This window comes from Acanthopagrus latus, chromosome 10, assembly GCF_904848185.1.
Source record: "Acanthopagrus latus isolate v.2019 chromosome 10, fAcaLat1.1, whole genome shotgun sequence".
Lineage (NCBI taxonomy): Eukaryota > Metazoa > Chordata > Actinopteri > Spariformes > Sparidae > Acanthopagrus > Acanthopagrus latus.
This window is the reverse complement of record NC_051048.1, coordinates 17596954-17741132: the sequence shown is the minus strand read 5'-3', so window position 1 is coordinate 17741132 and position 144179 is coordinate 17596954. Positions and strand designations below refer to the sequence as shown.

The 144179-nt window shown below is 44.0% G+C and overlaps 3 protein-coding genes, 2 long non-coding RNA genes and 2 other non-coding genes across 7 annotated transcripts; 3 read left to right on the top strand and 4 right to left on the bottom strand.

Annotated features, from left to right (window-relative positions):
* Positions 1-6517: 6517 nt before the first annotated feature.
* On the top strand, positions 6518-7373 carry LOC119027563. The gene is made up of 3 exons (XR_005077414.1): positions 6518-6605; positions 6749-6849; positions 6977-7373. It is a non-coding gene; the product is annotated as an uncharacterized LOC119027563 (long non-coding RNA).
* A 34351-nt stretch (positions 7374-41724) lies between these two features.
* Positions 41725-41796, bottom strand: trnaa-ugc. Its single transcript has one exon. It is a non-coding gene; the product is annotated as a tRNA-Ala (tRNA).
* A 1049-nt stretch (positions 41797-42845) lies between these two features.
* trnaa-cgc lies at positions 42846-42917 on the bottom strand. Its single transcript has one exon. It is a non-coding gene; the product is annotated as a tRNA-Ala (tRNA).
* A 5044-nt stretch (positions 42918-47961) lies between these two features.
* sema4f (sema domain, immunoglobulin domain (Ig), transmembrane domain (TM) and short cytoplasmic domain, (semaphorin) 4F) lies at positions 47962-107395 on the top strand. Its single transcript, XM_037113222.1, has 15 exons — positions 47962-48751; positions 97391-97539; positions 97847-97906; positions 101350-101448; positions 102035-102146; positions 102237-102356; positions 102481-102635; positions 102723-102904; positions 103044-103185; positions 103291-103504; positions 103619-103728; positions 103848-103999; positions 104652-104704; positions 104806-104996; positions 105692-107395. The coding sequence occupies exons 1-15, from the start codon at positions 48661-48663 to the stop codon at positions 106421-106423; spliced, it is 2562 nt and encodes an 853-aa protein (XP_036969117.1). The 5' UTR covers positions 47962-48660; the 3' UTR covers positions 106424-107395.
* A 1058-nt stretch (positions 107396-108453) lies between these two features.
* Positions 108454-111285, bottom strand: LOC119027431 (carbohydrate sulfotransferase 12-like). Its single transcript, XM_037112612.1, has 5 exons — positions 111184-111285; positions 110013-110188; positions 109699-109842; positions 109289-109596; positions 108454-108744 (listed from the first exon to the last, which is right to left on the bottom strand). Exons 1-5 carry the CDS (start codon positions 111224-111226, stop codon positions 108504-108506), a joined length of 912 nt encoding a protein of 303 aa, XP_036968507.1. The 5' UTR covers positions 111227-111285; the 3' UTR covers positions 108454-108503.
* Positions 111286-123235: 11950 nt separating this feature from the next.
* LOC119027869 lies at positions 123236-125005 on the bottom strand. Its single transcript, XR_005077495.1, has 4 exons — positions 124688-125005; positions 124434-124572; positions 124169-124222; positions 123236-124046 (listed from the first exon to the last, which is right to left on the bottom strand). It is a non-coding gene; the product is annotated as an uncharacterized LOC119027869 (long non-coding RNA).
* Positions 125006-131005: 6000 nt separating this feature from the next.
* syt4 (synaptotagmin IV) lies at positions 131006-139501 on the top strand. The gene is made up of 5 exons (XM_037113383.1): positions 131006-131353; positions 133366-133982; positions 134115-134438; positions 137586-137706; positions 138154-139501. Exons 1-5 carry the CDS (start codon positions 131320-131322, stop codon positions 138471-138473), a joined length of 1416 nt encoding a protein of 471 aa, XP_036969278.1. The 5' UTR covers positions 131006-131319; the 3' UTR covers positions 138474-139501.
* The last annotated feature ends 4678 nt before the right edge of the window (positions 139502-144179 follow it).

Genomic DNA, 144179 nt, shown 5'->3' with positions numbered 1-144179 from the left:
GTGAGAAAATAGCAGAAGAAACAGATTGTCTGCCAAACAACAGAAGCTCCTGATGATCTTGTGACTGCAGCCTCATCAATAAGTCAGTGTTCACTGATGTACCACATGAACAGGAGTGATGTACTCTGGATGGGGGGAAAAAAAAGCCCAGGAGAGCGTTCTTGTGATCGAGGATGACTCATCTCGGACTGAACATTAACATCTCGAGGGGTTATTGTCAATGAGTTGGATGACGTAGTTCTCATCAGGTCGGGTCCTGTGTGTCCCATGATGTCATGAGGTATTTTTATTACATCTGTAGGACATGTTATGAGCATTTTGTGACCAGATTGGAGCCTTTTTATTGAATATACTGTTTGCTGAATCCCTTACACCTGGGACAACTTGACGATCCCCTGCATATGCTGCTGTTATTTCCTTCCGCTGTACCTCACATTCAGCCCCATAGTATATCTACATGACTAGGACATACAGAGGATTGCATCAGCAAAGACAGTGCTAATTGGACTCAAGTGTAATTGCAATTGTAATCAAACCTGAGAGCTATCTGTCCAAAAAAGACCTTGATTTTATACTCGCTCTAGATTCAATAGCTCTCTATTGATCCTGAAGATATTAATGTTTGGTCAGGTATTGGTCTACTTCTTTCTCAGATCACACATTGGAAAGAGCTACGCTAAACATCAGCTGCTTCCAGCTTCTTAAACATGAGGATTTGTTGCGTTTCTTTCTCACTTATGGGTTTCGGACTGTTTGTTAGATAAAAGAGCTATTTGAATCACTTTGGCCCCTGGGAAACTGCACTGAGCATTTTTTGACTCTTTGTACTCACATAATTGGGAAAATAATAATCAGATCTTTCAATGATTAAAATTGATCATTAGTTGCAGCCCTATTGCTGTGTAGGTGAAGTTAAGTCAATACTATTCCAGCGTACTAAACATAATTTTAGCGTGCGGTGAAATGGGCCCAAACATGGCAGACTCTTACGTCATATATATACTGTACTGACAACATGGACATTGGTCCTCTTTGTGTCCTCTTGCCATATGTGTGAGGCTGAGATGTCAGGAAGCGCTTCCTGCTTATCTCTGCTGAGGGACAGTATAGAGGGTGTAGCTCTGTACAGTAACAGTCACAGCACCACATGGCCTCATCCGATCTGCCGACGTGTCACGTGATTCTCCAACAAGCCACTCTTTTGTTGCTGTTTGTTCTCACGACCCTCTATTCCACATCCAGAGAAGGAGCAGGCCTCAGCAGCACAGACTATAGATTGTGTCAGCTGTGGTGGCCTGATGTGCTAATGACCTTGATTCTGTGTGTTTGTTTTACTTTTTTTTGTTTTTCAAGACGCACGTTAGAAAATGACATGGAAATCCACTGACTGATTGACTGACTGGTGATTTAATGGTTGCTGTGCCACACAGTAGATATTCACTTTTTCCAACTTAAAACATGTCGCATGAAGCCTTTATATCATAAAAGTGATGGCAAAGTAAAACCATTTTCAGTTATGGCACAGTTTGTATCTTAGGTCAGTTGTATTTGAATATGTTAAAGGTGCACTATGTAGTTTTAGGGACAACATTTCAATCAGAAGATGCCCAAACAAACCATAATTAATAAACTAAATCATTTTCATGACTGAATAAACTGAATGAACAAATTGACGTTAAAGGAAAGCACAGCTTTAAACCGTTTCACTTTGTTCATATGTGGCTGACCCTGCCACCTTCCTGGCTACAAACAGTTTTCTGGGGACCTTATTTTCAGCTATGGAAGAAAACAGAAATTTCTTCTTGAAAACTAACAAAACGCCCCTTTAACATGATCAGACAGCTCATGTCGGGTCATTCTTAACAGTGCGTCTCGTATGTATGAGGCTGACGACACTGGAGCTCAGCACATCATGGTAACGATGTCACCCCTCTCCCACTGTTGCTCCATATGCTCACTGTCTTTCCTCAGGGCTATACAATGATCACTGTTGTGTGTGCGTGTGTGTGAGAGAGAGAGTGTGTATGTGCGTATGTATTCTGTAGGGGGGCTTGTAAATATGTTCACGAATCTTGTCCTGTTGATCATTATTCATGTCGCAGTCGTGTTTTTGCATAATACCTTATGTGAAACACAACCAAGGCACCTGATCAGTTCATAAACATGAACTAGCCATTTAGCATTCATAAATAGACAGATGGATGAGATAGATTTATTGCCCAGCACTTTCATTTGTATGATTCCACAATGTCACCGTTTGTCCCACCGATGCAGACAACAGAGGGTCGGGGCGTGTTCCCCCTGAAGTCCACCACCATCTCTTTCGTCTTCGCCACGCTCAGCTGCAGGTGGTTCTCCCCACATCACTTAACAAAATTGCCCACCAGGTCTCCGTTTCTCCGTCCCTCTTGCCCTTTACACGCCCCACAATGGCTGCGTCATTAGAGAATTGCCTAGTGCTAGTGCAGAACTTAAAGTCTGCAGTGTAGGTGTTGAAGAGGAAGGGAGAGATCACAGTTCCCTGGGGGGTGCTGGTGTTGCCAATCAGATGGTCAGACCGACGGTTTTATAATCTCACAAACTGCCGTCTGCCCATCAGATGGTAATCGACCCATGTGACGAGGGGAGAATCCTTATCTAAATGGAAACATTGTCTCCCACATGCAGTTTAGGTTTCATGACTCTAAGGCAATGACTTGGAATATGTTATTGCAAAATGTCAACACATGTCTCAAGTTCACCTCCCAATATTTTAGCCGGATGTTACACTCGCAGAAAGACAAAGTCACCACAGCTTCGCAGCAGAAAAAAAACGTGTGCATTCATTAGATCCGCTGAAAAATACAGCAGATGTTTTGAGTTGAACATGAACGGCTGCTAACTTCAGAAGGAGCTCAGGAACAGCTAATTGGAGGGAGGCTGCATCCACCCGTGCAAACATTGTTCCAAGCCGATCATCATAGAAGGAACCAGGCTGAATGACAAGTGCCTTGATTTGGGGGCTGGTTGAGGATTTGTGCCTGACGAAAGAAAATCACTTCTGCGCGGCAGTAAAGCGTATCGATCGGGATAAGAGAACCTGTCAGGGTCTCATGAATATGAAAAAATGAAATTAATACATCAACGCTTTTTTTGCGCGGAGGTTTCAAAAATATTTTTAAAAAGCTTGTGATAAACTGTAGAAGAAGAGAAAAAGACTGACAAGCTGCCATAGCAGACACCACATGCATCACGCTCACACAAGACCGTTCTTTCTTTCTGGCAGCGCTCTGAAAGGTGGATGAGAAATTTGTGGGAGGGGATCCTTCTGTCATACAAAGATTAGGCGAAGCAAAGGAAAGTAGAATTAAAATGTCAAGGTGTTCCTTTAACGTGCCTCCAGTCCCCCCCCAGCGTTATGTCACAGCCCTAAAATTACTTCTGTTGCTCAGAATTCTTCACGGCCATGTTACGTTTTGAGTGCCATGTTTCCCTCCCTTCCTCCACCTACCTGCCTCAGTCTTCTTTAGGACAACTACAGCTGTATTACTACCATAGGATCAAGTCAACATTGTTATTAGTTTTGCATTCTAAATGTTGTCCTGGATTCTCTGTTGCCTGCCTTTTCTTGCCAACATTTTTAATTAAGATTTTCCTGGAAGAGGATGTGGCTGGCTGGCTAGCATGCTAACTTCATTAGATATCTCTAGAACACAGTACATAATGGTTTTGACATAATGTCAGCACTGCTGTTTCTTCACACTCTGGTGATAATCTTAGTGTTGGCATATCTTTGAATTAAACAGCAATTTACTGTAACAATTTAGGTTCACCACGATAAGACAAAATCCAAACAAACTGAAATAAGGTTGTTGAAATAAAACTAAATACAAGGAGAACATATCAAATACATCACAACATCAAATGCCTTCACCTGAAGAGCCAGAGACCATAAATTCAGGCACCCATAACCACCTTCAAGGGTGAAAAGTTTTTTAATTAGCTCCCCTTTCTTCCTTTTGCACTGCCACCTCTTCTCTCCTCTCACTGATTCTTCTCATCCTGTCTAACCTCTTGTCCATAGCGACTTACAATGAGTTAGGATGTGGGGGTAAAGTGATCCTCAGCAGGATCATTATCCGTTCCTCCATTTCTCCCTTGATCCTTCCAACGGACCCAAATTCCACCATTTCAACCTCCGTCCTCGGCTCCTTCCCTTCGTTCGTAAGCGCTCTCCTGAATCAAGGTGCTCTGACAATTGCTCTGGAATGACAGTTTTTCACCCTAATCCTCGGGCCTGTTGTCATGGAAATTGGCCCTCCAAAACAGCACAATTCAGCGCCCCTCACATGAAACATGAATGATGAATTTGAGTTCTTGTGTGTGTCAACGTGTGTGTGTGTGTGTGCCGTGGAGGCCAACAGGCAGATTTCAGCAGTTAATCACTTGGTCTGTCATTTCATCAAAAGAGGAAAAAGGAAGTAAAGAGAAGAGGAGAAAGATGCGTTTGAATGGAGACAGGATGGTGGAAAATCTGCCCACTGGTTAATTTCTCAATGCAGGATTGCGTTCAATGCATTCGCTGACAGGGCTACTGAGTTTGCCTAATTGCTTCGGGCTAAAAACCGCTCTATCCACAAAGAAAAACTAGGCTAGGCGCTTAGCCATCTCAAAATAGATAGAGCTGAATGCCTTAGTCTCCTTGGTACTGCTGCGAATTGGCCAGTTTTAATAACCCTGTGAGGATGGAAAGACAGAGGGTGAGTGTGGAGAGATAAGGGCTGATTTAGTCTGGCTAAATTCTGCAGACTGCACTCATCTCTTAGTTTGTTTGTAGGACAACTTTTTTTGTATTTCGATAGTATTTCCCCCGCTTGTAGACACTCATGAGTAGGTCCTATTTATCTTATCTGTTCAATCCCTGATCTGACACTGAGTGCAATTGCAGAAACACTAATGTTCTATCCTGATTGTAACACAAGGGTAGTTAATATACTCCTGTATGCATCATTTTAACATCATCCTTATTCCTGATCTCTCTTTAAAAAACAACTACTTAATATCCCAGTGAGTGTCTTTTGTTTCTGAACCAAATGAGTAAAAGTTACAAGCACCCTTTGGTGCATAGAACCAAAAATGTATTTTATATGCCCCCAGGTATAACCAGAATGTCCTCTTTGATTCAATAAAGCTTAATCCATGATCAAATAAAGTATATTTAAAGGCGCAATATATAATAAATTCAGTTGAAAACATTCAAAAATGGACTAAATTCATCAACAGCATGTGAAATAACAGGATGTTAAGCAGATAGCTACAGAAGTTAGCATGCTAACCATTCTGTCTGAGCCCATCCTAGTCCAAAGTTCCTAATCTAGTGGTGTACGCGCCCCTGGTGCTCCAAGCTCATGGCAAAGACAACTAGCTGCAAGGCTAACTGAGGTAAGTAGCTACCAACAGCTACACCTTTGAGTTTGAATCGGACACTGATTCCAATTCTTACATAGTTCACCTTTAAATCTACCAGATCCAGATTTACAATTTGGATCAAAGTGTTCTCACTAATAGATAACAGACAACTTAATTTGCCAGACTTAGATTATTAATAATTAGATAATTAAATCAACATGAATCAACATGAATTTAGTCCCTGATAAATTAACATTTTTTTTATTCTCACAATTTCTTAACAGAAAGAGAAAAAAAAAAAATCTGGATCAGCCCCTTTAACAGGAGCTGCACTTAGAGTTAATATTTTCTTAGAGTTTGTATTTTCTGTGGAATCCTGCTGACAAACCAAACAATTTGTTAAGTCTCATTCTGAAGTAGTCAAAGAGTGACAATTTGGACCAGGCCACCAACCTGAAGTATCGGCATGAACGCCAACACTTCTCTGGTGCTCTGAGTTCCCAATCCGGACCAGTAGCTGCACCGCTAACTGAGTTAACTAGTTTATGGCAGCTACAGTTAGCAGCAGTTAGTGGTCAGCAAATAGGGGGTTGATATCCCACCCCACTATACATTTGACAGGTATCAGATTCTTACATATTGCACCTTTAATGTGTTTTAATGCTCATGTTTAGGCACTCACAGGACACGGTAAAGGTGAGCTAAGATTGTGGTCCTAGGTAAATATTCAAAATGAGACGCAACATGTTTTCTTTTTCTGTAAAGGGCTTACATGCCTCAGTATCCCATCTTCCTTCATGATCTCCCAGCTAATAGATTGTGAAAAACGGCTAGGCTTCTCTGGGATGTAATTTACAAACGTGTAAAAGAGGATACTGAAAAAGCTCATTCCAGCTGAAATAAAAACGAAATGGAACTGAACTGATTTGAAGTCAGCTGTGACAGAGAAAAGCGAAACAGATAACTAAATCTATTGTGTTTTATTGTCTTTATTAATATGTTAGCCCGTTTGTCTGGAGTTCATCTGTTATAATGGAGTGCATTATGGTGCGCACTCTTCACTGTTAATCAAGCGTTGAGAGGCTCAATAGGTCTGTTGCCATAGAAACCAAAAAATGAATAAGAGACCAGATCGCTCAATTGGACATGTAGTTGTTCCAGTCATTAATGGAGAACTAATGGGCCACTTTGTCTAAATCACAAGACTACAGAGATCGGTGCGTGTGTGTGTTCCTTTATGTGTGTGTGTGTGTGTGTGTGGGTGCAATCATATGATTTTTCAGTAATCATCATTCGGCTGCACGAGGCCTTCATCAGACTCAGTCTGAAGTGTCTCCCTTATTTGCTCTGTTGCCTGCAGTGATCTCCGGTGCTGTAAGAGAAGCAGAGTGTGCATTCAGAAGGCTGCGCCCTCGATCACAAACCTCTGTGACAGACAAGATCAGACTGAAGAGGCATCAGGTTTTTACAGAAATACAAATCTAAACAAGCACAATTTCACCTTTGTTATAACAGGCAGACCTCTCTCGGTATTTGTTTCTTCCATCTCTTCATGTCACTGTTTTTTTTCCCTCTCCCTCTTTCCCAGTGAGTCATACTGTCTCCAGTGAGCTCTGTTCCTCCTGATGAAGATACTGGCTCAGCAGGCTGACACTGCCCCGTCATATGATGTTGTTCTCATGTCTGCAGCCTTTGATTACAGTCAATTGGAGACAGTTAGCCCTAATCACCCTTCAATGAACCCTCTGTTCTCCTCGGCTTCATGAAACAACTTCTGTTCTGCCAGAATCTCACGCGAATGGCCGTGGGATATGTATTTTCAGGTGTGTTGCATGAACGAAGATGATTTCTGAAAACCGGCTCATCTTGACAGAGATTTTCTTTCATCTAAGAAGCTGTTTACAAAAGTGTTTAATGCGTAATGTTCATGGACTGGGCCTGACGTGACCCAGAGGGAGTTCAGGAGTTCAGGAGGTGATTTTAAATACAATTTTAAGACTGATGTCTCTCTTGTTTCTTGTTTCTCTCCTTGTTTCTTGTCTATCCACTGATCGACCTCATTTCATGGGACGTCATTTGCTGGTATGGGTTGAAGCAGAGACATTGGGAGCTTGTACCCCTCTTCTGGACAGAATTCAAATCTGTTTTTGACCATATAAATACATGTTAATCGTACTTACACAGTGGAGGATCTCACCAGCCGTTACCTGATAAAGTCTGAAAATAGAGAACTCCCTCAAAATATAGTCTGCTGCAAAATTCCACTAATAAGTTGCAATCAGGTAATGTGGTCCTATATCCATAATTTCAGAGTCTGATTCATTTGATCAAGCATCATCAGTATTCAAGGGCCTCTGGATCTGAAGCACAGCCATGATTTCCGGCAAATGTTACATCTCAAATATTCATGTCTTGATTGTGGTACGCTCACCGTATAGATCCATCCACTAAAGAGGTGTTTATGGAATAAATTACATAATCACTTTCCTCCAGATCGCAGAGAACACGAGGTTAAATGGATAATTTCAGCCGGCGCGTGTCTGTGATTACTGCTGATTTACTGAGCTCTGAGAAATGCTGCCTTTCTTCACCATGTGCAATGTTTTTATTCACTCTTTAAGCCGCGAACACCAAGCAAAAAACATTTGATCCTTTTCAGGATGGTTGCCATGCTGTTCAAAAAAACATACCCTTTCCCGATGCAACCTTTTTTAATTTGATAAATAAATCAGTGTGTAAAATAAGTTTTCATGAATATTTTAGCAAACAACTGAATCACAGAGTACAGAAGGCCAAGCAGACATGAGTCATACAGCCAGTGAAATGTACTATATAGTATCCCTAGTTTGCGTAGTCGTGTATTACGTAATTGTATTGTGTATTAGCCAACATACACATTTTTTTTCTGTTTAAAGTTAGATATTCTCACTTTATGAACTATATGACATTCACTGCCACAACATGTTCTGTGAGAGCACCAGCGTCACCGACTAACACAAATGGGAGCGTCATTCTCTGAAGAAGCTGGAAAAAAAGAAAGCAGCATCTGACCACACACTCACCAAATATGAACGGAGATTCTGTCACTGTATGACCTGTTCCTCATTCAAAAATCTTTTCAGAATCATAAGTGAGGGTGCTGACGGCGGCCATTTTGTGCCGTGCTTTGGAACGGAGGCTTCGTCAGGTCAAACTTCGCAGTGCTGATTCGGTATGGATCGATATTCTTTTACTGCGTGTCTCATTTCTTGCTATAAGTGTTTTCAGAATCCTACTTCAGAGTACGACAGGAACAAAGAACAGAGAAGCTCAGACACACAGGAGGATTATTTTCCGTTCAGAACGCCATGACTGTATATCTTTACATAGCAAATAATCGTTTACTTACTAATTTTCTAAATATCATATATTAATCCTTTATTAAGTCCACTGTGTCAGAATTGTTTCTGCTAAACCTTTACTGTCCACAGACAGACAGACGTGATCAATCTTTACGTATCTTCATGTTGCAACTTATTTCTCTGTTCAGTGGGTTCAATTCTTTATTTTTTGGGACAACGGTGTGCTTATGGATCACATTTTAGCCTAAAATTCCTATTTCAAGCACAGCTGGAGGTGTCTGGAAATCTCGGTAAACAACAGTCAGCTGCCACTGTCTTCACAGCCCTCTCACATGTAACTCCACTCACTTCAACTCCAACGTCTGAGTTTAAATGTCAATGTGAAATGAGACAGAGAGAAATTGTAAGTCGTCCGATGACAAATGTGAAGAAATCAGTGGTTTGCCTTAACTTGTTTCCTCTGAAGTATTTCCTGTTTCTCCATCTAATGTCCTGGAGTGGAGTTGCTAATGTGTGCCACTAGATTTTTGCATCTTTCAAGCCAACATGCCTGCCACAGCTGCATGAAACTTTATACGGTTACTTCATTTGTTTTATTATATTTCATCCAAAACACAGAGACCGATGTGAAATGACACCTTGTCTTAGTTTTAAACCATATGAACTAAGTACTTGTAATCTTTTTTTTTCAGCAGCACCTCAAGGCTAACAACACCACCAGCAAGACAACACATGCTTTTTAACAGGATGTACGTTCAGGTTGACCTTGCTGTCAGATTTCCCACCCTCACTGTTATGGCGTGGAACTGCTAACGTGGAAGCAGGCAGTGAGAACCAACTCAACTTCACTCCACCTTTTGTTCACTTCCAAACAGGAAGTAGGTCCTGTGGGGGTCTCCTCCGGGCCATACCTGCTTCCTGTCTCTGCTTAGCGACGAGGAAAGTGTTACTAGGGGCTGTCCAAGGGGGTCAACGGCAATCTGTATGTCCTGTTACGCAACTGCAGACTGATGTTTTGCAAAGCGGTCACATTGTTGAAGGTACTTAACACCTCACCGCTTTCGAAGGGGGACACTTTGTTAGAGGTCGGAGCTGTTTGTCACATCCCATCTGTCTGTTTTTTGAGCTGGATTTCAGGGTGCATAATGTAGTTTTGGAGGAAAAATTTGAATCAGAAGAGAAAGATCATCACCGACTGTTTTCGTGACCGAAATAAACACAGTTTCATAGTTTTACTTTGTTTATATGTGGCGGACCCTGCCACCTTTCTTGCTTTGCTGTTCTGTGGACTTTATTTTATTTTCATTAATATTGTAAGTATTACAACTCCGGACTTGAGTTTCCTCTCCAATGCTACATTGTGCCTCTTTAACTTTTGGCCCCACAAACACACACACACACACACACACACACACACACACACACAGCACTACATATTGCATGAGCCCCTTGAGGACGAGGACGGGCTTGAAAGTGTGTGTTTTGAGCGAGTGTGTGCAAGGTACAAGCCTTTGACAGCCCTCTGTGCCCCTCCTATTATCTCATCCTCTCTCCACATGCAGCCAACATCCAATGCAATAATTAGCAATCTGTCTCGCCCCAGTGGCTCCATTCACTGACCTGCTACACACACACACACACACACCCAGTGTTGGTTCTTATCTGGTGTGAAGAGTCCTTGTAGGCTCCAGCTTTGGGACAAAAAGGCACCGACACACTTTGGATGTAGTTCTCCCCTCTGACGAAGGCTCGGCCGAACCACACGATAACGGCACGGAGGAGAGACTCGTCACAATAACACGAGATTGCGGCGGCAGGAACACACATAAAAACAAGGTCAGGTGGTATAAAGCGGGTACAGATTGTCACAAGAGTGAGAGTAAAACATGGTTTTAGCCAAGTACAAAAACATATTAGGAAAAAAAGGATAATAGAGAAGTGGGAGCACGTACACACACACACACACACACACACACACACTGGAATAAACCTCTTTAGATGACAGAAAATGGAAGAGGCTCTTTAGGTAATGAGGTTTCCATACATGCTCGTCTCTATTCTAATCAGCTTTTCCTCTCATTTGTGTGCATCAAAAATAGAAAGTGCTACGGATAATAAAAGTCACCCGGCCTCGTTTAGTACAGTAGATGCAAAAGAAAGTATTTTATTTATTCCTTTGATCAGCATGTTGGAGGGGAATGTGTTCTGACAAGGAGGGTTTTCAGTCTCTGACAGCAGATAAACAGCAGAAAACAAAAAAACAAAAAACTGTCGGTGGTCACAAGAAAGAATTCTCGACAGACTGTCTGTGAGATTAGAAGTCAAAGAGAACATCGTCTGAAATGGACTGCAGCAATCTTCTCGCCCTGTTAGGGTGCTTAATCAGAGCAGCGTGAGGAAAATCAAGCATTAGCTTTGACATGGCACCCCAAAGGTCAAGATTAAAGTCAGTTCAACATTTTCTGATGAGCATCTGATTTAGTTAAGCCTAATCTTGGAGTTATTTTTTTTTTTCTTTTCCGTCACTCATTTCTAGACCGAACATCAATCGTCTTCATTGTAAATGTTGAGATGTGATGACTTGTTTAAGCTATTTGGAAGAGTCTGCACTGCATTTAACCCAGTCGCCAGAATAATTGTTGGTAATGTACCTTTATGTAGGCTACATTACAGAAGGTATTGTCTATTGTGTTTCATATGACGTAGTTTACAATTAAAAATGTTCATTAGTAGCTCATAATATACAAGACTTTGACCCTTCGTCTAACCTGCTCACCACTGTGTCAGACACCAGGCTATTTAATTGTTCCATATAGCGTATTTGGGCATTTGTTGAAAGTAACTATAAATAGTGTAATAAGTAATGTAGTACTCTATGTAGGCAGTAATATTGTAACATAATATATGACTTTAAAATGAAAGTGGATGGATAAAATCTCTGGCATTGACACTGCAATTTTGAAATGATGTTATTGTGGTCAGGTGGTTCCGCTGGAACACGCTCGGACAGAAGCTGATCGCAGCTAACGTTAGCATACCAGCTTCCCTGTGAGTGCCTGCAGCCTGGATCGAGGTTAGGCAGTAATGGATGTTCGGTCAGTCGGTGGACTGCTTCAGACTGAAATATATCAATAACTTTTTCAATTTCATGGATTGTGAATATGTTTTTGTTCAGACAGTCATGCTCCCCAGATGTTAATGACTCTGGTGAGTCTGGTGATCCTCTGACTTTTCATCTCGGGTCATCATCAGGTCAACATTTCCATTTGTTCAATACTTTGGCTCAGTTTTCTGCACAATGACCAATACAGGCTCAAAGAGCTGCTTTGAAAAATGAATAATGCCTTGATAGGCGGCAGCACTGTAACGGACAAACTTGTATCTCTGACCGCCCCCCCTGTACTGGATTTCAACAATCACTGTGGCCCCTCCTGCTGTGAAATATTCTCCCAGCCCGTCTAATCAGCTTCATTCTTCACCAGCAGTGAAAGAACTAAAGCCTCAACTTCTGCGGTCGCCCGCTGGCCGAGTTGAATAAGTCAAACAGAAAGCGGGACCGAAAAACGAGAGGGCGGGCGAGAGAGCACCTGATGAAAGAAAAAGAGAAAGAGAGAGAGTAAAAAGAAAAGAAAAAAAACACAGAGAAGGACAGGCTGCACCCTCCGGTGCCTTTGTCCTATTGGCCAAGGGCCCGCCCGGCGCCGACGGCAACCGATGACATCACTGTGTGAAACACGGCGGGGGAGGGCGGGGCCTCCGCTGCCTCTTGTCACCCTGGCAACAGGTCCACTCAAGTGTGTGTGTGTGCGCGCTTGTTAGAGTTGTGCAGTGATTGCCTCACCTCTGGCGATAAGTCTGCCACCAATTCTCTTTAATTCTCTTTCTTTTCTCTTGCACTCCTCCATCTGTCCACCATGTCTTTTCCCCATGGCGTTACGGCTTGTCATCTCAAAAGTGTTTTTGCATTTTTGGAATGCGCTAAACAAATACCCGTCTCCTCTTTTCATCTCTCCTCACTCCCTTCTTCTCCTGCCCACACGTCCTTTCATCTTCCCCTTCCCTCCTTTTCTCCCCCACCTCATCTCTTCCTCTCTCCTCCCCTCCTCTTCACTCCTTTCAGTATTCACCGGAGTCCATCGTAAGTGGATTGCTTGTGTGCCCACTTAAAAGGAGTGGAGGAATCACACCACTAATCCCATTGTGAAAGAACAAGAGCAGAGGCAGGCCAACGTGTGTGTGTGTGTGTGTGAAGGAGAGTAAGAGTCCACGAGTGAGTGACGTTACTTCTGTGTGCGAAAAGAGTGTGTTTGGAAAAAAGGAAGAGAGAGCGTTATCCGGATGGAGAAAGTCAGAGAGAGAGAGAGAAAGAGAGAGACAGAGAGAGAGATAGAGGGGTCTTTGTGCGTGTGCCCTGTTAAATCAGGCATGTAACGGCAGCTTTTATAGGAAAGCCTCTCTAGACTCCTGTGATAAGTGGCAGGCTTCTCTGATCTGTACATGAAAGACCGTGGGTAAGAAAGGGAGAGAGAGAGAGAGAGAGAAAAGGTGGAAGGGGGAGAGGAAGTGGGAGAAGAAAGAGAAAGAAAATGTAGCCAGGAGAGAGGGGGGGGGGAATCAGTGTGGTCCGTCCAAAAGAAATTAATTTCTCCACTTCCTGGGGAGCTTCATGTGCTGTTATCCTAATGACAGAGATGAGAGGAGAAGGGATGGAAGGAAAGGATGACCACAGACTTTACATTCACACGTCCGCATTTACACATCTGCACTGTCACGGCTGTGTGGCCTGCTCATGAGCAAAGAGTTGTTGGAGCTTTGCTAATTCAGGAAAGACTCCTAGCTCTGTAGGATTTCAACATTCAATCTTCATCCTCCTTGTAGCTCCGTTTTGGTCTCCACCAACTCCTAAAAGAAGTATTTAGCTGCAAACGCTCCACTGTGTGCATCAGTCGCTCGCTTTTACCTGACACACGCCTGCTGGCCAACCAGTGTACAGTTACAAGGGATTTTTGCTTCGTTGCCTGCTGCAGCTGGAAACAAAGTTGCTGAGAGTAGTGAGGTTGAGCGGAAACAGTGAAGCATATTACTCATAAAAGGATATTGGTAAGTGCAGCTTTAAGATTCCCTAAAGATTGTGTTTAAAAGTGAACAGATACCCAAAGAAACTATGATGGGCATGCAAATTGCACAAAATACCAATTTCTACATCATGTTGCTTTAACAATCCACTAGTGTGCCAAGAATTGGATTTTTGTGCTACACCATACCCGTGGATAAAGATAAATCAGTAAATAAATACAATTAAAAATAGATAGATCAATAAGTAAGACTGACAAGAAATTATAGGTAAGTAGTTGAAATAAAACAAAAGTAAATAAATACAGAGTTAAATCAAAGTGGAAATATTAATTTATTTGACATTTTATAAATCAATGAATGCCTCTTTTTTTTTTTACACTACCTTTCATATTTTTTAATTTTGGCAGCTTCAGTCCTCCATAGATATGGCTGTAAATGGTACAGTATGTGAACTGTCACTACACTAACACAAGATTCGTGGTGCCGAAACAGCGTCACGCTTGTTTCAACTCGGTGCCGAGACATAACGGTCATACTCCACACTTCTATCAGAAGTCCTGAGGCAGTCTCAAAGAGACAAAGAGAGAAAGAAAAAAAAAAGGACAGCCAGTAATGAAGAGAGAAAACACAGAGATGTTCACAGTGAACGCAGATCACAGGAAGTCGCGTCTGATGTGTGTCCTTTAATAACGTCTGTCTTCTGTCCGCTCCAACCTTGATCTACATGCTTGCGCCATGCCAACAGCCGCGCGTCTCTCCTGTCATCTTTTATCCCTTCATCCCTCCCTTCCTCTACCTCACACACACTCATCACCCACCAGGCGCAAACACACTTCCCTTTCATTCCTGACACTCCTGTTTTCTTCTCCTCACTCCCACCACTCACCACCCTGTGGGAGGTAGAGAGAGATGCATAGGGGCTGAAATGATATCATTGTTAACGGTTGTCCTCTGAGCCCCCCTTTGAAACACACACACGCACACACACACACACACACACACACACACACACACGCACACACACACGCACACACACATACGCACACACGCACACACACACACAAGCAGAAATGGTGATTCGTGATCAAACGCAGAAGGTGACTGCTCGAGCAACGAAAAGACACAAACACACTTTAAGACACACACATGCACACACACACACACACACACACAGACACACACTACATCCTTAGCACTCCGCTGTCTGTTGTCAAGAGGGTTTGTTCCCACGCCGTAGGGAGTGTGCCTCATGATCAGCCAACTGTGTGTGTGTGTGTGTGTGTGTGTGTGTTTTGGTGGCTGCATCGGGACACTTGGGGCTTCTCCCTGGGGATTAAACTCGTGTTTTAAGGTCAGTGAAGGTTGCACTGCTGGTGGCTGGAGGATTTGCTCACACACACACAGACACAAACACAAACACACACGGACAATCAATTACCTCAGGTTAGAATTAGCCGTCGCTGCTGTCGTCTAACAGAATGTATTAGCTTATTTCGGATACAATATGGTGGGTGAACTATTGTATTGCCAGCCAATTCATTAAAGTGACCACAGAGGTCCCAGAAGTACCAGCATCAATCGTCCTAATGCCTCTGCCGGGCAGTCACTGTGTGGATAAGTGGGGTGGCAGGTGACCGGCTGGTGTAGCTGTGAGAATAATTTTGTATTTTAATGACTTTGTGGTGGCTGGATTGTTTCTTAGATGTCTGAAGCTTAAAAGGAATCACAACAGAGATCCCAACCGTATTGCATTGGACCAATATGCTTTATATTTTGGGCTTGACCAAAATACATGGATTAGTTCTGATGTGTGTTTCAATTATTTTTCTCCCGGATGAAAGTTTCCTGTTGCAAGAAGACACTGATCAATGTCTTTTAATTTTAATGAACTTCTCCTGCAACGTGTGTGCAATTCTGAGCTCAGAGAATGCCTCTGGTCAGAATTAAGCAAAGTGAAAAATAGTGGAACTGAGCAAATTCGCTGATTGTTATGCACCAGAGTCCCTCCAGAGCTCCATTCAGACTGAGGTAATTTCTCCAGAGGAGGCGGAGGGGGGATTGTAACATTACCTGTGCTTGCCAGTGATAGTAAAATGGACTAGCAGTGAACATGCAGGTAGTGTTTCATCCCTACTGGTGAATCAATTACGCTCACAGCAATCTCCTGTTTTCTGTCAAACTCGCTGGTCGTCCAGTAATTGAAGTCCAGTCTGGAGTGTCGTCCTTGTATTTTAAAGTGGAAGTCTGCAGGAAGAGCTGCCTGTCCCACTACTTTATCACACAGTGGGATTTTTGCCTTCTATAGGAGAAAGACCTATTTAGAAACCATCAGTTGGGATATTGTAAGGTAGATACTTCTGGCTCGTCCTGCTGAAGTCTCTCACACACCACATTTTGCAATGGTTAAAATGGCATGGTGAACATAATTTCAGAGTGAATCGCAGTGAATGTTTTATTTCCCACTTCCTCTGTAATGTTGAAGCCCCATTTGAATATGGTAGGTGAAAAACCAACAACAATACAGCATCAATTTGCATTTCAACATAATGTAAAAGACCTTTTATTCACATGGCTGCCTTTTGCTTCGCATGTCCCTCTCAGGGAGGGGTAACGTCTATGCTGACAAAATGTATTGCTGCTGTTGTATAAATGTAGGCAATCTGTCAAATTGTTGTCATTTGACAGCTTCCCAATTGACCAGCAACTAAAAAGATGATAGACAGTGAAAATCTGGAGGCATTATTTCAAGGTAAAACACATTTGATAACAATATTAGCATTTAACAATTTCTTATGATCACATCCAGTGTGTTACACTTCCATGTTAAGATGTCTCCAAGATGTGTGTTGATATTTCGTAATTATTTTTTGCTTTCCTAATTGTATCAAAACAGTATTGTACCCAAAAGTCTCGTCAGCCAGAATATGGTTAAATGCTAATATTACCTAATATAAACCTGTTGTTTTACTTTGAAATATGGTCCAGTGTCCCTCAGGGTTCACACTATCCGATTTCTTTACAATTGCTAATCAAACAGGAAGCATGGAAATGGTACGAATATGTCAAATAGCCTATACTATAACACAACAGTATGACGTCTGTGCCTGATGTCTAACATTGATGTTAGATTTAAATGGCCGCCGTGTGAATATGGTCAACTTCACGGCACTCGGAACATTCCACCATTTTGGTCCAGACTAAAATATGTCAACAGCTGTCGGATGGTTCCTATGAAATGTGAATCCCACTGGATGATTTGTGATGACTGTCATTAATTATGTGCAAAACAACATTATCCTCAGTCTCAACCTTGCTTTGTGTTTCTTGCTTTTTAGCAAATGTTAACAAGGGCATATTAGCACTATCTTAGTGAGGATGTTGCCTTAGCTCACACATGGCTGTGTCTGAAAATCTCATACACATGTTTTGTGTCTTCCTTCAAGAGGACATGGACCACCATATTTCACAGCGTACTTTACAAGATGCTCAGTGCTGCAAACAAATGCGATTGTCGCGCAGCGTAGAAGCATAGCAAAACAAAAAACATGGGTCTCATTTCAACAGCTAACATCTTGCAGAATAGAATAGAGGCTGGATTATTTTTTTCAGTTTATGTTTTATTTCAAGGTCACCGTTGGGTAGAGCCCATACAACCCTATTCAACATCTGGAGTGCATCTTCCTGTTGGGCCACCATTCCCCCGCTGTTATATAAACAGCCTTTGGTCCTTCAGTGACCTTGACTGTGCAGGTTTTACTTGGACGGCATCATTTACATCTAAATTAGCATTGGTTACAGGTATTGACCGCCCTGGCCGTGAATTAAATCAACCCCATTGATCCAATTCGAGCCAACGGCAGATACAATTGGGAGCGCGATACGGATTCATGCGATACTATTCAAGGTCCAGACAAAAGGTAATAGGCTCAGATGGATTACAACACCAGTGTCTGAATAAATGAACTGTGGAGGCTATTGTCAGTGTGAGTAAGTTCTGGCTGATTCATGCAAAAAAAAAAAAAAACCCAAAACGATGAGGCTTTTCTAGGAAGATCAAGTTAAAATACTTAGTAGACGACAATGGAGCCAATATAGAAACGCTGACATCTGTATTTCATTTCTTTCTTTCTCCCACCTTACTTAATAGCTCAGTCATTTTCTTGAAAGGAACAAGAATCGCTGCAGTCTTTAATAGCGAACTTCGACAAAAAAAAAAGCCCTCATTCTTATCTCATAAGCTGATTATTTGAGAAGTGTTATTTGGGGTGAATCGAGGAAGAGGATTTCGGCTCGGGATAGAAGGGCTTGAGTGTTGTTTTTCAACACGGGTATTAATGCTGTTTTGATCCCATTGTTATGAGACATCGTGGCTTTAAGGCATCAGTGTCTCTCGGTTGACTGGCTTTGGGGTGTCACTGTGTTTTGGTGATTCCGTTCCCGAACTAGACAGATGGCATTTGGCGCAATATGCTTCTTTGTGTCAAATTCCCTTAAAGCTCGGAGCCAATTGTTATGTGCTTGATGTTGTCTGGATACAGTTTGAGCCATAACATGGCCTTGTGCATTCTTAACAGTATTAGGTGGTGTTTTATGTCGTAAACAGATTAAATCTTGAGTAATGCGGGCTGAGACCAAAGGCTGCTGTTGGTATCGTTTAGTCTAAGGACCGACATCCCTCCATTTGAACAAAATGTGTAGTTTAGTTTCTTGACAGCAGTTTTCTCTTTTTTATGCCTCTGCATCAGCGATAGCCACGGCCGGAGGAATTATGTTTTAGGGGTTGTCCATCCTTCCGATTCTTGTGAACGCAGAGAGGATACCTTAAGTGCATAAGTGCTATGATTGAAGTGCTAAGGATAATGACATACAAGAGCATGTCATGCTATGCGGGGCCGAGGTGAAGTCTGAACAGTCTGAGTCTTCAGTCTTCAGTCTTCTGTTTCTTTTTTTGAGTCTCTCACTGTAATCGTGAAAAGCTCTTTTTAGATATTTTTTCATTTTAAGACCGTTTTCCTTCTCATTCAATCTTCAGCTTTTTTTCTTCTACCTGACTGGACGACAAACAGCAATCCAACAAGCATCCAAACTTTTTTTCAAGACAGGGCAGCTGTGTCTCCATCCAAACTTGAATTTGAAGTTGAACTTGTCTTACTTCTATTGTTAATGTTTCAGGTGTGTATTAATCTTCTTTAAACACTTTATTTTAAGCATCTTTTGTGTTCACTCTTATTGTCTCAAAACTGGGCCCAGTGTGTGACCTTGACCTGATGAACCCTCTGGTTGCTACTGGTTTTCCTATTGCGCTATACAAAAAGCAAAAGCAATCTCTAGAACAAGTTCCCTCTGGATTAATTCAGTTTTTGTCTCATTTAATCTCTCATCAAACGGCTGTAATGATCAGTGTAGATTAGAAGAAGCAGAGGTTGCTAAGTGGAAACAAAACCAGCTCTAATAACCTCAATCTCAAAAAAGAAGCAGAGGAAGAAGAAACAAAGCCGGTCCCCTTTGGTCATGTACGAGGGGATGTGGGAATTCACCCGGGATTGGGAATCTTATGGGAATATCGCCAACAGCAGGCGCAGCTTCTTCTTCTTCTGTCTGAGTGGAAACAGCCGAGTGAGTCGTGTGAGATGAATGTTCACAGTAGGACAGGTGTAAAAAGATGAAATACACTTTTTATGTTATTAATCACGCCGTTTCCATGAATACTTACTAACTGAAGCATGGCTCAACACCTCAACAGCCTCCATGTTTTACTGCTCTGACGAGGAAGCTTTTAAACCTGGAACGGGGACGTGTGTCAGAGGTAACAGGATGACGTCCATCATGATGTTTCACTGTAGACATCCTCCTCTGCCGATTCTTCATCTGACATCACCCAACCCTCATTCTGCTACTGTATTTTACTGAATATATAATGCCTGCTGTCCTAACATCCTTGTTATAGTATCCTCTATTGTCATAAAGTGCACTGACCTTTAGTTTCCTTTGAATGTGTGCATATTTATGTAAATTATCTCACCCAGAGAAACAAGGATTGAATAGTGTGTGCGTGTGTGTGTGTGTGTGTGGGCCTGTGTGTGAATGATGCTGCAGTTTTAGTTTCTAAATGATGGTGGCAGAGCCATTTACCCTCAGTTTGGACTTAGAGAAGTTAATTTCATATCATTACAATACTGTTTTCAATGCAAATGTACTTTTACATTTAGACATTTGCATTTGGGGCATTTAGCAGATGCTTTTGTCCAAAGCGACTGACAGTAATTCATACACTGATGGCCGTGGCTGCCGTGCAAGGTGCCGACCAGCACATCAGGAGCAGTTTTGGGGTTCAGTATCTTGCCCAAGGACACCTCAACATGCAGACCAGGGAAATCTAACCAGCAACCTACAAGACACCAGCTCTACCCATGAGCCACAACCGCCCCAACAGCAAAAACTTTAAATACTTGCAAAACAGGATCAGTCTACATACTGATAGTTGTTCCAAAGCATTGATTTTTTATTATCATTAATAGTTAGAATAGGACCGTGCATTGCAATGTGAAGAAGGGGAAAACACAACTGGCTCAGATGGACTTTATGCTTTGACCTCCACCTAATTGGTGAACTCAACCCCGGAGCGAATCCTAACCTTTAAGTGGTCAACCTACAAAGACTCAGAGGACAGCCCGAGGCACGGAGAGGACTGCTTTGTGCTGTTGTGAAAGAAAAACAACTTCTTATCCAACCTTTTGTGTTTGTGTAAACCAACACAATCACTGAATCTCCCTTAACTTTAGAGAGACAGATGGAACTGTTCATTATTTCTTTGGAGATCCATAAATAATCTGACGTTTTCCTTCTCACCCAACTTATTATCCTGACTGCACCTCTTATACCTCGTATGTCAGGGTCAGAATTGACAGACGCGTGAGATACAAATAGTCACATCTGGAGGGCGTCTTCATCCTCACCATCTCCTTCATCGATCTGACAGTTTGGGCAGCCGTTACCAGCACAGTTGACAAGCCGCCCTCGTGGACCCAGTGTGACAGAGATGATGATCCTGCTGATGGCTGATTGAAGTGGCGTTTCCAGTGCTGCGGACATTCAATCACGCTCGTATATGATTTGCCGCGAGGAATCGGGCCAACAGGTTGTTAGGGTCCGCACAAATTAGAAGAGGAAAACAGAAGAGAGAAGTGTGTGTTTATGTGTGCGATGTGACAAAACAGTGCGCATTGCTATCAACTACTCCCACCTTGACACGCATGGTCAGATTCACTTTAACCACAGGGCACCATGAAATTGCCTTTAGTTGTCAATTTGTGCTCTCTTGTCTGAGTGCAGAGCAGTCCATTGTTGATGCTGACAGTGTTGCGCCTGCACTGCTTTACGCCATATTGACTATTCAGAAGGCCTGTTCAATTTTCCAATAGGCCAAATGCTAAAACATTTCTGTTTGATTCTTTCAGCTCGACAGCACGATTGTAGCTGCCTGAATGTTTTTTGTTTTTTTTAAAAATTATTATTATTTTGAAGTATTTCTGCGCTTTAAGTGGCTGATATTGATTCGATGGTACTGTTCACACACTGCCAACACTTTGAGCTCCTTTGCCCTCCATTAGCTGGGGTAGCTAGATATCAGACGTGCATTGATTTGGCTGTGGACACACAGCGAGTGTACTGTGTGTAATCAGGCGGCTTTTCAGCTTCACAGTATGTTAGAACACACCGGGGTCACAGCAGGTAACTACGCATACACAACAGGGCATTTTCAGATAAATGTTAAAAGTTTGTTCTCTTAAGTGCCTCTTTGATATACATTATTATTGAGGTAATAACACATATTTTTAACATGTAATTTTTTAATCCATAACTGAATAAACAAGCTGTTCTCAAATGAAAATAAGGTCCCCAGAACACTGTTTGAAGCTAGAAAGGCAGGGTCCGCCACATATAAACACAGCAAAACAGTACAAAGCTGTGTTGTCCTTCAAGGTCACTTTGTTTATTTAGTGTGTTCAGTCGTGAAAACAAACAGAGTTTGTTTATTTAGGCATAAAAAATAATCAGCCAATGACGATATTTCTCTTCTGATTAAAATGTCTTCTCCCAAACTACGTAGCGCCCCTTTAAAAGAAAAACGATTTAAATGCAGGACAACCTTCGAGGAGAACTGAGGCAGGCTCCTTAACAGTCAATTTCAGCCGTGCTTTCTGTCAATATTAAACTGAAAATGGTTCTCGGCGTCCCAGAAATTGGCCCGTTCATACAGACGGGCGGTACCAAACAGGGAAGCGACAACAGGGTTGAATCACATTTACAGTCTCACCGTGTCGGCTGCTTTCAAATGACTCCTTTAAATAAATGCAAGCAGGCGCCGGTTAGAACAAAACTGACCTCACCTGTCCGTCTCGTGGGTGTTCGCCACACACAGTAAATTGGGCGCACAAGCACCCTGTTTCCCTCCCCTCGTCCCCTCCTCTATAAATGTCAGAAAGCATTGATTTGAACGATTTGAACAGGAGCCCAGAGGCAATTTCAGGTTTTGTTTGTGTCTCAACAAAGATATATATATATATATATATATATATATATATATATATATATATATATATATATATATATATATATATTTATATATATATATATATATATAAAAACCTGACAGCGTGTTTGAAGGTCAATACTGGAGAATAGAGGGGTGCTGCGTGTGTTTGAGTATAAATGGGCAGGGGAGGGTGGAGGAATTTGGAAACTAAGAGAAAGTAGGGTAGGATTACTTTGTTTAAAGGTTCATTTTTGGATGTTGAAAAGAATAAAACATGTAATATTTGATTACAGTAATTTTGTGTATGTGTGTGCTTTGAGCGCAGAGGGGCTTTCTGATTAGATCTAGGAAATATGGAAAATGCCTCTCCCTCTCTTGCACAACACACCAGCGGATGTGCTTCTGAGCGACGTCGCTCATGGGTATTTCTTTGAGTCGGACTGTCTTTGAGGCTTCCGGCGTGCAGCTGGACCCGTCTCAGAAAGCCTGTAAGGTTTGCATCATACAAGTGAAATAATGTCTTCCTCCTTGTATTTGCTTTGGGTCAAAGCACTGATGTTTCTAAGATGTTTTTTTTCTTCTTCTCTTGAGCAGATAATGTTTGTTCCTTTTGGTTAAGACTTGAAAGATGTCATTAATAAAAGCGCAGGACCTCACACACACACCCAAACGCACACACGTATTAATCTGTCTTTTCTGCAGGAGGACACCCTGCTTGGTGTCGGATTTAATCTCAGTCTCGATCCACAGGCAGTAATCCTGCAGATTATAGACCCCTGCCTCCACGGATTGTTATTAACGGCATCTTTATTATATGTGACAATCCCCTCTGAGCGATACTGCCCTCTCAGCACTCGCCCATGCGACGCCAGCTGAGACCTAGACATATATTAACACACGTATTCCCATAATATGCAATTGTCTACATCCTCATGTAAGACAGCCATGCTTATTGATGCGTGCATGCCTACGCAAACAGACGCACCGTAGATATGCAGCATTTGACCTGAGAGCGACCTCGCGCAACATACTGTTGATTTCGCACGTGGCGAGGAATTAGCGCGACTACACGCTCGCGCGCCCATATGCTCATCATAAAAAACGCGAGCAAATTATTGAGGTGATTAGGCGCTCTCTATTAATCTGTATCGGTGTCGGTCATAAGACAAACAACTGAAATATGCTGACTTTCACCGCATGTCAGAGGAATCATTTCAGGATTAAGCAGATACACAGTGTGTGTGTGTGTGTGTGTCATGTAATCACATGTAATCTGTAATTATACAGACACTGAACACGGGCATGTATAATCCCTCTGACCTGGTAAAGAGGGAGATAGGCTGAAAGATACATTTACATCATATAGTCGGGGACAACTCCAGACGCTTTTGCTTCAAATTTGGGTCGATGGTCTGCTGAATTAGTAAATAGCTGTTTTCCTCTTCACTTTTTGTTATTTTACATGTATTGGCAAACTAGTGGGGGTGCTTGTTCCCAGGGTTCTATGTTGTCAGGGTCTTCCGTTCCAAAAGCCTATGCTCCCAGGGTTTTGTGTTTCTAGGGTCCTGCACTATCAGGGTCCTCTGTTCCCAAGGCTTATGTTCCCAAGGTCCTATGTTCTCAGGACGCTTTGTTTGCAGGGTATATTCTTTATTATTCAATAGAATAATAGAATATTCAATATTCTCAGGGTCCTATGTTCCCAAGATTCTATATTATCAGTGTCATATGTTACCAAAGTCATCTGTTCCCAGGCTTTCGTTCTCCAGGTCCTTTGTTCTGTGGGTCCTATGTTCTAGAGTTAGGGTTATTTGACTGAAACAGAAGGGTTAATGTGTGCTAACAGAATTGTTTTGGGCAGAAACTTGGGAACGTAGGACCCTGGGAACATAGATGTGCTCCCGATACGGCAGCTTCCTCGGTTTTGGATTCCTTGGGTTCACGTCCCCCCTCAAAGGTCAGACCTGTCAGCAGTGCAGACATTCACGTCGAAGTTGACCAAACTTGAGCTCGAGCGCATCCTCTGATAAACATGAGCTACTATAGAGAGACGCACAGTGCAGACCGACAGCGTCACAGAAAGGGAGAGAGAGAGAGACAGAAACACACATCTATTCATTATGGATGATATTGACTCGAACAGAGAAATTAATTATTCAATGAAGAGAGCACTGGGCACCAGCATCGCAACCACCAGTAACACCAGTGCAACCACTTAGCGAACACTCACACACTAACGTTCAACCACCTGCTTTTAAACACATCTCCCCCCCTCTCCAAGTAATTGTCGCCTCTTTTTTTTTTTTTTTTTCCGGCGGCAGTGAGAGGCTGTTGTTCAGCCTCTAACTCATTAAGCTACAGACTCGTGGCGGTGAGTCTGTAACTGTCAGACTGAAGTACGTTCATGAAGGGTATTTTGCTTGTTTTTACATGATTGGGGCATTTAACACAGTTGTTTAGTTTATGTATTTATTTGAGATCTTGTGGAATGTAGCAGACAAGCCTTCGACACATATCTCTAAGCTGGCCAGCAAAAGCGATGGGGCAGTCAGTGTCGGTGTAGTCAGGCTGTGCACCATGATGTGGTTCAGAGGAGTGACACTGGAGGGAGGACAGAAGGGGGGAGGTTGGATGTTTTTTTTTTTTTTTTTTTACAGTTGGAGCCTTTAAAAATGTAGCTTAAGCTTGGTTTTGGCCAAATGATAAGAGGCATAAAAAAACGCTAATATTTCCGGATAACAGGATCAACCTCGATACAGTTTCAGTTTTGAGGGTTTTTATCATGTTACGTTATTCTGCTGGCCTCTGAGCATGTGGGTATGTATATGCATGAGTGGGACCTGCGATTTTCATAATGGAGAACTGCCAGTATAGAGTGTGTGTGTGTGTGTGTGTGTGTGTGTGTGTCCGACTGGATTGATGCCAATGAGTCTGGATCAGCATTAGTTGAGATCAGAGAGTCGTGTCATGATCCCTCCACAGTTCTATGTGTGCGTGCGCATGTATGTGCATTTGGCACGGTTAATCGCTGTGATGCCGCGGCTCCTCCGTCTCTCCTCCCTGCCTCTGTTCATCATTCCTTCACGGGCTGCCTGCTCAGCCAATCAGTCTCCATGTAAGCGGGTCACCAGCCATGCATACGGACTGCTACCAACCGCCACACACACCAGTCAGCGGACGCCCGTTTGCCTTCGTCGCGCCGAGGAGACGTCAGCTATCGTTAACGCAGCGCTCGTGTCCTCGTTTGTCATCAGGCTGCAACTGAAGCCATCTCATATTAGCATTTTCCCCCTGTAACACAATGTCTAACTTAGAGTTTGCTTGGTTATTTGAAGGTCAAGCATGTGGCCTAGAATTCATGATGTCAGAACAACTTTTAATGCTGTTCACTTTAACAGCAATTTAATTCATAGCGTAGTCGTCAGCGCCTAAGCTACATCATCCCCTGACACCAAAAGGATGAGTTTTCCTCAAACGTATGTAAAAAATGATGTTATTTTGAGGCTCTCCGTCATATCATCCAGACTGTGTTTACTATCGGCTGAGTGGGAAGGTAATTAAAAAGCCATCGCCTACAGTTTCTTGTCTGGCTCTGCTTTCTCGTGTGAAGGAACCACAGCAAACATCTAACATGATAAAAACAGATGATTTTGTCTTTATATCTGGTGTGATGCACTTCCACTTACATCCCTTTTAACAAGCTGGTTTCAAAATGCACAAACTAATACCCATGTCTTGGCTTTTTGTCCTGTCTGCGCTTGTTATGTTCTGAAATATGTCTCATTTGAATGTAATTCTTCGGAATGTGAGTGACTGGGCGCCATCTTGGCTCCATAGAGCAGCACTGGACAGGAGCCAAGATGGCAGATGGCTGCTTGTCTGCAGGGTTTGGATTCCGACAGGGCGTCTAATACAGCAAACACAGACGACTGGGTGGAGGAAGATGCTGCCCGGATATTTATTGTGTCTGTTTTTTTTCTTCTTACCTTTGATTCTGTCCTCCCTCATTTAGCGTCAGTTTTAGTTTTTCCCACCCTTTCCATGTTGTCCTCTTTTTGTGTTTTCTGCAATATGACAATTAGACAGAACAAAAACTAAAAATGTATTTGTATTATTTTGTATTTATATGTCATTACAGATGAAACATTTACGCTCAAATAATTTCTAGAATGATGTGAATATGGTGCAACTCAACAACGTCAAACAGAAATTGAAGAAAACTGTCTCTGCCTTGTGTCTTTGCAGCACATTTGACATTTTAACTATCATGCTGACGCTCTGATCTGGAGCATTTCTGCAGTGTGCAACTGCAGCACAGTAAGCTTCAAACTCCAGCACTGAATCAGCCGCTGATATGAAACACATTAGATGAGTTCCAGGACAGTAGATTAGATTAAAACTTTGCTGAGCATCTAATGAAAAAAAAAATACAAATCCAATTATCTTCTGCCAAACAAATAGATAGGAAGTGAAGACACGCTGAGCACTGAAATGGGAATTATATGTACACATTTGTTTTGTGGGTTTGGTATTAGAGGGTCATTTCATTCTGAGGATGGGAAAAATGCATCGTCCTCATTCCTGCATCCAGCCCTCTCTATATCCTTTTGTCCTCTTTTTCCTTTTTCCTCCATTTCCTCCTCTCTTTTTCCAAATCACTCCATATTTCTCCCTTTGTCTTTGTCCTTCACTTTCTCTCTCTTTCTCCCCTATTTTTGACTCCATCTCATCCCACTCAACCTCTCTCCGCATCCCTGCGTCGCTTTTTTTTTTTTTCTTTTTTCCAACCTCGATCTCTACTCCCGGAGCAACAGTATGTATACACCCGGTTGCCGTGGCAACCGGAGGAGGCCACATGAGCGGGTGGATGAACAAAAGACCCAGAGACCCTCATCGACAGAGAGAGTGAGAGAGAGATGGAGAGTGAGGGAGAGAGAGAGAGAGAGAGAGAGAGAGAGAGAGAGAGAGAGAGAGAGAGAGAAGGAAAATCAGATTTCATTTTTAGGCGAGGGGTTTGGTGTGTGTGGAAAATGAGGAGGTGGAGGAGGAGGGAGAGGAGGTGGGGGGGAAGGGATGGATAGCGTAGGTGAGGTGAGTTCATAAATGAAAGAGAGAGAGAGCGATAGGGAGAGAGAGAGAGAGAGAGAGAGAGAGAGAGAGAGAGAGGGGGAAGGGAGATGTGGTTAACAAAGCAAAAAAAAAAAAAAAAAAAAGGGAAAAGCTTTCTGTGAATATAGAAAAGAAAAGCCTAAAAAATGTGAATTATGTAAAACTGCAGCTGTCACAGCAGCCCGGCCAGCGGAGGTGCCTCTGAATTACGGATCACTTTAAAATTACTCGGAGGTGCGGAGGATTGCTTTGCATTATATATTTTGCAAAGACCATTTCAGAGGTGTTTCGTATTGTTCAAGAGGTCATTCTGAAGGCACTTTGCTAAAAATCAGAAAATCTTTGAGGCGTTTTACTGCATCTCATTCACGGCAATGGAATATATCCTGCCTCTGTATCTCTGGCTCCATGTTACTCAGAGGTAAAGCAGGTGATACACCAGCAGTGTGTACAGCACATAGTGCAGGCAGTCGTATGTGTGAGAGTCAGAGAGGGAACAACACAAACAGGAGTCTGTAGCTGCTTTCATACCCTTTTCACACCGGTGAAAATAAGAGACTCATTAAAGAGTCAGTCGCCTTAAAGAAATTACACGCCAACTTTTTTGAAAAAGTGGCGTTACACCACTTGAATTCTCTGTCTTCATTACGCCTCCCTGTTGTGTATTAAAGGTACAAACTAAAGGATGGGGACTTTGTTCCACCTCTGAGCAAGCAGAAGTAGTAACAGAGCCAGCCTGTTCAAAAGGACTGAGCGAGACTGAGCCACCAGTACAGGCAGACGATAAGTTACGTTACTCGTTATGTTACTTTGTTACTTTTACATAGATAACATCTCCCCCTTGAGATAAGTTACAGTGTCCACAACTGTGTTCTGCTCTGAAATCCAGTTTGTGCTGTTTAGCTGGAATGCATGCTAATGCTAACTAGCAGAACACACCTCATCATCTCCAGCACCAGAGGTTTTTTTTGGCCAGTAGCCGACGTGACCTGGGCGCGCTCACGTCAACGTAAGATGGCCTACCTGACACAAAAACACTAACTGCGTTCTGGTGAAGCAGTAACGCTGCATTACTTAATGTAGTAACTGTAATAATAGTGCTGCTTTTGAAATTGTGCTCCCTGATACTACTTGAACTTATCTATAGTTTGCAGAGGCATCGGATGCCAACATTTTATTGCTGTGGCTGAGATAGATGTCACCCATTGAAGACATGTTGTCTGTGCAACCTACGAGATTTCCAGGAGCTCCTGCCATATGACAGAGACAGTAAATGATTGTTATTGCAAAGTTATGCCATGAAAGAGTTGATGTAAGTGTTAAGCGTCACAAGACAATAATGCTGTTGTGTGACACATCAAGCCTTTTTGTTTCCAGAATGCCAGCATGCTGCAAAATAACGTTGATTAACGTTAAGATGATTAACAGGTCAGGAAGGAGAAAGGAAAAACAAAACAACAAAGTTAAATCCAGCTTTCTTCTTATATAATGTGGAACACAAACACAACTTTACCCATTTAGACCTCCATGTATTATTAAAATGAAACCAAAATGATTTCCTCCTCTATTTCTCAATACCATTTCCAGTTTGTATTCCATTTTGTCCTTTTGTGTGCTTTCCTTTTTTGTAATTTCTCTGTTCATTTCTTCTTCTCTATCATGAGTGAGACGTCCTGGTGGAAAACAGACAATATATGGATGACAGAGAATAATACACAATAAGACATCATGGGTTTGAATCCACCTTGTCATCTCTTTACTCTTCTTTACAGATTACGTAAAGCTCAGGAGCCTCGGACAAGATCTTTCAAGACCAATATTGTTCTCAGTATCACATAACTTTTGGCTTTTTCTTTTGCTGATAGAGGAATCATTGTAATTGGCTCTGACTTTTTTTCTAAAAGCTGAAAAAGCTCTTTCTAAATAATTTGTATGTCTCCTTTCCAACCTGGGGAGGGGACCCATCTAGCACTTTAAAGAAAAGGCATCACAAAGTGATTATCAAGTAAGGAGAGAGGAATAAAAGCATTCATGTCACTTACGTTTATTTTTTTCAGACTTTATTTTCTTTTGAAATCTTTGTTGCCTAACCCTAACAGATATTTTTTTTGCCCAACCCTAACAAAGTACTTTGCTTTGCCTAATCCTAAGAAACTATTTTTTTTTTTTTTGCATTGCAAATGTCATGATCTGTCATACTATGCAAACTCTTTGTGATTGTGCTTTATTTTAAAAGTCTAACCAGCCGTTGCAGAGAACACATGACCTTGGAACCTTTCACATGCAAACCCGTCGTTAGAGTTGCAGGTGGAGCATCATCAGTTCGAGAGCGCCGGCCGAGCTGCCGACTCTAACGAGTTGGAATTTACAAGGTGTTGTTATTTTGCAATGTGCTTAAAATTAGATACAGCAACCATGATAAGTGAAGTGATACAAAGGCGCTGGTTTAACATAAAATATAAATAAACTGTATGCTATACAATTTAGCATAGAATAAATCCTTCCTTTAATGAGCCACCCCAAGGTTTCTTCCAATTACTGCAGCCGTAAAGAAAACAACTAAGAGCGTCTTGTTTCTACTTTAATCAGCATCTTCGGTTGTATCGCAGGGCTGGTAATTATGTTGCCCTTGTTGATGCTCATTCTGAACAAGGAGCAGACATGTATTCAGTCTCATATATTAAGTTGTAACTCGGTAATAATTAGGGGGAAAGTTACACTTGGGAAAAAGTCAAGTTGATTTCGACTTCAATTAGTCCTCTCATTATTTTTACTCTTTTTCATCAGCAGCTCTTTTTTTTTCAGTTTTGTGCGTCTGTGTTTCAGGTTTTGGGACACAGCCTGCTGCCTCTCTCCACCATCAATACAGTATTGACCCCAAACGCTCCCATCCAGTCCATTAACCTTTAAAGTCCATAATTAACAGATGAGTTAGTCACAAATGTGCTCCTGTTTGTCTAAGTAAACGTATGGAGCGCTGATCCTTTGCAAAAAAGTGCAGCTAGAGCCTTCAGGGCACAAGCGAAAGAATCAAATTCAATTATCCTGCCTATTAAAACTTGTCAAGAGGGTGTGTGCATGTGTGTGCATGTGTGTGCATGTGTGTGCATGTGTGTGTGTGTTAGCTGAAACGGGACAGCCTTATGCAAATATAATTACACCAATTAAACCACAGAGGGGCCTCTGCAGGGGGTTTTGGGTGGATAGACTGGCAGCAGATGTGTGTGACTGCTGGTGTGTGTGTGCCAGTGGGTAGGGTGGTTATAGAGCTGGCGTTCCAATGTGTGTGTGTGTGCGTGTGTGTGTGTGTGCATGTACATGTATATAAGTCGTTGTGCACGTGAGTGGGTGTTGACATTCTGGGAACACTGTTCTTCACACCCTCTCCTCCATCCCCCATCAGCACCGCCATCGCCCCATCCCCCAAAGCCTGCCTCCCCGTCTTCCCTTCTGTCTTCGGGGAGCTGATGGAGCTCAAAGGAGAAGCTTGGAAGGGACTCCGTGTATGGAGGAGAGACGGAGGAAGGAACGGGGACGCGGAGAGTGTACAGATGAAAAGGAGGCTGAATGATGGAGCCCAGGAGCAAATCAGTCGCCACTTCACACGTAGTTGGAAGGGATAAAGAAGTAGCCTAGACTGTGTGTGACCCGTATCATGAATAAAATATCTTATGTATCAAAACGCCAGGGTTACTTTCTTTTCTGTCTTCTTAATGAGTTTGTGCCAGGTAAGAACAATTAGCCTTGACCCATTTCACTTCACTCATTAAATCTGCGCTGCAGGTGCAGGATGTTACCAGAGGTATTTTGAGGCTTTGTGACAACTAAAAACCTGCTTTTATCACAGACGAATATTGCTACGCCACGAACGCACTGAGTGGATAACGACTTGTTTCTGCCTTTGCCTCGACCCTGCTTGAGATGAGCTTTTGTCGACTTATTTTGGAAGAGGCAGAGGTGTTCAGTGGTCTGAGAGGAACAGAGACCTGAACCCAGGGGCCAAGCTGGGCAGGGTGGAAATATGTCCTCAGTTAAATCAGGTCAGGTAACGTCTTTTTTTTTTTACTGCCACGGTTCTCCGGTCTGCGTGTTAATTCGTCTACAACCTGATGGGCGGGGGGGTGAATCACCAGTTTCATCAGGATACAATACAACATTGATTCCTCAGACAATCGTATGATATTAGCTGGTATCACAGCGACACTCTGTACAATTCAGGGGTCAATTTCAGGTCCATCATTTTATCTTGGGTTAGGTTTACATGCATTAATGCTCAGAAAACACATCCGTTCTCTCCTGTCCCTTTAAAATAAAGTGGATATGGATGGGTTTTTACTTTGTATCGATCACATATGATCGTCAATCACTAAATCGATCGGAGTGATGGATCACTGTACCCCTGCTATCCAGAGTGAGACTGAGCTCTGATCAGATGGTACGCTTTAATACCTGCAGGAGAGTAAGTATAGAAGGACTGACTGAGGGGAATGAAACAAGACCAAGGAGTTATCTGAGCATGAAAAGTCATTTAAAAAGTTATATGGTGTTAGAGGCAGTGGAAAGTGTTCGTCAAGAAAGCTCATGGAACTTGGGATTGCTGCGCAGGCTAGTGTCACGGCAGTTCATTAAACTGTGACGACCTTTAATCTAAAGGGTTCCTGACACGAGTTCAAAATGGAAAATTTGTGTCCATGTACGCAAAATCGAAAGATTTGTCGGTGCTTCACAAACTGATTTTCATTAACGCATACCCTCGCCAAAGTGAATCCTATATTGATAAAATGTTGGGACTGTTTCACCAAGTGATCTTTTACTGACCTTCACCAAAGTGCTTTCGTTGCCTGAAGCTAGCCGCGGACTGGATGCAAACCCCGAATTCTGGTGTGACAGCCCCGGTTTTGTACGCACGGCATCCACCCTGTGACTGCAGGGCAGTACATGTGGCATTTCATTCAGTCGAGCAACCGTGGGGCAGGCACGAAAGATCAAGTCTTGCTTGGGATGAACAAGCGACTCCACAAACTGCTATGAGGATACTATGTTGTGTTCAGGAGCAGCCAGGACTCCAGCTTCCTTCAACACGCGGCTAAGAACTGATAGTAAAAGCTACATAACTCTACTCCTGGTTGTTTCCTCATCAGTTTTGCCTTGAGAAAAGTTTAGGACAAGACGTGCATGTGATTGAGAAAAAGGGAGTGAATGACCGGCTAAACTGATGTAATATTTCCTGACATTTCCCCCCCACTTTCTCTCTGAACAGATCGGTGTTCACTGGTGTTTTGCCCAAAGGGTAACACCAGGGACCAAGACTGTCAGGTTAAATTTACCCCAGAGAAACTATCTCTTCATACACTCAGAAGAAAAACAACAAAATTTTTCCTGACATTGTCGAAGAAAGGAAAAAAAAACTCTCCGCGGCCTTGTCCTCGTGAGAGATAAACTGTCATCACAATGCAGCAGGGGCCAGTGTATTACAAACATCAGCGGGCCGATGGAAGTTGCTGTCAAGCTTTCATCTCTGTTTGCTTCCAGAATACAGTGACGGCATCACACACTCGAGTGCACTTTGCAGAGCTGACGGCAGCTGAGCAATCCAGTGAAGCGCAGGCAGCGCCGAAACCAAGAAAATGAACAGTTTTGTGATCACTGAGACAGAGCAGAGATCTGTGGAGTGCTTCGATTGAAGGTTGAGAGGCTCAATTGTGGAGGCAGAAAGTTACTAGAGAGCAATGACTGAAGTTACTGGCACCGTGCAATATACTGTGCTGGTCGTTGGTGTTGAATGTCTGAACAGGTCGATGACCAGGGACTCTTAAATCCACATGATTGTCACTTTGAAGCTGCAACAGTTGAAGTGGACCCCCATCGTACCCTCACCGTTTATTTGTGTTCAAGGAGGAAAAGTACTTGGTTAGATGTAGACAAAACATTGTTGTTAAAATAACTCATCTTTGACGGCTACAGGCGGCTGTGGATCAGGGGTAGAGCCAGCATCTTCTTATCAGAAGGTAGCTGGCTCGATTCCCCTGGTCTGCCTGCCGAAGTGTCCTTAGGAAAGATACTGAACCCCCAAACTTTCCCTGATGTGCTGCTCGACACCTTGCATGACAGCCACCGCCATGAATGTATGAATTACTGTACGTCACTTTGGACAAAAGCATCTGATAAATGCCCTAAAATGTACACAGCTAGTTCCCTTTACTTCCTCCTTTGCTGCTGTAAGGACTGCTATGGCCACTAGGGGTCTCTGCCAAACAAGAAAAGTTAAATTGGGTTGTAACACGCTGCTTGCACAGATGTCCTATATGGCAGTTCTTCTGATGAGGCACAGCCGCTGGTATGTGTAATGTAATTCATGTATCGGGGGCTGAAGTTAACAATTTTTGTGTCCAAGTTCCTTAATAATTGAGACACAGTTCATGTTTTTTTGACACACACCATCTCTCTCTCTCTCTCATGCACATATAAAGCAGGAGGAGAGCTGCTAGCCAGAGTGAGACACGGGCTCCGAATGCCTCTCCTCCTGAGTGATGGGGACGAACCCTTTTTTTCTTGAAAGGGACTTTGCATTTTCACTAATACACCCCCCTAATCTCGCGCAGCATTAACAACATACGATTGATTTTTGCTCCTCACTCACGTCGCCACGTCTATTTCGAGCTCCCGGGCAAACTTTGCGGTCCTTTCCTCGCCTCTCCTCTCCCGCTAATCAGTCAGCAGATGTTTGGGAGGCCCAAACGCCACTCTTGTTCTCCTCCCTCCCGTCACTCCTGTCACTCCTTCTCTCCCTTTTTAATTACCTCTGAATTTCTTCTTTCTACCCCCGGTCGCAGAAGCTTAAAAAATGAAGGAGCTGTTGTCATGTGAGCAGACGCCCAGCTGGAATCATCCCTCCCTCTCTCCACTCCGCAATCCTGCTCTCCCTCCCGATGAAATGATGAATCCATATTCATGCGCTGATTGTTGAACCATATCTTTTATTAATAGACGTGATGTTGGTGCGTTGTCAGTCTTTTTTTCCTCTCCCCCATCCAAGCATTTTTCCCTTTTCGTCAGGCAAGGACCAGTTCACCCTCTCCTCCTTATTTCTGCTCCTTCTTCCACCCCCACTCCTTGCCCTCTCCTTCTACCTCTTCCCTCCAGTCTCGACCCCCGGTCTCTCCACCTCCTTCATCTCATCGTGGCCTCTCTCTTCTCTGTTTGCTCAAGGAGAGGGGACGACAGAGGAGAAGGGGAATCACGAAGAAACAAACAGGTGATATAACCAACAAAATGTAATAAAATGAGGATGATGGACGACATAAAAGCACTTTTCATACTATACACTCGTCCATCACTCTGCAGTGTATGCAATGAATACGAAAAAATGAAGCTGGAGGACAGCTGGGGTCAGCTAACCCTGAATTTGTGTGGATTTTATATCGTCTTTTTTCATTTCAAGTTCAGGGATTTTTGTGAACACTTTTATGTAACACACCCTCGACTACTGTGTATCTTGTTGTATTGTGTGGCCCAAAGGAGAGCACGGACAAACTGATGATAGAATTAGTCTCTATTGTGGACAGAGAGCGCAGACGCCGCGCATTGAATTGAACCCAGGACTCCGGCGCTACATCGGCGAGATCAAATTGTTGTTTCATGACCAACCCGTGACAAATGAAATGGGGGGGGGGGGGTGATATCAAGACACAAGCACTTTTCTGAGCGGCAGAAATCAATTTGTTTGGCTCTCTCAAATGTATTATGCGAAGACGAAGCTCAGGGCCACCACTGATTCACACAGTGTGTATCTCACGGAGCAACCCAATATTTCAGTCATGACAATATTTTCCAATTTGGAAGGATTAGTTCTTCGCAGCAGAACAGGAGAGATACAAATTGGAGCTGCTGGGGGATGGTAAACCAGATCCTCAGACTCTGTTTATTGGGCATTTCAGAGACTGGTAAATTAAAGGTGCAGTGTGGGGATTTTTTAGGAAACAAAACGTTATGTTTATCATTAGAGTCGCTAACCAAAACACATTGTCTGTGAAACAGACATAGAAACAGACATAGTGCCACGAGTGGTCAAAAACGCTGTAAGGCACCTTTAAGTTTGTGGCTCATTAGTGTCTGCTATTAACTAGAAATAATTCTGTTACTATAAAATCTATGTTGCATTATAGTCATCAGCTTATCAAATGGTAAAAGCCAGCAAGGCTCTACAGTATTTCCATGCATTTTTTAGTATTACAGTACTTATTGAATAACATTTTACTGGAAGAATCATGTTTATTCTTAAATCTTTCATTTGTGCAACAGAACATGTTGCAGATCTAATTCACTTGGGTCCCCATTACATTTTAATGAGCATGTATGTTATGATGAACAGAGCCTACTTACACTGCATGTATTCTGTCCCTAGTGCACTTATATCCTGTGTTAGTCACTTTACGATATTCACGTGTGTAATAAACAAAGCGAAGGCTATTTCTTTCTGCACAAAATGACCGTGGGTATAAATCCCACGTACAGTAGCGGAGGATAGTCTGACGTTTGGTCTTCAGCGCGTCAGACTGAGGATTGCAAGTATGACTGCAGACAGCCACACATGTGCACTGTGAATCAGTTAATCAGTGATTTATAGTTCAGTGTAATCTGTGTAATCAACCACTGAATCAGCTGAATGAAATAATCAGTTCCTCGCATATAATCATGACCCCTTATCCTTTCAGCACCGCCGCTGTGTAATTATTCCAATGTGATCTTATACAGTGTGGCTGCCATGTGTTTCTCTCTGGAAATGAGTGTGCACAGCTTAAAACGCGGTCGTCTTTCTTCTCACTGTACAGCTGATTTAAAACGGACTGCATTCAAGGTTTGAGCTTACGAAAAACCACATGCTGTACAGTATCTCTATAGACAGAGATGCATTTAACACAAAAAAGTCAAGTGAGCTTGAAAAACACATTAAGTGGAGCCCAGTTTAAGAATTTAAGTGAATGTGCGGGGATGCTGAATTTTTTGTAGGGTAACGCGGAAGTTAGCATCATCCTGGTTCCTGCGACAGAAAGCTTACGGGATACTTACAGCTTAAGTTTATGATACGTGCACATTTTGACACGACTACTGTACACGTGCTCTGTAAATTGATAGATCTAAAGCTAGAGTCAGAATAGTTTGTGACTAAAGTCGATCTGTAAAGACGGACTAGTGAGCAGATGAGCCTCTGTGTTCGGCGTGATGGCGTTTAATGTCCGTGACAACTTCTGCAGCCACTTGTTAGCAATGTCCATTTTTTAGACACGTAAGCACTTTATAAATAAATTGTGGGGCATTCAATGGTGTATTTTATGTCATAGAACAAAACCTGTAAATATCTTAGGTCTGGCATTTAACCAAAATCTATTAAAAAAGCAAAGACTCTGAGACCAGGGAGTCTGAGGTGAAAAAAGTCACTATTTGAGGGCCCACAACTCGGATCTATCTTCATGATGACTTTTTTTGTGGATCTACATAAAATACATTGGTTCTGGGTAGAATATGAACACAACTGGTCCTGGTATCAGACTCAGCTGGACCACAGTTTCACAGCTCTTGACTCCAGTACAGCCAACGCTTTCTTCTCCCTCAAACAATACATGCTTTCACTCTGAAAGACCTTGAACATTCTCACCAAAGCAACTCTTGCCTCTGAAATGGGACTATTGCGCATCGGCTCGGGCCCACATTGCAGCGCAGTGATAAAGCAAACAGAGGCAACCCCAGCCAGAGTCGAAAGCTGGTGTGCACAGCAAAGGGTTTAAATCTCCCTGCTATCAGCCACCCACAGCAGTTTATCTCCCAGCACTGGGAACTGTGCTAACAAGCATTTTTCTGCAATAAAAAAAAATAAAAAAATCTACCATGAAATCTAGCACAGTGGCACAACTCAAATGTCATTCCTCCCTGAAATGTAGATTTATTCAAACTTTAAGAAATACAGACTATCTCACTGCTGCTACTGATGCCCAGTGCGTCCGCCCACCTCACCCCAGTTCAATTTCTGAGACCCCCCTTTTTTTTTCCCCCCCGATGAGGGTCAAAACATGTTGTCAAGAACAGCTTAGCACACAGCAGACCTGTCTTATCCTTTCATAGGTCAGATCGTATCATTAAGAAGCGACGACCTCAATCGCCTCACATGCTACAAATCTACAAGTAAACAGTTTGTCACCTACAACACACACACACGCACTAGATAGTGATTATTATTGTCATATTCACCATGGATGGATGATTGGAAGGTGAATCGTTGTTTTTACGGTATGTGAAGCTTGTTGAAAGCAAAAACATGAACTGAATGACAAATTAGGTAGTTTAGGACGTCATCATATTCTAAAAACCTGCATTACATCCCTTTGATCACGGCTTGATTAGGTTTAGGCAACTAAAGATAACCCAGTGCAGTTGCTGAATCTGTCTTTATCTTGGATTAATGTTTTTATACTTTTTTGGGGGGTAAGTTGCGCTGGAGGCAGTTGAATTGTATAAAGTAGTCCTGACCTCAACTTTATCCAAATGGATGGGGGCCAACCTGATGCCCTGTCTCACCAAATGCAACACATCGCTACCCAGAATCCACTGGAGGCCCTTCAGCTCAATGTTTAAATCAATATATGCAGGTTCATGTTTGCCCATCAGCATTAAACATGTAGATAAGTAAGACGGAGGCCGATGGGAAAGCTTTTAGTTTTGTAGCCACAGTATTTCACCAAAGATGGACGATCAAGTTGTCATGATAAATCCTCATCAGACAGACAGATATTGCCAGAATATTTTACTGTTAGCTTTAAAATGAACAACATTCCCCCCCCACAGTTTACTGTAAAACATAAGTGCTATGAATTTCAAATGTTGCCTGTCTGACAGGGTGTCGCTTCCGCTGATGCAACAGAGATAACAAAGAACAAAAAGAATGTTTCCTTGTAGACTTTGCATCCTGTATCTTTTTATTGTCAATAAAGCGACACTGAAATCAAACTCACTCCACGAGTTCTTCGACGGCACCCACAGCACCTGTGGATTAGATGATCCACTGTGTACGCAGCTGTAAACATGAACTTAAACATCGTGTAAACTTCGGTGCAAATCTGCTTCCTCTTCCTCTGCACCCCCACATTCGCCATCCTGTTTGTCAGATTTGTACGCTGCGGATCACAGACATTTCTTTTTTCTTTTTTACACTAGTCATGTATTAATGTCACAGCGAGCCTTTGTACCGAGCACTTGTTTCTTCAATTAGATCTCAGCCGGGTGGAAGGGGGGGGATACAGCGTCGAACTCGCCCCGGGCTCTCTCCTACTCTCTCTTGCTTCTCCACGCAGTAAGAGTGGGTTAACAGGATTAAGGGGACATTTGCATTGGGATGGGTGGAACGCTGAGTACGTTGGCAGTGACTCCATCATGGTATGTGCTGGTGTGTTCGGAGAGCTCGACGTGTAGCGTATTTAGGTCAGATTTGAGAATTGCATACATTAACACTGACAAAGACAAGCAGAGGATGTTTTTGAGTAGATAGATAGATAGATAGATAGATAGATAGATAGATAGATAGATAGATAGATAGATAGATAGATAGATAGATAGATAGATAGATAGATAGATAGATAGATAGAACAAGGCTGACTCTGTGTAAACAGGGGCTGAGGAGGTGGGTGTTTGGGGGTGTGCATCTTGATGCTGAATGTTGATCTAAGACAATCAGACTGGTTCATAAGGGATCTGATGTTGTCATAATCTACTTAATCTGATTGAGGGCAGCGTCTTCTTTCCCAGGCTCAATAATTGATATCACCATCTGCCGTGGAATCAGTCTACCAGAATGCCACATAAGGAATTAGGTTAGAGCAACACTGGGTAATTACATTTGAACCTTTCTTTGCCATGAGGCGACTGATTCTGGGTAATTGTATCTAACACTTTGCTTTTATCATAATCAAAGCGTAGTTAAAACGGGTTTCTGTGTGCTGTGAGTCCCGTCATCCTGGAAATGAATGATTCATCTGGAAATGCTGCCTTGATCAAAAGTAGTTTGCGCGCACGTAACAAGGGGAGACATATGACCAGATGAACTCAGCGCATCAGCATGCCTTAGAAAAGCCTTTTTGTCAGACAGTCCCAGAGCTCCGTCAGCTGAATACAACCACCACCTAGTGCACATCTTGACAGGTGGAGCACCCGTCACACTCCGAATGTGCTTATTTGAACTGATTTTAAAAGTCCAGTTTGTAGGATTTAGTAGCGGCCCGTGGTGAGGTAGCAAACAACTGAACACCCTTCGCTGTACTCCCTTAGGTAGCTGCTAGAATGTGAAAAAAAGCCTAAGGCCCTCTCTCAAGACTTAGTTTGGCTGTTCGTTCTGGGCAACTGTGGAAACATGGCACTGCAACACGGCGTTCATTGAAGAGGGCCCGCTCCCTCTGTAGAGCTAAGAGACTCATTCTGAGCCAACAAAAATACAATGATTCTTAGTTTTACTCAAGATATAGAAGAGGATCTTACAATATTATTACAAAATTCAACTGTATACCCAAAACTTTTAGTAACCAAATTTCTATTACTTCAGCTATTTAGTTCAATTGTTAATCTGTGACTTTCAGCTCATCATTTATCCATAACTTCCTATACTGGCTATACATTACTTTTAGCTTTGTAGGCCAATTTCAACAGTTTACCCATCGCCTCTTTTGCTGACTGTGTCATCTATGTCTCATTATGTAGAAATATCTTTTTGCAAATCAATCCGTAATTTAATTTTCTAAATGTGCTTGAGCTGTTCCACAACTTTTCTACATAGGCCTCCCGCTGGCAACTGCTGAATCCCCACCTGGGGAATCATGAACCACTGGTTGGGAATCACTGCATTAGTTGATTAGCTGGATTCAATTGAAGTGAGCCGCCATTATTGAAAAGCAGCATGTGCCTTACGAGGCACTTCTTGGTTGCTCTTTGAGGGACGAGGCTAATGATTATATTTCAGCCCACAATGAAGAATGGCAACGCCACGGACATAGAGGCTAATTATTGCTGAAATGATCCCTTTAATTAGACAAGGCTGTTTAATAGGCTGTGGTGTGTCTATGTGTGAGACTGTGCGTGCGTGTGTATGCGTTTGCTGCCTCGATCGTGTTTGTGCATGTGTGTTTGACAAGTAAATAATTAATTGGCTAGCATTGTTTGAACATCTCTAATTCACTTCACAGCGACGGATAGCACACACAGTTCTCCCCCACGGCTGCATGAAAGAAGTGCCAGTAAACACGCGCTTATGTTCGACACATTGAAACACTATTGGCTCCGAAAGCTTGCACACTGTACCGGTATGCGATGATAAGAATCAGCTTTGATTCCTCCGCCAAGCGTTGTGTCGCAGCACCTCAGCAGGTGCAGCTGGAGCGGGAGAGGCCTCTCAACACGGATCTGTGTTTCTTGGAGGCGTCGGTCATGTTGCGCTCACGTTGGAAAAGGGGGAAAGAACAGGTTGACAGATTGATGCAATTTGGGAACGCCGGGAGCATTGTTACCCATGGATTTTAAGACTCTAGAGGGCAGATATTAGGGATTTTTGAGTTTATTTCAATTGTGTTACATCAAATATGCCAAACATGTTTAAAGGCAAATTGATGTTAACAATCTCTGCATTTTTGTCTTCTGTATAAAGGCAAAGGCAAAGAATCTGACTGATTCTGAGGGAAACAAAAAAAAAAACAGAAAAGGTATCACTGTATTAACAGACTGTAGTAGCAGCATTCTTGACATTTGTTTTTCTTGTATGAGAACAAAAGATCTTTGTATTTAGTTTATTTCCCCCCCGTGCTCTGTTCAGTTAGGAAAGTACCTGAGGAAGGGCACTAAAGGACATGATGAGCAAAGCTGTCATGTTTCATATAACTATGTTCAGTTTATCTATTGAATGTGAAAATCAAGTTGGAGGCCATGAAAACCCAATGAAAGCCATTCCAGAAAAAAATGTGGTTTTGTCTGTTTAGTTTTTTTTTTTACCTTGAAGACTTTGCATGGCTGTTACTTTGGTGAATGCTTTTACCTGAAGCACCCCTGAACCCTTGTAAGACAGTGATGACAACACTGAGAAGGTTCCTGCATCATACGTAGGACCACTGTCACACACTGTTTCCATCACCTTGGCGCTAATGAAAGGTTACGACTCTGCGAAAGTATCGCGCCTCTGTGTGTACAATACAAAAGACTGTAATATAACCGACATGGCTGAACATATTAGACGTCATTTGTGAGTGGAGATGCTGGGGATTGAACCCAGGACCTCATACATGCAAAGCATGCGCTCTACCACTGAGCTACATCCCCCATGCCTACACACGCAACTGGTGATCATGACTTTACCTTTCTGAGCAGGAACAGTTGAATACATTTAAATTACATTACATATAGTATATGAACCTAAACCTAACCCTCTAACCATAGCATGAACAGTGAAGCAACACGAAACTCTACATTATGAATGCATACATAATACCATTGCTTACATGGCGAATGAAAACATCAGTTGCAGACTAGTGGATCCAGCATTGTTGTGTTTTCTTTGCATGAGGAGCTCCCTCTTTCAGTCATTTCTTATTTATTCACCTCGAAGGCAGAGCAAGGATACGACCGATTCTTGGGCAAGAGGCTGTAATACCTTGAGCACTGGGTATGTTGTAGTGTTTAGTGGCCCAAAGGTGAACCAACCCTGGAGGTATGAGAGAACATAAGAAGATTTTTAAAAGAAGAAGAAGAGAAGCTGGGGATTGATCCGAGGACTTCACTTCATGCTCTCTAGCACTGAAATACCCTCCCTCTTCTGGCAAAAGCTCTGGGGGAGGTGCTCAAACTGTCGAGACTTTTGTGAGTAGGATTAATGAACCCCTTGCTAATTACTAATATCACGGGCAAATATATAATGAAACAAGACACATTCACTTTATTCAATTGCTTATTGTACTCGGAGAGCCTGTGAGTGCTAAAGGCTGTCAAAACCCACAATTCATTCAGTCCGCAAGGGCCCTCGAGCGACCTCTCTGCAGAGAGTCCGCTCGGGGCGCAGACTTTACTCAACTTCACCAATTGAATTACCCACAATTCATTGCAATATGGATGTCATAGATGGATTTTTGTTGCCTAGACTTTACCAAACAGCCACAGAAGACTGGTACCACTGTGTATGTGCTGAATGAAAACATCAGTCAGAGGAAGGCCATTACAGCCAAAAGCAGAGCAAATTCACTGTCGCATTCTTCGCAAGAGGAGCAACTCCTCCCACTCCAACATGATATGATCAGGAATATCCGGTGTGTTATTTAATGACTCATAATAGTCATAAACCTTGGAATCATCTGAGCTCCTCTGTTGATAAGAAGTGGAGATGCTGGGGATTGAACCCAGGACCTCGTACATGCGAAGCACACGCTCTACCACTGAGCTACATCCCCTCTGACAACATGCCACAATATCTTTATCTTTCTGACAAGGATTAATGAAGCGTCCCAAATTATTCTAAGCAACAATGTAATGAAATATGACAAACTGACTTTATTAAATTGCTTATCTTCCACACTGTGAGACTTCACACCCTTCTGTTGACAGACCATGTGCTGCCAGGTTATAATTTCTGACATGCAAAGTTCTTTGAGGGCTTGCTAACACAAGTTTAACACAACACGACGAAAAAAAGTGAGACACAACATGTCAGTTAGTGAACTTAGGAGGTGCTGCAGCCATTTATTAACCTTTGATAAAGTGAGGCCAGCTGTCTCTCCCGGTATCAGCTCTTTTTGCTAAGCCAGGCTAATCGCCTCCTTACTGTTTTTATCCGTGACAGCAAAGCTCCACAAACCTTTCAAAAGCAACAAATTCACTATTTTCCCCTAACCGAGTTGTTTTTGTGCCCGCGCCTAACTAAACTGTTAGTTTTGATATTGGAGATGCTATTACTAGAACCTCGTGAATAATGTCAAACCATGACTCAGGCGAAAGACTGGAATCACATGCGCAAGGCAGAGGGTGTTTCCAACACGTGATTAACATTGTGAAACGGTCTGTTTCACCGCAGACCATCTTTTCCTAAGCGAAGTGTTTTTTGTTGCCAAAAACTAACTGAAGTGTGACAGAAAACTGAAAAGGGGAACATAATTAGTGAACTTAGCGTAGCAATCATAACGGACTGGGCGAGAGTCCTGTACCTGCCACAATGATTTAACACGTATGTAGACTTGTCTTGAATGTGAAACAGTTGTAATGATGGTTGTGGAGCATCGTTGATTCCAATATCCTAGGAACAACACCAACGAAGCAAAATCGGACACACTGTGCTACATTTGTAGTCATAATACTGCCGTGTGATGAAAACATCAGTTGGAGGACAAAATCTATTGAAGGCTGTCAGAGCCAAAAAATTGTGACGAGCCCTTCCTCCCACGTATTTCTTATTAATTCACCTTTGAGGCAGTGCAAGGCTGCTGCTCTTTTTTTGGGGGGGTGAAAGCCTTCACTGTGTTGAACGTCATATCTGGCGTAGTATTTAATGACCCACAGGAGTGCTAGCATGAGAGCTCCTCTGTAGATAAGAGGTGGAGATGCCGGGGAGTGAACCCGGCGCTGAGCCACATCCCCTCTGAGAACTGATCATGCTGTCTTTTAAATCCATTTCCATAAGCAGGACTAGTGGAGGTAATTCATGCTACAGATTCAGCGATGTACCACTTCTTATCCACCTTTTGAAATCAGTTCCATATTTTTTCTCCATCTTTGATAACCTGGACAGAAGAAAACAAACAGTCACTGCTCATTTCGGTGGAACGAAGTCAATCAGATGCTTTAACTTGAGCGCTGATCGTAATCTTGAGCCGACCTGAGCTTAGTACAGCAGTTCAGACCCAATACCTGAATCCCTTCAATCTCGGCCCTCAATAAAACAGCGGAATCCATTGTTGGGGGGGGGGGGATTAAGGGGAAAAGGTTTTGAGCCGTTTGTTCCATTTCCTCCTCAGCAGAGGTGAGGGGTGGGGGGTAAATCAGTTGGCAGCCAGCCAGCTGCGATACAAGGACCAAGAAGTGAATATCGCACGGGGTGGGGGATTGACCTGCACGCTCGCCTTGTAATCTGTTTCAGTCTGACGCACCGGGTGAAACGCTCGCATTCTGCTCAGGATTTCTGCTCCGTGGTTTGTAGCGTGGCGCCTTCAGATTGACGGCCGGATTGGTAGATTTAGATAGAGGGGTAGAAAATGTGTGCGTGGGAGGAGGTGGTAAGTGCGATGGGAAACAGGGACGGGGGAAGGTTGGAGGGTGCAGGGAGGGAGAGATGGGGGGGACAGAAAATCAGGGTGCACATACGTCTTGGGTTTAATTAGAGAAATGAAAGCTGTTAGCTAAATGAAGTCCTTGTGGCCCCTCTGCTCCTCAGGGCAGAAGTCCCCTGCCTCTTGTGACCCCTCCCCTCTCCCACACACACACACACACACACACACACACACACACACACACACACACACACACACACACACACACACACACACACACACAGGCTCTCACTGATTAAGTGGGCGAGCAGAATTAAAGTCCCTGACTGCATGCGTCACTTCCCCGGGCACAGAGATCAGTTCCTCATTCGATAGATTCTAATTCACGAGAAGCAGTGTCTTCATCTTTTTTGGACAAAGTCACGGCTGCCGCGTCAGAGGTCAATGTCGCACGTGTGGTCTCGCCGTGCGCGTCGCTGGGCCCCCACAGCTGATCACTGCATCCGAGCCGTGTAATTATGTTGGCTGGAGGTGGCGGCTCGTCTCTCTCCCTCCATCTCTTCCCTCTGTCTGATTTTTCCTTTTCTGTCATCCTCTCCACCCACAACAATCCCTCCGGCTCAACCAGTGTTCCCATCATTCGTCACACACACACACGCACAAATACACTTGTAAAACCTTTCAGCCCCACCCAGTGTCTTGCTTTTGTAAAAAACGTAAAATATGCGCAAACATGCTTGCAGACATGAACACACATACTGTACAAGCACATTTATGGGCTTGTGACAATGTGCGGACGCACACACACACACACACACACACACACACACACACACACACACACACACACACACACACACACACACACACACACACACACACACGCGCTGACACATTAACCGTAGGAGTGCAGGGTCACGGATTGCAGCCTCCTTACATCAGGGTCTGAATATTAATGTGAGGGGACAGATAAGCAGCTGTAGCAATCCCTTTAAGGCCACACTCCTCTCTGGTTGGTGCTCCTGGTTAATTCATGCCAATCTGTATGCCGCATTTATGTAAATTTGTCAATTTGAACCAGTGTGAGTGTGTGTGTGTGTGTGTGTGTGTGTGTGTGTGTGTGTGTGGACTGGTTTGAAGGCTTAAATCAATCCGAGTGCGTCTGTGCATCGTCTTTGTGTCTGCTCACTGGGATCCCTATTTGCTCTGTGACCCTTTTTAAGCACTTGCGTCACCTGTCCAGAAGGGGGCAGAGTTTAACAGATGCTCACCGCAGACATCCCCTGAACCAAAGTGTGTCCGCCGCCTCCTTATTTGCTCTGTCCCTGATGCACTGCGGTTAGTCTCAACAGTAAGTGACCCAGACGTGAATCTGGACCCTCACACTGACAATGATGAATACGCGAGCCACCCAAAAGTCAGGGGTGAAGCCACCGGGGGTGGGGTGGGGGGGGATTTCCAAAGTGCCCTCATCCCCAATGGCCACTACAGCCGCCACTGATGAAGACATTCATTGTGATCCTGAGTGACGTTTACTCATTCAGAAGTCAGCGTCCGCGCAAAGATGAGACATGCACTGTGTGAGCTTAATCGGGCTCGATTAGAGACGGCGCCGCTCACTTCTTTGCTCCGTTTGGCTTTTTCTTTATCGACGCTCCCTCACCTCTGACCCTTGTCCTCCTCCTCCTCCTCCCCCTCCTCTTCCACCCCACTCCTCGTCTACCAAATCCTTTAATCCAGGCTCCTCTGTGACCCCTCCCTTTTGTTCGGGAGTCGGGGTACATGTCTGCACCCCCGCCCCGTGAAATCGGCCGGTCCGCCAGCCGTCCCCACTCTCCGCCTCGGAGAAAGAGAAGGGAGAGAGGGGGCGGGAAGGGAGAGGGCTTTCAGTGTCGCGGTTATGACTGCTCCGCCATTATTATTAAAATTACAACACAGGCTTCTGCAATTTCTCCGCTCAGGAGGACGCAGATTCTTTTTTTGTTTTTCTAATAACTGTGCGTCACCACCACAAAGAAAACACATTGATTTATATGCCCGAAGCCCCGAAGAATAAAGGAAAGAATTAACAACAGAGGGCAGAAAATAACCTCTCTGTGGATTATTAGCGTGGTTAAGGCCTGCTGACCATGACCTCACACCTACCATTTAATCATCTTTACTTTAGAGGCTCCGCCCACCGTGATGTCAGATGACTGACAGGTGGATTAAGGAAAGCAGACCACAGGAGCAGAGGGGCCAACTGGATATTTTGAATGGATCACAATTAGATTGTGCTTTCAAAATCTTGGCATCTGTGCTTCTGATTCATAATCCAGCACTTTTGAACCCACCACCCCTTTCAATAGCTTCAATATTACAGGATGTTTACAACAGGGGCGTTCAGTTCAGTCCAGGTGTGACGCATTTGATATGATTCGGTGGCTGATCTTAGCATAAGAATGACGCCGATGTGCAGGAGTGATTCCAAAACCTCTGTGTGAGTCATTTACATGCCTACCCAAACATGTAAATACAGGGCTCATGGGTTCAAAATACCCGCATTCTCCCTTGAGGAGATAAATCAGGTAGCCAACTCTATTATTATCAGCCGTCCTGACACTGGAGCTTGGAAAATGTGATGCGATAACAGCGCTGAGCAAGACATTTTATAGTTAACATAAAGTTTTGTATAATCGGATTATTAACATTATCAGAAAAGCATGATCAGTAAGCTAATCTGCCCACATCCTGGTGAGTTTAAAACAGATGGAAAAAAAAAATCACACTGTAAATAGGCTAACCTGGTTTGGGAGAAGAAGTTTCAATCAGACGAGAACGATCTTGCACCAAGTCTGCATTATGCCCCCTTCAAGTAGAAAACGTCACGTCCTCCAGGTTGTAGGGCTGCTGCTGTAATAGTTTCAGGTGCTGTAACAGGTTTCACTGTATCCACCTCGTTGCATGACGGGACAGAAGTGCCGCGGCCAGGAAGCGTCTCTAACTCACTGACCACCCCGCCAGCCAAATCATCCTCAACCCTAAACGACCTCACCGAAACCAGCGTCACTCTCCAGGAAGTTTGACGCGATTTGGGCTTTTTTTTGAGGAGAAATAGGCCTGCACCTGTCCGCCCTGACGTCACCCTCTTACCTGTTACTTAGCGCTGCCCTCTTCCGGTGGGCGGGGCCCCGCGAGGCGATCGGGCTTCTCCTCCAGTCGGCCGCGCTCGAGCTTCACATCAGCGCCTCCTCGAGCCGGTCACTGTGGAGCTCCCGTGCCAGCGCTCGAGCGACACAGCGCGCGCTCGAGATTTCCTCCTTACGGACCTGAGCGAGATTTGTCACTTTGATTTACTCAGATGATTTAAAACTGAAGACGAGCTTCTTTTTTTTTTTTTCTTTTAATTTGTGGTTCTTGTTGCTGCAGCAGCGGGACAGGCTCGGCGACACCGGGGCACAGAGAGCGAGGCTTCAGCCTGCCGTAACCCAGGACACCGGACATTATTCCCGCGGGAGAGGACGGTACTTTGGATTACTTTGACACGCTGTTTGTGGCTGGAATACAGCACAGATATTACTACAATATCCCGCCCTCCGGTTCTCAGCGTGCCGCTGTCCTCTATGGATAATACGAGCCTCACTTTACGCTGAGCGGATGCATGCGCTTCTGTGCGCTTTGTGCAGATTCTAGCTCCTGGTGGAGAGCACTAACCTGTAGCAGAATAACAGAGCCAAATATCCAAGGAAGCATTTATTTAATTTAGAACTTCTTTGTCGTTTTTTTTTTTTTTTCTTTGGACCGAGTCCTGCGCCTTTTTGAACTCAGAGAACCCTGCGCAGCCCGGATTAGGATCAGGATGCATCGCAGCTGAAAGCACGAGGACTTTGGTGTTTGGAATCAGATCGGACGCACCTCCGCCTCCCTCCGGGACCTGGGCAGGAGCCGAGTCGCGATGAGCCCTGGCGGAGCGATGTTGATCCTGCTCCCGGCGTTGTGCCTGCTCCGCGGAGCCTCCTGGGCAGCGACCCTGGGCGGGCTGGGAGGTGAGTGCGCAGGAAAATAAAAACTCACGAGGGCAGTGTGGTGCTTATTGAAACAAACGTGATATTTAAAGGGCGGAATAGCCCTTTATTTGGGGCACCTTATTCACTTGATGTGTTTAATGGGATTTGGAAATGTAAAGGTGGCTCAGGTGGCTTCATCATCCGCAGCATCCCGGCGGGTGACGATGATGAATGACAGCTATCAAAACAATACCATGCATGAGCCTGGATCAACATCTCCAACTCCGGTCTGCAGCGTTGCGCCATTATCATTTCGCCACATGCACAGTCGGACGACTGCCCCGAAACGATGTGTGATCAGATTTGGCAGAATTTGGCGCAAAACACCGTTTTAAAGGCGAAGTTAAAGCGGCGTTTGCCGTCAGCTCCTGCTACGCGCTGCCGTTTTACGCACGGGCTGCGGTGCCAAAGTGCTGCCCCGCGCCTTTTCATTGTGGCTTGATAAATGGTGATGCTGGCGAAGCGAGCAGGTGCCAGACTTGTTCTGCTCAACGCCAACAACAAGTGCACACAGGCTGGGCAGAGACACCCGGCTGCTGCTGCTGCTGCTGCTGCTTCATCCAGACACGTAGCGCCTCTCAAACTTAAAGGTACAGTCCAGTCAAATGCGCCTCACCCTGCTGAGGTGACTGATGCATGTGGGGAGTTTGTCTTTTTTTTTTTAATTTATTGTAGAGGAGGCAGTGGTGATTCTGCATCTTGCTCGGGGACACTTCAGCAGAGTCGGGGAAAGGGTCAGACTGTGGGTCTCCACCTCTTTGTTTTCTTGGAAAAGTGGCTGTTGTGTGCAGCACATTCACAAACATATTCAACGACTGACCGGTGGAAGAGAACCAGACACGGACCGGGATGGCTTTAAGAGTGAATGGGAGACAAGTCCGGCTCCCTCACAAGCTCCCCCTTTGTGCCGTGACCGTCGGGGTCAGCAGCACAGGCTGGCCAGCTTTCCTGTTTTCTGAAGACTGGCTGACAGCTGAAATGGAAAACAGAAACTGAGAGGAGACTTCCCTCACAGCAAAAATAAGAAGAAGAAGCTTTTTTGGGGGGTTCATAGTCAGACAGAGCTATTTCGTTCCCCTTTGGAGATTGTGTATGTCTGCATCTCTTCACTTGTCAGTGTTATGAATGCATTCTCTATCTCTGCCAACTCTCATTTCACTCTTTGGATGTTTTTCTTCATCCCCCTTTCACTGTTTTGTAGCCAATTATTTTGCTCTTGGCCCTTTTCCTGCCTCACGTGATGGTGTTTACACCCCGATCCAGCGAGGAGCAAAAGATTTAGAGGTTGCATGCGTCACTGTGCCTCCATTGACCATCGGCCTGCTCTCCAGTCACCTGACAGCTTTAATGGGCTTTGCTCCACGGCCTCACTCTGCAGCACATCTCAGTGCGCTTTAACCCTTTTTGTGCTTCCAGCCTGCGATCGACCTACAGTCTGACATCCTGCTCCAGACTGGTGGTCGCTGCTCGCTGATGGATCCGGGCTCACTTGCTGAATGAATGCTGTGTCTGTAATTTAGCTCCCAGTCTGTGTGTGTCATTACGCAACTATGGCCTGTGGCACGCTGGCCCCACGACAAATACAGTCGGGGCGAGTGCCAGCACACAGCAGTGAGAGAGAGAGAGCGAGAGACAGAGAGGGACGCATCAGTGCAATGACATTTTGTGTTTGTTGCGGCACAATTGTCTTTCTGTCGGCATGTTTTGTTAAATCAGTTAAATCACATAGATTACAGAGCACCCGCAAATATAAACATGCAAGACTCCTTTCTTAAAAGAACAGGTCACTTCAAATTGAAAATTCACTCAGTATATACTCACTACCCCTTGCTGATGGAAAGTTGGGTCTTCACAGCAAAACAGTGTTGCAGCATTCTCTTAAATAACTGAGGTAAAAATGTAACACAACAACTGGGAAAAAAAAAAAAAAAAACACATCATGGCTCCGTACAGCTCGCCCAGTGCCATCCAAGTCTCAAAAAATGTTGAACTTGTCCTTTAGAGTCGGAGCAACATTTAATTCTTGCAGGGTTTAAAAGTAGCTGCCACCCTGACTCGGACGTGTGTCCGTGTGCTTGCACACATGCTACAGTGTTTGCGTGTGTGTGATGATAACTGAAGAGCGACACTTATGTAAGACAGTGTAGTTGTTATGAGCGACTTGTCCGGTGACGTGTGTGTGTTTTTGTCTGGGTGTGTTAAGTTTGGCCTGCACGGACAGTAAGATATCAGAGTGACGCCCTGCGCAGCCGAGTGTTGAAGCTAATGTACGCCGCCTTCAGCTCGTGGAGACATGTGATGTGGTGACATGTCACCAGGGGATGAGTCCTGATGAGTTTGGTCATACCAGTCTCTACATTTCCTGACACCAACAGGCTGATCTTGCTCAGCAGTGGTACCTCCAGCCTCAGCTGAACTCTGAGGTTAAGATAGGTTAAGCTTAATCTGCCAACTTTCTGTGTGACAGCTTCTTTTGTTTTGCATAAAAAAGTCTTGAAAGTTAAAAAGCTTAAAGTCTGCACCCAGAGAAGCTCTTCTCTCCTACGTACAATGCCTCAACAGTAGTCCCGCCTTTAGTTCCGTGACTTCATGACATCACACTTACATCACCACATCACACATGCGCGTGATTTATACCTGGTGGTTAGCTTGGCACGTGACAGCTTTTTTCTGTTGTTGTTAGCGGTGCCGGCTCAGGCGTGTGTGCTGCTGACCAATCAGAGGAGACTGGACATGTGGGGGTGGGGTGGGGTCTTAAAGAGACAGGAGCTAAAATGAAGGGTTATAGCACGAAGGCATGACAATCTATTCTATTACTAACCCAAAATAAATGTATGAACCTCCCCTTTAGATAACAACATCATCTTATTAAGTTACAAAATCAGTACCTCAATAATGACTGGCATCACACTAGTTTTAATGAAGATAGCTTTAGTTTCTGAAGTTATGTTGGTCCACATTATCCATCTGTTTTGCGTCACAAAGTTGTTACTTCTCACCGCCTCATTGCTGCTACGACACATCTGCATCTGTTGCGCTTGCACGATGCAATATTAAAAGGCAGGGCGGCTAATTAGGCTGACGCGGGATTGTTCCAGCCCTCTGGTTAAGCGTTCGCGCGAGGAAAGTCGTAAAACTCCTCGGCTGCAATCACCCAGTCCGTAATGAAGTTACCATCGGCGTGTGGGATTCCCGTATAAAGAAATCACAAACAAGCCTATTTAATTCATCGTAATCATGTTTTTACAGTCAATTTAGCCTGGAAAAACACATTCATAAAGCACACGTCTCTAAATAGATACTTTAATAAAGACGTCCTGAAATAGCTCCTATATGTCCGTGGCAGTATGATTCAAATTGGCGACTGGATCAGTGAGCGCTCCTCTGCCAGCTTCGGTCAGTTTCACTGGTCCAGCAGGCCTTCTAATGCTCCTCACATGAAACTCATTAGGGTGTCGGCACACAGGGGAGGGCCCGACTCCCAGAGGAGCACCCACTGCAAGGATCAGAGTCCGTTTACCGTGAGGGAGAGGGGAGCTACGTCCGATTTGATCAGGCTGGTTAGTCAGAAACTATGCAGGTGTACAAGCGCTGCGTCGCCAATAAGGCCACCCAGTGTCCACCTACTGTACCACCTGCTCGGCTGGCGGATCAGTTCGCCTCACCGCTCCCCAAAACTATACTTTTTCTTTGTTTCTAGTCAACAGGAGCTTAACAGAATCTCTATTCAAACATTTCTCACTCCAGTAGCTTCCAGTGATAGAAGATTTATTACTCTATTGTAGTTTTCTGTTTTCCTGCCAACATTTTCACTTGGCTTGCGGTGAACTGTGTGTGTGTGTGTGTGTGGGTGGATGGATGGGAGTCCCTTATAACAAAGACTAATCAAAGCTGACTGGAAAAAAATACAGTTAGCGCCTTGATTTGTGTGGTGGGTGGGGCTGGAGGCTCAGGTTCAGTCTGGTCTGGTCTGGACTGGTGTGCACTTCTCGAGAATTGTACTTGCCAGGTGAAACGGTTGCTTCATGCTGGTAGGGGAGACAAGGAAGCGAACAACCTTGATGAATGATGAGTGGGAAAAGTGCGAGCAGTAACTTAACTGGAAATCTACGGTTCAGTTGATTTTTTTCCCCGGTTGCTCGCCGGCTGGTTCTGCCGTTCTTTAGCTCTGAAGAGCTTTGCTTATTCGATATTCATCTGTTCGCTCTGGAAGTCTTTCAGAAAGCTAGGACAGACGCGGGAGTCTAAATTCGGAGCGGAACCAAATGTTGAGGACTCCCTTCAGCGAGTTGTTTGATTCAAACGGTTAGCCCGAAGCATCTCACCGTGTGATCAGTCTCGTCAGCAGAAGATGGTCTAAACAATAGCCACATTGTTTGTTTCATGTAGAAATGTTCCATGATGTTACCGGGTGAATCCCCCTCGGTTGATCATTTACTGCTAAAACAGTGATTATGCGCTTTGCTCCATTCAGAAGTGACAGTTCTCATTATCCCGTGTAAGAGGGCGACTTATGTTCGGTGTTTATTTCAAGTTTTGCGCAGTCGCGCTACTGAAAGCGACCGTCATCGCGCCGATACATGTGACACACAGTGCCGGGTTTGAACTGATACAGGGATTTCATGCCGCCGTCAGGAAAATCTGGTCAAAGATATCCATTGTTTGGAGGGATCAGACTCATGATGTGCAAAAAATTCTCATCACCACATATTTTCAAATCACAGAAACGCCTTGGGATTCGGCCAGGAAGAGTATAACCGCCGAGCTGTCTCTGCAGGGCTTTGCCTGTGAGGCTACACATGGGCTACAGTAGATTATGTGTTTGGGTCGAGGCTGCATTGTTGTCTCCCACCGGGGAATACGGAGTGGTTTTCTAAAGACAAGGGAACAATCTCCCCTCTTTCTCATCCCTGCATCCCGTTCTGTCTCTCTGTCTCTTCGCCTCTCTACGCCTCATTCCTCTCATTCTTCTAAGGGTGCTTGATGGGGCCTGGTGGCGTTGAGTGGTACGATGGGGATGGAGACCGGCGTCAAAAAATGCTCTTCGCACTCCTTCCAGTTTTGTCTGATAAGCCCTTGCTCTTAGCTGATCTGTCGCCAAAGTGCATAGCAGCAATGTGAAACCGGTCCTCTTATCTATTTGGCTTGGTCATAAATACGAAAAGTGCTCTAAAGGTTTCCACCGTAGCTTCTCTGGTCAGTCCCTGACTCAGAGATCAGCATCTTCTTTTCTCTTGCCTCTACGTGCATGGGACGCCTGCTCTACCAACAGAACTAAACGGCACCCCAGCGCGTTCGTTTTTACGTCAATTCAACTTTTTTTTTGACTCACTGACAAAGTGTTTTGGCGGTAACCCATTTGGCAAAAATGAGTCAAACATGAAGGAGAGGAAGTGAATGAGCGCAGGACGAGAGGAGTAAATTCTCAGCTGTCACCGGCCTACATTCGTCAGCAGAAGTTCATTAGCTTCTCATACGCTTTCCCCTCATAATGCCCTCTCTGTCATCCAGAGAATGACATTAGCGCCGCACACGTACATAGCTGTCCGTGCACTCTCCCACGTTGTTTGCGAAACGCTCGGCCCACACAGGCGCTCCTGTGACCGGAGCCTGTCGGAGTAAAGGTCGAACCGAGTCAGATGTCAAAGGCCACACACACACTCACACACACACATGCACACACACACAGAGTCGACGCAAGCAGATTCCCTTTGTCGCATTCCCAGGAGGGACTTCATGATTGGGATTCTCGGTGGCTCGGCCCTAATTCTGCGTCTCATACTCGGGCATCCCCACCTTCCCAGTGTGGCCGCAGACTCTCGGAAGGTCAGCGGTCACACAGTAGGATGATGTCGTGGGAGGGCTCGCGGAATTCTCCTTCATGCTTCATTCATCCATTCCTCCTCCCTGCCTTGTTCCCACTCCCTCGTTCATAAAAAATCCCGTGAAATGTGCTGCGTCATGACGTGTTTTCTGGACCCTTTCGAGGGGTTTAGTAGAAAGTGCTGGCGAGCGTGCGCTCATGTGTCAAGCATTCAGTGTGCGTTGCCTAACGGAGGGCCTTTAGAGGGAAATGATCGCGGCGCACGGCACGGGCATATATCATCGACTCATTGGGATTCAGTCCCGCTCTCTGCCCTCATCTCCTTCCCCCCTGCTGCCCTCTGCTGCATGAAAATCCCATCTGATAGAGCGCGAGCTGAAAACAATTATAATGCATAGAGAACAGTTTTCAGCATTTAGACGCAAGCTGAAGTGTTATATTCTTAGAAAAACTGAAGCCTTTTTTTTTTTAGTATTTTAATCAAACCTGGACAACCCCTGAGGTATTTTGAATTAAAAAATGGAACTTTGAGAACTATTTCTTGTCAGAGAGGTTATTCTGTTCACTACTGCTGCCTGTTGTCTGGGCCCAATCATCAGTTGTAATCAATCAGTATTGATTTTATTACGCAGCAACTCAAGGTGACGCAAAGGAAGAAGATTAAATGCTTGTTGGACGCCTCTTGGACGTAATGACCCAAGACAAAAGGTGGCGAAAAAGCCTGAAAAGCTTGAAATTCAAAGAAATGAATGAAGATCTGATAAGCGTTGGTGGAGGAGCAGGCACTAATAGTTATTGATGAAAGAGAAGAGAGAAGAAGGGCGGCGTGATTGATCCATCTCGGCCAGGACAAAAAAAAAACAGCCAGACAGGCAGGAGAGGGGATGGGCGTCACCGGGTTTGGGACGAGGTCGGAGGTCACGCGGCGTCGCCTTGTTCGCGTCGAGGGCACCGACAGCATCCACTTAACCTGGCGGCTTTTCTCAAGGTCTCTGTCGCTCTCATCACAGCGAGACGATCCGCAGAGAGCTGGTGGCTGTTTACCCAGACTGATTGGAAGTCTGGGATCAACAAATGTCACCCATTGATTGGCCGCCGTCAACCTGTCCGTGTGTCTGTCCGCCGCATGCGCGTCCCCCCGGGTCGGGCAGCGCGTCCATTAATGGCGAGACAGGAATGTGAAGACACGCTCCATCTGTTCACCTCGATTTACGTCTTGGTTCCCCACATCTACACCTTTTAATTAATAACTGATAAACAATGGAAGGTGTTGAGACCGCGAAGTGATGCGGTTAACGCTTTGAGTGTGTGTGTGTGTGTGTGTGTGTGTGTGTGTGTGTGTGTGTTGCTCCTTTATAGAGGATCTGTGTCAGCTTTAAAGCAAAGGGAGGACTGTGGAGGGGGGAAGGAAGCAAACACACAAACAGGCACACACACACTCACACACACACACACACACACACACACAGCTCTCTTTTCCCTTCGCTCCTCTCGTGAGCAGAATATTACACTTCCTCCGGCTCTTTGCTCCCAGACGTACACACACACACACACACACACACACACACACACACACACACACACAACAAGCCCCTGCTTCATCTCTCCACACTTGTTTGGGGTCGTTGATCTCCAATCAAATACAGAGCTCGATATAGAACAGCACGTCGATGTCAGAGTGTTGGTGTCAAAAGAGGTCGTCTCAGAGCTGGACTCCTCCTCTTGTAGTGGAACTTACTCACCCGAGCTCGGCACTGGCTGTAGCGAGCAGTCGGCTTATTCTAGATTTATGCCCTGCTGGCATTTTTTTTTTTTTTTTTAACTATCGGTGACAGTCGGATGCTGGAGGAGGAGGTGGCTGTGCGCAGACTGCTGAGTTAGAGCGCAGAGGAGTTGCTTGGAAATTCCAGTTTGAATCTCAAAGCGGTGATATTTTCTGCTTTGTTTTCCAGCGGGAAAGTTTACAGCGACGTGAATGGAGACGGCAGGAGCTGCGCTCGGTCAGCGTGGGCTGCCTGTGTGGGCTTTTTTTTTGTTTTTTTCTTCTTCTCTCGCAAGCTTTTAATGCTTTAAAGTGGAGATTGTTGGTGGTGAACATAACATGAAGGAAGCTGAAAAAAAGGCTGAGTAATCTGCCGTCTTTCAGTGACAACAAACAACACGCAAAGCCGTCCCCAGTTTGCAAACATGCCGATTAAAAGGCGGCGGTCTCAAAGTAGACGTTACCTCCACTGCTGTGAGTTTGCGTGGAGCCCACCAGCACTTTACATCATAAAGCAAACGGAAGAATGGAGTGTAATTAAAGCAGGATCAGGCCTGATCGTGTGTGATACATCCACCCGGTTTCGTGTCGGTGGTTCAGGTATGAACGGAGCTTACCTCAACATTTAGGTGTGTGAGATCGTTTTCATTGGGCAGGACGGGCAATTACCCACGGGGATCTCCTGAGAACCCCAAAAGCTCCCGGCTTTGCACGTTCTTGTTTGGGAACATGCAACGTTAAACCACAGTATCAACCGAACATGATGGAGGTGGGCTCGGTCTTCAAGGGGATTCTGGTGTCAAAATAGTTTACAGACTATCTTTATGCTGTTTTTTTTGCCAACGTGTTCCATATTTTAAATTAATATGTGTAACCTGTTAAAAAGTCGACTCAATTCAATTCAAATAAACTTTGTTTGTCCCTGCGGGGCAATTAAAGGTAAAACCAAATCAGCGAGGTACAATCACAACTAGCATGTATGAGGTTCTGAGTGAGTTCTGGGTGAGTCAGTGCATCAAACTCCTTCAAATTCTCTCATTCCCAAATGTCCAGTAGATCCTTTTCAGTCACGTATTAAAGCATAAACACTGTCTTCCATGATTAAATAGCGACAAAATGGCAAATGTGGTCCGAGCAGACGGCGTTCTGCCTCCACACCGGAGATCCTGAGATGACGGCTGTTTGACTGGCAGCTCATTTGAGCAGATTATGAGCTTCTAAGCCCGACCTAGAGCCCACGAAAGCCAGTGAGGGAGCCACTGTCTCTCGTTTCTCCTCTCCCCTGAGCCACTAACACGCCAGCCTCCGGATGACTGATGTATCTTTTAGCCAATGAGATTGCAAATCCAGCAGGACATGGTTTGTATCAGTTTTTAAAGCCTTGAACTTGGAAACGATGCAGGTTCCTGCAATTTTATGCATTTTTCTCTTATAATAGGCTGTTTTTTTCACCTTAGCACTAGTTTTTGACTATTTTATAAGCATAATGTTAGTGTAGATAAGGATATAAAGAGCTATTGCGAGTTTGTTACTCTCAGGCAGGGGTATTTTTGGGTTATAAAATTGCCTGTTTTTGCCAGACGCCTGGTTATTCCCTCAGAAAACTGTTCAATTTCAGTGATATTGGTGTTGTATTTGAACTTGGACCATTTAAGACTGCATGATGTGGACCCATTGTGTTTACCGGCTGATAGGAGCAGTTACAGGATGTGTGTTGGCTTATTTTTGCACCAACCAATTTATGTGGTAAAAATCGATAAATGATTCAGTGCGTTCTAACTCTTATAGATTAATGCCAGAAGGACAGCCTTGAATTAACTTCGGGCCGGTATGGGGTAGGTGGTTTAGGATCATTTTACATGAAGAACAGGTTAATAAAATTACCACAAAGCAGATCTGGGGCCAGGTGGTATTCCAGGATAATGGTATTGAGTTTAAAAGGAGGCTGGCAGATAATATTTGCCCCGTGTCTCTCCAGCAGAGTGATGCTGCCAGAATTCTGTCTTAATTCATTTAAAGGTCAGTTTATTGTCTCTGAAGTGTGTGATGCACAAGCTACTACATGTAGCTTTCTATATACTTTCTATTGTCATGATATTTAATATACATTTCTCCTTCCACCCCTTTATCTTTATAGTTGTTATTAACCTGGTGATAACAGAGTAAAGCTATACGACACACAGATAATTACACACACTTGGCCATTTCACCTTCCATCTGAACTGGACCTTCAGGTTGAACCAGCTTAGAGATGTAAACATGACCGATGCCGGTCCGACTGGTTTTCGGGGAAGAAAGAAACGCACCAGAGATGCTATTTACAGATGAATTTGCAGTTCAATGGAGCTGGGAAAGACAGTGTGTGTTCATACACAGACACACACCACAGGGTGTTTGATGTTTCATGCAGAGCAAGTCACCACTCCTGCTATGATCAAGGTAACGCACCTGGTCATAAAGTCAAGGCAGCGACTCCCGTCTGCGATACGAGCGCACACACACACACACACACACACACATGATTGTAATCTTCAAAGAAAGGCTGAGTAATAGATCTTCTAAATAAAAAGGATAAACTGATAAGGCTGTCGAAGGCTACTGTGTGTGTGTGTGTGTGTGTGTGTGAGTATAACAAACCAAGATATCTATTTCCTCTCTGTATATTGAGCCCGTTCTCTCTTTGGCAGCCCAGTAAATCAAACCACCTCTCGGCACTCCGCTCTCTCTCCCTATGTGTGTGTGTCTGTGTTTTTTGGCAGTCTTGGTTGGCTCACAACCATGAGGCCCATTTCTTCTTTCCACACACACACACGCACACACACACACAGACGCGCACACACACACAAAGACAACTTGACAGTAAGGGCTACCCTGCTGTTCCTACTTTGTGTTTATTGATTGTTTGTGTCTTCCGCTGCTGCAGAGAGCGTTTCATTGGTAGTGTGTGTGTGTGTGTGTGTGTGTGTGTGTGTGTGTGTGTGTGTGTGTGTGTGTGTGTGTGTGTGTGTGTGTGTGGTATGCTTACATGAACATGTGCATGCCCGCTTTGAAAGAAAATATTGACTGTGTTGTTGTTTGTTTTTTTGGTAATCTCCGTGTTGTCCACTTTTTCTCTCTTGTTTTATTATCATCCACCATCTGCATATTGACCTTCTGTCTCTTTCTTTTTTCAGTTCTGTGTGTGTGTGTGTGTGTCTGTGTGTACTGTTAAGGAAATCAGAGTAACACTGGAAACCTTAATGGCAGGAAACAGGCTGGGGCAGCACACAAAGGAAAAACTGTCAGCAGTCCCTCATAATCACACACACACACACACACACACACACACACACACACACACACACACACACACACACACACACACACACACACACACTTCCTGCTCTATTTAATACATTTCTCTTATCTTTAGCCTGTTAAGAAAAGCTTGACTTTATTTTTAAATCTTGTTCCTGACTATGTTGCCGGCTTTGGAGTGGATGTCTTTATGTATATGAGTGTTTGTGTGTGTGTGTGTGTGTGTGTGTGCACATGTGGACAAACGTCTCATTAAATTTCCCCCCTCTGTCTCTCTCTCTCTCTCTCCCCCTGCCGTCCCCTCTGTCTTTCCCTCACCGCCCCTCGGTCTCCGTCCTCTGCTCTCTTTTATTGTGGTTTTCTTTTAATTGGAGTCTGAGGTGGTAATTACAGGGAGGGATGGAGCCTGGGCGAGGAGGAGGAGGAGGAGGAGGAGGAGGAGGAAGGAGGTAGGAGGTAGGAGTGGGGGGTGGGTGAGGAGGAGAGGGAAGAGGAAGAAAACCGGGGTTTTGATGAAAGAGCTGCAGAGACACCTTTTCAGGAGGAGTTTTGGAGACTGAGAAATATTGATTCTTGTGTTCTTCTTCTACTGCATGACTTCCTGTCTATAAACTGTAGACGATGCAGACCAATGACTGGAGTTTAAACTTGTTATTGAAGCAGGTGTGCATGTTGACAAAGAGCACTTTTTGCTCACATGTTTTCTGAATAATTTGGCTTCTGACTTAGTGTGGCCCTGTGGCACTGCTGCTTGTTCTTTGCCTGCGCATTACGATGTATCCCCAATGTTTTACACTGTTTGGACAGCGTAATCTGAGTTTCTTCTGCTCATATTCGAGGGCCATCTGGGCTGCTGAAACTGGCTGACGCTCAGATTCGTGCAGACAGAAAAAAAAAAAAAACGCACACACAGTGGGTTCATCCCCCCCGAGGCCGGTACGCTTTTGGAAATAAAGCGCGAGAATCCGGCGCAAGCTTTGCCGTGTCTTTTCTCTTATTTTGTCTCTTACTTTGTCTGGCTTGAGCCCTCTCTCAGCATTTCCCTGAATTTTCTTATCTCTCTGTTTGTTTCCTTATTTTTCTTCGTCGCAGTCTTGAGAAAACTTTCAGTTTAACAGCGTGTGTTGGTCTTGCGCGTCAATGTGTTTATCGCCGCGCGCGTGCGGGAGAAGGTGGAAATGCTGAAGGCCCTCTGCATTTTTGGCTTTTCCTGGAGGGTGTAACCTGTGTCAAATGAGATACAGTAGCTGCCCCTCCTCTCCTGCTGTCTGACACACACACACACACACACACACACACACACACACACACACACACAACAACATTGTTGAAAGCCAGCCGTGCTGTAAGGATACATTAATGCTGATCCACATTATCATAATTGAGGTGTCTGCTGAGCCTGTATGTGTATTTTGTGCATGTGTGCGAGCGTGTGTGTGTGTGTGTGTGTGTGTGTGTCCAGGGGGAATACAGGAAGAGAGAGAGAGAGAGAGAGAGAGAGAGAGAGAGAGGGTCTTTAGAGCCAGACAGCCACCATACTTTCATCTTTTAGCTCGACATTACAATGGAAGACAGGCGGCCTAAAATGAGTGGCTCTGTGTGTGTGTGTGTGTGTGTGTGTGTGTGTGTGTGTGTGTGACATGGCTAAGACAGGAAAAACCTCCTAAAAGCATCCTCTCACTGATCTAGAAAAGCAAGCCGACGGTACAAAGCACTACAGAGACAGAGACGGTGGCATCAAAGCCAGAACATAATAACTGAGTCTTTGTGCGAATGGAATGAATCTAAACGAGTGTGTGTAACGCGCGCCACAGTGCTGGATCTATGGAAACACGACGTTCAGCCTACGTTTTCATACAGCAACTGACCTCTGGAGTCAGACACGGTACGGAGTCACTCCATCATCAAACTGCGGGAAACTGATCCAATTATGATTTAAAGTTATCGGTCTTGGCGGTGGCATTACTCCACAGCGTCCAGTCAGATGGCATCATGACATCACGTCGCCCGGCGTCTTATAAACGGTCTCATCAGCTTAAGTGCTTTTATGTAACCCCCCCCCACCCCCCGCTCGTCCGCATGGGACGGAATGAGATCCCAGCAGTCCAGATTAGATTAATATCATGCTGACCGGTATGTTAGAGGAGCACGGATCCCATGCATGTTGACATCGCTTGCACAAATTCAAGCAATTCTGCAGAAATGTCTTCCTGTATGAAGCACCTGACTTGTGTCAGAGAGTGAACAGTGGAATAAAAAAACACAAATCTCCACAATTTAAGACGCTCACGATCTGAGGAGCACGGATTGCTGATTAATTCCCTGTTTCACTGTTGAGTATTTTGCTGCGTAAGCGCTTTTGATTGGCTCGTCTCTCTCAAAAATGAATTGTCAACAATTTTGATATAATCAGTTAATCCTGTAAGACACTTATTAAAGTATAATCCCAAATGTAAGTTTTAGATTACAATATGTGAACATGTTTTGCTTTCTCAGTTTAATATTGCCTTAAATTACACATCTTTCGGTTTAGAACTCTCGGTTATTACAATTTTTTTTTGAGACGTCCCTTTGAGCTCTGGAACATTTTGTGGGTTATTTTTCACCTTTTTGTAAACTCAATGACAATCAGCTAATTGAATCACCAAATACGTAACCTGGTTCCATGACATCACTGCTTGAAAACACTTGCTCAGTCTGCCTGTACAGTCTCATTATCCAACTTTAGCTTGATGCAGATTTGAACGAGCGCCCGCATCCATTTAAAAAGGCGTTCAATGTCCTTCAGCCACTGAACCAACAGGTACTGAATGGACAACAATCTGTTAATGGGATTGTGTGTGTGTGTGTGTGTGTGTGTGTGTGTGTGTGTGTGTGTGTGTGTGTGTGTGTGTGCGCATGTGGGTGGTGGTGCATGCATGGCTATTGCACAAGTAGGGAACTGAAAGAAAGGACTTAATGCATTAAAGACACTAAGAGGTGATGCAGACTTATCCGACCCAAACATATGGGTCAGGTCAAACTGTGTGTGTGTGTGTGTGTGTGTGTGTGTGTGTGTGTGGGTGGGTGCAGGGGCTTAAAAGTGCAGAGGGAATAAGCCTGTAGTTTGGGACCTAATGTGAATTACTCTGATAATGAGTTTGTATAAGCCCTGTGTGTGTGTTTGTGTGTTCACTTTGTTGATATCATGCACTTGGTAGGTGGCTACTTTAACAACCGCTGTCAGTGTGTTAATGTCCTGCTTATGATTGTCTGAGTGTGTTTATGTGTTTCCTGTTCCCATAAGAGCACACACACGCACGCATGCACACACACACACACACACATGCTCATGCTTCGTTGCTGGCAGGATCTGCTGTGTTTACGAGCAGAGGAAGTGTGTGTGTGTGTGTGTGTGTGTGTGTGTGTGTGTGAAAATAGGAAATCAGTGTTAGTCAGGTGACCTAGTTACACACATGTCAAGAAAAACCTGCAGCAGTACACAGAGGTGGCAGCCTGGTAGATTTACTCACGTGTTTGTTTTTATTCGCCTGAAGTTTTCAGAGTTGATGAATGATTAACAGTATTAACGGCTTGCTCATGGAGCCGAGGGAGCTATTGTGTAGCTACCTGGGCAAATATCTCCCCTAAATACAATAACGAGCTACTGCGTGGGCTGCTCTGTGCTGCGTAACAGGATTCTGAACTGCAAACATCCCTGTACTTAACGCACAAGTCCACTGTTGAACACGTAGACTGGCTAAAGGGGCATTTTGTCCTTTTGAAGGAAGAAATTCAGACCCAGAAATGTATTTTTTCCCATAACGACAATAATAAACAAGCTGTCCTCAGAGGACGATAAGGCCCTAAGCAGCTGATGGCACAATTATCCAGTCAGAAAACATGCCCAAGTGAAAGATTTGAAATGAAAAGATGGCTGGACCTATCGTATAAAATTCTATTCTATTTTCTCTTATTATTTAAGTCACTTAATGTGCTAATGACAAAGAAAGAGTTTTACTCTTTTACCAGTTTGCTTGTGGGAATCTTCCAGCCCATCACAGTCCACCTGTCAGCACCACACTTCAGCTCCATGTGATACATTTGCATGTGTGTTTTTCTGCATGCACAGCGTTTTGTTTTTTTTCCCATCCTTTGGTTTCACTCATACCGTACATTCCAGTGTGTGCATATCTGCATGTGTGTGCTTTTGCAGTGTCAAGTTCAGTGCACCGCGAGCTGACTGCGAGCCTGCGTGTGAATGATTTTCTCTGACACAACACACTAACAGAGTGCACACATGTGAGCACGGCGTCCACGGTGGCGGTGACGGCTGAAGGTGAAGAGCGGGGCATACAAAGCGCTACTCGTTTAGTTTTTAACAGCGCACTTCCATTAATGACCTCCATAAATGCCATTTGCAACATCATTTATAGTGGAAAAGGTTAGAAAGACAAGGCTGGCCTGGCAACTGAAGGTCAACCAAAGAATGGGATTGCGAAATTAGCAGCTCTGCTCTCGTATGTCACACACTGATGGGGTGAACAGTGATAGTGTACGCTGTTCTCAGTCCTGTACTTTTACATTTTAAAGTCATGTTAAGGTACGCTAAAGTTAGCCTTTACAAAGTGAGTCTTTGCTCCTGACTGCATCGTCTGGTTTATCGGTCCCGTGTCTGTATTGCCTGTACTCCATGTCATGTTGAGCATCATTAGTTTACTTTAGTCGGCCTTTCTGCTTTGCATCCCAAATGAGTTTGCATGGCACAATTGTCAGGAAGTACCTTGTGTGGCTGCGTAACTCTCCAGTGGAGGCTGGTCTTCAAGCTAGAATCTGAGTTTATGGCTAATGAAGCATCGGTACTCGCTGCTAAAATAACAAACACTGCAAAAACAAAAGTGATATTGGTGAGGTGATAATGAAAGATGGTGCCCATCCCATTTTTAAAAATGTTTTTATTTAATTAATCTCCTGAGTAGCATGAAGGGACCGACATGGACATTTTGTTGTACAACCCTGCACGTATAATGACTAATAAATGAATCTTGAAATTTGTATAAGGCTAAGAGCTTGGTGGCTCCGAAAATCGCTTCTGCTTTTGGGCATTTTCGGTTTTATGCCCTTCTGCTTGATTGCCGTTTCAGATAAATACTTAATTTACACTTGTAACGCAGAAGATCTGAGCGGTGCAAAAGGTTGACGCGGAAGTCTTTTACTGTTGGTTTCGGTCCCCGAATACAGACTCTGAACAGACAGCAGTCACACTGGATATGTCAAGTTTATCAGGTCAGCATGGAGATGACATAAAATTACTGTATCAGTATTATAGTTCCAGTTGTTGGGGGCTGCAATCTACAGGTAAAAAGTAATGCAGACTGACATGTGTGGTTAAGACAGACATGGAACAAAGGCCAGAAAGCGAGCGAGCTAATGGACTAGTCAATTATTCACTCCTAACCTTTTTACCGTCTGTTATTTTAGTGGATCGCTTTAGACAAGCTCGACTCGCGTGCTCAAGTGTGTGTCTGTGTGTGCACCTTCGCTCACGCTGTGTGACGAGCATGTCTGAAGAGTCCTCACGAAGGCGACATGATTGAGCCGCGGCCCAGCTTCACTTTGACCTTTACGAGGTGTGTTTGTGTTCATGCATGAGGTGTGACGTTTTATACTCCACACGCATTATATGGCGTGATCATGTGTTTGTTTTTCACTTTTTTTATTTTTTTGTGCCAGCGCTTATCTGCATATGTGTGTGTGTGTGTGTGTTTGCGCGTGTGTGTGTGTGCATGTTAGCTGATGGCTTGTCAGCAGGCCAACCCGACCATTGTGAAGCAGTCGCTGCTCTTATATTGGCCGCGCAGCTATCGAGCGCTGATAAAGATGTCAAATAGCATGCACCGCTAATGTTATGAAAATAACTTGGTAGACTAGAGAGGAAGCTGTCATCCCAGGCGACACAGATGCAGTTTTATTTTGGACAGAATGAACGGGAACTGAAACCGAGCTCGTAGTGTGTGTTTAGATGGGGTGAATGTGTCATAAGGTGTGAAATACAGTAAATTGATGATATAAGCCTGTATTATACCTTCTTCCTGATCAGCCGGACGAGGTGCAGCTGAAAGCCATTTCACGGACAAAGCTTGCCTTGTTAGGTCACCCACACACACACACACACCGCGCGCACACACACACACACAAACACAGAGATCGTAGTATTTGCCAGGAATGAGCTCAGGGTCATTAATCTTGCTTCGCTTGGAGCCAGCTTACCATATTCACCCTCGCACACACACACTGAGCATATACACACACACACACACACACACACCACACAAGGACACCTCCACACACTGGCAAACAGAAGCAATGAACAGCCTAAATCTTTCTCTTTCTATTTTTAAGCTCCATCCATCTTGTTTCACTGTCCCTCTGTCAACTTATTTCTGTCCAGTGTCTTCCTGAAGCTCCTCCCTCCAGGTGCGTCCCCACACACAGGTGCAGCCATGTGTATGCAAGCACGCGTGTTGTAAGGCATCGGCCCCAGACAGGGCGGTGCAGCGCTATTGAAATTCCCCAGGTTTTGTTTTGGGTCACGCATCATTTGAACGTGCATGAGTATATGATCATTCGTGTGTGTTTGTGTGTTATGTAAGTGTGCTCCACACAAACACAGAGAAACAAAATCCGACCTGCCAGATGATTGTTTGGGTGGTGAACAGGGATTTTATAGGCACTGCAGCGAACAAGAGGATTTGTGACCTTTTTAGTGATTATGAAGGCAGGGGGTGCAGAAGATTAAAATAGCTGTTTCCCTCATAGTGCTGAGCAGAAGCTGATCTTTTTTGTTGTTATCTCATTAACAGTCTTCACTGGGGTCTGACTCATAACATCAGCGTGGCTCATATTATTAGACAGTTTTATCTTAACACATATGTACTGATTTACTATATATGTCAGCCAAGTAAGACTTGGCAATATGGCCTTACGAGAGCATCATGACATTTTTAGACACGTTATGTTTCCGAGAGCACAATGAGAAGTGGACTCTGTTTACGCATTTGATGCTTGGTGCTCAAATGCAGTCGAAGTTGATGGAGAGTGTTTTACCTGATGTCCAGCTCACAAGGGGAATATGTCGACCACGTTATCATCACCACTCGTTTTATGGTTTTTTATATTTACTTCAATGCAAATGTATAAAATTGCACCATAAAATGTTTTCCTCGGTGTCCACGTGTTTACGTGTGCATGTATAAAGTTTTATGTCATCTAAATAATTATATAGATGTTCAGAGTTTGTTTTGCAGGAAGGACTTACCAACTTTTTCATCATTATGCAGCCCTGTGTATGATGCACAATCACAAATAAATAAGCAAGAACCTTGATATCTCGATATTTGGAAATCTCCATAAATTGGCGACAAAATCCACTATTTCAATATTTTTGACCAAACTGTTATTACTTTCACAAAATGTTGACACAATAAGGTTTTTGATGAATGATCATCAGGTAAGTGGATATAATGGCTAGACGGATATAGGTAAGTATTAGAACAAATAGAACAGGAACATTTAGAAAACAACATGACTTTACTGTCATGCAGCTTTTAAAACCAGGAAAAGACAACTGCACCATATCAGGAAATAATGATATCCCAAATGTAAGACAATACATTGGCTCATGTCATTGATAATGATTTAGACTCAGTTTTTAACATTAAATACTCCACCAAAGAACAGTACATTTAGTCTTTTAGCACCAAATAAGCAAGTATAGGTGATTCAAAAAAATGTCAGTTAAGTTAGATTTGATGCTCTCTATGTTGATTTTCCATTCATCTGTCTGCACTTTGAAATGGTCAGGAAGAGCCTGTAATAGTTCACAGTGTTCCTGTCGGCTGGAGTACACCAGGAGATACAAGCCATCATATTATAAGAATGAGGTGAGGTGTTTCCAGGGTGAGAAGATTGAGTGAGGTGGAGGACAGAGGGAAATGAGAGAAAGAGGAAGTGAGAATGGGGTAATACAAGGAAGAAAATGGAAAAAGGAACAGACCGCGTTCTGTGAATGGCAGGGTCAGAAAGAGAGAGAGAGAGACGGAGCGAGAGAAGCTGAGGGGACATTTTTTCCTCATCGTTGGGAGAAAATGGAAGTGGATGGGAAGAGAGGAGCGGGATGAGACGCAAGGGCAGGAAGTCAAGACGAGCTGTCACGTCCTGTAGACCGATGGCAGCCTGAGAGGAGGAGAGAAGAAAAGAGTTTTTTCCCCTTCCCTATCTGTCTCTGCCTCCCTCGTTCTCTGGCTGTGTGACCTGCTCTGTCTCTCCCTTTGGGTTTAATCAAGCAGACAGTTGGTTCGACCCGTTCCGGGAGGGGGGGGGATTTATCATCAGCGGGCATTAATCTGTGTGACAGGGGCTTATTAGATGAGAGCGACCACCCCTGCTGGCTTGCACAATGGATGGAGCCGACGCTGGCTGAGAGAGGTGGCTGAGGGGAAAGTCACACTGTAGGGAGGTGGGGACAGAGAGAATGACAGAGAGATAGCGATTAAACTTTTAAGTAACTACCTTTTTTCCCCTCAGAGGGAGATGGAAGTGACAGGAAGGGGAAAAAAAACAGGAGGAGTTAATTTTTATTTGACTGCAGAGATCAGCTGTCTTTGTTTGGAAAGTCAACACCAGTTAGGTGTGCAGGGGAGGCTGCTGCTGTCCATGTCAATACAGTGCCCTGCTCTGTGTGTGTGTGTGTGTGTGTGTCCTTTCTATTTATTGTGGAGTGCACATTTTGTGTGTTTTCTTCCTGCTCCTCATCCAGCATCACACACTGTCCTCACACATACACACACACACACACACACACACACACACACACACACACACACACACACGAGTGGCTGATCTTCAGTGCTGATTACGTAACGACACAGCGGCTCCGCGAGAGCTTTTTGTCCCGGCGCAGGCAGGGTCTCCTCAGGCGAAGGGAGGATGTAATGAGACTCATCCTTTCAATACTTTATAAAGTCCTCGCTGCAGCTTCTCACTTTTCCTCCCACTTCCCCCCGCCCCTCGCTGCAGTTTAGCGAGTTCCCGTCCCTCATGCGGAGTTATGGCTCCTATTTTTTTATTTTTATTTTTTTTAAGCTGCGGAGAGGAAGCTGAAGGGAGCGTAAATCTCCTGTGTTGTGATGCCGCACAGTGCTGACTCACGCCTCCGTGTGCCAGCAAAGCAGTACACACAGCGGGCCAATCGGAGGGAGGGAACGCGGTGATCTCTGGTGTCATGGTGACTGCATGCAAAACAAGTCAATTAGCAGAGCAACGTGCCGGTCAGAGCAGCTGACGATGCAGTACGCTGCTGTACACTAACAGGAGTAGCTGTGTTCCTGCGCTGGCGTTGAAATCATTCAAGTGCACTCTTCATTTGTTGGTTTGAATATTTAGCCGGTGTGCTCTGACCCCTCATTTTTCAGCATCCTGCTTTTGTACCCTGCTCTTTCATAGTTTAATCAACTCACAAAAATCAATCTGTGCCCTCCAAACCAGAGAGTCAAGAATGCCGATATGCTTATCAGGCTGTCCTCTGCTGTTAAAGTGCGCTGACAGCAGTAGGAAGTGCCTTGCCTGTTGCTAAAAAAGTTGATTAAACGATGTCTTTTCTTTAAGGTTGCCAGAGATTTTCCTGCCCCGGGCTGTGTCTGCAGTCTTCTCCCTGAGCTGAAGTGTGTTTATACTGGCAAACTGACTATAGGAAGTACGCTCAAAACAGTTGGTGTGCAAACAATGCATCGCAAAATGGAGTGGCCGAGCCACTCATTGTGGAATTATGTATGCTGGTGCAAAAACTCTAGGAACACAATACATTTTTAGGCCTATAGTTTAATATTCTGTTAGCATAAAACAGTAAAGTATGTTGAGTTCCTGGATTCTAATCAACAATTTTATGTTGTGATATTATCCTGCTCGAATATCGCAGTAGATGATATTGTCATTGTTGGGGTGTGAGGGGTGCTGGTGGATGAACTCATGAAATTGAACTTGTTTAGTCAACTCCTGCATACGGCAAAGACAACATGTAAAATCCCCTTGCTCGCCATTTTCTCACACTTCCAACCTGAAATATTGCCAAATTGGCGAGCTGAACGAGTCCTCCATGTCAATATCAAAACTAATATCAATTATCAGTATCAAACTAAGACACTATCACGAACGTTTGGGTGTTGTTGTGGGTGTCCAAACCTGGAAGGACACTGCAAACACTTACTCAGAGTAGCAAAACCTCATCACTGACATGCTTTTGTTCAAGTTGTGTTTGAATACAGTTTGCAGGTCAGAATATTGTGTTTTCCCAACACAAACAACAAGAAAAGAAGGCAGTGAGGGGCAGTGTTAAGTGTCCAACCATCGATGCAAGCAGAGAGCAAACAAGCACATCAATACATCGATCTTATTCATGGAAAAACGACTCACTGATCAAGCTCTCTCGCTGAACTCGAGGCTTTCAAAAAGGAATGTGTGTGTCAGCCGGCAGGCCGTTAGGAGGAAACACATGGAGGATGTTGCCGCTGTAAAAAAAAGTTGCATTCCAGGAAAAGGACTCACGCTAATGCAGTTACCTTCCACTACACTCCGGCTGTATCACGGCAGCCATTAACCGTCTGCCTCCCTCCGTCAGTCTCCGTTCTTTATCTCGTTTCTGGGCACCGCAACAAGCTGGCAGGCTGTGGCTGATGACTGACCCCTCCGAGCTGACCTAATTTTAGTGTTTCGCAACAGACAGGAGCACATTCGCACACACGCATTAGTCAGTTGCAGAGCGGGTCCTGCAGGTGTGCCGGATTGGCAGGAAAGAATGAGGGGGCGGACAGTACCTGGGGATATGGGTTCTACACAACAGCCTGGAGGCAAATGTACAGTATGTGAGAATGAGAGTGTGTGTTTCCTCGTTAAATCTTCTCTTTGTGTGTGTGCAGTGTTTCCCACACGTATAGTTTACCTGGGTGGGCCGCCCAGGTATATTGACAATATCTGGTGACCTGTTTTAGCATTTTGTGCGACGAGACCAGTCGCCTTCACTCGTCTACTGTCAGTCCTCACATCCCTCGTTTAGACCCACTGATTGTGATGCAACTTCTGCAGGCCTACTTAAAATGACTAAATAAAGACTAAACCTTTATATGTTTGTGCGGTGAGTCCTTACATTATCCAAAAAGTCTCCATCAATGTCGAAATCCAGAGAAACACGTATATTATGTTATGAAAAATTTTGTTTGTAGCTGCCGGAGAGACATCAGGAGGAATAAAGTTGGCAAGCGTGACTAAACGTAATGTAAATAAGATTTTTTGAACAATGAAGACATCAACTCCCATGATCCCATTCTCCTTTTGTTTTGATTTAAGAGACACCTAGTGCCAGAAATGACATACAGTGCTTTTAGATAGGCACTGGTATTTTCTACATGTTTATGTTTACACTGGTATTTTCTACATGTTCATTTTGACTGTTAAAAACAGGCTTAGAATTGTGTAAAAAATACAAAATCTGGGTGAAAATCTGGTTTTAAGAACATAATTGTCAATGCAATCAATTTGCCATTTCTGTTGTTTTCTACCCATTTCAAGGGACTGGACTCAGCAGCTCATTCGTCTCTGTCTCTTGTGCTCTGTCCTCTCTTTTCTGCCTTTTATTACCTGAAGATTTTGTGTTCATTGCACATCCGAGGTGGGCCTTGTGAACTGTAGTGGTCAGCATCCTCTTGCAGCAAGAGACACAACAACTTTTGGCGAATCTGACACTGAAATTAAACCAACTTCCTTTTTAAAAGAGCAGGAAACTGCAGTGAAAATCTGTGAAATCGAACACCACTGAAGCTCAGCACATACTTTTGTCTGTGTGAGTGTGTGATCTTACACACTCTGGCTTGATTCCTCCTCTTAACCAAACAAGATTCCTTAACAGGAAGTGCGCTGGTCATTTCCACTGAATTCGTTGGTGAGGGTTCCTTTTAAAAAGTTGGGAATTTCATAATCTGTGCCAACTTGTGCGTCTCCATATTTGGCACTAAGGCGCTCTTTGCTGTGATTCACTTCCCCTGTCGGTTAGACTTTCACAAGAGCTGTAGTCGATAATAAACTGAGCAAAAACCTCAGACATCTGTTTTCTGACCTGTTCCTGTAGCCACAAGTCCACCTGTACCTTTAGATTCAGTTCTACTTCCTGTTGCATGTCACTAATCCAAAGTTTAACCTCTGAATGATTCTCCCTGAAAACATGAACAGCAGAGTGGAGCTTGTAAAAAACATCAAGGACAGACACGCATTTACATGCACACAGATTTTGCATAAACCCATGCAGGAGGTTTTCCTGCACTGCCCAAAACAGTGTGTGTGTGTGTGTGTGTGTGTGTGTGTGTGTGTGTGTGTGTGTGTGTGTGTGTGTGTGTGTGTGTGTGTGTGTGTGTGTGTGTGTGTTTCTCCATTGTATCGGAGATGGGGTCAGGAAGGAAAGCCCCGCCTTCTTATTTCCCCTTGTCGCCCAGAGTGACGATGACGTCGCAGAGGAGACTGGAGGTGCAGGGCATCGTGGGAAATGACCTTAAGACCTCAGCACACGGAGATGCACGCAGGCGCAGACGCATTTACAAACTCTGTGTGTGTGTGTGTGTGTGTGTGTGTGTGTGTGTGTGTGGATTTAGGAAAAGAGAGGGAGATATATGGAATCAGGTTAGGGGGCTGGACTCGAGGGGACTGGGTATCTCATCTCCAGACAGAAGTATATTCTTCCCATGTCAGCAATTTGTCACAGTGTGTGTGTGTGTGTGTGTGTGTGTGTGTGTGTGTGTGTGTGTGTGTGTGTGTGTGTTTAAGAGAGAGAGAGGAGGGAATAGATAAATGGATTGAAGCAACCCCTCTGACATGATTAACGACTTGACATACTGTGCTCAAGTGTTTATGTGTGTGTGTGTGTGTGTGTGTGCGTGTGTGTGTGTGTTGCTGTGTTCTGCTACTGACCTTAATCTGTATGTGTCAGGATTATATTAACATTAATCGAATCCCATGGAAATAAACCGCGCCGCTGTGCACAGTAAGCAACATCCACTGTGCGCCCACCGTGAGCGAGCTTCTTACTGCGCAGCTACAGCTACATGATGAATATACAGTGGGCAGAAATGTGCTGAAATGATAAATCATCGCTATTGTTTTCCAACATTTGTGGCCTCCGTTGGTCACAGTGTTAGTCCTTGAGCATTTAAGCAAATGGGTACCAACACAGCAGTATGAGGCCTGTATTTTAGTGTCCACATTGGGGTTTGGTCAGCTACTCATATGCACATCTGTTACTGACATGAGCGAGCTTATATAGCACCTACAATGATCACAATTGTATCTGTTGAAGGGGATGTACCTAATAATTTTTGCACTTGGTGAGGCCATAGCACCAAATACTAAACGTTGGCATTGGCTCTTGGAGGAATTTCCTCTTAAATCATAATTTCACTGGCAAAAAAGACCCACGGGCGGGCGTGGTTTTGCCGGGCATTGCACGGCAGGTTTTGGCGAGCTCCATGACAGGATCAGGTGATTCATAGATAATAGAAAAGATGGACAAGAATACTTCCAGAGCAAGCCATGGTGGATGGATGCATATTGGGCATGACTGTGATGCGGGCGACTGGAGTTCATGTCTTGCGTATCATTCAAGATTCCTTTTCACTTTTTGCTCTTAACGCTGTAAAAATCTGAGCAACTGTAAGAAACTGATCTCCTCGAAATGGCCAAATAAGTGGTCCAATAATTTCAAGTTGTTGAAACTTTTTAGCTTTCCTTCCTGACTGTAACCTGCCTCATACCATGAATTCTCACAGGGCCATAATTGCAGACTGAACCAGGCCTCATTATTAGGGATTGGTATTTATTTAAAATCTCCCTAATTCCCTGGGCAGTTTCACTATATCTGCATGTGGTCTTCATAAATTCAGAATAGTATTCACACAACATTTTATCTGCACGGCAGTCACGTCTTCTAGGGTTCGCTTTTGATCGCAGGCTTGTAATGCTAAGGAAACGTGCAGCAAGTGTAGAGTTTGACTGATGCTAGCTTAGCGCCGGGGAAAGGAGACTGGAATTAATTAGCAAATAACGCCAGTTTTCATTCAGAAAGATGCTCTCTGAGAGCAGCAGCGGGTGAAGTCAGTGAAGTGCAATTTGAGCGGAAACGCTCTTTAATGCACGATATTATGAAGTGACTCATGCCATCAAAGAGCCGAGTATGCAGGGGAAGATACGAACATACAGTTATCAGGCTGTACGCAGGGTGTGAGTGTGGGGGAGGCAAATAGCTTATGGGTAATGCAGTCTAGAGGGATACATGACTGCTCCAGGGGTGAGACCCACCATCCATCTAACACATCACTGTTTATGTGTGTGTGTGTGTGTGTGTGTGTGTGTGTGTGTGTGTGTGTGTGTGTGTGTAACATGTGTGCCGCATCTTCCTCTCACTTCCTCTCAACAACCGATGTGTTCTAAATGCCAAACCTACATTATCTTCTCCCCCGCAGGAAAATCGGATTTATTTAGTCTAATGTGTGTGTGTGTGTGTGTGTGTGTGTGTGTGTTTGTGTGTGTGTGTGCGTCTGTCATAGCAGAGAAGGTGAAAGCAGGCGTGTCCTAAAGGGGCGTCAGAGACAAACAGCTCGGTTGTTGATGGTATTTTCCAGCTCTCACTGTCGGATCCCCGTCTCGAGCTCGCAAAACGTTTATCCAAAGACTGGCAGAGCGGAGCACACAGGCGGTAAACAGAGAGCCTCCTCACTCTCTGCGTTCCAGATGTGGGAGTGGAGAGTATTGATTTCTGGTCAGGCATTAATCATACGAGGGAGAGAGAGGGAGCGGGAGATAATGTCTATGAGCTGATTCGTGGAATTACTGGGCTTTAGAGCTTGATCTGTGCATTTCGGACATATGTGACTTTAAGTTCCAGTTCATTGTTTAGAGAAATACACACGTAGCTGCAGATTAAGTTGGAAGAAAAACAGGCCAAAACCCCAAAGATATTCAATTTACAGTCATGTGAAACAAATACAAACAGCAAATCCTCACATTAGAGAAGCTGGAACAAGAGAATCTTAAGAAGATTTGCTCTAAAAACTGACCAAGACGATGCTTAGTAAAAAAGCAAAAAAAAAAATTGCTTTGCTGTCAGTGGACTAATCCATAAATCTGATTCATTGTTTCAGCTCTCCAACAGTTAATGATGGCTGAAAAAAATCCTCTTAATGAAAAAAAAAAAAAAAGAAAAGACAACAAATAAATGGAAGCTCATCTCAAGGCAGTCAGAATCTCAGCTGGAAGAAAAAAATGGAGGGACGTGATTCAAGACTCAAAATTGTAACTATGAAAATGAAAAAATGACAAAAGGACGACACATTGACATTGTTGTTAACGTATTCCTCAAACAGATTGAATGATTCACACCATTTGAATTTATAGTAAGGGTTGAAATCAAAGCCACAGAGGCTGCGATGTCCAGACTTTAATGAATGCTGTGGATCAAGCTACTGAAACTACAAGTCCCATAATGCAAGCCAAAACGTCTCTTTAAAGACACAATATGTAACATTATGCCGTTGAAAAATCTAAAAATGACTAGAAGCTTTGTGATATATTGTTGTGTTCCCTCTGCCCAAGCTGAGGAAATGACCTTGATGATGTCATCAGGGGATATGATTTGACGAGGCTCCTCATGAGACTGGAGTGTGTTTTCACACGCTGAGAGAGCTCCGTGCAGCAGTGAAGAGAGGCTGCGCAGTTAGAAATGTACAGTAGACGTATAGTCTCGCTCCACTTCACCACCTGAGGTGGCTTCAGGGAACCTGGTTTCCTGTTCCAGGCTGGAGGCAATTTCAGGTTGACATCCAATCACGATGAGTGACAAGTGTTTCGAGCAGGAGCCTGACGAGGTGCAGCTCACAATTCTCTTTGCCGAGCCAAACGCTGCACGATGGAGCTCCTCCATGTTAGAGGCTGTTTCCCCCCTGCAGGGGTGTGCAAATCAGGAAGTGAACTTAATACTTGCGGCATGCAAACATCCCATGTAACCCAATCCACAGTTTGTTTCCTGTTATCTGTGGGCGTTAGAACCTGCTGTTGTAACAGCTCTTCCTCAGAATCGCTCTTGTTTCTGAGATAATTAACAAGGAAGCATTGACCAGCCGAGGCCTACAGCCACTCATAACTACTCAATCAGTGCACCAGGCCTGCGAGCTGCAGAGCAGTGACTGCTCGCTGGCTGAACTTTGTCTCAACCCTCATCCTGCAGCACTTTAAATGTTTCACATAAACAATCTGCCTCGACTTCTGCCTCACCCCTTGACTCCCTCACTCCCCCTCTGTGTTGAAATGCTCAAACTGCCTTTAACGTCGGGCGCTTGAGTTCAGAACAACATGCTTCATGTTTAATGTTTCAGTGGAACTTAATGGTGTGTAGATGCAGAGTGTGTGTGTGTGTGTGTGTGTGTGTGTGTGTGTGTGTGTGTTTGCCCATATGTTTTTCTTGTGTGTGTGACAGTGCGGTGAATCAGCACAGGAGCTTCAGCCATGTGGAAATAACACACATCATTTATTTAGCGTGAACTGTCCCTGTGCGTGTGTGCGTGCGTGTGTGTGCGTGTGTGTGTGTGTTAGGTAGAGGTATTAGAAGGCCTGCAGGCTTTCATCATCGTGAAACATGTGTGCACTCTCGCTTGCGTTACGTAAGAGTAAGTTGCGTTCTCACCCGTCTAAGATGACTTTCTTCAGAAGACAATAAAGACGCTCATTACTGTCGCACGCCAGCGGTTCCAGCTGTGCACGCTGAGCGATGGTTGATTTGTGCCGGCGTGATATCCGACGATAAAGATCACTTTCATGCACGCCGTGTTAGCATTGTCTGAGACACACAAACACAGATTCGTGACTTACAACAGCATGACACCTGCTGATAAGGACTGTGATCAGACCTGTACTGACACTGGTGCTCACACACACACTCGCTGAGCGACACAGTTTTCACAGAGTTTTCAGCGATTTTATGTTACTAATGCTTTGATGATGATCGTGCTAGTAATGAAATAAGTCAGTGTTTTGATTGGTTGGCTGTGGAAGGGGGGTGTGTCTCCTGTGCAAGTCCAGAAAAGTCGGTTGTCTGTGTTCTGGGGAACTGATCCATTGATACACTTTGCCAACTTCCCCACAACTGCACATACTCAAATTACTCATTGTCTCACTTCAATGGATAGTAGTTTCCTCCAAAACAAGCTGCAAACAGATTCAGCGAGTTACATTTACATGGAGTGTTTTTAGCTTCTATTTGTTAATGTTTTGGCAAATTTTGCAAAGTTTAATGAGCTGTTAGCAGGACCTTTTTTGCAATGAATTCATCGATATAATACAGATGTCACTGGATGACTCTGACGCGGAAGGAAACTGAAGAATGTGAAGACGAGTTCTGGAGTTGTAATGAGCAACTTCAGGATTAATGGATGTTTACTGCTAATTGCAGCATGTGGGCGCCGAGCTCCTGAGCCGCCTCCATGAGCTGTTCGTCACTGCTGCAGCTCCAGCTGCTGACCGCGCTGGTGAGCGGCCACGTCTGCCAAAAAAAACAACAACCAACTTCCGTTTGTTTTAAGAATGTCTGTCGCCTTCTGTATCTTCTTCTGTATCTGCAATCAGAAGCGATCTGTCAGAAATCATTTTCTTTTGATTTTTTTTTCTTTTTTACGTTTACATTTAGCAGACACCTTTTGTCCTAAGTGGCTTACAGTAATTCATACATACATTCATTCATGGATGGCGGTGGCTGCCATCTTGCCTGACGACACTTCCGACATGTGGACCCACTTTCTCCTGCTTTCTGAATAAAGTTTGCTTTGCTTCGTCCAAAATAGTGCTGCCATGATATTACATTTTCACTACACAGTTACGTGTCATCTCTGTCGGCTAGTGGCTCGCTAGAAAGTTTCATGGCACGTGGCAACCGTGTTACGGTGCGTCGCCACCAACAACCATGTCGAAGCATGAACGGAAAGAACGGAAGTCATTTAAGAGGCACTGGACTAACGCTATTTGCATTAACATGAAATCAATATATCACTTTTTGTAATCGTCAATATCAACATAGTCCAGAACTCAATGGTGTTTAATTATTCAGTGACACTGGAAAACAGAGACTCCCTCGTATTTGAGAGGCTTCACTTAATCTTTCTACTTTTAATAAAGTGACTTCAGTGACGATTAAACTATCAAAGTAGATGAAGATTTTATTCCGGTTGATCAAGGAGGAACTCAAACTTGATAAAAAAAAAAAAAAAAAATCATGTCCACATGAATATCACCCCGACTCCGGTCGCGTCGCAATACTGATGCAGGCGCCTTTGAGCATGGCACATGAATGAATAAATGAAGCCTTCTGTGCGGGATGGACACTTACGAGGGCGTTCATCCCCTGTGACTCTGCGGTGATCTATTGTTTGTGACACATAATCACATACACATACACACGCCCAGATGTTTTATTCATGCGTGACTGTGTGTGTGTGTGTGTGTGTGTGTGTGTGTGTGTGTGTGTAAGAGGTGTGGCTCTCGGGTCATTCAACTCAACAGCACCCGAGGCAGACAATGACACCGGGGTCAGACATCCAGATCCAGAACTTAGCCTCCACGCACGCACACACAGACGCACACAAAGAAATGTTTTTCCGCTCAGACATTAAAGTATTTCTGTCTTATTATTCTCTCTCGGATATCTTAAATCTCCATAAAGGCCTCCCGGCTCATGAGTTTTTAATTCATGTTTTCACTTCAGCCGAGTGATTACATCACAGGGTCGATGTCCGGTGACCTCTGGCCTCATGAAAATCCACAAAAAAATGTAATTTCAGCGTGGAACTGATGTCCCGCCAAATGAAATGTCGTGTTTCCTGGAAGGCTGACATTTTGAAAATGCCACGTTTTTTAATCCAACAAACACGCTCTTCATCCGAGCTGGACAAGCTGTTTACTGCTGAGCATTTGCATCATCCGGCTGGCGGTCAGTGATCGTACGAATCCTCGCCCGGGATCTGAGCGTGTTTTCAGTCCACGTGCCGCGATGAATGAGACTTAAAAAGACTGATGGCAGAACCAGAACCGCATGATGCTCCATCTGCTCTTTCAGTTTGGTCTCCTGATCCCGAGAGTTGCCCGCAGGACAGATAAAGCTATCAGCTCTGCCGGCACACAGAGGACCCCGGCACCCATTTCACAAGAACAGAGCACTTAACCCATCGACCCCTGCTGCCATATATCACCTCAGACACCGCCGCAGCCCTCCCCTTTTAAACGAGGGCTCAGAAAATGGCCTCAGTTTCTCTACAGGGCTATATCTGTCCACCTTGCACTTTCCATGTCTCTGCCTCTCTCTCTCTCTCTGTCTCTGTCTCTCTCTCACCCTCTCAGGTCAGTGAGTTCACATCTTATTGCAAAGGGTGGGGGGGGGCATCGAAGAGAGAAAATCGAACAAGTGTTGATTGGTTTCAAACAGGTTTTTCCGTCTTGATCAATATGAACATGCAGAATCTGAGAAATCCCATTTATAAGTCATTTTATGTGCAGTGGTGATACAAAACAACAAAGAGCCTCATTCTCTATTTCTAAAAGCAGCTTTTGTTTTGATCATATGAGGAGAATGTGTGAGTTTTTGTTTTGTTTTGATTAAAAAAAATACTGCAAAGCTAAAAGCTGTTATTGGAATGTCCAATTTTGGCAAGAAATAAACATGAGAGCAGATCTATTGCAGTTTGTGTCAGCGCTGGAGCAACTCATCTGTTCCAGCTGTTTGGACTGTTTGGAGTGCAGACAGTCTGTCTTGTTCAGTAAACAAAGTAGAATCCTGTGGTTTTACCTTTACCATAACGTCACGATCATACCTCATCGAAAAAACAAACAAATCAGTGCCAAGAGTATTTCTCATAGTTGTCGTTGTTAGATGCACTGCAAGATAATCAGAGCCGGCTAGACACCTGTAGTCACAACAGCCCAGTGACCTGCAGCAGGTGTGCGCATATTGTACAGCTGCTGACGTCACAGTTCAGAGGACTGTTGTGTCTCGAGATGGCTAATGTTGCAATTATCGTCTCCTGCATGTCAGACCATGGCTGAAAGTAACCTGTTGCACATTTAATAAAGCAACTTTGACTTTTTTTCTCCGATCATGCCAAAATACTCACTATTTGCTTCTGCAAACTATCAGCTGTCAAGGCGTCTTTCGATCCCGCCCATTGTGGGAAATCGCAATGTGCATCTTCTAAATAATTAATCAGCTGGTTCCTATTATGATAATGAATGTGGCGGCACAGTAGGTGTTCACACGCACTAACGTAGATAAGCTGATTGATGTTATGATGTCCATCTACTGCCGCTGGCATGCTGACCAAACTAAAGATGCAACACTGGCAGGGCCAAGCTCCGAGCTTACATTTCAGGCCGCTACATGCACGGCTAAGTGAGCTAACTAACTAAATAACTAACCACAGTTAGCGGCAATCAGGAGTCTCTCAGGCCGTATGATGTCCCGGTGCCATTTCTTACATATTGCACCTTTAAAGCCTTCAACGAATCAGTGTTAATCTTCTAACATAAACTGTGTACTGTAGAGCTCCAACTAAGGATTATGATTGAGATTAATCACTTAATTGCGTAGTCTGTAAAATGTCAAAAATGTGTCTCCCGGAACCCAAAGTCACGTGGTTCTTTTGTCCAACCAACAGCCCAAAACACAAAGACTCTTCATTTACTGTCAAAAAATCTCAAATCAACAAATCTTCACTTCTTGAAAGCGGAACCAGAGAACGTTTGACCCTGTTGCTTGAGAAATGACTGAAGAGATTAATAGATTATCGGGTGGTTAATGTTTAAGTTTCCCCCTGGTCGCCATATTGATTAATCATTGCGGCGCCAGTATACTGGTCCAGCACAAAGGAAAACAGGACAACATGTGGTGTCACAGTGTTGCATTGCAGGCCTGTTGGATTGGACCTGGACCTCGTTGGATTGCAAGATGTTGTCAGCTTTTAAAAAAATAGGCATTTTGAAATAAGACCGTCATCTCTCTATCTCCTCCATTTCCTCCCTGTCGCTCTTCCTCTCCCTCTCCCTCCCTATAGCACCTTTATTTACTCACATTCCCAAGGGCCTCCTCCCCCTCCTCTTGTTCCCTCTCCCTCTCTCTTCCTCCCCCCCCGTGGAGTTCCCTTGTTTGATTTGCTGCTATTCTAAATAGTTTCTCAAACTGTGCACACACACGTACACACTCTCAGAGAGAGTTTGAGGCAGCAACCTGCGAACAAAATGCAATTTGAAGGAGCATCCCAACAGAGTGTGATCCAGCTGACCTTGATGAAGCAGCCGGGGCATGGGAGGAAAGCAGGATAGCGGCCAATGAGAGGAGGGAAGAGAGCGAAAGAGGGGAGGAAGCTCCGGGATTTGGTATTCCAACGAGGGGGCATCTCGTTCTCTTTGTTTCTGTTTTGGAAACTCTCCATGTGTTTCATCGCGTTGGCTGGCGCGACTGGTGTCCGTGCAGCTGCAAGGTCAAACACACACACACACACACACACACACACACACACGCACTCTCACAGACAATGCACTGATTTTCCAGAGTGTTATCAGTTGCCGCGGCGCTAAAAGTGTGTGAAAGGCTCCGACCGCGTGGAGAGAAGGGGGTCACGGGTCAAAGAGGGTGCCATGTTTGTGTCAGCGTCTGGTGAGAACTACTCGAGCCGAACCTCCAGCATAAATACGCCGACAGCCGCATGGTGAGATGTGTGTTTGTACGATTCTGGCCCTGACAGCTTGTTGCTCGGACTGTACAGGCCAGGAAGAGGCAGTTACTTTGGTAATGTGAGACACGGAGGCAGACACACAGAGCATTTAGCAGCATTAACAATGTGTCCATTATTCTATACGGTGAAACTGAGAGGGGAGGAGTGGAGGACCGGGGGGTGAGGAGCTGAGAGCATCTCTCCCCACTCAGGATGAGACGTATGGGACGCAGAGTTCCAGCGGAGCCTCGTGAAATCTGTGAGGCGCATCAGTTACTGTACCTGGAGCGAGTCCAGGGGCCGAGGAGGAGGAGAGAGAACGATCTGCCTTTATTACGGAGTGTTAATAGACTTTTGAGGGTTGTTAAATTAGAGTTTAATTCAAACTGGAACACTCGCATGGGCACTTGTTCAGATGGCAGCGGTGAAGGCTGCAAGTATTTTGGCTCACACATGGCTCCCCTCACTCGCACACACACACACACATGCACACGAACACGCACACACGCGCACACACACACACACACAGCCTCAGGGTTAGTCAATGGCCAGTGGTTAAATGTGGGCTGCTTTGATCTCTGGTCTCTGTCAGTGGCCAGACTCGGCTCAGCACACTGGCCACTTTGTTCCGTCGTCCAGAATAGACCCAGCCCCAGACATCATGAGCACAAAGGGTGTTTTGGAGGGAACATGGAGATGTGTCGTTGTCAAACACATAAATCAGCTTTTAAAGAGAAGTTTGTCGGGAGTTTTACTGCTCAGACCGTCCGTATTGTTTGAGCCTTCGCCTTGCGACTTATGTCCAGCGCCAACCTCAGCCATCATCGCAGGAAGCAGCTCGAGCAGCGTGCAGTGCGGAGGACAGTACCGGTCTGTTCGCGTCACACACATGCATATGGACTTAGTAGCAGCATGCTCTATTTTTGTCATTTGAGTAGTTCATTGTTTCCCACAGAATGGCTGCCTACTTGTCGGGGGCGGAAGGTATTTCACAACCTGAAAATGACACCGTGATGCTCAAAAATCAACTATCTTCACCGCCAAAGTGAAGTATATGCGTGGGAAACACTGTAAGTTTACATTGAATAGTTATTTTCACCCATTCATTGCCACTGCGTCGAGCACACAACAAAGTCAGTATGTTTCTGCACTTTGTTCAAATCCTGGTACCTGATCAAAATGACGCCATATTCACAGGAAAGCTGTTGACCATCGTGTTCAGCTTTTCTCTTTTTGTTTGAATTGTCAGCACACAAACAGTTGTGCTTCGATCTGACTTTCAATGATATTTGAACAATCATAGTCCCTCACATAACTGTTTTTTTTATGACTTTAACTACCCTTTCCCCTAATTTCACCATTATTCTTTCCATAGAATTCCATTTTGTTGACCATGCTGTTGCTGCCACGTCTGGATGTAGTTTTCCACAACTTGCTTTTCAGGCTGTATGCAGAGATGGTGGTATTCTCCGTTTACAGTACCTCATTGACATATGGACAAACCAATGCAATGATGTAGCCAGGGTTGGAAATATCCTGTTCTATATCCCGTCTGCCTTTACCTTTCACAATAAGAGTCCAGCAGTTTATACCAGTATACACTAAGTAAATGCTTACAAGAGGGAGCTAAAATAAAAGATGGTGATATTTTCGGCCAGGGTTTATGGACGTTCCTGCATGGTAGAGCGGCTGGGATTATAGGGCACGCGTTGGAAAGGATGGAAACAAATGTGGTCCGTGGAAGCAGACATTCATGCGAGTGTTTGGCAGTGGGATGAGGGGGTTAGGCTGCGGTATCTAGGATGTGGGGTCACCTGGTATGTGAGTGTGTGTTCCTGCGGTCGTCTGTGGCGGCCTCTCCAGCTGGCTGTGTGGATGGAAGATATTTCATTACCAGATGGGAGGTAGACCTCGATGGTTTCTGTCAATGCCTGTGTGTGTGTGTGTGTGTGCCTCTGCACTGATACCGTCTTTCCATTCCTCTTTCTATATGTGCTGGCTCATCCGTCACACACTCATCGTTAGGTGTGGCCGTCAGTCATCAGTGTCGATGTTGAAACAACTCCTCCCACGTCCCTCTCGTTTCCCCTCTTGTGTCCGCTTCTTTGCTCCTGTGTGAGACACAATCAAATCACTATGAAAGACTTGACCTTTGGCCTCTGATTGGTGCCTCGGGGGGAGGGACGATGACATCATGAGGAGGACCGAGGCACTGAAGTCTCCTCTCCTCTCCTCAGCCAGGCCATCCAGCTGCTAATTGACCCTATCTATTATTGATCAGCTCAGTCTCCCTTCTCTATTAGCCTCTATTACTATCTGGTCCACTAATGGCTAAGCTGCTAGCTCGGTGTTAAAACCCCTCTCTCTTCTTTATCTTTCATTACATCTCCTCTGCTTTCAAATATGTCCATGCAGGACAGGAAGTGAAGATGTGAGAATGACGCGTGTGTGAGTGAGTGAGTGAGTGTGTGTGTGTGAGTGTGTGTGTGTGTGTGTGTGTGTGTGAAGGGAGTACAGGCACACAGGAAGCCTTTGTGGTGGACAGCTGTGTACAGTAGGTGTATCAACAGTGTCTTTATCAGCAGTGGACAGGAAATTGGCTTTATTAATTATTAAACCTTTCTGTCCACACATAAGACCAGTCATGGGATTTTGTTTTTCTCTCCTGCAACACACACACGAACTCAGTCACTCACTGCCCTTCTTAGTCATTGTTTGACTTACAGCATCGGTGAAAAACCCTTCCACCATGTCATCAGGCACTGGCTCGTCACCTGTTGCGTCTCTGTGGGTTTTGTGACTGTTGTGTGGTGCAGGCTTCTGTGAAAGACCTTTGTTTAGTTCCTATGGTGTTTACGTAGAAGTACAAACATGGCTCAGTGTGGTTTTTCTGTGGAAAGGCGATCAGCATCAGTACTGACAAGAGTCGTGAGAACAATGTAACACATTTTTCCGTTTGAATCCGACAGTGTTGAAAGTTAAAGATATTAGAGACTAACGAAATCAAATCCCTCCGCAGACTCAACCTGACGTTTGCGTTGCTGTTTCATCAAAAGGTACAAAGCAGACCTCTCCCAGTTTAGATCAGGGTTGCAATTAGCAATTATTGTCTCCAAGATTAATCAGTAAATCCAAGAAAACTTTACTGTTCGCTCACTGTGGGAATCACTAAATGTTTGACCCCAAAACGATCGTCCTTTTATGTGTCACAAGGGCCCCGTGAGACGACATCTTCAGTTTGCATCTTCTGTCCAGCCAACAGTCCAAAACCCGAAGACTCTTCATTGACTATCATAAATGATGATGAAACTCAGTGAATCCTCACATTTAAGAAGCTGGAAGCAGAAACGTGTTTGACATTTCTTCTTGAAAGGTGACGACTTATATACTATCACAAGTCTTCTTTTTTTTTGATCAACTAATCAATTAAGAGAGTTTTGCAGAAGTAGTAGTTCAAAGTAGACTGAACTGTGTGTGTCTGTGCACATGGATTAAGCTCCTATTGATCCTTTAGATTGTCTCGAACGGCGTGCAAACTCCGACCTTTGGCATGTGACCCCCAGAGGTCATCAGTGACATGGGTGTGACACTGACCAGCTGTTGCTTCAGCGCTGGCATGTGGTGTCAGTCCTTTGTGTGTGTGTGTGTGTGTGTGTGTGTGTGTGTGTGCATGTGTGTGTGTGTCTCACCACATGCAGATGGTAGCTGGTACCGTGTGGTTTCTGCTGCTTTAATGAGAAATGTGTGGGGTCTCTCTGTGGTCGTGTGTGCAGACATGTAGTTAAGTTTAAAGGCGAAAAGGACTGCAGGGGAAAGAAAAAATGAGAGCTGTTGCATAGACTTCTACAGGAACACAGTGTACCACGTGTAGCATGGACGCTAACCTGTAGCTGCAACTAACCAGTGTCAATGTGTGCGTGTGCCACAGGGCGCTCTGACCTGGATCTAAATAATGAGCACAAAACGGAAGCCAGCGTTTTACCCGCCAAACACGCGAGGTGAAAAAAAAATCTGTAAAGCGCCGTGTGGTCCCGGCACAATCAGCTTCATCTCACGCCATTCAGTACTGGCCTAGATAACCTCTCTCCCCAGTGCTTCTGCCCCTTTAACTAAACTTTCTTTCCCTCTTGTCGCTCAGCCTCCTGTTGTTTGCGCCGTACCCTCGAGAAAACAACCATGGCAACAATGTTACGCAAGCAGGCACATTACACGAGCTGTGTGGTCATTCAATCAGAAAGGATAACATCTTCCCCTCCACGGGGAGTTTGACGTTGTTAGTCGTGCGCCTCTTTTTCAAGCTTTCAGCGCTTAGAACACTACCCACCTGGCCAATCCCCGCAGAGAAGTTCTCTTTCCCGTTCATCCCTCCTCAGGGAGGTCAGAGGTCAGCCACAGAATAGCAGCCATAGAGCCGGGAGCGAAAACAGTCTGGCGGCCTCTTGCACTTCAGCGCAGTGGATGCTGCTGACAATGAGGCGTTTAAACTCTCGTCACCCAGCTGAATTATATTCTCCCGAACCACTTGGGACGCACTGTCATCACCAGAGCGCAGGGAACACACAGAAATAGATTTTTTGGCAACTGATGCAAAGAGTTGTAGGTGGAAGAGAGACCGGAGCACTTCCCTCTGACAAGCCCCCTTCATGAAAATGAAGATGTAAGTTTCATCTTCTCTTCTAAAAATGACTAATGTGCCAGGGTTAAATGGCAAGCAACTTAAATCCTCTTTTAGCAAACAGGTAATAGTTTTACAGCCTGCTTTCAGTGGTGTTTTGCAGTGACGCAAGTAAAAGTACCTATGTAACTAGTGTTGTCAGACCCAGATGAAGACACGGAGGCAGCGAAAAACGACAAAAAACTGAACCTTAATGAAAGCCGCCAACCACATTCCAGTAATCCCAAACCCAAAATGTGATTAAGACAAAAAAGGCTGCCGACAGAGAGGATCCAGAAAAGCGAACAGTAAAACAAAAATGGATTAGAACACCGTAAAAGCTATGGGGAACAAACCCAGAGCGCAGGGAGCGCAAGAGGGCGGGAAGGTGGAGGGCGGGGAAGACACAGGACGGAAACGAGATGAGAAAAGATGACTCAACAAGGAGAAATGAAAGAAAGAGACTTAAATTCAAACTGGGCTAACGAGGGGGGTGAGGTGGAGGCGGTGGGAGCGGGGCGTCGCTAACGAGGCTGATGTGAGACAGGTGAGTGTCGGGGGGGGGGACAGAGGTGAGGTGAGCAGGAAGGAGACGGCGACGGCAAGATACGAGAAGATACAACCACATAAGAAAACCCGCGGCAAACACAAAAACATGCCATCAGAGGGTTCAAAATCCTATCTGAAGTAGAAGATAATCAAAAGTAACAAAAGTCAACACAAGGCACGGTTGCGTAATGTCGTCTATCGAATTGGTCGTGCCGCTCATCCAGATCATTAGTTTACTTCTCTCATTGGATCTTTTTTATTTCTGTGAGCCTTGAGCAGTCATTTGAATGAAACCATCAGCCAAGTTCAGACAACTCCTGAACTTACAGTGTAATCCATCTCTCTGCAGTGCAGTGGAGCAGAGGTGTGAAATATGATAACAAGCACCAGTGCCGCAATTACAAGTCACAAAAACAGGAAAAGGGACGAGAACAACCGTCCCACTGTGACAGATGTTATGGCTGCTCCGGCTCCGTTTGGCTTTTAAAGACACACAGATTGTCTCACTGTTTAGTCTGAGTCCGCCGGCCAGAACCTAAACACAGCCGGGCAGGTGAGCACTGTGTCCCTTTTGTTTGAAAGGTGTTACCGGATTACACAGCAACAGTGTTTCCAGCCCGACATGCTGCCAGTTTTGTCTCATTGCGAAGAAATCCGAGTAAAACTTGAGTGCGATTTCAAGATTTCAGTGATCGTACCAGACATTTTTTTTCAAACCAACAGGTTATTCGGAATTAAAATACAATCTAAGCTTTTGATTTTAGTTATCATGAATTAAAAGCAGGTTATGGGAGCAGTACGTCCAAAGAAATATGCACAAAAAGCTGCAAAAAGATGGCACCATGTGGAAAAAAAAGGTATAAATCGAAAATGTGATCAAATCACAACCTTAAAATCGAAAGCCGAATTGCATTATTTATTTGGAGAATGCCCCAGCCCCCAGAAGTCAATACAGTAGACTAACTTTCTATACAAATATTTATATGTTATGCATCTTTCTCCTGCCTCTTCCCTCCTCTCTTTGATTACACACGACCACTTTTCAAAAGGCCTCGTATTCCTTGATATTAAAATATTCATCACTCCGTCGGATAAACATGATGAGATATTCATATTATGCAACGAGATGGCTTTATTATATCCAGCGGTACAGTTTCACTTACAGTAAGATAAAAATACCAGCGCCGTGTTGACTCAGTGACTCATTCATGCTGAAGCCCTCCCCTCGCATTCTCATACACACCGGGCTCGGTGTGCACGAAGGAAGTGTGTGAGGGCCGACGGACGCTGCAGGCGCCGGCTTCTAAACCAATACACGCGCACGCACACACACACACACACACACACACAGAAACACGCACACTCTTCTCCCACTCTCGCACATGCTAATCCTGCAGGGCATGGGCGAATTTAGGGCAAGCCTGATTAGTAGTGCTACTGCTTATCACCCAGAGCCAGAGAGAGAGAGGGAGAGAGAGGGGGAGAGGTGGGAGGGAAATTAGGGAAGTGGAAGAGGTTGTGGGAGGTTGGAATGGAAACTGGGAGAAGGTGGGGGGGGGTGTAAGGGAATTGAATGTATGTCTATGTGGATTCACACGGTGGAATTCCTTTTTCAGTATCTGTATTTTTTTTTTTTTTTTGCATCAGAGTTCATCCAAATATAAAAACACACACCCCGGGAGGAAACGGGGAATGATAAAAGAAAAAAAAAAAGAGATGCGGAAGAAGAGGAGTAGAGCGTTTGGTGGTGGAGGTGTGCAGCCAGCCACCTCCTCTCCTTCCTCCCCACAACCTTTATTTCCTCCTCTCTCAGGGTCCTTGTGTTGTCTTCCTCTCTCAGCCTGCTTTCTCTCTGCCTCGTAATCCTCCACTTCCCTCAGGACAGGTGTGCGTGTGTGTGTGTGTGTGTGTGTGTGTGTTGCTGCTCCCAGTGAAGCAGAACCTCAAAGGAGAGGCCAGCAGTGTGTCAGGGTCATCTGGTGTATTTGATGTCTTCACCTCTGAGTGGAGAGGAGGGAGAAAGCAGATGTGTATTACAAAGTGGGTACCACTGTCTAATGAGCTACTTTTTTTTTTTTAGTTGGCTGTGAAGCTATAAAAGGAGATGTTTTATGATAACATTCAGGTTGATGCTTTTATTTTTAGGTTAGCATGAGAATAGATTTTCATGCGTTAACCCTCGAAACGTTTTCTCATTTGGCTCAGTTGGGCAACACTGTATTCCCTCTCTGCTGTGCTTCGGCACGGTACAGTTGCTCCTGGACGAGCACAAACACGAGTGTGCAACATGGACATGGAGTCAAATCATGCAGACGTCTTGCATAATCAAGGAATCCAGGAAAGTGAGAAGGCCGCCTGTGACAAAAACGACACAAAATAAGCCATAAAAAAGTCAGTGAGGTCATGTTCTCTGCGTCGTCCTCCATTGTGATGCGGCTGCACCACCGCGTAATGACATACGTATAAGAGGTTACAGGTTGCAGCCAGAGCAATGTGAGTGCAGGGCACCGGAGGACTGGGGGAGTAGGGACAATCAACAATATGGAGCAACTGGCCAAGTGTGAGTGCGCCCTCCCGAATACCAAGTCTCCTCTGATTGGTCGGCTCACACACGCCTGAACCGCATCTCCAGTCGGTCCTATTGCGTTTTCGGCTCACGGTTAGCAGTTCTGCCGCGAGTACAGGCAGAGAAGATAGCAACACGACATTCAAATGTTTGCAGTCGCCCGACTTAAATGAAAAGGCACCATCTGTGTTGTTAAACACAACCCCTGAGTCCGTCTCGACTCACTGTGAACGGTGCGAACAGTTGTTGTGTGCACTCCCACTTGTCTGTTTCCACTCTTGAGAAATCAACTCAGTCACGCACACACTTTAACTCTGATAGGACAAACTGTTTCTTTTCATTTAGACATTCATTTCATGGGCAAAATTGGTTTTTGTATTCTATTAAAGTGGCCATAAAAGGTTTCACATCGGAGCTGATGAAATTTGCAGGCACGCTAGCACACAGGCGATCCTTTACTGTGGCTCTAATAAACTGAACCTCGAAGGCAGAATAAGCTGTTAGAAGGCCCTTACTTTAAGACCCTACAGTGTTTATGTGTTCTCAGCTGTGAGTTAACAGTGACATTTGTGTTCTGTATGGTAGGTTTGTTCATATATTGGTTTTATTACGCTGCAGCAGGAAGCGACACTGGTGCATCTCATCTCTCATCCTGTGCTCTGATGTTGCTCCTATTGAATATACAATTTGAATACGATCTCAAAGAAAGGCTTGTCTCCCTGGATGCCGCTCACTCCAACATGTTTGCAACGTAATGAACCAAATGACAGCTGCGCACACTTCAGCGAAATTAACTTTTTTCTAAAATGCCACGCAGATGCCGCGCTCCGGGCCTTTTGCAGCATTCGGCTGCGTCGCCCGACGTTAACGGGAGCTAAATGATTACTAAACGATCACACTCAGGAGATCCGAGGAGGACACAGCTTTGATGCTTTGAGGCCTTTGTGAGGCTCTTTATTGAGCAAAAAAGGGTTGAAAATTGACTGTGACCACTACAAGAGGAGGCTTGTCTTTTTCTTTTCACTTACTCTCCCTTGATCTCTGTCTCTCTCACACACACAAGCGCACCGATTAAAGATTTTTTTTTTTTTGTCATACCAAGGTCAGAGACGAGCAGGAAGTCTAGGGGGAAGATATCTTGTCTAAACAACAGATGCAGGCGAAGATATTTATCTGCGTGTTTCGGTGTTTTCAAATCATGTTCTGAGAAACCCTCCGCTGAACACTCAGCCTCCCTCTCTCTTGTGTTTTAACACAGCTCTTGACACAGGATATGCCTGAATAGCTGACTTCTGTCATCAATCAAAGTAAAGACAATGAGCCACTTAGGAACAATCAGAAGGGGTTAACCCAACATTAGACACACACAAACACACACACACAAAATCTCAGTAACTGTTTTCATTGTCTGGATGCTGGAGCAGACATGATATTTTTCTTGTTGTAAATCATACTCATATGAAGCTCCTGCTTATGTTAAGCTTAACCACGTCTGTGCAGCAGACAAAACATTCAGTGGAAGTCACTTTTCTGTTGTAAACATAATAATGATGCTGCTTCTATTTTAAGTTAGTCGGCTGCACATTCTCAAAAGTGTTCGCTGTACATGCCTAAAATGCAATCTAGCAATCAATCAATCCATCCTCCCCATGCACTGTGTAACTGCAGCGAGAGGGTCGGATCACAGCGTTAGCAAAATTGGCACAAAATGGCAGTGTCTACGTAATGTTGCATTGAAATCTCCCTGGTAGCTGCAAAGTTGCCCGTGGAGGTGTGCAAACAGGATTTGTTCAGGCATAATGAAATGAAAAAAATGAAGGTCCCCTATTGAGATGCATTATGAAAAACTAATGCATCTCTTGAACAGGAAGGATTATCTGGTAGACGACTCAATTTAAAGTATGCACCTGAAAATGAACCTGATAGAGGACCTTTTAATGTGAAATGTGATACACAAAGTATCAGAAGATAGGAGACTGCACAGCTAAAAATAAGATGTAGTACTAAGTGTAGTTGTTCAGCTGAAAAACTAAAACAGTGTTGGCAAAATAAGTCCTCATCTTTTTTTTGTTGTTGAATGTATGTTCTATTTAAAAAAAAAAAAAACAGTCAGACTTATACCTGTGTGTAGATGACAGGATGGTTGTCTCGCTTTGGGTGGTGCTGCACGTCTGCTCTCACTCATCGTAATGCATGCTGAAGTGTTAGGGCAGCCTGCTAATGGGTTCTGCTGTCTAATGGGACAATCTGCCAAAAGCTGTTGTCTCCTTTCGACCTGTGGAGTACATCTGTCTGACTGCTGCGGAACAATTCAGAGGAAACCGCAGCTGGAAAACGGCATTGAGCTGAGTGGATGATGGTGCTATAAATGTGTGCTACCGCAGAGTGTGGGGACTTTGTTGATCATGCAGCTGTGTCCTGTCTCACCGTAGGGGCTGTGTGTGTGTGTGTGTGTGTGTGTGTGTGTGTGTGTGTGTGTGCGCGCGCGTCAAGAGACTGTGGGGGCAGGAGCATGCATGTGTATGCCTCTCTGCATCTCTTCTCTCCATCCCGTCAGTTTTGATTGACACATGATGGGAGGGAGGTGTATAATTTATCACTTCCTGGTTGAGCCAATCCCACAATGCCCTGCAGCCAGAGACCAGGGTTGGTCCCCCAGAGCAAAAGCCAGTTTATTAAACCCTTAATGGACACGGCACACACACACACACACACACACACACACACACACACACACACGCATGCATGCACACACACACACACACATTCACACACACACACACACTCTGTTGGTCTCTCTCCCTGGCTGCCTCTCAGTCATGTTTAATGTATAATGAATGAATGATTCATGGCAGGGGAGAGGATTTTGTATTTTAGGACTACTTATTCATTTATACACACACCAGTCGCTTTTTAGAATATATCCTGGGTGTGATTTTTTTTTTATCAGCATATAAGGTCACCAGGTTTTTTTCCGAATCATTTTTAATGCGAAGTTCCTCATTTATGGGTAAATCCTGTATTTTGTGTATCATCCCACTTACACCCCCGCTGTGTCACAGCATTTATAAACCACTTTAATAACCTCTGCTCTATTTTTGATTATTATTCATGCAGGGAGGACAGAGTGTGCCATGGCTGTTCTTTAACACAGCAGCACCTGTCGTCAGATTCATACTTCGTTGTTTAAAAGCGATCGACTTATTAAGAGTACCTTTAAATGCGTCGCTCTCAGTGATTAATGAGACTCTGCCGTTCCCCTTAGGATTGTTGCATTTTAGCACCCTTCAGCTTTTTGTCTTGGTTTCTGGCTCAGCCTCACTGAACGTGAACGTTTTTTTTTTTTGTTTTTTTTTTCAGCCATAGCGAGCAGCTGTTTTGCTGTTAAACAGCGCTTATACACTGTGAAACAGCTTTGTGTGCTGTTGTCCAACAGCAGACGGACAAAGCTAGCGGCTGGCTAGCAAACATGGTGGGGCATTCAGTAGCTAATGAGCCAGATGTTCCCAAAGGAGCTAGTGGAGGACAAAATGAGAGAATGTTAGACTTGAATTCACTCGCTGGACAGCAGCACGACCCAGTGTTGGTTCTTTGTCTCCTGAATCGACTAATTAACGGTTTGCAAACACATTTGTGATAATTTGTCAGCGTTTACTTGTTTCTGCTGCCCCAATGTGGCCAAAAAATTTTTAAAAGATAATAAAAAAATAACCCCAGAGGGTTTATTTGATTGAGTAAAACAAGAAAAATGTCGCCTGTGTCATCAGAGGACAAGGGGCATTGGACTCGGTTCGACCCTGAAAGAACAATGCTTGCTCAAATTAAAAGTCTCATGAGTGCAATGGGAGATGACTCTAAAATCACAAGAGTTAATTTGGTAGAACACGCTTACAGTAGGCATCCCAGCTCTCAGTCTTTGTTAATTCAGCGTACAGAGGAACCATCATATTTACCTCACTCCATAGCGGAGTGCGCACATACTTAAAATCAAATTTATAGATATTTTCAACTAAAATCTGTCCTGATGTCCCTTGTATCGATTTGACAACGTTACCACCACACATGCACATCTGTTCCGCACATCACACATGAATGGGTGAGCTACGAGCAGGCCACAAAGACACCCAGGCAGGAGGTGATATTTGATACATGGTGAGCTGCAGCCCCCCGCCTGCTGTCAAAGAGGAGGCACTGACCCAACCCGCAGAGCGTCCTCTTCCTCTTCTTCCCGTGCAACACATGCCAAATCAAATTAATTCATAAAGAGCTTCTAACAAACAGCTGCGCACGTCGTCGTGAGGACACAAGAGAAGCAAGGGATGGAAAAAGGAGAAACTGCATGTCTTATGTCATCTCTGTGGCCCGGATGTGCAGGGTTAGAGGTGTGTGTGTGTGTGTGTGTGTGTGTGTGTGTGTGTGTGTGTGTGTGTGTGTGTGTGTGTGTGTGAGGTAAGGGCAGATGGTATAGCTCTAGGAGTCATCTCTCTACATTAGGTTGCACAGCAGGTGGTGGCCCTGTGTGTGTGCGTATATGTGTATGTGCAGTCACAGCCGGCGAAGACCAGCGCACAAGGACATCTTTCCAAGACCTTGCCTTTGGCCTGTGTCACTCACACTCACGTCAACTCTGCCGCATGCGTGTGTGTGTGGGGGTGTGTGTGTGAGTGGACACAGGCTGTGTGAAAAGTGAGGGAGAAGCGTTGTCTTTCAGGCGTGAGGCTGCGGGGTGATGAAAGGATGGATGGATGACAGAGCCGACGACGAGGAGCGACAGAAGGGATGCGAGTATGAAAGGAGGAAGACGCTGAAGGAGAGAGGACGGGGACTGCAAGGTCTCCAGTGTTTTTTTTTTTTTTGTCACTTCACTTTTTCATCTCCTTCCGTTTTTCAGTCCAAGTCGGCTTCGACTGACAGATTGAGGAGCGATGTGTTTATTTTATTAGCTCGGGGTGTGAAGAAAGTGAAGGGAAACTTTTAATCAAGGGCAACACGGGGGAAACTTCTCAGATGTGCACATCATATCAGCAGCTTTACCGTGCATGGGGAACACTTAAACATGAATGTGTGTGTGTGTGTTCTGTCTGCCAAACGCATCTGCCTCGACAGACTGCGATCTCCCTCATCTCCCGCATTGGCTGATTTTCAGGAAGTGCATTCCCCGCGCGAGCAAATCAGAGAGCGGCTCACTACCGGACCGCCTGGAGGCTTTTAGCCGAACAGATGGCTTCTTAGTGAATGAGAAATGACATACATGTGAAATGTTACGGGAAACAGACACAGACTGACTGGATGGATTGGTGGGGGTCTGGATGGAGAACATGTCTGTGATTTGGTTACGGCCAGATGTCAGTTTGTCGGGAGCTTCGTTTTTTGTTTTTTTTTTCTCTCTCTCTCTCTCTCTTCTTTTCACAACACAGACAGTCGCTAAGTGGAAAACCATGTCAGCGCAGAGTGCCATTAATCAGAATACCCTGACATGGTACTCTGAGTCCCATTCACCATAACAGCAGCAGAGGATGACGGGGCCAGTTTAAATCTTTTAGTCAACAGATAACACATTGTTTCCGCAAAAGGATTTTTCCTCAAAGTACATTCTCTTTCATGTCATTTGATTTCATTTCTAACAGTAATTAAAAGTCAGTAAAGTGCTTTTATTAATTATCTTGATGAAGCTGAATAAATAACTGATGCTTCAGACTTCAGCTCCCGTCGGTTTTGCTTTTGAATCTGCTCCTCTGCCTGCAGAATAATACAGGGTGTGTGCAGGAGAGGTGCTTTTGTTCCCTCCTTTCTTATAACTCTTCTCTGCTTTCCCATAACAACACGTGAGTTATAAAAGCCCATTACTGAATGGAATGCTGTTTGTTCTCCTCCCGTCTACCATTCATGGGCACGTTATTCTCTCTGAAGCGAGGAGACTAAGCAGAGTAGAACGTGTTTGTGTGTGAGTGTTTGAGGCTGGGTGTTTATTATGGATGATAATGCTACTTAAGAGATCATAGAAAAAACAAAAAAAACAACTCAGCTGCAGTGAGTTAATATTGGTCTGGCTGCCTTAAGCTGTGAGAGGTTTGTCTTTCCTCACCATTCAAGTGTAAGCCCAGACGGTATGGCCCAAATTCGATATAACGATATTTAAGGGACACATCACGATACATGATATATAGATACCTCGATATTTTGACATCTGTTCACAAATGTAAGGACTGGATGACAAACAATATGGTTGACAAAAAAAAGGTACTACTTTGCAATATTGCAACAACATTGTAGGAATGACCTCTGGTGCTTTGGCAAAGCATTAGCAGAATTAGACACAATTTATGTCATATCACGATATAACGATATCCAAAATCTAATGATGATAACGATATATAGTCTCATATCACGATTAACAATATTTATCGTACATATTGCCCAGCCAAAGTTATGTCTCATTTCATTCTGTTGTGATATACGTAATACAGATTAAATGACTTTGGGTAAGTCTGCTGTATAAAGTTTGGCACTTATTAAGTGCACGTTCTGCAGGTGAATTAGTCATCAGACCTTGCTTTGCTTTTTGGCAACTCTCAGCTACAAAGACGTAATTTAGAGGTGTGTTTTCTTACATCAGAATAGGCCATATTTAGTGTTATTATGAGACTGTGACTAGCTGCCACCTAATAAGGCCCATATTGAGCAAAACATAAGTTAATGATTAATAAAACACCATTCCAACTTGCCACCAGCAAGTAGTTTATTGGGAGACTAGGCGATGTAGAACATAATCTGTGCAGAATAAAGCTTGCATAAGTACTTTATGAGCCAATATGGTAATTTGTATGAATCCCAATACGGCGTTAAGTGTTGCAGATGAACATGTCAGCGTTCGTAGATGACTGTGCACTGACTAACACGGTATCTGAGATTGAGTCGGCATCTTGTTTCACAAACATGGGCGTAGGCTTTGTTATTGTCATTGGTCACGCTCCATTAATCGTGCCGACACACTGAGTAATGTGTAATAAGTAATATGTAATATCATCTTTAGCTCTTGATGGTTTGTTTGAGGTTAAATTAAGATCACAGGCTTTGTTCATTAGCGCTGGTCTCTAATCTATCCCGCTGATGAGTTAATCTGCACCACAATGGGTTCCCTCTCTTTGTAGCCTGTTTGTTTTTTTCCGGTCTATGTGGTCCGAAAAACCCGGAAAACCCACCACCATATTCCACATTTGGAAATGAGTCGCTATGAATCTTTCTAAACATTTCTGTCCTTTAGCGCGAAGGTCGGCAAAGGTCGGCGTTGTAGGAATCCTTCGCACGCACGCGGGGGTTCCCTGTGTACACACACACACACACACACACACACACACACACACACGTGGATGTTCTGTACACAGCTGTGGTCTTTCCTCCCAGCAGCTGCGATATGAACACACACACACACACACACACACATATGCTTTGTCCTGTATTTGATGATGACAGTAGGAGGGAGAGACTGAGTGAACAAACAAGAGCTGGAACACAATCCGAAAGCTCTGGGATTTGATTCAGACGATAGCTGTGAGATTGAAGAGACAAATATAGTACGGACTACACATTTATTTATTATATAATATGCATAATTTAGTTTATTGTTTCTCTCCTCAGCAGTGGGTTTAAATCTGTGTTAAGATATGTAAGGGGACATTAAAACCGAGGGAGCTGGAGAGACACCCAGGAGGGTGAGGGAGGGATGTGGAGACCAACGAAGTGGAGTTGATGATTGTCGTGTGTGTGACTATGAAGAAGAGAGAGAGAAAGGGTGACGGAGACTGAGAGGGATTAAAGGAGTTGATCTGTGGCTGTGATTGTGTGAGAGGGCAGGGTGAAACCAGGGTCGCTCTCCCTCTTCCCTCTTTATCTCTTCATCTCTCTCTCTGAGAATATATTCAATATGGTGTCTGGTTTACCTCATCCTGTCAACCACTTACTCTCACATCTACACAAGCGAATGAGCTGATGAACGTATTTATCTTCGGGATTTGCAGCAAGCCGTTTTCCGGTAAACCTCGCGAGTGCCCCCTTTAAAATCAATTTTGGATGACGGACAGCAGCACGACTGCCCTCTGGATGTTGAAAATCTCACCTCCCCTCTCTATTCTCTTTGCTCCGCAGACCAAAAGATTCTCGGCCCCGCGGAGTTCAGAGGCGTGGGCAACTTCAGTACCTTCCTGCTGGACCCCTCATCAGGCATGCTGTTCCTGGGCGCCAGGGACGCCATACTGGCCGTGGACACCAACAAACTGGGCCAAGCGCCGCAGAAGGTAGGAAGGTTGTGTGACATTTTCTGATTCCGGCGTCTTAAATGTGACTATTTTCTGGTTCCATTACTCCTCTCTGATAGTAAACTGAAAATCTTAATGGAGTTGTCTGTCCTGATTGGATAAAGTGGGCCAGGATGCCAGAAAATCTCTTTTCTATTTCACTGCAAATGGATGGTGATTAATTGCAAAAGCTTCTACTGTTGAACTCATCGAATAATATAACGCAACATACAGGAACCTGTGGCGAGTTGCTGTGGTGAGTCTAATGACTGACTGACGAGTGACTTATCCTTATTGTCTCTTCCAGATTGTTTGGGATGTGCCGGAGGAGAAGAGGAGGTCCTGTGTGGCAAAGGGAAAAACAGAGGTGAGAGCTGTGTGTGTGTGTGTGTGTGTGTGTGTGTGTGTGTGTGTGTGAACTCCTCACACACCTTCTTCCTTTGTCTCACTCTGTAATACTTTATTTAACTGAACAAAGCAAAAAATTGTGCTCACACAGGAACAGGCTGTTTGACTCGACGATGCCTGGACAATACATTTTGTACCATTTGAATGTACACTGCAGCTCATAAATCGCTTATGAACTCCAAATTAATTCTGCCGTCGTGAATCTTTCGAGATTTGGTTATTGAATATTAAATCCGTCACACCAGTTTTTAACCAAAACTGTGGAAAGATTAAGATTCGAATGAAAGCTGATATATTGGATTCAATTTGCCTCAGACATTCGAAATGTGTGATGGGGCCCGTATTTTGTGCTGCAGCACAGACACGGTATTTTTGTGTGGTGTCACGACCCGGCGCTGTCAGGCGTCGGATGGGAAGTTCTGGGATTTGTGCCAAGACCTCATCAGGGGTGTGCGTGCGTGTGTGTGTGTGTGTGTCGTGTGCGCGCGTGTTGAGTCAGAGAGAGTAAGAGTAAGAGAGGGTGTGTGCGAAGTCACAGATGTCCGGCGATTGTCTGCGGAAAGTGATTAAATAGAGCGTACCATACACTCAGGCTGTACATCCCATTATGCTCCAAGCTATAATAGGACATCCACCAAACTGCTTACAGTAAACCAGCCGCACACTGGGACCGTGTCAATTGAGTAACGTCTTAATGACTCATCGGTTGTGACAGTTAACTGGGCACTCCCAGCTTCAGCATCCTATCTGAAACGACTCTAATGAGCAGACGATGCGCAAAAATTCCTGAAAAACGCCGTTGGTCCGGGGCGAAACGAGGTCAAATCCTGAGGTCGTCCTCAGCACAGCGCTCCGATTTCTCCTGTGATGAGACAAAGAGGCGAAAGACTGATAAAGGCAGGAAAGAGAAGGGGTGAGGATTTTGTTTTTTGTCTGAGAAAACATTGATTACAAGATTACAGTGCGAGTCAGGAGGATTAAGGAGAGGGGGAGAGAAGGACGGGAACAGGAACGGGAAGAATTGTAGCTGATCGCAATTGTCAAACTAAGGGAGAAAAGTGGATCAAGATTAGAGAGGCAAGACCATAGACCACAGAGAGTGTCAGAATAAGGCAGAATGAATATATAGCCTTTTTTGAGACTCGTAAGGTAGCTCACGAAATCCCATCCTGCAGGAGAAACTCTAACATTAAATGTTCTCCAGTTAATTCAGATGTCACCCACTGTGACTCATCAGTGATTATGATTTAGTGGCGACTGAAGAGTTGTTTACCTGAACACACACGGCTTTGTGCTGCCTTTCAACACTCGACGTGTAGCCACCAATTTTACGCATTGAAGTGTGTTTACGGGTCTACGGGCGTACAACTTTATCAATAAAAACAGAAATTTAAAAGCTTTCTGTGGCTCCAGAGGGAGCCGCAAGTAATCCGAAAAATATTGCCTCCAGCTGTTGCATTGTGGGTACAGTCGGTGACTGGTTGTGGAAAAGCAGTGGCGCTCCTATAACACTGTTGGGATCATTATGGACAGTTTTTGAAAACAGATGATGGAATTAGATACAGCAGAACCAAAGAAATGACCTGTTCTCCACTCGTTTTTCTTCCTTCTCTTAACCTCACAGACTTATTACCCACAATGCAACTTAGCCACTGAGTGGCATCATTGAAGGCAGTCTATCAGGTTACATGTAGCTTTCTCTGAAGCCACAAAAGATGTCAAGTTTCTATAAATTAATGCTTTTTCCAATATTTCAATCAATATTTAACACAACATTGACATTTGGATTCCTTCTGCAGATGTTGGTGCTAACATGCCAGCAAAAAGCCTGTTTTTGTTTCCCCAGACTCCTGAGGAACATATTATTATTTAAAGCAACGAAATGCATTCAGTCGGTTTATCATTGCTGATCAGTGACAGTGAACCAAAACAGGAAAGCTGAGGGTCTTAAAAACCAAAACATTGAGCTGAAAGACACCAAAAAGGCTGTAGAGAGCTGCGCCTTTTTATTTGATCCATCGCTGATGTGAAACTACAGATCTACTGAAGTAGTTTAACGGTAATATCACATGATATGATAACATGGAACTTCGGCGGAGTAACATCCCTCTTGATGGAAAACAGAGAAAGTCATGCATGGAGGATTAAGTTTGCACCAGAGAGGAAGAGAACCAAGTGCAGAATGGAGGCAGAGAATTGTAATGCTCCGCAATGATCACGAAATTGCCTTTAGTCCGCAGGTGTTGGTCGGCGTGAAAGCTTGTCAGAGTTTCGGCGGTGGGACATTTAATTCCCACAGCGAGCTCTAAAAAATCACAGAAGCTGTTAACGTGGCGGAGTGTAATGTTAATTATTATCTCCAGCACCCTCACGCAGAGCAGAGTGAAATAGAATAGAATTGAACAGAAAAGAGCCATTCGATTCACCCCATGCCAGATTGTGAATGAAGCTTATTAAAAATGAATGAGGTTAATTTGGACCAATGAAATGGCTAATCCCGATCTGATCCCATTGTTACCAGGCTGAGCCAAACCCCCCCCGCCCCCCATTTGGCTCTCGGTCCGTCTCACGTGGAGCTGTAGCGCTGTGAGGGCTGGTGGTGTGTGGTGGTGGTGGGGGCTGATTTGGGGTGACATGATCTGGGCATCAGAGAGGATCAGGTCCCTTGGCGAAGGTGACTCAGGCCTGGAGCTCACTGAGGATGACACACAAAGACACACACACACACACACACTGACTGAAAACATTGCCTGCGTCATGGTTTTATGGTAACCAGGGAGGGACTAGAGTCGTGTTTTCCATAAAAGGCGTGGCCTGAATATGCGTAAAGCGAGGAGAGATCAGTGTGTGCATCACCACTGTTGTGTGTTTATGAGGCGGACCAAGGAGTGTGCTCATTGTGTGTTGATCGTGCTTGAGCATGCGTGGTCTTAAGTTGCAGTTGGCATGCCTGCGTTAGTGTGAGTTAGTATGGATGATCTCTGCTGGCAGCAGTGGGGGTCTCATGTGTCTGTCCCAGCAGTGGGGGTCTCCAGTTTCCGATCAGAATCATTGATACGCCAGCTGTTCCCAGAATCCTACTCCAACCTTTCCCCTCAAGCCCAGTGCGGTTCTTACAGGACCACTTATTTGTGTTGGTTTGTCAGGCCAATCACGGTTGAAACAGACTTGTTTTTTTTGGTTCTCAAACTAAATATGTACTTCTATAAAATGTGCAACACCGACTCTGACACGTAGCAAGATGATGGTTTTTCTGGTTAATGAAAGTGAACCCTCAGTTTCACATATGTTAAATGTCACCTGTTGATGATCTAATGCATAATGCAATAAGCGGATGCATATAACGCATGCAGTGAGCGTTCTGGCTTGTCTTTATTTCCTGGCTTTTGTCTCCCCCTGCAGGTTGACTGCCACAACTACATCCGTCTGCTGGAATTCCTGGGCAACGGACGCATCTACGTGTGCGGCACCTACGCCTTCGACCCCCAGTGCGCCTTCCTGGTTAGTTTCTGTGTGTGTGTGTGTGTGTGTGTGTGTGTGTGTGTGTGTGTGTGTGTGTGTGTGTGTGTGTGTGTGTGTGTGTGTGTGCGCATCTGTATGTGTGTGACATGTGTGCCTGCATGTGTAAGTTCACACTTACAATGTAAGAGACATCTTAGGGCAGCGTATTATTCCAAGTCCTTCACCAAACGGACAGGCGCGCACACACACACACACACACACTCTCACACACTCGCACACATGCTGTTCTCTTACTGTTGCAGTGAATATTTTTGCAATCAAACCTTTTAGTTGTTTTTTCACACTTACCCGCTAGTTATTAGAGGAATATTTGGTGCCAGTCAACCAACAAAAGCATTTTAGATGTATTGTTGCGAGTGACATTTTAAGGAAGGTACTTTGAGCACCAAAGTCACCGAAGCTTTTAGCATATAAGGAGAAGATTACAGTCCATTATAGCGACATTTAAAGCAGACAACATTCGAGACAATAGAATAAAGGAATATTCTGCATGATTTACATCGTTCGTGTGGTAACTCGGTGCCGCCCTTCTAACTCCTCTTTCGCCTTTCCTGTCGTCCTCCAGGAGCTCTCCTCCTTCACCCTGGAGAGCGCCGAGGAGGGAGGGGTGAAGATGGAGACGGGGAAGGGGAAGTGTCCCTTTGAGCCCAGCCAGCACTACACAGCTGTGATGGCAGGTAGAAGAGATTTATATACTTGATTCTTCGCTGTCTGGTGTTACTTTCGTGCTATTTTCTGTAAATCACAGCCTGTTTCTTTTGTACTAGGTGGAACCCTATACACAGCAGCCACCAGTAACTTCCTGGGAACGCTGTTCGACATCTCCCGGGCAACGGGCCCGGAGCAGGAGCGCATCCGGACTGAGCGATCCATCAACTGGCTGAGCGGTGAGACGCGCATTCACGTCCCGCACAGGCTCACTCACTTACGCCGACACGCACAGACGCTCCGACGCAAACGGGGAAAAAATGTCAAATTGTCTGTGTGTTTCTGTGTGTGTGTCTCTCTCAGACCCGGAGTTTGTGAGCTCGGCCTTCATAGAAGAGTCTCAAGAGAGCAACCCGACAGGGGACGACGACAAGATCTACTTCTTCTTCACCGAAGTGGCCAAAGAGTACGACCTCTACACCAAAGTCAAAGTGCCCAGGGTGGCACGAGTCTGCAAGGTAACCCGACGTCCTGACTGTGCCGCTGATTGATCGCCTTGTGCGAGTTCGCTGTCGGGCTTAATCTCTTTCCCCCTGTCCGTCCAGTCTGACGTGGGAGGGATGAAGACTCTGCAGCGGCGTTGGACCACCTTCCTCAAGGCCGAGCTGGTGTGTGAGGACAAACCCAGCGGTCAGCGCTACAACATCCTGACCGATGTCTTCACCACGCAGCACACACCTGGCGACCCCGGCAGCACGCACTTCTACGGACTGTTCACCTCGCAGTGGTACGCGAAAGAAAACCAAAGCCATAATAACTTTGTGTTTCCCAAAACTATCTTTTGATACGACTATCTCCTGATACGACTCTTTTCTCTCAAAAGTAGCACGATTGTGGCTGAATGTTAACCGCTTCTTTTTCCTCAGGGAGCGTGAGGAGTTATCGGCCGTGTGTGTCTTCAGTCTCTCTGACATCAACAAAGTGATGGACGGTCCCTTTAAAGAGCTGAAAAAGACCTGCGAGAACTGGATCAACCCTGAACCGGTCCCCACACCGAGGCCTGGCCAGGTACCAACCTGTGCGACCTGCACAACTACTGCGTATATGCACCATCACAATCTCTGCCTTTCAGTCAGAAATGACTCAGACGTTCCTTTTTTCCCTCTTTTTTAGTGTTTGAACAGCGCTCTAAAGGCTGAAGGGTTCGAGTCCTCCCTGAAACTTCCCGACAAGGTGCTGACATTTGTGAGGGACCACCCCCTGATGGAGAACACCGTTACGGCAGCGCCCCTGCTGGTCCGAAAGGGGATCGCTTACACCAAGCTGGCTGTGACGCAGACGGGCAGCGGGGAGGAGCGCAGAGGAGCGGTGCTGCACCTTGGAACAGGTGGAGCTGAAAGAGACATGCAAAGTGTTTTTTTCAAAGACAGAGTTAAAGCTTTGGGAAGGTTGTGAAAGAGAGGAGCTTTTTTTTCGATTGAATTGTGTTTGTGTGTTGCAGACCGCGGGGAGCTCCACCGGGTGGCAGTGGTGGGCCAGAACGCCACCTTACTGCAGGAGATTCCTCTGTTCACCTCCCAGGAGCCCGTCAACAACATATTACTGCACCAGGTAGAGCATTTACAAATTAATTCACACTCATACTGCGCAAAAACACACAGACATAAAAAGTGCCCAGAATACCTGTTGTATTACTCAGTGTTTCTGTGAACGGTTCCCTGTGTTTCCAGGGCCGGGCTCTGGTGGGCAGCCCTCTGTCTCTGGCTCGCGTCCAGGCTGAAGGCTGCGCTCTGTATCCCAGCTGCGAGGTGTGCGCCAGAGCCAGAGGCCTGGGCTGTGTGTGGAGCGCAGCCGAGACAGCCTGCAGGCACACGGCAGCCGAGTGAGTACTACAGGAATATCACAATGAACTGGAGGGCTTCCAGAAAACGAAAAAGCAAAGGCAGACAGGCAACAGGGTTAGAAAATGGTTCAGTTATGTGTAAAGACTGACCCACTTTTCTTTATAGCGTGCTCGTTAGTCGTTTTGCTTCAAAGCTTTAACAAGGGACCGAGATTCTGCCAACACATTTTATAAGTTAAAAAAAATCAAGTGCTGTCGTATACAAGGGTTGTGTTCATTTTGGAAACGCAGGTCAGGAAATGTTTTTTTTACCACTGCTAACAAAATGAAAAATGTGCCAACAAATCATCAATAAAAATGATATCAGAATATGACATGAACACAAAGAATAATATCGCTGTTAAATATTGTTGTTAAAGGTGCATTATGTAGGTTCGGGGACCTTATTTTTCTTTGAGAACAGCTTGTTTATTCAGTCATGGAAAAAATACATTTCTGAGATGGTACTGTTACCTCACTAACATTGTAAATATTAAGGTTTGAATGTCTTCTCCAAAACTACGTAGTGCTCCTTTAAGCCCTGCAGTCATTTAGTGTAACCAGCAGGGAAAAAAAGAAAGAACAATACCAGAATAAAAGCATCAAATTGCATAAAAACAAGTAAATCTTTGCAATTTGTGTGTGTGTCCAGGCCTGGTCCAGGGGATGCGATAGATGAAGCCTTGAGAAAGTGTGACACAGACGGTGAGTGCATCTCCTTCTTAACACTCAGAGGTGGCCGATGCGCTCCCATGCCTGTTTCTCCTTCAACCCTCTTCCGTCTCCGTGCTTGTTTTCTCCTCCAGGGCGTTGCAGTCCGTCCATCAGAGAGCTGCAGGTGTCTGTGGGCCTGCGCCTCCTGTTGCCATGTGTCCAGCTGTCTCCCAGGCCCTGCAGCTGGGAGCACCCTCCCCACAGACACACCAGGCAGCACCACTCTGACCTGGAGGTGACTGTCACAGAGGAAAGCCTCGGAAAATACGTCTGCACATGCCAGGTACACAGGCGAAACGTTCTGAAACCTATTTGTGCCACTTTTTCCTACTGTTATAAGGAAATAATACATGGGAAGTACAGCGTCAGCTGCAAATATATTACACAACTGATTCCTCAAATATATAGACTTGGAAACTAACTGCCACAATTTTTTCAAATTCTTTTCCATTTTAATGATAAAATTAAATATCCTTCATCTATTTTATTATTATTAACTGTCATCTACATATGTGATTTTCATAAATGGGAGAATGATGGCTTTCTCATATCAAATCTTAAAGGTGTAATATGTACGAATAGGTAGAATTTCATTGTAAAAAAACAAAAAGGGAGCAGTATATCACAAGAATATCTGTTGCTAACTAGAGTTAGCTAGTTAGCTCAGCTAGCTGTGCAGTTAGTAGTCCTAACTGGGGGATCAGTGTATCGGGGGAGTGTTGCTGTTGCTGTTAACACAGGAGCTGGTGGAGACTGGCTAGCTGGCTATCATGCTAACTTCAGAAGAAATGTATGCAACACAATGTAGACACTGCAATGTCAAAACTGTAATTTCTTCACATTCTGTTGATCATTTTGAACAAATTACTGAATGACTTAATGAAATAAAATTTGGACATATTGCACCTTTAATTTTTACTTCAACTCAAACAAATAAAACAATTGTCTCTTCTTCTCTGTCGTGTCACTCTACTCCAGGAGGCGGGACCAGGTGTCAGAGACCCCACTCCCTGTCGCAGAGCGGCCTATCAGCTGACATTAGGAGGCCCCACTGCTGGAGGAACGGTGGCGACAGCAGGAGGTCGTCAAGTCCTGGCCGTCTACATCCTTTTCTTCTGCGGTGGTTCACTGCTTGGTGTGTTTCTCGTCTGCTTTGTGATGCGTCGGCGTAGCCTCAGTCGCCAGGGCCACCACCTGCCGGATAATTCGCTGTCATCAGAGAAGGGGCGGGACCTGCTGGGCTCCTCGGCCACGCCACAGTCGCCCAGCAGTGCAAGCCTGATGTCTGAGGGCTTCAGATTGACGGAAAAACGTAATGGGACGGCAACCTCAACCACGTCTACGACGCTCCTCAGCAACCAGGGTAATGGCGGTCACCATGGCAACAGCTACAGCGGCACCCTGATCCACAGCAACCCCAGCAATGGCCACGGGAATTCTCTGTATTCCTGCAACACAAGTAGCAGCGGGCTGAAGTTCACCACTGAAATTTTAGCTGCGGACATGCTGGATGGAAGGACGGGGGAGATGGAGAGGGAGAGGGGGAGGTCCGAAGGGCTGGAGAGGGAGTCGGGGGTGGGGGACGAGGTGGATGAGGGGCTGGGGGACGGGGTAGGGGATGGGATGAAAGGACTAGAGGAGGAGTTGGCCAGCTTTCCCATGTTTAAATCACCCGCACCGTTAGCTAAGTGTGAAGAAAGTTCGATATGAAGAGCTGATATAAAGGTTCCGATGATTACACCATTTAGCATCCTCCAAAAACTGAATGCGACTGGGAGGGATGCAAAGTGGCTACTGCCAAATGCCTTTGGATGGGAGCTGTGGCATGACGAGAGACTACAGAGATATATGAGAAATATATAATGAGTTTATGTCGATGTGCTGAGAGAGAGAGACGAGGTGAAAAAGACTGCGAGACAGAAAACTCGTTCCAGTGTTGTCACTCAGGATGAGATCCACAGCTAAATAAATGTTTCCGATGTAAATACAAACTGTAAATAGAAGCAGTCTGGAGTCGACTGTGGACGTGAAGCTGAGCGTTACATCACGCTTTTTAAATGTTACAAAGAATCAAAGATGAAATGTCTACATGTGTAGACATGGAAAAGCCATATTGTCTTTCTCCTTAACTTCTGTTGTTGTTGTTGCATTCTCTCCTCCTGACGGCACTGCAAAAGAAAAGTGCACTTTGAATCTGTCAGCACCTCTCCGTCTCGCTGTTTCTATTTCTCTCTTTGACACACCACTCAAATCCCAGACCTTGAAGGGTCCAAAGGCACCAAAGGACTGCTGAGCCATAGACTAACAAGTCAGACCGCACCGGTCCTGTCAGAGACTAAGGAACCGTGAATTCACGGCGGAGCCCTCAGATGGGCCACAGTGAGTGTGACGGGGCTGTCCCTGCCTGCACTGCCGCAGAGGTCCGGAGGATGATGGGGCTGATTGTCACCTATCAGACACGCGTCAGTGTGGATAGCTCGAGACGCACGGCAGGTGATCCATCAGTGTTCACAGGCAGGCGGTTTTTCTAAAGGACGTGGGACTCATTTCGGCCTCACAGAATGGACTTTTCCGGACACAAAGCTACTGTCACCTTCGTTTTGTTTTGTGGATTTCGACATAAAAGTGTATTGTTTTGTCATGTTGTTTTGTAATAAAGCCTAAAAAAAAAGGTGCTGTTAACCTGGTGTCATTGGTTTATGCATGTGTGACAGTTCAAAAAAGTTGTTTCTTTTATCTTACCAGAAATAGACCATGCCCTAAGTTATAGAAATTGTTAAAAGATGATTACTTTAAATAACTTATGGGTGAAGAAACACTTGTGCTACCAAATGGCATCCTGGGTAGGCCCATAACTCGCCCTCTGCCGCTCGCTAAACTTTGCGAAATGAATGCTTTTTCCACCAGAAATAGCCTGACCCTAAATAGCTAGCTGTTGGCAGTGACAGCAGCTAATTTGTTATCTAAATTCAGCTACAGGTTAGCTTAGCTTAAAGACAAAATTTAACATGAATACATCCTCGAAGCGTCTCCTCAACTGTGAACGTTTGTGCCTGAGTCATGTCTGATAGACCTGCATGGTGGTTTAACCTTCCCAAACAGCCAGGTTAAGTAAATGTGTGTTAACCGTAATATAGATGGTTCCCTCTCTTCTTTTCCTCTCTCCTTTCTGTAATGTTATGTGCATGATGTAAAGTATGTTTCCCCTCCAGCTCCAGTCAGCTGTCAGTAGTACAGTATGTAAATACACAAAGATGGAGGCCACCTCTGCGGATCACTGCTGCAGTCAGTTAATAAACAGGAGTAAAGAATCCCCATTTTATTCCTGAAAGTTCGATAGTTTTCCGTCTCTCCTTCTGTTGGTACACAGCTTCGTATCAGCTCAGTATCCAATGTGATTCCGGTGTTTATTCCTCCAGGAGGTGCACCAAAACCTTCAGCCGAGCTCTGAGCTGCTGAGCAGTGGCTTACCCATCCGCTCTGCCCGGTGGGCAAGTGTCTTTTAGTTTGATTTGACAGAGAGCACCCAAGTGGGAGAAGTTATTATATTGTATTGTAAGTAGAGCCATGACATGCAGTACTGAAAACATCCAACATGAAATATTTAAACTTTTAGCAAACTTTTATTTCAGTGCTGTAGAGTAGGAAAGGTAGAGGCGTTCAAAATTGGTCAAATCAATAAAGCCATACAAAGGCCAAAAAAAAACAAAAAAAACAACCCTTAATGATTGCTCTTTTTACCCATGGCCTGCAAAGGGAAGTGGAAAACGGTCCAAATTATGACCTCATCTCAACCATCAAGCAGTTCACTTGGCTTTTGGTAGCCAAACAGCCTGAAGTCGCCCTCGTAGAGTTTGTACAGCTTCCTCCTGTCCTCTAGGGGAACTGTCCTGAACCAGGTTAACACATGATCAGGCGACGTCATGTTTTCATAGGAAGGAGGGAACTTGATGTCGTCCTCCAGCTTTAAGGTCTTCAGCAGCAGTTCAGCATCATCTTGAAGAGTCTCCTGATGGCCAACGAAATCATACCTGAGGAGTTTAAAAGAAAAGGACAAAGTCAAACGAGTGAAATCAGCATTTACTCATCAGTGTCAGATCACTCGTCCTGAGGAGCACTGCTCAGTGGGCCGCACAGTTTTGTGGTCCGTGGCTTTAAGGGTCTAGTTCCATTACGCAAAGTTCAGGGGTTTTTGATCTTGACTCAATCAAGGGACTAAAAGTCAAGATATTTCAGCCTCTGCTGCGCTCATTTTGAATATTCTTATTCAAAATTCCCCTTGTGAAAACACTTCAACATCACTTAAGTATATGTTCCAAACACCCCCAGGAAAGGAAGATGGAAAGGAAAACACATAGCGTAAGAAAATGTGGCTGTAATCAGGATTAAAGAAATTCTACTGCTGTCACAATAAATACATTTTTACACCACCAATCTGATCCTTAGCTATTTGAAAAACTTGTGTGAAGAAAAACGTGCAATTTGTGTGTATCTAATTTCTCTTCAGGTCAACAAACCTTTTCAGATAAAGAGACATGAACATACAGCTACAGCCTTGCTGACAGGTGGCCTTACTGTATGAGGCAGGGGTGGCACAGCTTGTGCATCTGCCTCCAGTGGGGTTCAAAGAGCCCCTCCTTCTCTCTCTCGGGGTCTACCAGGTACTGTATGAAGTTGTGAAATGAGGGCTGCATCCCCGACGCAAACGCCTCTTCCGCTGTCCGTGGAGGATCAGGCTGGTTCCCATACCGTTGCAGAATGTATCGGCCGAAGTTTTCATAGAAGGGCTGGTTCACCGTCAGGAACTTGTCTCGAAAGCCAGAGATGAGACGGATCAACGGGTCCCTGACAAACAGGAACTTGGTGTAGTGCTTCAGCTTTGCCTGTAGTCAACAAATAAAAATACATCAGTCCTCTGTCAAATTAACCCTGCTTAGTTAGTTTTGTACTTCAAGGACACTTCAGATGTCCTGGTATGAACTGACCTCCCTCTCTGGTCTTGGGAAGCTGTTTAGGAGAGTGAACAATTGCGGTAAGTGGACCAGGTCCTTACCAATGGACACAGGGTCATCATATGGCTCGCTCTGGTTTAGGACAAACATAACTCTCTTCCAGTTGGTGCACGCCACCTGTAGATACGAAGAGAGAGTCTAAGGCCATGCTACCTGCTCTGCTCTTTTAGCTAGGCTCAAGGCTTGCATAATACAAAATCCATAAAATCCAAACAAGTGCGTGCTGTTTAGGCCTGAGGAAACAACCGATGTGTAAGCGTGCGTGTGTCGGTTTACGTCTGTATCACCTTGGGAACGTAACAGTAGATGATGCCGTGATTTTCATCCACAATGAAGTGCTTCAGCTCGTCGTCACTCATGTCTCGCAAACCGCGCTTCCCGTTGGAAAATGCCTCTTTGTCACCGTCGCACATCTCTTTTAGCAGCTGCTTTCTCAGGCCCTGCATCTGACGGATCCTCTCTGCTGTGACAGAACGAATAGGAACATGTGTTGTGACTGTTTACAATGATCGACAGGGAGTGAAGAAATGACAGTGTTGTCGTTATGTTGAAGAAGTGTATGTATTGTGTTGCAGGGACATCAACTGCTGGCCCTGCACAGTGAAACGCCATCACGCCCCTGGTGCTATGAGATCCCAGCTTTAACCGCTAGATACATAACTTGCTGAGCTAAGCTAGCTAATGACAGCTACAGTTAGTGGTGGTTAGCAGTTACCACTTGAAAAATGTTGACCCCTATTTGCCTTTTTAGTATGAATTCGACAGTTGGCCAATTCTTACATTTTGCACTTTTAAAGGGGCACGATGTAGTTTTCGAAAAGAAATTCAAACAAAGAATTTTGGTATTTACAATATTAATGAGGTAATACAAATACAATACAAATTACAAACTAACTGACCAACAAGCTGTTCTTGGAGGAAAATAAAGTTCCCAGGACACTGTTTGAGGCCAGAGAGGTGGCAGGGTCCGCCAAATATAAACAAAGCGAAACAGTATGGAGCTGTGCTGTCCTTCGAGATCAGTTTGTTCATCGAGTTTAGTCAGTCATGAAGACAAAGACAGTTTATTTATTTAGTTTGTTCAGGCATAAAAAAAATAAATAAAATCTTTTTTCTTCTGATTACATTTTCTCCCCATGAACTACACAGTGCACATTTAACCAGCGTTGCTTTCGAGTGCTTTTCTCATGGGGGGAGTGACAGGTGGGGTGTAAGCCGAAGGGCAAACAGATGTCTCTCTCAACGCCCCCGAGCTGACATGATGAGTGAAGCCTTGATCCAAATGTAATCAGGGGTGAGGTTGCGGATCCAGTGTTTATGAATCAAATTGCTAATACCACATGCACTTGTGGTCAGAACACAAACAATGTATTTAAACAATCAGCCTAACCGCAAGCAGGATACACAGCAGGAACAGCAAGAAATTCAAACACAGACTTACACACACACATATTGTACCTCTCTTCTCTTGTGACATGCTCCTTTGGTTAAATGACATCATGATGATACACAGTGGTCCCACAAATCCAACGAGCAGCAGGAACAGAGTGCGCGGTGCCATGGCAGCTGAAGTTAAACAACACATCAGCCTTTTTGACAGTGATACGAACGTTTAAGGACCCTTGAATGGTTAAAGGGTAAAAATCCATTATCTGCTGTTTATTTAGCTGATTAACTGCTGCATATACCAGTCACACACTTAAACCAAGGCTGAAGTCATACGGATTTCATTTAGTGTTGTAGCAAAAGTAAAGTAAAGACGACAGAATACATTCGTAGGGAAGCAACATGCATTATTTTGATGCTCCTGTGCAGTAGGTTTGCCACAACCTAAATATCACAACCCCTAATCACATCACTCACCTCGCTGCAGAGCTCTCTGACAGATGATCTAGTTCTTCAGGAGAAAACGACTGACGAGTACCTCGGACTACAGAAACATGTCTCAGGAACGTTTGTGTCCCACTCAGCTCTCTGCTGTGCTTGACATGTTGGGACTTTCATATACAGAGCAAACTCTGGAATTCAGAGAGCAAAACAAATAGGAACACGCCCATGACGAGGCACATCAGCCAATGATAACTGACCATATTCTGCAGCTTCTTGTTTCAAGCTGGACAGTTCAGCCATGCCTCCTCTCATTTGGACAGACAGTCATTAAAACGAATGTGCTGACATATTCATAAGCGAAGAGTGATATCCAGATCACACAAAATACAAATTCCTGCATAATGTTTCTTTCAATGTTTCACTTAATGATGTGATTTTCTCCAGGAAGGGAACTATGTATATCAATCATTACTTTGTTTAATGATTAATGTATTTTTACAGTATTTTGTCACGCGAATGAAATCAGCATTCACTCATCAGTGTCAGGTTACTCATCCTGAGGAGTGCTGCTCAGTGGACCACACAGTTACACGGATAACAACCCACTCAGTCACTTGTCATCTGCTAGGTTTGTTTGGTGCCACTAAGCAAGTGTGGGCTGCCCAACTTGCATCCTTTGAGTTTGGATGCAGTCAGGATGGAGCAATCAGAACGCAGATGCTCTATTCCGTCAGCATCCACCCGGTGTGCAAGAGACGGAAAGCCATGGTCCCCGGCAGTTCACTCCCCAAAACCATTACAGCGAGCCCTTCAGCTGGGAAGGACTGAAGCAACGCAAACTATAATCACAGTCCTGCCTCGTCGTGCATCTGGCGACGTGGCAACTCTCCAACAGACTGATCCCGCTACCCAGGAAGTGTTGGTGTTTTGGAGACGGAAGCAGCGTCTCAACCAGGAGAAGTGGAAACAAGTCTCTCGGCTCGCAGTGGCGTTGCTCCGTCAGCGGGACGGCCTGGTTGAGAGGAGTGGAGTCTCGTATCGCCGGGTTTTTCACCCTGATGGTGCTGAGCCGGTGTTCCAGCTGCTGTTGCCTGCAGCCTTAAAGGAGGAGGTGCCGACTCAGCTTCACCAGGAGCATGGCCCAGGTTTGGGGAAAGACATTTTAATGAGAAGAGAATCAGTCCACTGACTGATTTATTAGAAACAAACTAAATAAACACACCGTCATCATTGTCATGAATGAATGAAGTGAATAAACAAAGATTAAAGGACAGCACAGTTTTGTACAGTTTTACTATATATTTGGCGGACCCTGCCACATTTCCTGGTTCAAACAGTGTTCTGGGGAGCTTATTTTCCTCTTAGAACAGCTTGTTTATCCTCTTATTAACATTGTGAATATTGAAATTCAGAGCTTGAATGTCTTCTCAAACTACGTAGTGCTCCTTTAAGCCGATTTCCTCCTAATGCCTTTGTGGAGGATCAGAAAACATCTGGTTTTACTGATTTATTCTGCTTTTGTGTGTTGTTTCTGCACCTGTTCCACACAGGACACATCAGGAACCTGAGCTGTTTGCTTGTCAGCTCAGCTAGTGTCAGCTCATGGCAACAATCTCATTAGGCCGGGAAGCCAGCAAATGTCCAACGAAACAATGAGCAATATGAGCCATCTCTTAGTGTGCAGTAAAGCAGAAGCAGACAAAGAACTGCAGCCCTGAGGGGAATGTGTCACTGTGCCATAATTCAACAGGTCTACAGGCTGAAGAGACCGGTCCTTTAGCGTTAAGTTGTTGCTCATTGTTTACCACTTCAGCCGACAACATCATCACGCAGTGAAAGATTTCCACAAACACATCATCACTGATCCTAATCAGAAGAACTTCTGTACATACAAACATGTCTTTAACTGATTTGACTCTAGCAGCACAAGTGGAGAGAAGCTGACTCAGCCGCGATGTGTCAGAGTAATAATTTGTATTAAACTCTGGGTTATTTAGGATTGGAGAGAAAGAAGACAACAACACTTTCCTATGCATGGGATTTGTTTGGGTTGCACACAGGTTGAATTTGAACCATACAAGTTACATTATGTCAGAAAGGAAACTGAAATTAAACCGGCAAAAGAAAGCAAAACAGTGACATACTTTTGTAATCTACCTCAGAATGTGAGGAACTAGAAAGAGCAGTTAAATCATTTTATTTTGTGTCATTTGGCATAAACATTGTTTTACACTTTCCAAAATGTAATTCTTTATTGTAGTATGTGTTATCAAAACATTATCCACACTACCTGTGTCAGTAGAGAGTCCTTCTCTTTAACATCCTATTTTATGTCAAGCAATAAAAGGAATTCAAGAGTTCATGAAACAGTAAAATGAAGCTGAATGATAAAAAAGAGAAACAGTGGGTACAATAGATGAAAAGTCAGAGACAGAGGCACTGGCTGACACGGGAGCTACAGTTCAGCTTCTTGCTCCTCAATGGAATCAATTAATTCCCTAATTTCTCTCAGTTTCTGTTCCCACTTCTCTATTTCCTCCCCTAACTCCTCAGTCTCCCCATCGACGTAAGTCTTGGTGTTCTCCACAAAGTCCTTGAGGGTGCCCATTAGTCCCTCCAGTGGTGGAAAGTTAGCAGGTAAATCTTTTGAAGTTTTCTTCACTAATTTCATCAGTGTGTCCATGAACTTCACATAATAATTCATGAGCTCTGAAGAGGTGGCCAGTCTTGCCTAATGAAGCGAATAAAACCACGTCATGACATCACACCACCTCAGTTTGCCATGTTGTATGTGATGGAATGTAACTAAGTACATTTACTCAAGTGAGATACTTATTGTACTCAAGCACTCTTCATATGGGTGACTCACCTTCTCCATGTCCAGCTCTTGTAGTTTCTGAATCGTTTCCTTGAGGTTTTTCTGCAAATCCAGAATGAGAATCAAGATGCAGACATGTGAGAACATACAACTGAAGAAGAAAACACATTTCAACAGTAGATTTGTATGTGATGACTCACACTGTGGACTTGCAAGTAAATCTGAGAACTCAAACAGCATCATATTTACCAGTTGGTCCTTGTTTACCCGTGAACTTGAGAGGCAAACCAGACACAGCAGAGTGAAGACGAGGAACAGGCCTTTGGTGGTTCTGACACCAGCCACTCCTCTGCTCCCGGACCAAGATGCCGCTGCCATTGCTGATCTAAAAGATTTTTTGATAGAGCTTAAATGATGGCAAATACGTGAAAAGGCGATGCTCAAACTGCAACTTCGTCATACTCAAAGGCCTACAGTAGAAACCGTCTCATAGTGAGTTAAAGTTTGTGATTTTACCTGCTCGACGAATAGAAGGAGAGCTGCTGTACAGGTTGTGAAGGAAAAGTGACAAGACGACGTGCCACAAACTTTATATACCCGCGGTTCAACTCGCCTTCGATTATGTTGGTTGTTAGGCGTGTGTGCACCTGCAGGACAGATCCTCCCTTTCTAGCGACTTGATGCTGGCCTTTCAGTTTCATTTCAAATCACCTGCATTTGATTTACAGGAATGTCACCATCGGCTGCTGTGGTGACATGGTGACACAACAAACAAGAACAAATGCTGTACAAAATTGTCAATCATTCCTTTGTGTCACACAGCAGATGGGGGAAATAACGAATGTGAAACTGAGCAACATGATACAGTTGACTTAAGTTCAGAGACCCTGGACAGGTGACAGTAAATCTCTGTTTACACAGAAACCTCGGGCAGAAATGAATATCAACCCACAGCCCTCATCATTTGCACAAAAGTCTTGAACTGGGACTTCCTTTGAGGGGATGTTGAAAGAAACCACATCACAAATCACATGATTTACGATGCAAACTCTGTATTTTTTACTTCCCTTAATTTGCCTTAAAATCAGTTGCAAGTTTTAAAAAGACTTCCGCCCTTCACGTCAGGCTAACACATGTACAACATTGGGTGCTTGTGTTGTGCGTGGCGGCTGCGTTGCTGAGCTTCTGCTGCTCACAAGACTCTGAATCTCTAGTTGAATGGCTGCTGCAGCTTCGCTTGACAGACATGTGAGAATGTAATGAAAAGAAAGATGATATGCCAGGCACATGCCCTGATCAAGCCTCCAGTGTGGCCGGCTTGCGAGGAGGCTCCACATTGCTTCATTTGCTTATAAACTTTAAAGATAAATCCTTCCACAGGTATCAAAGAGCGGAAACAATTCTCAAGAGTGGAATAAATCAATAAAATCAGATGCTTTCTGATGCTTCACGAGAAGAAAAACAAATCTGCTTATTCTTAAAGAGGCGCTATGTAGTTTGAGAAGAAATTCAAATTGAATAAGATAAATATTAATTTTTTCCATAACTGAATAAACACGCTATTCTCAGAGGAAAATAAGCTCCCCAGACCACTGTTTGAAGCGAGAAAGGTGGCAGGGTCCGCCACATATAAGTAAAACAGTATGAAACTGTGCTGTCCTTTAAAGTCACTTTGTTTATTCACTTTATTCATTCATGACAATGATGACAGTTTGTTTATGTAGTTTGGTTAGGCATTAATAAATCAGTCAGTGGACTGATTCTCTTCCGATTAAAATGTCTTCCCAAAAACTACACAGTGCACCTTTAATTAAAGGGACAGTAGCCATCTCTTAGTGTGCAGTAAAGAAGCAGACAAAGAGCTGCAGCCCTGAGGGGAATGTGTCACTGTGCCATAATTCAAGAGGTCTACAGGCTGAAGGCTGAAAGGTTTCCACAAACACATCATCACTGATCCTAATCAGAAGAACTTCTGTACATACAAACATGTCTTTAACTGATTTGAATCTAGCAGCACAAGTGGAGAGAAGCTGACTCGGCAGCAATGTGTCGGATTAATTATTTCTATTAAAATCTGAGTTACTTAGGATTGGAGAGAAAGAAGACAACAACACTTCGTATGTATGGGATTTATTTGGGTTGCACACTGAATTTGATATACAATAGTTCAACAACTTTTCCCAGTATTTATACATGATAGATGAATAATAACCATACAAATCATATGTGTAAGAATGTAGACAGAATATTATGGTTTGTTTTATTGTTTCTGTTACTGTAAGGAAATTGAAAATAACCCAGCAGAAGAACACAACAACATCAGAGACCTCAATAATCTACCCCGATATTTGAGTTAACTAGTGGTTAAATCAGTTTATTGTGTCATTTGGCATAAACATTGTTCTCCACTCTCTGCATGGTGATGCTGGCATATCCATTCACACTACCCCTTTCCATAGGGAGTCCTTCTCTAACTCTCATGACAAACAATACAAACAAAATCCTGATTTCAAAGCCAGTTCATAAAAACATTAAATGTAAACTGAATAATGTGATTAAATTGTTACAATAGATGCAATATCAGAGACAGAGGCACTAGCAGACATGGGAGTTACAGTTCAGCTTCTTGCTCTTCAAGGAATTTGATTAATTTCTGATGATATCCCAGTTGCTTATCAGATGTCTCTATTTCTAAAGCCATCTCCTCACTCCTCTCATTGGTTTCCTCCATGAAGCTCTTGGCATTCTCCAGAATTCCCTCCAGTGGCAAAAAGACAGGACATTCAATCGAGGCTTTCTTCAGGAACACTATCAGCGGGTCCATGAGACTCCTAAATTCACTCATGAGCTCTGGAGTAGTCGCCAGTTCTGACTTGTACCATGCCTAGAAAAAATAAAACCACTTCAATACATGTCACCACGATCAGATTGTGTCCATTTTCTTACATAAACCTACTTATAAACCTATTTCTCTCGTTGGGTTAGAGGGCCCAATACTGAAATTACATGGAAGATTTTTGTATGAGCCACAGTGAAACTGACTGACTGACTCACCTTCAGACTGTCCATTTGTCTTTGTGATGCCTGAAACTTTTGCCTCATTTCTTCCTGCAAATCCAGAGTGAGAATCAACAGGCACTTATGTTGGGGGGTTCAGTCTGGTAGCTGATTTAATACAGCACAACCAAATGTAAAAAAATGAATAAAAAAATAACAATTTACTAACTCGTCTTTTTGAGTCAGTGAACTTGAGAGGCAAACCAGACACAGCAGAGTGAAGATGGAGATCAGGCCTGTGGTGGCTCTGACACCAGCCACTCCTCTGCTGCTGGACCAAGCTGCTGCTGCCATCGCTGCTCTAAAAAAAAGTTTTGATAGAGTTTAATTTGACGGAGACGTGAAAAAAAGAAACCCCCGAAATGCATCTGTGCCTGTAATTTTGTAATATTCAAACGTCTACAGTGTAAACCGTCTCATAGTGAGTTAAAGTTTGTGATCTTACCTGCTGGACAAATTGAAGGAGAGCTGCTGTACAGGTTGTTACTGAAAAATGACAAGATGACGCACCATGAAACGCTTTATATGCTCACAGTTCAACTCGCCTTTGTGTGTGTGTAAATGTGCAGGTGTGTTGTGTAATTGTTGTCAGGAATGAATGTACGTGCAGGACATGTCATCCTGTCAGGTATCCAATTAACAGGAATGCCACCATCAGTTGGTGTAGTTACATAAAACAACAAACAAGTGCTGTGCAAGAATATGTTATTCAAACTATCATTCTATTGTGCAACGCAGGTTGCAGTCCTTTACGGGGATGTTGAATAAAACCACTTGACAAATGACATGATTTACTATACAAACTCTGCATTTTTTACTTCTTCAGGATATCTGTTGGAATTGAGTATCTTAATTGTGCCACTAGCTTTTTGCATCTTTCAAGCCTGTCACAGCCGCATGAAACTTTATACAAGTATTATATTTGTATTATCATATTTCCTCCATGGCATTAATGCTTGACCTCCAAAACATAGAGACCTATGTGAAATGACGCCATGACCTAATTTTAAACCGTATGAACTAAGTACTTGCAATCTTTTAGGCCTAAGCTCGAGGGCTGTCACCGTAGCCGAAAAACCTTTTAACGCTTTAGAGGCAAGTGGAGCCATGATATATAGTGCTGAAAACCTCCAACATAAAAAGGTTGAAACTCGTAGCATGTTTTAGCTTTTAATTCAGCGCTGTAGTGTAGGAAAGGTAGAAGCAAAAGTTAGTACTCTTTAGACTTTATTATTAGATCAGATGAGAACCATTATTAAATTTGAGTGGTTAAAATTCCTGTTTTTAAACACCAGTTAGTCAAAAATGTTCGATTTCCTCATGATTTTCCTGCATAAATCCTTAATGATTGCTCTTTTCACCCATGGCCTGCAAAGGGAAGTGGAAAACGGTCCAAATCATGACCTCATCTCAACCATCAAGCAGTTCACTTGGCTTTTGGTAGCCAAACAGCCTGAAGTCGCCCTCGTAGAGTTTGTACAGCTTCCTCCTGTCCTCTAGGGGAACTGTCCTGAACCAGGTTAACACATGATCAGGCGACGTCATGTTTTCATAGGAAGGAGGGAACTTGATGTCGTCCTCCAGCTTTAAGGTCTTCAGCAGCAGTTCAGCATCATCTTGAAGAGTCTCCTGATGGCCAACAAAATCATACCTGAGGAGTTTAAAAGAAAAAGTCAAAGCCAAACGAGTGAAATCAGCATTTACTCATCAGTGTCAGATTACTCGTCCTGAGGAGCACTGCTCAGTGGACCGCACAGTTTTGTGGTCCGTGGCTTTAAGGGTCTAGTTCCATTACGCAAAGTTCAGGGGTTTTTGATCTTGACTCTTATTCAAATCTTTTTTTCACAATTCCCCTTGTGAAAAACACAGCAGAATCACTTGAGTGTATGTTCCAAACACTCCCAGGAAAGGAAAACACATGGAGCAAGAAAACGTGGCTGAAATCAGGATTAATAAAGAAATGCGCTTCTTCTACTGCTGTTACAATAAATACATTTTTATTTAATCAACTGTTAGCTGGTTGAGAATACTGTGTTTGGAAAAAAAATACTCACCATGTGCAATTTGTGTGTATCTAATTTCTCTTCAGGTCAACAAACCTTTTCAGATAAAGAGACATGAACATACAGCTACAGCCTTGCTGACAGGTGGCCTTACTGTATGAGGCAGGGGTGGCACAGCTTGTGCATCTGCCTCCAGTGGGGTTCAAAGAGCCCCTCCTTCTCTCTCTCGGGGTCTACCAGGTACTGTATGAAGTTGTGAAATGAGGGCTGCATCCCGGACGCAAACGCCTCTCCCACTGTCAGGTGGGGTGAAAGCCTTAGGCCAAATATTTGCCCCTGAGCTGACATGATGAGTGAAGCCTTAATAAAGTAATCAGGGGTGAGGTTGCATTAGAACAATCAGCCTAACCACAAGCAGGATGCGCAGCAGGAACAGCAAGAAATTCAAGCTCAAACACTGACGCACACACACGTATATCGTACCTCCATTTTCTTCTGCCGTGGCCATTTTGTTGAATGACATCATGATGATACACACCGTCCCCACAAATCCAACGAGCAGCAGGAACAGTGTGCGCTGTGCCATGGCAGCTGAAGTTAAACAACATGTCAGCCTTTTGTCACTTTTGTGAGACTTAAAAGCAATTCACCATTATTTAACCATATCAACAGCCACCACAATTCCATGGTGCAAACTTACATCATTTTGCATAAGATAATGAGATCCAAAAATGTACACAGGAGGTGAAAGTCTGGCTGATTCAGCCCCAGCATGACATACGACTAGACACAGGAAGCACACAGCTTCACAGAATATTAGAAAATACATATCTAAGCACAAAAACACACATCAAAATGCTCAGAAAAGTAGAAATATGTACTCTGATATTTTCAATATCTATGATATCATTGGGGCTGGATCAGCCAGGCTCTACTAAAAAATACACAGTATTTTATGTAAAATGTGATGTAAAATTAAGCACACAGTGAATCTGATGAAGCGACATGCCAGACGCATAGAAATGTATATATAAATATATATATTTTTCATATGCATTTGTTTCTGTCTTCTTCAAATCACAAAATCGACCCCAAAAACAATCGAACAGCCTAATCTTAGAGAAACAATAGGCATAATTGTGGCACCCCTGTACAGTAGTTTTGCAGCAACCTAAAAACATGAACTCTGTTGACTTTGTAATGAGCAGGAAACCAATATACCGCCTTCTTTTTTATTAGGCTGACGAGGGTTCATTTAATTAATATTTACAGACAAGTGTTTGCCTGCTCCACCCCAACTTCACCGTTGTAGACAGGTGTGTGTGTCTTATTAGCCTCATTTTTTCTAAACTCAACACTCAACTTCTTAGTTCTGCCGATGCTGAGCAGTAGATTGTTATCTGTGCGCTATTCTGCAAGATTTCTGATTTCCTCCTGATATCAACTCTCACCGTTTGTAATGCAGCTGGTGATGGTGGATGTCACACACATACATCCCTGCGGACGGTTTGCAGGTTGGAGAAAAAAAGGTAACACCAAGATGATGGGGCCCACAGATGAAGTCGTTCACTGTGGATTTTAAAAATGGACTCTGAAATGAACTCATTTTCCCAGAATTCACATTACTTACATCAAGTGCACACAACTGCACTCTGACGTCCAACCCTCCATACAGCCAAAAGCAACTGCTTAAATACACAGTTTAAACTGCAGGTAAATCAAATTCCTTTCCTGAAAACAGGTAAATGATGCAGGAAGTGGTTGGTAACTTATTCCTTTTGCCCATTGATCTCCTGATGTGTGACAAAGGAAGAAAATGATTAACTTATGGAACAGAGAGCTAAACCAATAAACATTCATGATGGAACATGAGGTTGCGATTCACCTGTTAACCCCCTACATATAAGGCATTTCTTGCCCATATGTGGACATGGCAAACAGGCAAGCACTGACTTGATGCAATTTATTAATTCCACAAAACCACCAGGCACAAGGACGGAGAATACAATAAAGGAATAAAAAGACTCTCAAAAAATATCTCAGATTTTGATCATTTGTTTTTAAACTGTCCAGGATGAGTTGAAAAGTGTCCAACAAGAGACATGCTGGACCAGCGGACCACTTCTCAGAACTTGGCACCTCATCTCAAACACTGAGTGACATCACTGGAGGCAGTTCATCAGATCACATTCAGCTTCGTCTGGAGCCACAAAAGGCTTCACTCTGTTTTTTTCCTCATGTGCAGTAGAACTCCCAGAGACCTGTCAACACACCTAAATGTGTAAAATTGGTGGACTTACCCTTTAACTGATTTGGTACAATGGTACATAAATTGGTTTTAAGGGGCGGCTGTAGCTTGGGCACCTCCCCCACATCACAACTCACCTCACATGATACAGTCTGACATCTCTGGGTCAGGGATTGTGGCCAGGTTACAATAAATCTCTCCTTTGACAGAGTGGAGAAACCTGTGACTTTAATAGTCAACTGTTCTTTACCTTTAAAAATGACAAATGTCTCCTGTGAACAAGTTACATCTATACAACCTGTATCCAATACAATACTGTTGGACATTGATAAAAGCAGTGTTCATCCTACACACAAGGCATATAAAGAAAGTAAATCTGAAACTGTGTTGTTCTTTAAAGTCAGTTTCATTCAGTATTCAGTGTGTATTCAGACATGACAATGAAGAGAGTTTGTTCAGTTCATTTGTTTATGATTGAATTGATCAGTCAGTGCAGATCTGATTAAAACGATTTCTCTAAAACTACATAGTGCACCTTTAGTATGTGGTATATAGTTGAGTGGTGCAGTGAGCCTGTGGCTCTCAGGGTCTGGAGCCCAGCAGCAGCCTGCTTTGTCAAGCTTTCATTTCAGCCTTGAACGTTCCCATCAAAGCATCTGAACTATGAAGCGACAACAGTCTGTAAGCTAAGAAGCTTCTCATCAGCGAGTGACTCTAGTGTCTTATATTCGACTAACATAGGCTGCTGCATGTGAGGTCCAGTTTTGGGACGGACGGTTGAGGCCAGCTGCATCGCTGCGCATGTGATGTGATGATCACGTCTTGTGTGCCTGCTGTCCAGATCCAGCAACTACAGACCAGGTGAGCCTGCTGTATTTGATCATCTGTTTTAATTCAGTGATGTCAGCCTGCTGGGCCCCAGTCTGTCCAGCTGCTATTACAAATAGTCTGTATATATAAAGTATTCAAGCTCACAGTCGGATAACTTGGCTAACTGCATTTTAATTATGTTTATAATCCTTAATAATTTTCTTTAAGTGATGTGAACAACAAATTGCTCCAAAACCTGAGCAGTTAATATATTAACAGAGTGAGTTAAATATGGAACAGAAGCTGTTTCAGAGCATGTAACACTGACTTCAGCCACTGGAGGTCAGGACTTCACAGCTTGAAGGGAAGAAATGATTATGAGTAAAGAATCTTAATGATCAGTCATAATATTGTCATGTGAACAACAAGAAACTTATATTTGGAATCGGACTGAGGGTTATAGGGAGGGTCAGACCCTTTACTTCTGTTATAAAGTTAGTTCAACATAGATAAACTCATTCCATCATGACACACAGAGTTCAGACTGTACATATGATTGTGTTTATCAGTGACAGTAGTAGTATTATTTGTATTTGTATTATTTGATCTAAAAAATGAAAAAAAAAAAACTATGAGGCTATCCTGAGACAACATGTGTTTAATGAAATGTTGAATGTTGTAACTTTTGCAGTATGAGTAAAGATACAGAGAAAATACTTGTGTTAGAACTCTGGCCTTCATATTTCACAACTGTAAAGAAATAAGGCGGCAGACAGCAACAGCTCCCATGTAGGACATTTATTTGGGTTTTCCACACATGCTGAATTTCATGCAACACAATATATCACAGCATATATTTTCAATAGCCCTGATTTCAATAAAGTCATATAGGTAGAAATGTAGAAGATTATAGTTTGTATTGTAGACTCAGTTATTCCAAGAAAACCATAAAAATAAATCAGCAGAAGAAAACAGAAACATGATTCTCTTTAGTGGTCCACCGCAATATATTGAACTAGAAATAAAAGGAGTAAAATGAGTTTATTTTATTCAATCCCGCGTAAGCATTGTTGCCAGTACTGTAACTGTAATGGCTGCACATCAGTACATTTGTAAATGTGGTCAATAAAAGTAGTACAACACCTCTCACATCCCTGTCATTACTGCATCTCTCTCTAACTTCCTACTTTATGTCAAAAATGAGTTCAAAGCCAGTTCAGAGAAAAAAAAACACTCAAATGAAGCTGAAGGATTAAACAGAAAAATTTCACAGATACAAAAGCTGCAGTATCAGAGGTGGAAGCACTGACTGACATGGGATTTACAATTCAGACTGTTGCTCCTCAAGGGATGTGATTGACTTCCTTTGTCTTTCCAGTTTCTTTTCAATTTCCTCTGTTCGTGCTCTCATCTCCTCATCCATCATATCTACTCCATTCTTTCTTCTCATTACGAAGTCCTTGACACCCTGCAGCTGTGGAGAGTCATCAGAATCTATGGTCTCCATAAGACCCACAGATAGCGCCGCAAGATTTTTAGCGGTGCCCATTTGTGCCTAAAAAATGAAAAGATATACCATATATGCACTGCTGTACATAAAGTAACACAGTATTCCAAATCTCCAAACTTACTCTGAAATAATTTATGTGGGCAACATGAACTGTGTGACTGACTCACCTTCGCCTTATCCAATTCTTTTTGTGCTTCCTGAAGTGTTTCCTTTAAGTCTTTCTGCAAATCCAGAATGAGAATCAACATGAATTTCCATTTGATGATAACATGTAAGTATCACAGCAGCTCGTCGGCAGCTAACGTAGTTGTACATACAATTTCAGATATTCATTCATTTCAACAATAATGCGATGACTCACAATGGCTGAGGACTTTCAAATGAATGTGAACATGTTCTAGATACAGAGAGGTTCAACATCAGTGTATTTACCAGCTCGTCTTTATGAGTCAGTGAACTTGAGAGGCAAACCAGACACAGCAGAGTGAAGATGGAGATCAGGCCTGTAGTGGCTCTGACACCAGCCACTCCTCTGCTCCTGGACCAAGCTGCTGCTGCTGCCATCGCTGATCTGAATCAAAGTGAAGAAGGAGAAACTGCAACTCAATCTGCAACTTTTTCACTTGTAATATTTAAAGGTCTACAGTAGAAACCATCTAATGGTGAGCTGAAGTTGGTGATCTTACCTGCTGGGTGACTGGAAGGAGAGCTGCTGTACAGGTGATGAGAGAAAATATGATGAGATGAGACTCCCACTAATGCTTTATATAGTATTGGTGACACCTCCGCCATTGCACAATTCACCAGTGTGTCACTGTGTGTTTGTTGGTATGTGGTGGTCTATACATGCAGAATTGGTCCTGCCTTGACTTGCATCTTCTGAATCACTGCTCCTTCCGTCCGTTTCTTCAGTTTCATTTTTGAAGAAATGGTAATCGACAGTTTCACTTCACAGGATACACCAGCATCAGTCACTGAAGGTGCGCACTGTGAGCAAAACAGTACAAAACTGTTGGAAATTGATTTGAGGCCTTATAAAAAATAGTGTTTTGATCACCTGATTTAATCTGATATATTTAAATATATCGATGACGTAATCATAACAAAAATATTAAAAATAAATAAAATAAAATAGAAAAATGCTTTGTGCATACAAATGACATCAATTATAAATGCAGAGGACGAAACTGACAAACAAAAGTGACTGACAAAAGTCTGTGGACACCACAAACCACCAGGGATTATTGTCAAAACCGCCAGAAAGGCCTCAAAGACCTTATTGCACATAAAAGATCCAAATTGACTCTGGAAATCAACACTGGAGGAATCAGCATGAGCATTCCAGCATTTAGGCCTGTGTCATACGTGCTTTTTAACAACCTGCGTACACGTGATGGCTGCCTCACATAGCTTGTGTCCACACGGAGATGAACGTCCTCAGAAATAAGCGCTACATGTCTGTGAGATACAACATGCACATGAATGGTGGTGTCAGTGCAGGGCCTGTGTCAGGATTTTATACAGTCTGGGGTCAGCGCGTATGTCAGCAGACCACACGGCGGCCATTTTCCTCTGGTGTCACACTCGGGGGTGGGAAGAATTGACTGAAGCATATAGGGAATCTGACAAATGATCAATTTTCCACCTGAAGCTAATGGGTCCCTAATTATGTTGTTTTGCCTTGAAATATGGCTCCATGTGACTCTGGATTTTCATTATCCATTGTCTTTTCAGATGCTGATCAGTCTGTAAGTTGTCATTTGGAAGTGGGTGACAGAGAGGCCGCAGGATGGATCGCGATGAGGTAATGCATTTGTACGTGGTCACGTTTGCTGTTACGGGTTATTTATCACCATCAGAGAAATCAAGAGACTGTTTCATAAACACTTAAAAGTTGTGCCCGTATATAGTTTCAGTTCAGCTTTTGTTGTTAATGACCAAATATCTGCGGTGGTGGAGATGTGCTCAAGCCCCTGAAAGAGTTTCCAGTAGCCAATAGATCATAGTTGCAAAGAAGCCATGATGCTGATTGGTTTCTTCTTATAGCTGTAGCCCTTTTTAAGAATTTCTCATACAATTTGCTACTTCCCTGAACAAACCACCATCGATCCTGATCAAAGAAGCTCTGCTGCTTTTAAAAACCAGCCCTGAGACCGAAGCAACCTGTAACAGAGACAAGAGGACACAGAGATGAAAACCACAACCACAGACAAGGGAGGACAAAGTGAGGAAAAAGTAGTCTCTAGTATTTGCGTCTGTTTCCTTCCTGCAGGTACCTATTCACTCAAAATGGGATTAAAAAACAAACTGGCTCTGTCACAGTTACACCATGAATACATCGGCAATGTCAACAGCAGGCACTGGATCTAACTGTGTTAGATTAAAACGTCAAGGGAAGAGTTAAAGACAGGGGGGCAGTTTGTATTTGAGGCTCTATATCAGATGAGCCTCAGAGTCTCTGTAGGCAAAATGTGGCTTCAGCTGGATCGCTCCACATAAACCCAGCTGTGACAGACACATGAGGATGTGGTTAACCAGATATAAAGACAAAGACTTTAGCAAACCAATCCAAAAACAGTCGAGCAAAAACACAACTAACTGCAGTGATCCTCATTAACATTAGAGCTGATTAGAACTAACAGGACAAAATCTGTTTCTTTTTGTGTCATTTTTGCATACAATAAAAAATTGCAACGGTCGCACATCAGAACATTTGTAAGTTCAACTAATGCCTATCGACACATTTCACATCCATGTGAACGACGAGCCCTTAAAATCTTGTTTTCTGTGAAGCAATTAAAAAGATTCATGATTTTGAAACCAAGTCGTAGTGTTTCATAAGTGACTAAAAGAATGTGTGCAGGACTTTGTTGGGAGATGTTGCTGCCTCGTCACAGAAATATCACTTTGCAGTTTCACTTCACAGTAATTAACCAACATCAGACAGTGAAAGTGTGAGACTTGGTGGTACTTTGAAGCACGTGCACGCACACACACACGCACACGCACACACACACCTGTAGATATACATGTTAGTTAGATTGTGTGTTCTCATCTTGGCGTTTAATAGAATACCTTTGAACCTTCATTCTGTCTATTTTCAGTTAATTATTAATCAGAGTTACAAACATTTTAGTACCGTTTTTATGAGACTGATTTGGTGAATTGGTTTCCTTTTCACTTCTTCAAGGGTGGTGCACCAAGCTGATCTACTTTAGATTATTTATCATAATTTATCATTATCCCTGATAATCATTCATTGTTATTGATAGCCATATTTAACCCAAAACTCATTATTGATGTTGCATAAAGCACTACACACACCAGTTTATTCTTAAGTTCAACCAAAGCAGATCAACACATTTCACATCCCTGTTAATAATGAGTCCTTAACCTTTTAAGCCCCAAGCCAATTTTCTAGGGTTAGGAGTTCACGCAGTTTGATGTTTAGTTGTTTATTTGAGTAGTGTTTGGGCTGTGTTTGGGTCAAATAAACGTGCTTTTTACACATGTTGTAGCCCAGCTTCTGCTGTTTAATTTGATATAAGATATGACTATATTCTTTCATAATTAGTGCAGTCGTGGCTCTGCGGTTGTTCTGCATGTCTTAAGAGTTAGGGTTAGGGGTTAGGGTTGCAGGTTTAAAGGGTTAAGATCTTGTTCTCTGTCAAATAATTAAAAAGATTCATGATTTTGAAACCAGGTCATAGTGTTTTTTTAATTGACTGTAAAAATGTTTGCATGTGCAGGAGGGACATTGTTGGGACATGTTGCTGCCTCGTCACAGAAATATAATTTTCCAGTTTCACTTCGCAGTAATGAACCGACATCAGTTAGTGTAGGTGTGAGACACAAAGCAAACATTAGATGATACACCAGGACACAACTGTACAAAAATGTGTGCTGTAAACTGTGAACAAACGTGAAACTGATGCTTATTGAGGCCTTAGAGTTTATTCTGATTTACTTTAACGGTTAAAACTTTTACGAATCATCGACCTATCCGCCTGTTGGACCTGCTATCTGTTGTATTCTGTCTGAAATTTCATCAACCAAACATTGTGTTCAAGAATTTTGTGTACATGTTTTTTTTATTCTTTATTCAATTTGATATTTGAATAAAAACACAGTATCACTGAAATCTTCAGGTTGTCAGTAAAACGTGTAATTGTAAGAAGACGGTCTCACATCTCATTTACACTGACGAGTATGAAGGAGAGAAGAAGTCTGAAGTAAACCTTTGTGTAAAGAAAACCTTCCATATTTCCATGTGTGTCACTCTGTTCACACTCAACATAACATTTTGAATGACATGCCACGCACACGCCCTGATCGAGCATCCAGTGTGGCCGGCTGGTGAGGAGGCTCCACATTGCTTTATTTGCTTATAAACTTTAAAGATAAAGTAAAGATAATAGTTCAGGCTCCTGATATGTCCTGTGTGGCACAGGAGCGGAAACAATTCACAAGAGTGCAATAAATCAATAAAATCAGGTGCTTTCTGACGCTCCACAAGAGGAAGAAGAAATCAGCTCAGTCTTAAAGGGGCATTACGTAGTTTGAGAAGAATGATGCTGATTGGTTTCTTCTTATAGCTGTAGCCCTTTTAAGAATTTCTCATACAGTTTGCGATTTCCCTGAACAAACCACCATCGGTGGCAACCTGTAACAGAGACAAGACGACACAAAGATGAAGACATGATGCCATCTCTGTAGGCTCTCTGTGGCTTCAGCTGGATCACTCCACATAAACCCAGCCGTGACAGACACATGAGGATGTGGTTAACCAGGTATAAAGACAAATTCTTCAGCAAACCAATCCAAAAACAGTCAAGCAAAAACACAACTAACTGCAGTGATCCTCATTAATATTTGAGCGGATTAGAACTAACAGGAGGTAAATGTGTTTATGTTTGTGTCAATCTGAATTGTAATGGTTGCATGTCAGTACATTTGTATATTCAACAAAAGCATGTCAACACATTTCACATCCCTGTTAATGATTCAGCCTTGTTCTCTGTCAAACAGTTAAAAAGATTCACGATTTCGAAACCGGGTCATAGTGTTTCACAGAAATATCATTTAGCAGTTTCACGTCACAGTAATGAACAGACATCAGTTAGTGTCAGTGTGAGACACAAAGCAGATCATACACCAGGAATGAGTGTTTGATTTTCAAGATAAATACTTTTAATTAAACTGTTTTTCAACTTTAGTTTTGGCATTTGTTGTTTTCAGGTAAGAGTGCTGCTTTACTATGAACACCAGGGGGCAGTATTTGTCTGTGCCAAATTGTGCACCTGTTTGTCATTGTGTGCGTTGTCATATTCCATTTATTCATGTATGTATTCTTATTGGAACCAGTGCAACAGTGATGCTGTGTGTGGATACTGTAGATGCTGATGCCTGCACAGAGTTTGACTAATTGATAACAGTTACAGATAATTCTATATCAAATATTACAAAAAGTGGCATGATGATACAGCAAAAGAAAAGACCCACTAGCTACAAACAAATTCAGCAAGTCTAGAGTTAAAAACTACTCACCAGTGTCAGTCTGTTGACACTCACAACTTAAAGCTACAAGAAGCTTGTCACGGACAGAACATTCTGCACATACTCTTTATTTATCGTATATCATACTAAACTAACTGTATGAACAGCTGAAAGTTATCTGTAACTTTTACTGAACTGAGGAATTAAATAAAGCAAGGATGCAGTTTAATGTAGGACACAGTGATCCGCATGTCTATCAGCCGGCCTTCATTAGCATCCTTAGAAGACGCAGTGTTGGAGAGGACCGAACCTCACGTAATGAAACGGAACCTACATTTTTCAGTAACTACACCCACATTTGCACTGGAATTGAAAAAGCTGGATCACTTTAAAGACAATTTGGGGCCATTTGAGGAGAGGAATGACGCTGTTCGCTCTGCTGTAACTCAGAGCTGACGTTCCTTGCACCTCGCACACTTTCTCTGAACAGTGTTTTTTGGTTGTTTATGTACTGTGTGATCTGTGAACAAACTCAACTTAACAGTGGGTTATTTCGTGTTTCATTTAGTTTTGTATAACATGTCAGTTGTCAACCTGATCATGTTTTTTTCCTACGTGGTCAGCTTAACTTATTTTGCTAAATGTCTCTAGTTGGAAATGGTTAATGGACTTGCATTGCTGTAGTGCTTTTCCAGTCTACTGACCACTCAAAGCTCTTTACACATTCACCCATTAATACACTGATGGCAGAGGCTGCCATGAAGGTGCCAACTGCTCATCGGGAGCAATTTGGGGTTTTGATCAAGGACACTTTGACAGGGGAGCTGGGATTCGAACCACCAACCTTCTGATCATTACCCCACCCACTCTACCTCCTGAGTTACAGCCAATGACTGAACTGGACTTCTCCCCAAGCTAGCCTTGCAGTAGTTTGCTTCATGTGGCCCTGCAAGTGGCCCCCAAGGCCTCAGAGCCCATAGGTGTCCTCTCTGTAGGGACACTCCCACACAGGGTTTTAAAAGCCTGCAACTCCTCTAACTTAGTTAGAACAGAAGAAGCCTCTTGGATGAGAGGCGAGCTGTCTTCAAGTAACTGTAGTCCAGTTGCCTACGATACAGCACGGAGAGGGAAAAAAATCACTGCATACAAACCCATCAGCTTAGTCACCACTTGCTATAATGAATGATGGGACTACTGTACACGCATTCACCTGTCTTTTGTAGAACAAGGATGTACACACACACACACACACACACACACACACACACACACACACACACAACCATACACGTACATCCAGACAGAAAGAGACAGATACAGACGTCCATTCCCCAATAATTAATCAGGGAGATTGGCAGCCCTGTTGTGCTGCTACACCGGGGGTCCTGATTTCACAGCCAGCCTCCGTCACCACTGCGTCAGCACTGATGAGCTCAGCGTTACCGGCAGGGAGGGGGGGAGAATGGGAGAGAGACAGGGAAAACGAGCGGAGAGAGAGGGAGAGGGAGAGGGAGAAGAAACGGGGTGTTGCCGCCTGTGAGACACACTCACGCATCACAGAGCAGCAGGGGCGAGGACAGAGCATCCCTCCATCCCACTCCCTGGGAGAAAAAAAAACAAGGCTGCCGCTTCTGTTTCGTTAGTTATTGTTTTTTTTTTTTTGTAAATTATTGAAGCCGAGCAAAGAGAAGACGTGCATTATTAAAACACAATCACAGCCGACGTATCGCGGAGACAGAGTGCGGAGCGAGCAGAGAAGAGAAGAGAAGAGCTCAGAGCGGGAAGCGGACGGAGCGTGTTTTCAGCACCTCGGACAGCGGACATGGCTCCGATAGTGGAGGAGGGAGCTCAGCTCGGTGAGTCCAAACTCTTCTTCACGTCTTCACGACCGGGCGCCAGGTGTGGCGGCGTAGCACATGACTCGTGTTTAAAAAAAAAAAAAAAAAAACGAGCTTTATTCGTCGCTGTTAGCTCATTTGATATAAACAAATATGTGTTTTTAAGTAGCATGTTTATAGAAAAAGTGCTCACCTGGACGTGAGCGTGCTGTTTAACCTTTTCACTCGGTTAAAACAACGTTTGGGGAGAATTCCAGCCTCCATTTTACAGCTAGCTTGAGGGCGGCTGCTAATTATCCGGAAAACTAGCCATGGACGGATGGACGCGCCACGCTCTCTGATACGACTGATATTAATATTAATTTCAACAAAGCTCGTGTAATGTCACAATTCGGGGTTGTGTGTGTGTTGCTGTTCCACAGGTGAAGCCCGGGAAAGCACCTTGTCTTGTTGTCTTTATTGTCCTCTCGCGCTCGGCTGCTCCCCCGCCGCCCTCCCGTCGCCACATCCATCTGTCTGTTGTTGTAGCCTTGAAAACCAGGTCCACCCTGGGCGTGAGGCTGAAATATTCATGGGAATGACCGGGGTGAAACTGCTGCGTACGTGGTGCCGTGATGTAAAAACTGGGATGAGCTCAGTGAGAGGCAGTCCTCGTAGACTTGTAGAATAACATCAGGAATTACTCATCACATTCTAGCCTATAATATGATCAGGAATTGCAAACCAGTGTGTCGTAAACATCACAATTTACCTGTAAATTCCTGTATGTCAATAATGGGGAAGAAAAAAAAAACATACATTGTTTGCTGTGTCAACATGATGCTGATGATCTAATTACATTAGATTTTCCCCCGGATGAAAAAGATTCAATAGACAACACAGGACTGATTATCCCCCTCCTCCTCCCTCCCCCTGCTCTCTCCCTCTCTCATCTCTTTGTATGGGTGTTAACCTGAGTGCTTTTCCACTGGGCCGCCCTCTTAACTGCAGGAAATGGCCTGTGTTTCTTCCACTGAAACACACCTATTAACTCTGGCTGCATGAGAGAGCAGAGCGAGTCACAGTTCAGTGCCACGAAACAAAGAGCAGAAGCACGCAGCGGCAAATATCCCTGTAATATGTCTGCAACAGTAACGTGTTTTTTTAAGCGATGCTACAGGAGACAGAAGTGTGGATGAAAGGATTCAGGACCCACAAAGCAACACTACTGTGGAAAATAAAAAATGTGGTTTAATCAGGCTGGCCATTTTCCTCACTGAGTTTGGGCAGATCTCCCTTCTTCTGTAGGAGGAATATAAATGAGAAGGAAGTATTTACGGCCCATCACAAATTTCTAGGCTATTATAGATTTATAGTAGCGAGGGATACAATGTTTTGCCCAAACTAATGTAATATAATCATTACCAGTCTGTTTTGTTATGTCATATAAGATGGTGTTTGTTCTCTGTATCGACAAGAATCATCTTGATGTTTCCTTTTCATGGTCAGACAAAAAAATCTTCCCTAACCTGTTTATATTGTAGCTCGGCATAACAGACTGACATTGCGATCAGTACGATTGTTATGATACCAGGTAACAGATAAACAGAGAGCATTTTTGTCCATTTTGTGCTGTCGCCGGGGCCTTGTCCCACGTCTGACTTCAGCCATTTCTGTAAACCTCCCGTCGAGAAATCGACCAGTCACATAACGACATGCTGTTCTGTTTCCCAGAAGATCATTACTTACGCCAACTGTTTCCTGTTGATTTACTGGAGCCATGTTTGGAATATGAACACAGAACTGACGGTTCTTCATCAGGGTGGAACAGATTGCCGTGTTTTTATCTTTTTTTCTGAGTCAAGACTGCAGCCTGCGTCAGTCACACAACACAAAATGGACTCAGCAGCTAAATCTATTGAGGTTGTGACAGGTGCACACTTGTTTTATGCGAGATTGTTTACAGCCTGTTCCATAGTTTTCATTGGCTTGGGTGATTTTTTTTAATTAAAGTTATTTCTCTACCCTTCTCTCCACTCTCTCATCTACAGTGGCAGTGCCAGTAGGTGTTGCCGTGGTGAGCGTCTTCGGCCTAGTCTTCACTGTGTCAGCCTTTGCCTGGATCTGTTGCCAACGCAAAAACACCAAATCCCAGAAGACACCTCCCTACAAGTTTGTGCACATGCTCAAAGGGGTGGACATCTACCCGGAGAGCCTCAGCGGCAAGAAGAAGTTTGCTGCACCTGCCACCACGACGGCTAACGACAGTAAAACAGACGTTAATGGAAACTGCCACACTACGTCACTAATGAGTCCGACTGGCACCAGTAAACTGGCGTCAAGTCCAAATGATGGCAGACCTGCTCTGCATCTGGATCTGGAGAAACGGGATCTGAATGGCAACTTCACCACTAAACCATTTCATCACCACCACCAGAAGGTGCGGAGCTCCCCAGACCTGGAGCTGCCCTCTCCCCATGCAGGGTTCACCCAACCTGGGGTGATGGACCGCCGTGACCTTCCCTCACCATCCAGCACCCTTTCAAGCCAGGCGCCCACCCCGGCTGTAGACAAGTCCCACAGTGACGAGAAGGAGGGCGGACTTGGGACTCTTCACTTCTCCTTAGAGTACCAGCCGGAGAAGAAGGCGTTCATTGTCCACATCAAGGTACTGTGTGTGTGTGTGTGTGTGTGTAGAATCAGGTGTTTATGTGTGCGTCTTTATAACCATTCCTATAAAACCTGATTAATATGGTTTCATGCAGTCTTGACTGATTGATGGTTTGATTTTTTGATCCAGGAAGCTCATGGCCTGACTCCAACTGATGAGCAGTCGCTGACCTCTGACCCATACATCAAGCTGACCCTGCTGCCAGAGAAAAAACACCGTGTGAAGACCAGAGTCCTGAGGAAGACTCTGGACCCCGCCTTTGACGAGACCTTCAGCTTCTACGGGATCCCGCTGGCCCGAGTCTCGGAGTTGGCCCTTCACTTCATGGTGCTGAGCTTTGATAGGTTCTCCCGTGATGAGGTCATCGGCGAGACCCTTGTACCCTTGTCTGGGATTGACTTATCAGAGGGGCGTGTCCTAATGAGCCGAGAGATCATCAAGAGGAATGTCAAGGTAAGATCTGGAGAAATGTGGATGTTTGAACATTTTGTACTCACCTTGAAAAAAACATGTGTTTTTTGGTTTTCTTTCGTGCAGTCATTGGGAAATATTTCATGACACATACATATGATACAAATGATTTTGCAGCATGCAAAGCACTTAATTTATTTTATTCAACAAACAAACACTCATGAAATCACTTTTCAGAAATTCCAAAACTGCTCCAAGAATGACTCATCATTCCCCTCATGATAACATCAGTGCTCATCACTAAAAAGCACCGCAGCAAAGTGCCTCCACTGTTACAGTATTAATCAGTGCATAAATCAGCAATTAATCATCCTGACATCCATTTACTTATTAAAATCGCATTTGAAAGGCTTTCTCAAACTCACCTCAATGCAAATGCATCATATTATGTTTCTTGAAACCACAGTGAAATTTTGCACACTGCTCTCAAGTGTTGATTTAATGGCATAATCTGAATCTTGAATGAAAGTTTTTAATTTCACTGTAAATAATATTATTATTTAATTCAAATGATCTCTAGTTGAGAAAAGTGTTAATGATAAGTAAAGTCAATGGACAAAGTGTATCCCTCTGTGGGGACACAGATGGAATCTGTTGGACCGTGATGGATTTGAAAGCTGATACTGATGTTTGGGGTTGTTCTTAAATGGACTGCTGTGAGTTTGGCTACGCTAACGCCCTTTTTTTTTTTTTTTGGTTGCTTGTTTGATCAGTTTTTGATTTGCTACTTAATGTTATTCTACAAACTCTGAAAATATGTAATTTAATGAAGATCTTTACAGTGTTAGAGAATTGAAATAGCAACACATGGACAGCCGATATGAAAAGGAATAGGCTATCACATGGACACTGTTACATTCCCAGTAGTGTATTGAATAGATTAGGTGATATCCACACCGCACCATTATGGATCTGTGGCCTGGTGGTCAATATACTCCTGCTCTAGACTGGCTTTTCCTAGCAATTGTGAGGACCACAAATGTGCTTTGCCTCTTTTCCAGTGGGATGTCTTTCCTTTTAGAATAATGGCATGTACTGTATTACATGTAGGCTGATATACTGTGGCAGAAAATATCCATGATTATATTTATTTCTTGGCAGTATGGTTAGCTACATTACATTCAGTGTGATGGTGAATTTAAAGGTGGAGTGTAAGATGATATCTCCTTCCTTATCATAGCTCTGACGTCTGGTATACAGCAGCTCTTTAGATTGGTACCAGATGGTTTAGCTGTATTTGAGCATCTGTCCATTTGCAGGTGGAATGTGAGATCATATCAAAGCACAGTAATAATAGATTTGTGGGCTAAAATGGTACTCTGCAGAGCTCTGCTAAAATGGAAGCCCTGTGCCTTCCAGGTGGGAGAGGATATGCTTGCGCACATTTCTTACTTCCCAGGAGGAATGTGAGCTATGTGAAACATCTTTAACCATCTCTGATACAATACCGTACTCAAGAGAAGTGCTACGAAATGCAGCTCATATTCTGAGAAATACAAAAGACGAGTCCCTCTCTGCAATGCTCTTTCTGTATTTTTATTATCAAGAGGATCATTTTCTGCTGGCGCTCTCCACACTCACACTACGTTTTTTTCAGCTCCATTCCTCACTGCAGTCCTGGGAGAGGCACTTCACATAAACCTCAGAAGGTTTTTTGGGGCAATATATTAGAATTTAGTTTAAGAATCCATGATATTTTGATTCTTTTGTTAAATTTTATGTTGGCTGTTGAAAACAAAAGACGTTTTGGCCCCTTACTGCAGTCATTTGCTGTGTATTAGCTGTAATTATTCAATCTGCCCTCTTTATTTAAAGAGAATATATTGGCACACATTCCTCTGAATCACACTATGTTAAAATAGATGTGCAAACAACCTTTTTGATACATTGACAGGGCTTTACAAAGTACACAAAAAGCAGTGGATTAAACACACCATATTAATATTATGGTATTTAATAAAACCACGTGGTTATGTGTATGACATGCAGTAAGGCTAATTCAAAAATTCTTTGAGACTGCTTCTCAGTAGGACCGTCTACACTGTAACCTCTGATAGAAGCAGCCCTACTCTAACAGGGTGGTGGCTCTCTTTGTCTGCATGGCATAGATTTTGCCTCCTTGCTTCATGCGGGTACCTGTGTGTGCGTGACTGTGAGAGTCTGCGCATGTCTGAGCAGACAGTAGATCATGGAATCGATAATGCTCGTCGTAAGCGACGTAGCATTCACCCTGTTTTCCCTAAGACAACAAAAACAATAGAATCAAGTAGAATATTTGCGTCGTCACCCACTCTTCTCCTTTATAATAAAGCTAAAATGTCCTCAGAGGAATGATATGGAAACGCATTAGAGGCACAAACACACCGGCATTTTCAGAGACTTAACATCAGGTCAGGGATGGAAGTTTGTCTGTGTGCTTCTTCTCATTGCCATGGCAACCATGAGCTTCTGAGGCATGACATCTTGTTAGGTGTGATCACAGCATCCGAGGCGTCAACTCTCCTGGCTGTGGACACCGACAGGGATGTGTATGTGTGCCACAAATCTTGTGTTAGCACTAATGCAGAGCAGATGAGGGAGCTTCTCAGTTACACGTCTGTGCTGGTTAAGATTTGAGAACACACCCCATAAGCAGGTGATGAGTATGTAGCTGACAGCCACTGATATTATTTGCAGTGCAAGCAGCCACAATGTTCACCACAGAATTGTTGATTACGTGCTACTGAATGCATACGTGTGCTTTCTTTTGATATTTTTACTCAGTAAAACTTGCTGTGGTTTTGGTCTCAATCAACGGTAATACATAAATGTAATTTAAAAAGTGTTTCACTTAAACTAGTGTTTCCAGTCAATCTGAATACATTTTTTTTTTACATGTTTACTTTAAGGTTATTGATTTGGTCCTTGTATGACAACAGGGTAAGGATAAAAGTAAGGTTTTTCTTTAAAAGGGAGAAGTAAATGTGTTCTGGCCTCAGCTGCACTGTTTGGATGTCAGTTCTTGTCTGGTTTGAAAGGTGATAAACATGTCTGAAAGTCTCTTCTTCTCTATCTCCCTCCACACCTGCCATCTCATTTTGCATCACCCCCCAACTCTGGCACATTCACCCCTCCCCGGTCTCTCCACAGAAGTCCTCAGGCCGAGGCGAGCTGCTGCTCTCCCTGTGTTACCAGTCCACCACCAACACCCTGACTGTAGTCGTCCTCAAAGCTCGCCACCTGCCCAAGACTGAAAACAATGGACCTACAGGTACATGCCCTTTAAGCTGATCCTTTCCACTGCTCACACAGAGACACTGGTGCATGCGTGCTTGAAATTTCTTCCCATAACCACAAACAGATTAGACAAGAAATCATTTTGCTCTTCCTGCCATGCAGCCCAGACTACTTTGGATGCTGTGATAGTTGCCATAATGACACCAGCACCACACCAAAGTAATCTGATCAGGATGTGATAGAGAGCACTTTAGTGACAGGCACACACACTCACACACACAAAGTGTTTACACAGCCAGCCTCTTTTGTCCTCATCACTAACATCCATCATTTCCGCTCCATCGATTGCAGTATTGATCTAGCTTAGGAATAATATGCCACTCTGCAGCCGCTGCAGGGATAGGTATTCACCACGCCTCTCGTCTCTTGCTTGCTTCTGTCCTTACTTTGTTCATCTGCTTATGTCACTCTTCTTCCCTAGATCCTTATGTCAAGGTCAACATGTACCATGGGAAGAAGCGTGTGTGTAAGAAGAAGACCCATGTGAAGAAGTGCTCCCCCAACCCGGTCTTCAACGAGCTCTTTGTCTTTGATTTGCCCTCGGACGAGGGCCTGAGAGACACCAGCGTGGAGCTGCTGCTGATGGACTCAGACACAAGCAACTCACGCTGCCCCAACACCGTCCTCGGGCGCCTGGTGCTCGGCACGTCTGCAGCGGGCACCCCTGGCGAGCACTGGAGGGAGATCTGCGACCACCCACGTCGCCAGATTGCCAAGTGGCACGGCTTGTCAGAGGATTAGAACGTCATCCTGTTGGCAGTTTCTGTTGTTCATATTTGATCTGGTCCGACCACAAGAGGGATGGAATGAGGATGGGCGGGATTTACCATCTCACTAGCCAGTACCCATTGGACTTCAGTGAGGGTGTGTGGGAAACAAAGGGGAGGGGACTTTGATGTTGAGAGGGGGGCCATCTGAAGTGATGTCATCATTCAATCAATCATTCAATCACTTATCTTTGAAGTTATTGGGGTTCAGCGGGGAGGGTGGGGCGTGACAAAAGGAACCCCATAGCTTTAAACGATCCCAAAGACTGTCACCGAAAATCACCTGGTAACATGCAACGTCATCTCCATGGCAACAACCAATTGTCACTGTAACCGTGTGCAGTGCAGAATGTCTTAAATGTCGCTAATACTCTTCTTCTTCTCTTCTTCTTCTTCTTCTACTTCTTCTTCTCCTTCTTCTTCTTCAGCTCTTCCTTCTATAAATAGTAACCTAGTCCATCATACGAAAACCAGAATGAAACACATCTGACAATGCTGTAAAAAATGTGGATTATTAAAGTTTATTTTATAATGACAATGTTTTCTTCATAATATGTAGATTGTTTTTATTTACGTTTTTGTTTTGTACTCTTATAGTTGATTTGTTGAACATGTTTTGTAAGTATAAGTGGTATTTCATATATCATTAAGTACAAGAAAGCCTAAATTAGGTGGTTTGAGAAAATACTGGAACAGATTGAGTGCATTGGGGACAGTTAACTATGGATGCGTTCGTGTGTGTGTGTGTGTGTGTGTGTGTGTGTGTGTGTGCATGTGTGCGTGCGTGCTTGTGTGCACATGCACACATGCGTTGTGATATGAGAGTGCTTTTGCTAATGCGACTGTGTGTGTATGGGTGCACGTGTGTGTGTTAGCTCTGACGAGATGTGAGCCACATACTGTTTACTGTAGGTGTTTTGTCCCCCTTACTGTGAGCACAAAGACAGCTGAAGTGTAAATGTATGTACCTTACTATAAAATATGGCAAGTTCTAAGAAAACACTGGGTTTGTTGTCTTTATTTTGTGTGTGTGTGTGTGTGTGTGTGTTCAGAAGGCTGTTATTATCAGCAGAAGCTCTTAGCTCTTTTTTAGGGTGAATTGAATAATTATTTAATATCGTCACATCTATACAAAGAAAAAGCCTCTTTTAAATTTTAGAATATTACAGTGTGCATGGATGTGGGTGTGTGTGTGTCCTTACCTCCAGCACCCATGGGATGACATCATCAGGCTTCTTTCCAAGTCTGATGATGTAATAACTGCTGAGTGGCTAAGTGCTGGAGGATGAAGTCATCATGTCTGCATTTAATATCAGCTAAGTGGTTTCGGTGAGGGAGGACAGCTGGCTCAGCATGCTGATCTGCTTAAAAATACAGACATGTATCTTTACAACCTCTCTCTGTGTGCTGCCTCTGTCCTCTTTCCTCCAGCTTCTTACACTGTGATACGTCATGTGTTTGGTGCTGAAGTCTCTCTGGAGAAGCAGGATGTTCTGTCACTCTGCTCTTCCTCGGCGGTTCTGACCTGTGAGGTCGCCGGCTGAGAATGGTTTCTATTTTAAACCCTTGCTGTCATCTTTGAAGCAATATAAAGGACCCGTGCAACGCGCAGCATCACTACCATCCCCCCTTTTTTCTCATTTCCTCTGGCTCCCCAAGTACAACTTAGCCAGCTGTGCGCTAAATGCTGTTGCTCTGAGGTGAGGACTTAGCGTCCTTCATAAGAACAGTGTTTTGTTCAAGGACATTTTGAGCGAGTGAGTCCAATCTGGAATAACTTTATAATTAGCAGACTGGGAACGTGAACATCTTTCATTTCTGACCCTAACCCTAACCATAACCAACTGGCTGTGTTGAAAGTAAATAGGCAGGTTCAAAGGACAAATGCTGGAGTGATAACACTCCAGATGCACTGTTTTATGTGAGAAGTGTCACTTACCTTAATGAAACCACAGAGGATTAAAACCTTTAATTAACACTTTGTGATGGAAGCTCTGCTCAGCATTTTAGCATGTTGCAGCTCTCTGTGTTGGATGTAAATGCCACATGCTAACAATGTTAATAGCTGGCAGAGTGCTATGTGCAAGCTTACTACCTATCCGCAGCTATATTACCAACAATTATCAGTTACCTTAACAACAAAGCTACCAGTATGTTTTCATCAGTAAATCACATCTCATAAATCACCTCTAAACTGCACTTATGGCCATGGTCAACCCATTCCGAATACCCAGTCTTCTCCGATTGGTCAGCTCGCACACGCCTGAGCCAGCACCACTAACTACACCAGAGCAGCAGTGTTAAATCAATGTCTAAGTCAAACTAAGTCGCTAGCCACAAATTACGCAAATGTGGGACTACCTGACACAACGTGATGTCAGGAGCAACACAATTAAAGGCGGGACTGCTGACGAGGTGTTTCAGGCACTTCAGGAGCTGTGTTTTCTGTGGGAGAGCGGAGCTTCTGTGCACGTGGACTCCGGCCATTTTTAACTTTCACGTTGTTTTACGTACACAAGAACACACAAAATACTGAAAAAGCATACCAGGTCTCTGTTAAGTCAGGTTTAATCGCTCAAGTTTTTTTTTTTTTTTAATTTAGCATTCATATAGCACGTCTGACAACTTTTTGAAAACGATGCCTGTAAAGCTAAAACCTCAGCTTTCTCAGATGAAACCCCCGCACTCCTGTCATCAAATCTCCCACACACTGTTCCATCCTCTTCCTTTATAAAGCTGCTCAGACTTATTGATTGACTTGAGGACAATTCCCCCCTCCGGCGTTTGTCCACACAGGCCCTAAACTACACTTTTATGCCCGTCCGTGTCCTTCTGCTGTTCCACTAAGCCAATAATTATTGGTGCGCACCCTTTTTATGTCGAGGGGAACCAGGCGAAAAAACATAATAGAGTGAAGGACGAGATGTTAGTGTGAAAAGAAGTAAAAACAAATAAATGAATGAGGGCTGAATCAATAAAACACAAACAATATCTCCCCCAAACAAAAGAGGAAAATGATGAAAGTAAAGCAAAGAGATTTTTTTCTTTTGATAGCAAATGTCAGTTTCATAATGACTGTTTTTATACCATTCAGTGGAGCTGGGTGTACTTCTTCTCTGCTGTTTTTTTCACATTGATTTCAGACAGACGGTGCAAGGGCAGCCGCCTCGCCAGCCTTTCCAAACCACTCGGCTGCTTTAATGACATCTTTGCGCACAAAAGGCCAAGTCGCCACAAAGCCCGACCTGCAGATTCGCGTCCTTCAGATTTCGTAGTTATTTCATAACTACTCCCGCTCTGACTCAGTAAACTGATTTCGGCTGCAGAAGCTACTTCATGTGGATTGTCATCAGGCAGTATGTTAGCATGCTAAGTGCGTAATGTGTGCATTGACAGCTGGCCCAGAGCGGCTGTTAGCAGTTAGTCCCTCGGGATCTAATCAAAGAGCAGCTTCTGTGATGCGCAGAATCTGACCTGTGCTCCCGTCGATACAATCTTAATACGCTATTCTGTTGACACATACACACTCTTTAAACACATGCCCTCATTTACATCCAATGTGCAGCCTGTCTAGATCCTAACATCTTGTCATGGTGAGGTCAAGTCCATGTGATCCAGAGAGACGGGTACAGAAATCAAATCACTTACAGCGGCGTGTGTGTCCACCTAGAACACAGACAACACTGTGTGTGTGCGTGTGTAGCTGCAAAAGACAGAGATTTGTCCTAATTAGGAAACTTCTAGGAGAGCACGCAAACCAAATGAGATGTCTCTGTTCTTATTAATGCCTCTCATCACCACGAGCTGAGCAGCGCTCCTTTTTGCTCTAAATCATGCCGCTCTTTTTATGCTGCTGCAGTGATAAAAGGAAAAAAGAAACATCGCCGCTAATTACAAAAAGAAAGCCGCATTAGGCCAGCTTTTGAGAGAACCAGATACTCAAGATGCAAAGGGGAGAAATATATTCTGTCTGAAGTGGGCTGCAGTAGCTCTTCGTAAATTCATGACTTTGTTTTCAAAGCCCGACCTAAAGTCTTCCTCAAACACAAGCGACTTTAAAACCAAATGATTTAGATTGGATCCCACAAATAAAGCTTTATGAATGTTTAATTGGGCAAAGTCGATACTTACGTGCAAACTGACTGAAGGAAAAACATTTGCTGCAATCAAAGGAAATCCACTGTGTTAACAGGAAGTAACGGTGTGAGGCCGGGGTCCTTGGGTCCAGAGCGGCGCCCCCTACTACATGTATTGTCTAAAATTCTGTTGCGTATTAAATGGACTGCATTGTGTAAGGAGGCTTTATAGTACAATGTATAGGCAGCAGTTGTAGCATGGCTGATATTAGCCTCGCTAGCTTCGCCATCTGCAATTTCCCCAGTGGTTTCTGAGGTGGTGGGTTAGCTTGCCCACAAAATTGCATGAAGAATTATGGGTCTGCAAAATGTTTGTTTGTTTTTTTCAACATAATGTTGCCTGTTTGGCAATCTCCTCCATCCTCTCCACGTCACCATGTGAACTCACAGCTGTAATCTCCAGACGTGGAGGATACCGTCGACTACATGTTCACAAACAGACAGGACCGCCTCTTTTGTTTCTCTTTCCGGGTTCTCTGTCCTGATTGGGTGAAGTTGGCAGGGATACAAGAAAATGTATTTTCCCTTCTTACTGCATGAGCGGGAGGCGAAAAATGGGTTGCTGACCCAACACTATTGGAATATAGAACACTTTTTAACCCTAGGAGAAAAAAAAATCCCTCCCGGCAAATTTAAACTTATGGCCTCCGCTCTCTGAAGTGCACCATAAAATAGATTGCAGGCCAGATCTGACGCTTGAAGTGCTAAGTATGCAGGCTACTCCTCGGAAGCACACCTCCGATGGATCAATCTGCGGAGAGAGGCGCGGGAATGAGGAGAGGGAAAGTTTTCAAAGTGAGACTGCAGAAGTGGAGGAGGAAGTGGATAGATGGCCGGAGGGAGGAGGAGGTGGGACAAGACTCACACCGCCTGACAGGAAAGGAGGGAGGTGTGGTGCAAGACATCACGTTAGGACAAAGAAGAGCAAGGCAGGGGGGGGACAGGTTAGATCGGGACACAGTGAGATGAGTCGGTGAATAGCTGCTGCGTGCGAGTTTCCAGGCAGTCGTCTAGGTGGATTGCCGAGGGTCATTCGCGGATAATGAAACGGCGGCGCAGAGCTGGGATGAGAAGGCTCAAACGAGCAATTGAGACCTAAACCTGACGACTTCAGTGGAATGCTAAAGAGAACCGCTTAACGGCTTGAAAGAGTTGGCTTAAAGGTGAAGGGCAGAAGGAGTGCTGCTCAGTACAGCGTCCCCGCGTGACTCAGTGGTAAAAAGAAGAACTAATTACAGCGTGAGAGCAAAAAGCTACAAGTGGGAAAGGTTTAGGATTTATCTTAGTAATGAGGCAATAATGATAGCACAAACTGAGAAATATAGATTTTTTTTTCTGTAACTGAATAAACAAGCTGTTCTCAGAGGAAAATAAGGTCCACGGAATACTGTTTGGAGTTAAAAAGGTGGCAGGGTCCGCCAAATATTAACAAAGTAAAACACGTGTGAGTTTGTTTAGTTAGTTTCTTCCCCAAAACTACATAGCAAACCTTTAATAATCAGATTTTCTCCTTATAAACATCAAAAATTACTCTCAGTGCTCAC

Excerpts from the sequence above, each read along its gene's own strand:
- LOC119027431 (XM_037112612.1), bottom strand. The coding sequence starts at position 111,226 with ATGATGTCATTTAACCAAAGGAGCATGTCACAAGAGAAGAGAG. Across the intron at positions 110,189-111,183 it reads CATGTCACAAGAGAAGAGAG|CAGAGAGGATCCGTCAGATG; the intron begins GTACAATATGTG and ends GTTCTGTCACAG. Across the intron at positions 108,745-109,288 it reads TGCCACCCCTGCCTCATACA|GTATGATTTCGTTGGCCATC; the intron begins GTAAGGCCACCT and ends TAAACTCCTCAG.
- sema4f (XM_037113222.1), top strand. The coding sequence starts at position 48,661 with ATGAGCCCTGGCGGAGCGATGTTGATCCTGCTCCCGGCGTTGTGCCTG. Across the intron at positions 102,147-102,236 it reads CTACACAGCTGTGATGGCAG|GTGGAACCCTATACACAGCA; the intron begins GTAGAAGAGATT and ends CTTTTGTACTAG. Across the intron at positions 102,357-102,480 it reads ATCCATCAACTGGCTGAGCG|ACCCGGAGTTTGTGAGCTCG; the intron begins GTGAGACGCGCA and ends TGTCTCTCTCAG.
- syt4 (XM_037113383.1), top strand. The coding sequence starts at position 131,320 with ATGGCTCCGATAGTGGAGGAGGGAGCTCAGCTCG. Across the intron at positions 133,983-134,114 it reads CGTTCATTGTCCACATCAAG|GAAGCTCATGGCCTGACTCC; the intron begins GTACTGTGTGTG and ends TTTTTGATCCAG. Across the intron at positions 134,439-137,585 it reads TCATCAAGAGGAATGTCAAG|AAGTCCTCAGGCCGAGGCGA; the intron begins GTAAGATCTGGA and ends GTCTCTCCACAG.